General features: G+C 43.5%; 1 protein-coding gene across 2 annotated transcripts; it reads right to left on the bottom strand.

Moving 5' to 3' along the window:
- Window positions 1-28,543: 28,543 nt before the first annotated feature.
- Window positions 28,544-105,585, bottom strand: PRSS56 (serine protease 56). Of its 2 annotated transcripts, XM_073589336.1 has the most exons (17): window positions 105,145-105,585; window positions 104,550-104,711; window positions 91,873-92,073; window positions 90,139-90,192; window positions 82,131-82,320; window positions 81,721-81,829; window positions 77,782-77,941; window positions 76,894-77,036; window positions 76,601-76,760; window positions 62,916-63,104; window positions 55,587-55,748; window positions 47,435-47,534; window positions 46,747-46,915; window positions 40,599-40,716; window positions 39,489-39,566; window positions 30,119-30,225; window positions 28,544-29,373 (listed from the first exon to the last, which is right to left on the bottom strand). In XM_073589336.1, the coding sequence occupies exons 1-17, from the start codon at window positions 105,254-105,256 to the stop codon at window positions 29,200-29,202; spliced, it is 2,388 nt and encodes a 795-aa protein (XP_073445437.1). In that variant the 5' UTR covers window positions 105,257-105,585; the 3' UTR covers window positions 28,544-29,199. The 2 variants fall into 2 exon arrangements, with proteins under 2 accessions (XP_073445437.1, XP_073445438.1); XM_073589337.1 differs by lacking the exon at window positions 55,587-55,748.
- Window positions 105,586-110,272: the final 4,687 nt, after the last annotated feature.

Below are 110,272 nucleotides of genomic sequence, written 5' to 3'. Positions count from 1 at the left end.
AAAAGTAATTTGTACCCAAAAATGGAACCGATGAAAACAACATCTTGCAAAAAAATATGCCCTCATATTGCTCCATTGATGGAAAATTGTTTAAATTAAGATGCTCAGAATACGGCAACACAAAAAAGAAATTAACTTCCTTCAGTGTACTGTATCAATTGTGCAAAAGTAATAGACCCAAAATAAAAATACATATTTTGTACATTGCCATAATCATACTGTAATTGTACTGTTAAATGTCAAAAAAGAGCAATTTTTTTATATTTATTCCTTTAAAGGTATAATAAAAGTTAGTTATTAGTTTGTATGCGTCCCAAAATTGTGCCACTGACAAATACAACAAATCGTGCAAATAACAAGACTTACGGTAATACAGCTACATCAACAAAAAAAAAAAGTTAAAATAAAAAGAAACAGTGTTTTCAGACCTCAAATAATGCAAAGAAAACAAGCTCATAATCATTTAGAAACAACAACACTAATGTTTTAACTCAGGAAGAGTTCTGAAATCAATATTTTGTGGAATAACAATGATTTTTAAAAACAGCTTTCATGCGTCTTGGCATGCTTTCCACCAAACTTTCCCACTGCTTCTGGCACAAAAATTTAAGCAGTTCTTCTTTGTTTGATGGCTTGTGACTATCCATCATCCTTTCGATTACATTCCAGAGTTTTTCAATGGGGTTCAGGTCTGGAGAACGAGTTGCACATGAAAGTGTTTTGATGTGGTGGACTCTTAATTTTTTCCAGAGCTGTATTTACATATACAGTATACGGTTCGTGGAATGTATCTAGGAAAACGCAGAAAAATAATGAGTGGACAACATTAACCACTTCATACACCCCGCCATACATGTACTGTAGGTGGTGGTGAATTATTCTTTACTGCATTACACATTACATCGGGGTCCCCAACCTTTGGTTTGGGGGCTACATGTGGCTCGCAGACCTATGATGTGTGACTCTAGCACCAAGGTTAACAAACAGCTATGAGGAACACATCTCCAGATGGGGACGTTTGTGAGTTATACCCACATTGAAGAGCAGATCTAGATGTACATATACTGGCCTAGGGGTAGAGAGATAAATGGAGATAGGATGATGTGAATAGTTGTGGTATCCCAGCACCCGGTCTACTGCTGCTGAGTGAAACAGTTGTCATGTGGCAGTAGATCTGTTCCAGTGTCAGAACTACTTTGGGCAATGTGAGTTAGGAGATGTAATACATGTGTGTATACTGAGGATCCATAATGTGCATTGTAAATTGTACTTTTCTGCCATCTACTGGTCAATGCATGCATATGAAAGTTATGTGATTAATTTCCTCAGAAGCTGTCATAGAAACGGCTGGGAGGAGCTTCCCAGCTCAGTGCACACACTTCCTGTGAGCTGGTACAAACCAGTTTAGTCTAGTCCTGTCTAGAAAAGCCAGAGGAAGGAAGTTCCCCTGCTCCCTGAAACCATTGCAGTCCACGCTGAGTGGACACCATTCTTTACATAGTCGCAATGAAATGGGCGTTAGGCCTGTTTCACATTTCAGGTTTTTGACGTCAGTCAAAATCCGTCGTTTTGCAAAATTTTGGCATCTGCTGTCTTGAGTGGATGGACAATGAAACTTTTTTTGTGTGCGTCAAAAAAGCGGATAGCAACGGATCCGCGCTGTCCGCCATGCGTTATAATTGACGCCTATGGGCGGCAGATCCGTTGGCAACCTTTAATTGACGTAATCTGCCAACGGATCCACCTTTTTTATACTGAGCATGCCCAAAACAATTTCCTTTCATGAATTTTAACCCCAAATTCCATTCTGGCAGGAAAAAAAATCTCTCTCTCTCTCCCTCTCCTCCCTTTCCAGAGTCATGTCACTTTAAATTTCATGAAAAATCAGCTAAAACCGGATCCGTTTTTGCACACTCTGGCGGATTTTGACTGACATCAAAAAACTGAAATGTGAAACAGGCCTTAGGTGAGTATAACTGTGTTTGTTATTTTTAAATAAAAATGGAAAACTATGTTTTGTTTTTATTTCAAATAAAGGACTTTATTCTGGCTGTGTCTTTATTTATCATACAACTATAGGATTAGAAATGGATAAGTGTCTTATCGACACCTCTCCATTGCTAAGCCATGGGCTTATTGTCACCTAACAATATAAAGGTGACATAAACCCCACAAATATGAACCCCACTTGCAACCACACCAGGGCAAGTGAGAAGAGCTGGGCAAAGCACCAGAATTGGGGCATCTAATAGATGTGCCTTTTCTGGGGTCGCCGAGTTCTGCTATTTTTAGGCTGGAGGAGACAATATCCATGGCCCTATACCAGCCAGCTGTCTTCTCTAGCAAGACTGATTTTCAAAAATGAGGGGGACCCCACATTGTTTTATTTTTATTATTTATTTAATTTTTTTTTTTTTTTTTTTAAGAAAAGCACGGGGACTTCTCTATTCTTGATAACCAGCCTTGCTGAAGCTGACAGCTGAGTGTTGCAGCCCGCAGTTATCAGTTTTGCCTGACTAGTTATCAAAGATGCAGGGGAACCACACCAGTTTATTTATTTACTCTCACCACCCTCTGCCTGCTTTCCCTGTTATTAGCTGAAAACAACTCTCAACATTGTCTCCTGCTACCGCTGATCGCAGGCAGAGCAGGGGAGAATAATGTAAGCGGTCTTCAGCACGCGGCACCGGGGAACATCGCAAATAGTACTGCAGCTTCCCGGTACGTGTGGTACTGATGTGGTACACGGTTGCCACACGTATACCACAAGCATTTTTACACACACAGACCCTGATATCTCCGTACCGGAGATATGAGGATATGTGGAAGAGCCTGTAATAAAAATTGGCTAATAAATAACATGTACCCCAAAATGGTGCCACAGATAAATACAACTACTGATCCCACAAATATTAAGCCCTCATATGGTTACATCGAAAGAGAGGTAAAAATGTTACAGCTCTTTGAAAAAAAAAAAAAAGCTTGTCCTGAAGACCCAAAAAAGGTCAGTCCTGAAGGCCACATCAGGCCTGGTACTTAAACAGGATTGTCATCAGGTGATAGTAATAGTAATCTAGTAACATAGTTATTAAGTTTGAAGGAAGACTTTAAGTCCATCTAGTTCAACCCATATCCTATCCTAACTTGCCCTAACATGTTGATCCAGAGGAAGGCAAAAAAAAACCATTTGGCAAACAGTAAGCTTCACATTGGGGAAAAGAATTCCTTCCCGACTCCACATACGGCAATCAGACTAGCTCCCTGGATCAACGCAATATTAAGGAAACTAGTGTATATACCCTGTAATATTATACTTTTCAAGAAAGGCATCCAGTCCCTTCTTAAATTTTAGTAGGGAATCACTCATTACAACATCATATGGCAGAGAGTTCCATAGTCTCACTGCTCTTACAGTAAAGAATCCGCGTCTGTGAGTATGCTTAAACCTTCTTTCCTCCAGGCGTAGAGGATGCCCCCTTGTCCCCGTCACAGGTCTAAGAGTAAAAAGATCATCAGAAAGGTCTTTGTATTGTCCCCGCATATATTTATACATTGTAATAAGATCGCCCCTAAGCCTTCGATTTTCCAAACTAAATAACCCCAAGTGTAATAACCTGTCTTGGTATTGCAGACCCCCTAGTCCCCTAATAACCTTGGTCGCTCTTCTCTGCACCCGCTCCAGTTCAGCTATGTCTTTCTTATACACCGGAGACCAGAACTGTACACAGTATTCTTAAGTGTGGTCGCACTAGTGACTTGTATAGAGGTAAAATTATGTTCTCCTCATGAGCATCTATGCCTCTTTTAATGCATCCCATTATTTTATTTGCCTTTGCAGCAGCTGCCTGACACTGGCCACTAAATGTGAGTTTGTCGTCCACCCATACACCCAGGTCTTTTTCAGTGACAGTTTTGCCCAGTGCTTTATAATTAAGCACATAATTATACATCTTGTTTGTTCTACCCAAGTGCATGACCTTACATTTATCCCCATTAAAGCTCATTTGCTATTTATCAGCCCAAGCTTCTAGTTTACATAAATCATCCTGTAATATATAAAATTGTCCTCCTCTGTATTGATTACCCTGCAGAGTTTAGTGTCATCTGCAAATATTGAAATTCTACTCTCTATGCCCCTTACAAGGTCATTAATAAATATGTTAAAAAGAAGCAGGCCCAAAACTGACCCCTGTGGTACCCCACTGCTAACCGTGACCCAGTCCGAGTGTGCTCCATTAATAACCACCCTTTGTTTCCTATCCCTGAGCCAGCTCTTAACCCACCTACACATATTTTCCCCTATCCCCATTGTTCTCATTTTATGTATCAACCTTTTGTGTGGCACCGTATCAAAAGCTTTTGAAAAGTCCATGTACACCACATCCACTGCATTCCCTTGTCCAGTCCTGAACTTACCGCTTCTTAAAAACTTATCAGATTAGTCTGACAGGAATGGTCCCTTGTAAACCCATGTTGATATTGGGTCATGAGGTTATTCTTCTCCAGATACTCCAGTATAGTATCTCTTAGAAAACCCTCCAGGATTTTACCCACAGTTGAGGTTAAACTTACTGGCCTATAATTTCCAAGTTCAGTTTTTGTCCTCTTTTTGAATATTGGCACCACATTTGCTATACACCAGTCCTGTGGTACAGACCCTGTTATTATGGAATCTTTAAAGATTAAAAATAATGGTCTATCTTTGACTGTGCTTAATTCCTGCAGTACTCGGGGGTGTATCCCATCCGGGCCCGGGGATTTGTCAATTTTAGTGATTTTTAGATGCCGCCGTACTTCCTGCTGGGTTAAGCAGGTGACATTTAATGGAGAATTTTATCCCTGATTATGTTATCAGTCAAGGGATTTTCTTGTGTAAATACTGTTGAAAAAAAGTAATTTAGCATATTGGCTTTTTCCTCATCCTCATCCACCATTTCACCCAGACTATTTTTAAGGGGGCCAACACTATCATTTTTTAGCTTCTTACTATTTATGTAGTTAAAGAATATTTTGGGATTATTTTTACTTTCTCTGGCAATGAGTCTCTCTGTCTCAATCTTTGCTGTCTTGATTTGCTTTTTACAGAATTTATTTAACTTTCTGTATTTATTTAATGCCTCATCACTTGCTTTAATTCTCTAAATGCTTTATTTTTATCTCTTATTGCACCTCTTACAGCTCTATTTAGCCATAGTGGTATCCTCCTATTTCTAGCATGTTTATTCCCATATGGTATATATTGTGCACAGGTCCTATTCAGGATGCTAATAAATGTCTCCCATTTTCTTTGTGTATTTTTATGTCTCAGGATATCATCCCAGTTAATTGCACCAAGATCATCTCTCATCCGTTGGAAATTTGCCTTCCTGAAGTTTAGTGTCCTTGTAACCCCTCTACTACACATCTTATTAAAGGATACATGAAAACTTATTAATTTGTGATCACTATTACCCAAGTGACCCTCAACCCTTACATTTGATATGCGGGTTGAGGGTCACTTGGGTAATAGTGATCACAAATTAATAAGTCATCAGATTTTATTCTTATTTTATTGCTGTTTTTACCCTGAGTATTCCAAATGTGGGTCTTGTTATTTATGATTTTTGTGGTCTTTACAAAGGTGAGCGGTGCTTACAGGGTAATTATGCAGAGCAGCCTAAAGACAAGGCCCAGCGAGAATCTTGTGAGCAAAGTCTCCTAGGTAAAGATCATAAAAATTAGCACTAAGTAAAAGGATCATATCTCTGGAGCTACAGTATTTGGTGGATTTAAAAAATAAAAAATACTCAATACTCGGAAAAAGTGGGAATAAAAGAAGAACAAAAAATAGGCACTTTTGACCTTGTGACAAGTCCTCTTAAAGGGGCTAATTTGCATTCTTTGATACACCTTTAACATGACAGATAAACAGGTTCTATAAGAACAATTTGCTTTGTCTCTTTACTCATAGTCAATTACACTTTCTCATTTTCTTATTACAGATTTCCTCTCTATATTTTGTCTCATGCTATCTACAATTATGCCAAACATTGGGATGATTATTGTGATTAACAACCACCGCATCCCCAGGAAAGCTGTGCTGGAAATACACAGATACAAAGGAATGGGCAGAACAGTACTTTATAACACCTGCTTCTTTACATAGAATATACACAAGCCCTCTGATTAGAGATAACTGCTCAGAAATATACCACTGCCTGAGATGGGGAATGACACAGTTTGACTGCTACTCGGCTTGTTTTCAGGTTTCTTGCATCAGTAATCTAGCGTTGAATCAGGCTCCTCTGAAAATTTGGTTGTTAGCTGAGCATGCATAAGATAATAGTTGGATGAATGTTAGTTTGTTGATAGTTTTCTCATCCCATCAATCAGGGTCATGCCCCCTCAGGCTTTTTCACGCATACATGTCTAGGGTCGAAATAGTGGCACTGTTTTTGCCAATACTACTGTACATACTACTGTTACTGTATGATTGAAATAAGCTTGATTCTGTGACTTTACTTGCCAAGTAAGCCATTTTTTTTTAGCATATCTACACCGTAAACTCGGTTTGGTTACCTCATCTTTGCATTAAGCTTTGTTCTGGTACCATATTTATTTACTAAACTTTGTTTTGTATCCATATTCACATAGTGAGCTTGTTTCTAGTACCGTATCTATAAAGTAAACTAAGATCTGGTACCATATCTTTGTACTAAGTGTATTTCTGGTACCGTATCTATACAGTAGGCTTGGTTCTGGTACTGTATCTTTGAAGTATGTTTGGTTTTGGTACCATAAATTTGCAGTAAGCTTAGCACTGATACCGTATTCATGTAGTAATCATTTTCCAATAGGTCAATCAGGTATCAGGAATTGCACATGCATGTGTGATCTCATTATGAAGGCAGCATCATATGCAGTTTTGCAGCTTTTATGCAGCAGCCAAAATCAAAAAGGTCAAGGGTGGACCACTATTTGTGTGTCCATGAATGTGTATGATCAGATCTGCTGATCATGCATAGTCAGATGCACAGGAGAGGGGGGTATACTACTACTAAGTATATTTGGCACTGTTTACTTGAATGGAAAAAAAAGGGAAGATCCATGGTCTACGGCACTAATTCTGTAAGAAAACCGCCAGGTTTTTCTAATCCTCTACAAACCCATTAAGGCTCTTTTACACAATATGATAATCGTCTTTTGTAATTATTGTTGATTGCAATAGATTTTACTGCCATGAAAATCATCGTTATCTGTGCCGTTATCATTAAATATAAATGTCATTCCTAGACTGGTGCTCTCTTCTTTGGCTCTAATAACACTGCATGCCGATGAAAAAGAGATTTTTCCTTGTTACAGGATCACTGCATGGGAATGACAGCCGTAACCTAACCTTCACTACAGAAATTCTTACTAAAATCTTCCATAAAACTGGCTAAAACCGACAGAGGCATCACATGAAATCCTAAAAGTGGGTTGTTTGGCCAATTGTCGTAGATTCATCTTACCAAAAACAGGGCAACTCATCCACGTAAAAAAAATTGTGTATTTCAATTTATCTTAAAAGAGACTTTAAAGCATCAGTCCTAGCTACCAGTCTAGAAGACAGCAATAATATTAAAATGCTCCGTCCCCTAAACTTTCTCCTTCCAGTCCACCGCTACCGGAAACCCAAAGTGGGAGGACACCTACTTTTTTTTTCTCCCTACCCTGTCTCCTGCTGACCATCAAACTCTCTGAGTGCTATGGTCGAACAGTGTGGGTGATGCAAAAATAGACAAAAAAGTAATCGGCACTCTGTTCCTATTAGGGCATGTGGAAAAGGCTATGGTTATGGCCCCAACAAAAAAGTCAAAAAATCCCAACATTCTTATGCTGATGATTAGAGTTGAGCGACTTTTGGTTTTTATATGGTCGAGTTTCGTTTCGTGAACCCGAGCAAGATCGGCCGATTATAGGGAAAAGTCGGGGTCGTCCCGAAACATGAAACCCAATGTAAGTCAATGGGGAATAAAAGTCGGCAGTGAGAGGAGGACAGGAAACACACCTACAGTGCTCATTTGAATGCCAAAAGCATCAATTCTTCTTACTTAAGCTGGTCAACCTTAATTAACTTCATAATACAAGTTATGCACTGAAAAATGGGGGTTATTTGGCTAAAGTTGTGGGGGGTAGGGCTGGCTCCAGGTTTTCATGTGCCCTGGGCGAAAGAGCGCCCCTTTAACACATACCACAACTCATCATGCTCCGATACGGCAGAGAAATAGCGGTATAGTACAATGAAAAATACTACACTTTTTACATCTCATGACGAGGCCCATCTATTTCTCCATACAGAATCATTGGTCCAATATAATGTTTGAAACAGTATATGATGCTCTCCACATAATGCTACAGTATATGTTGGTCCCCATGGATGAAGCTCCACTGTCTTATGGGCCCAAATAATGCTCCAAACATAATGGGCCCCATTTCTAATGCTCTAGTGTATAATGGGCCCTGTAAATGCTGCTCCAGTGTCTGATGTCCACCTTTGGAATGTTCCAGTGTATGGTGGGCCCCATCTATCATTCTCCAGAGTATAGTGCTCCCCAAAAAATTGCTGTCCCAACATTGAAAACAATGAAATAAGTCTCCTCGCTAGGGAATCCCTGTACTAGTCTGGACTCCTCGTCGTCCCCATCTTCCATCTCACTGCACAGTATTTCAACCTTGCAAGTGCTGTGATCCTGAGCAAGCAGGGGGGGCCCACTCGTTGGAGACGGCACTGGCACAGGGCCCATGATAGTACGGTGGTGTGTCTGATGGCGGGTGGGCCGAACCTGCACTTTCATCTGCAGCTTCCTCTTTGTCACCGTGTAAGATGGAACTGTATATGGGAAGGGTAACCTGAGTTTCATCAGGGTCAGATTCAGGCCGTGTAGCGTGCGAGGGGAATGTAGTGGTCTGGGTCAATGTACCAGCAGATTCATTGAGCAGTGGCTGGGCATCAGTGCACTTGTGTCGCGCCCAGGAGTACGGTCGCCACAGTGGCATTACCTTCCTCCTAGGGAGTGTGATGTCATGCTTGGGAGCAATGAAGGATCTCTCTAGCAGGTTAACTGATTGGGCAGCGTTATTCCCACGAGTCATGACCCTCCAAACAGCGTTCATGAAGGCAAAGTGTTTGTTTTACGTGGGCAGTATGGTTGCAAAGCTGAACCTTAAAGGAATGTCCAGAAGGGCACCACCAGGAGTGGAGCCTACGGCGTAATTTGACTCAACACGGGCAACCTCAACCATGCCAGCTACAGAACAGATGCACACATTGCAAGCTTAATTCCGTTAACGAACGAGACTCCGTCATGCCCCGCGGTCCGAGTCCGGCTTACTAGAGGGACACATGAGGCTCTGGCACATGAGATTGGCCAATAACTGGTGTGTCATGCCCTTACATGTCCGTGGCTGCATGTGCGCTACACTGAAAAGGCCAGCGTTTGTCGCTTACAGGTGCAGATAACCCGCTGAACAACGTTAGTGATGGGGATCACTGATTACAATTATTACTCGCGAACGATGATTTCCCAGTAAGTGCAGGTCAACCGCAGTTCCGGAATTAGGCCTAACCGACATTCCTGAAAAAATGAAAAACTTACGTGTGCAAACCACAGGTGCTGTAGCTTGCTTAACAGCTTGCCAGCCGTTCTCAGGCCCAGTATGGCTTGCAAGTGATTGCACAAAGGTGAGAAAGGGTACCGTATCCCCGGATAACATGTATGGATAGCGTACACATTCAAAAGATATGTCTATACATCAGGAGGCAGGCTCAGATGGTGTTAGGCCCAGTATGGCTTGCACGTGATTGCACAAAGGTGAGAAAGGGTACCGTATCCCCGGATAACATGTATGGATAGCGTACACATTCAAAAGATATGTCTATACATCAGGAGGCAGGCTCAGACGGTGTTAGGCCCAGTATGGCTTGCACGTGATTGCACAAAGGTGAGAAAGGGTACCGTATCCCCGGATAACATGTATGGATAGCGTACACATTCAAAAGATATGTCTATACATCAGGAGGCAGGCTCAGACGGTGTTAGGCCCAATATGGCTTGCAAGTGATTGCACAAAGGTGAGAAAGGGTACCGTATCCCCGGATAACATGTATGGATAGCGTACACATTCAAAAGATATGTCTATACATCAGGAGGCAGGCTCAGACGGTGTTAGGCCCAGTATGGCTTGCACGTGATTGCACAAAGGTGAGAAAGGGTACCGTATCCTCGGATAACATGTATGGATAGCATACACATTCAAAAGATATGTCTATACATCAGGAGGCAGGCTCAGACGGTGTTAGGCCCAGTATGGCTTGCACGTGATTGCACAAAGGTGAGAAAGGGTACCGTATCCCCGGATAACATGTATGGATAGCGTACACATTCAAAAGATATGTCTATACATCAGGAGGCAGGCTCAGACGGTGTTAGGCCCAGTATGGCTTGCAAGTGATTGCACAAAGGTGAGAGAGGGTACCGTATCCCCGGATAACATGTATGGATAGCGTACACATTCAAAAGATATGTCTATACTTCAGGAGGCAGGCTCAGACGGTGTTAGGCCCAGTATGGCTTGCAAGTGATTGCACAAAGGTGAGAAAGGGTACCTTATCCCCGGATAACATGTATGGATAGCGTACACATTCAAAAGATATGTCTATACATCAGGAGGCAGGCTCAGACGGTGTCAGGCACAGTATGGATTTGACGGCCCAGACTACACAGCGGAGGAGCAGGGAGAGGTAAAGATTGCAAATGCTGGGGCCCTGCCCAAGCAAGGGGGGCCCACTCGTGGGCGTCGGTACTGGCACTGGGCCCCTCATAGTACGGCGGTGTGTCTGACGGCGGGTCTGCACCACCACCGTCAGAGACACTTGATTGCACTATGAGGGACCCTGTGCCAGTGCCCGCGCCCAAGAGTCGGCCTACCCACCTGTCCAGGGCAACGGCACTCGCACGGTGTTGTGCGCTAGGTGGTGACCCCGGCCATGGGGGGGGGAGGCTGCACAGTTAGGGAGTTTTAGAAAGTGGCATATGTTGATGTTGGACATTCAGCTGATGCAAAAGGCGAAATAGGTCAAGTCCCAGGAAGAGGTGGACCAAAGCAAGCCATTTTTCTGTCACCCTATGTGTCATCAGGGGAAGGTGGGACAAAATCCTTGGAAACCCATGCATGGTTCATTTTAATGAAGGTTAGATCGTCCACATTTTGGGTTGACAGACGGGTCTTTTTCTGTCAGGATTGATCCAGCTGCACTGAAGACTCTTTCCGATAGCACACTTGCAGCTGGGCAAGCGAGCTCCTGTAAGGCATATTGGGCCAATTCAGGCCAGGTGTCCAGTTTAGCGGCCCAATAGTCAAAGGGGAATGACCTGTGTGGGAGAACATCGATATGGGAGGAAAAGTAGTTTGTAACCATAGTTGACAACTGCTGTCTCCTGTCACTTTCCATCGATGCTGTATTACCAGTTGTGTGAGCGGTACTTGAAAAATCAGTCCACAACATTGTCATGAAACCCCTGTCTCCAACGCCACTTCTGCTGTGTGCACCATGAACACCTCTGCCAAGCTGCCCCCGGCCCGTACGGCTCGTGTGAGAACCATCACCGCTGCAGAGTGCTGGGAATGCCTCAAGCAACCGATTTACCAGAGTTGCTTGTTTATTAGCCAATATTAGGTCAAGGTTCTCCTGTGGCATGATGTTTTGTAATTTGCCTTTATAGCGTGGATCTAGGATGCTGGCCAACCAGTAGTCGTCATCGTTCATCATTTTGGCAATGCGGGGGTCCCTTTTTAGGATCCGCAAGGCATAATCTGACATGTGGGCCAATGTTCCCTGTGTCAATGTTGCACTGCGAGTACTGGTTGGAGGAGCACTTTCTGGCAAATCCACATCCCTCCAGTCACGCACAAACCCTGTACCAGACCTTGCCATGTCAACATTTTCACTTGCCCCACGAGATGCATCCTCCTCCCCTAAGTAATCATCCCCATCATCATCCTCCTCCTCCTCTTCTTCCTCCAACTCGTCCAGGAGAGGTCCCTGAGCAGACAATGGCTGAATGTCATCAAGGATTCCCTCCACCTCTTCCTCCTCATCAACATTGGCTGCAGACGCCTGCTCCTTAAGGTGCGTCAAAGTTTGCATGAGCAGACGCATAAGTGGGATGCTCATGCTTAGGATGGCGTCGTCTGCGCTTACCAGCCGTGTGCATTCCTCAAAACACTGACGGACTTTACAGAGGTCTTTCAGCTTCGACCACTGCACACCTGTCAACTCCATGTCTGCTCTCAAAGTGCCTGGCCGTGTATCCTCCCACAAATGCATTATGGCCTGCCTCTGCTCGCACAGCCGCTCCACCATGTGCAGGGTGGAGTTCCACCTTGTTGCAATGTCGATAATGAGGCGGTGGTTGGGAAGGTGGAGCAATCGCTGCAGCTTCTGCATACGAACGGAGTGTACAGGCGACCGGCGGATGTGCGCGCACAGTCTTCGCACCTTATGGAGCAGGGCTGTTAACTCTGGATAATTTTTGAGGAAGCACTGCACCACCAGGTTCAAGGTGTGAGCCAAGCAAGGTATGTGGCTGAGTTTTGAAAGTCCTATGGCTGCCACAAAATTACGGCCGTTATCACTAACTACCTTCCCTGCCTCAAGATGTACACTGCCCAGCCATGACTCAGTTTGTCGCTTCAAGTACTCGGCCAGCACCTCGGCGGTGTGTCTGTCGCCCAAACACATCATCTGCAACACAGCCTGCTGACACTTTCCACTAGCTGCTCGATAGGGGGACACCTCGTGTGCAACAGTGGCAGCTGCAGATGGAGTGCTCGTACGACTGCGCTCTGTGGACGAGCTTTCGCTTCTGGAGGAGGAGGAGGAGGGTGGAACGCCTACAGCCAACTGTTTCCTATACCGTGGGCTAGGCAGCACTGTCCCACCACCGCTGTCCCCTGTGGACCCTGCATCCACCACATTAACCCAGTGCGCAGTGATGGACACGTAACGGCCCTGGCCATGCCGACTGGACCATGCATCAGTTGTGAGGTGCACCTTTCCGCTCACTGACTGCTTGAGTGCATGGACAATGCGGTCTTTCACATGATGGTGGAGGGCTGGGATGGCTTTGCGAGAGAAGAAGTGGCGACTGGGTAGGTCATAGCGTGGTACTGCATAGGCCATGAGTTCGCTGAAAGCTGCGCTTTCCACCAACCGATAGGGCATCATCTCAAACGAGATTAGTTTGGCAATGTGGGCGTTCAAACCAAGTGTACGCGGATGAGAGACTGAGTACTTTCTTGACCTACTCATAGTGTCTGGGAGGGTGAGCTGGACTTGAGAGCTACATATGGTGGAAGTAGCAGTGGACAGGGCGGACTGAGAGAGGGTTGATGATGGTGATGGAGTTGGTGTTCTTTCTGATGGCCTAGATTCAGTATTTCGTTGATATAACAGTGGGATTCCCTGACTGCTGTGGCCTTGCAACGACACCTCAACATTTGTTGCTGTGCTAACCGGTGGGCTTACAGTGGGGGAAACAATGTAGCGTTGCTCACTACCTTCTTTGTGATCAGTTGCACATGTGGCACTTGAGGTTTGGTGTTGTGTCCACGCTTGCAAGTGCATGCTGGTTAAATGTCTAAGCATGCAACTGGTATTCAAATTTTTCAGATTTTTCCCTCGGCTAAAGGTCTTTGCGCACTTCTTACAGATAACCTTGGCCTGATCATGAGGATTTTGTTCAAAAAAGTGCCACACTGCACTCTTCCTACTTTGGCAGACATTTTGCGGCCTAGCACGCTGTGATGCTTTGACCCTCTGGACAAGCTGTCCAGCAACTCTTTTTATTTTTGGAACCTGTCTTTGGAGTGCTCCGGGCCTGCCAGATAACAGCTGTTGCGATGTCGATGTCTGCTGTGGATGCTCCTCATCTGAGCTATTGGAAGCAGCACCCTCTTCCCCCAATGGATGCCAATCTGGGTCAACAACTGGGTCATCCATCACCTCCTCTTCAATGTCATGTGCACCTTCCTCTGTGTCACCGTGTATGGTGGTATAGTGTGCGGGAAGGGGCACCTGAGTCTCATCAGGGTCAGAATCTGGCTCTGTACACTGCGAGGACAATGTAGTGCTCTGAGTGAATGTACCAGCAGAATCATCTATCAGCGGCTGTGCATCAGTGCACTCCATGTCAGATTCATCTTGGCCTGGGTAATTCACCATTTCACTTGATAATCCAGGCATGGTATGTGAAAACAGCTCCATGGAGTAATCAGTAGTATTGCCTGCGTCATCCTTCAATCTTGGTTGGGGTGAAGGACACAAGGAAAGGTGTGGTTCATGAACATGAGCCTCCAATGACGACTCAGTGCTTTTACTTTTTACAACTTCAGAAGAGGAGGCGATAGAGCTGGAGGCTGAGTCAGCAATGTAAGACAAACCTTTTTCCTGATGCTCTGGCGTTAAAAGCGGTTTGCCAACTCCTAGAAAACTAAGCCTTCGAAGCCTTATGGAGCCAGACGATGACGCAGGCTCAACACCTCCTGCATTCGGTCCTATTTTGCTTTTGCCACTACCATCAGATCCACCACCAACACCATCATTACCAGCTGCCAACCCCCGCCCAATTCCACGGCCTCTTCCACCAGCCTTCCTCATTTTTGGTAGAAATGTAGACAAAATCCAACAAACTATATAGTAATGTAAAACAAGGTACAAGGTGTCTATAGGACAGGGGAGATTTGGATTTTCTGCAGACACTTGTGGACACTGGACACTTGGATTGTGTGAGGCCCACTGAATATCACAGCGCTATGTCACAGGCTCGATGGCACAGGTGTGAAAAAAGTGACTACAGTATAAGGGAGATTTTGAATTTCTGCAGACACTTGTGGACACTGGACACTTGGATTGTGTGAGGCCCACTGAATATCACAGCGCTATGTCACAGGCTCGATGGCACAGGTGTGAAAAAAGTGACTACAGGATAAGGGAGATTTTGAATTTCTGCAGACACTTGTGGACACTGGACACCTGGATTGTGTGAGGCCTTCTGAATATCACAGCGCTATGTCACAGGCTCGATGGCACAGGTGTGAAAAAAGTGACTACAGGATAAGGGAGATTTTGAATTTCTGCAGACACTTGTGGACACTGGACACTTTTGGATTGTGTGAGGCCCACTGAATATCACAGCGCTATGTCACAGGCTCGATGGCACAGGTGTGAAAAAAGTGACTACAGGATAAGGGAGATTTTGAATTTCTGCAGACACTTGTGGACACTGGACACTTGGATTGTGTGAGGCCCACTGAATATCACAGCGCTATGTCACAGGCTCGATGACACAGGTGTGAAAAAAGTGACTACAGGATAAGGGAGATTTTGAATTTCTGCAGACACTTGTGGACACTGGACACCTGGATTGTGTGAGGCCTTCTGAATATCACAGCGCTATGTCACAGGCTCGATGGCACAGGTGTGAAAAAAGTGACTACAGGATAAGGGAGATTTTGAATTTCTGCAGACACTTGTGGACACTGGACACTTTTGGATTGTGTGAGGCCCACTGAATATCACAGCGCTATGTCACAGGCTCGATGGCACAGGTGTGAAAAAAGTGACTACAGGATAAGGGAGATTTTGAATTTCTGCAGACACTTGTGGACACTGGACACTTTGATTGTGTGAGGCCCACTGAATATCACAACGCTATGTCACAGGCTCGATGGCACAGGTGTGAAAAAAGTGACTACAGGATAAGGGAGATTTTGAATTTTTGCAGACACTTGTGGACACTGGACACTTTTGGATTGTGTGAGGCCCACTGAATATCAGAGCGCTATGTCACAGGCTCGATGGCACAGGTGTGAAAAAAGTGAATTGTAGAATTGGGCAGAATAGGAATCTCCCTAGAGTGTAGGTCTGTAAGAACGGAACAAGTCCTCCACTTATCCTTCCACAGTGACACACAGATAGCTTCACTGTGGCTGTGATAACAGCCGTTACACGGTACTGTGTGAGGAGCGTACACCGCTGTATGGTGTGAATAAATGCACGCTCAGTACCTTAGCAGGACAAAAAAAAAAATTGGGATTGCTTTTAAAAAAGCAGTTTGCAGAGCAGTGGGGAAACAGCAATGCAGCTGTCAGGAAGCCTTAGAAGGCAGCCTAACAACCAACACCGCTGACCCACCACAATATAGCCTCCCCTTGCACTGCACACACAGTGACTGGTGTGTTGTAAAGGGAAAATCGCTAGCAGCAGAAGCAGTTTTTTTGTCTTCTTCCCTGCCTAACGCTCTCCCTACAGAATCAGCAACCTCTCCCTATGCTAAGATCGGCAGAAGTAAGATGGCGGTCGGCGTGCACGCCCTTTTATACCCCCTGTGACGCCCACCAAAGTAAGCCAATCACTTGCATGCCCTTCTGAAAGATGGTGGTGACCCCTGCCTATGTCATCACGTTGCCCACAGTGTCCGTGGATCCTGATTGGCTGAAAAAGAGCGCTAAACAAACTTTTGAAACGCGACTTTGGCGCGTAAGTCGCCGACCTCGTGGCCGACCTCATCCTAGGGTCGGGTTTCATTTCATGAAACCCGACTTTGCCAAAAGTCGGCAACTTTTGAAATTGTTCGACCCGTTTCGCTCAACTCTACTGATGATCAAACAATTGTTATAGTTTATTTGTCCATATCAATGTACATCATGTACAATGTATTATGTTTTCAATAGAATGACACAAGAATTAAAGGCTCAGGATGGGCAACATGATACATACAGTATTTGTAAGCCAAATCCAGGAGAGGAACAATCAGCGAAAAGTATAATAGAAACACGTCACCACTTCTTCATTTTTCACCCACTCCTGATTTTGGCTTACAAATACCGATGTAAAAACTCACCAAACACTCAACGTGTGGATGTGGCCTTATCAGGTTTGTCCGCCTGGTGCCTATAGTCCTACTCTTTTTCAGCCTTGCATACTCCTGACTTCACTCTTGCTTAAAACAAAAACTAAATAGAACTTAAAATTAAGTCACACAGAAGAAAATAATTGTCAGCTATGTAACATACCTGTCAGGAACCCCGCACTGCACTTGCTCACTGCGCCAGTGCTTGTGTCCTGAGTACAAAAACAGTGCTCAATGATACCTGTGGAGCAGGGCAGCAGCGGTGATGATGCGTGCTTCAGAGTATCAGGTCCTGAAGCACGTGACTGCTGGAGGCGTGGCCTAAGCTCCACATAGCTAGGAGCTGCAATAAAACTCCTAGAAAGGTAACTACAGGACAGTGTTACCAAGGGGCATAGACAGAGACAGAAACCAGATGAAGCTGGGGTCAAAGCACAAGATAGCAATACAGTCCCAAAGGGTTAGACAGAATGAATAGTCAGGACGTAGCAATAGATCACAAAACCAGAACGGGCAATAGACTGTACAATAGGGACAAACTGTAACGGAGTAACGATAGCCAAGCCAGGAGGTCAGAACCGGAAAAGACAATAGTACCAAAACGAGAGACGGAGTACAGAGTGAGGGAACAGACCGGGTCATACACGGGAAGCAAACAAGCAATGCAGAATACACGCACACCAGGGGTCAGACACACCAGAACAACAGTATAGCTGACAGAGAACCCTGGTAAAGAGTGAGTATAAATACCCCTCCCAGATCCAGAAAGAGGCCACGAACACTTAACCCTGTGAGTGCAGGGCAAGATACCTGTTCAAACCATGACAGTACCCCCCCTCTTAACGGGGGGGCCACTGGACCCCCAGGCTTGTCTGGGTATCTGGCGTGGAAAGCCCGCACCAGAAAATTGGCATGCACCCAACTGGCTGGAACCCATGACCGATCCTCCAGAGAGTACCCTTCCAATGTATCTGATACTGGAGTCTCCGGCGCACCCACCGGGAGTCAACAATGCACCCTACATCATACTCCAGCTGCCCCTCTACCAGCACTGGCAGAGCATTTGATGAGGGATCCTCTCTCACAGTCCTCACAGGCTTTAACAGGGACCTGTGGAAGACATCAGAAATTTTAAAGGAGGTGGGCAGCTGCAGTCAGTAGGCTGCTGGGTTAACAACCTCCACAACTTTGTATGGGCCAATAAACTTGGGGCCCAGCTTTATAGATGGTATCTTAAGCTTGATATTGCGAGTGGATAGCCACACCTTCTCCCCTACTGCAAATGCTGGACCTGGCCCCCTCCTCCTGTCAGCAAACCGCTTATAGTTTTCCTGGGCCTTGGAAATATTCCTCTGAACCTCCCTCCAAAGAATTCTAAGAAGTTGTGTCGCACCCTCAGCTCCAGGACAACCTGAATCCATGCGGGAAAACTCTCCAAAATGTGGGTTAAACCCATAGTTGATCTGAAAGGGAGACTTCCCAGTAGATTGACTCACACGACCGTTGAATGCAAACTCTGCCATGGACAATATCTCACACCAGTCCTCCTGCCTGGAAGAGGCCAAGCATCTCAGAATCTGCTCCAACGATTGGTTCGTGCACTCCGTCTGTCCATTAGACTCAGGGTGGTAGGCAGAGGAGAAGGACAACGAAATCCCCAGCTTTTTGCAAAAGCCCTCCAGAACCTGGCTACAAACTGTACCCCTCTGTCTGACACCACATTCATAGGCACTCCATGCAACCGAATTATATGCTGCATAAAATAAGCGGGCCAGGGTTTCAGCAGATGGTAACGCGGGGAGAGGTACAAAGTGGGCTTGTTTTGAAAACCTATCCACCACCACCCATATCACCGAGTTGCCCCTGGAAAGAGGAAGATTTGTGATAAAATCCATGGACAAATGTTTCCATGGTCTATCCGGAATTGGCAAAGGCACCAACTCCCCGGCCGGCCGGACCTGAGAACTTTTAGAACGAGCGCACACCCCATGTGCAGTCACAAACTTTTTAATATCTGTTACCATAGAGGGCCACCAGAAAGCCCTCGCAATTGCCCCCCGGGTAGCTGTAATCCCAGGCTGAGCACTCAACATAGAATCGTGAAATTCCTGCATAAGTCCGAGACAGAAACGTTCCGGTACAAACAATTTACCCTGGGGTTTACCACCCGGAGCCTGAGCCTGGGCCTCCAAAATCCCTCTCTGTAACTCAGATGAGATTTCGACCACCACTACTCCTGGCTGAAGAATGGAGGAGGGAGGTTCTGGAGGGGACACCGAATGAAAGCTTCGGGATAAGGCATCAGCCTTATCCCGGGCGGAATGTGATGGTAAACTGAAATCAAGAAAAAAAAAGCACCCACTGAGCCTGTCTGGGGGTCAATCTCTTGGCAGACTCAATATAGGCCAAATTTTTGTGATCAGTGATGACTGTAATGGGATGAACAGCCCCCTCCAGGAATTGCCTCCATTCTTCAAAAGCCAACTTTACCGCCAACAACTCTCTGTTGCCGACATTGTAATTTCTCTCGGCAGAGGAAAATTTTTTAGAGAAGAAGGCACAAGGCCTCAGATTAGTAAGGGTAGGAGGGCCCTGAGACAAAACTGCCCCCACCCCTACTTCCAAGGCGTCAACCTCCACGACAAAAGGTCTTGACGGGTCGAGTTGTACCAATACAGGGGCTGAAGACAAGCACTTTTTTAATGTCATGAAATAATTTTTTGCAGCTACAGACCAATTTTTTACATCAGCTCCCTTGAGACTGAGGTCCGTTAGAGGCTTTACCACCTGTGAGAATCCCTTAATAAATTTCCTATAAAAGTTGGCAAAGCCTAAAAATCGCTGCAACCCTTTCAAGTCATGAGGCTGCACCCAATCCGTAACAGCCTGGACCTTCTTAGGTTCCATGCGGAACCCCTCCCCTGACACAATCAACCCCAGAAAGGATACTTCTTGCATGAAAAATGAGCATTTTTCCAACTTGGCATACAAATGATTCTCCCTCAGTCTCATGAGAACCATCCGCAAATGGTGCAATTGAGATTGACTGTCCACCGAGTACACCAGAATGTTATCCAAATAGATAACCACAAAACGACCAATTAAATCAGAGAAAATTGCATTAATAAAATTCTGAAAAACAGCAGGAGCGTTGGTTAGACCAAAGTGCATAACCAAGTTTTCGAACAGCCCTTCAGTCGTCAGGAATGCTGTTTTCCATTCGTCCCCTTCCCGGACTCTTATAAGGTTATATGCCCCACGTAAATCCAGTTTAGAGAACCACTTAGCCCCGGTGAGTTGGTTACATAGATCAGGAATTAGGGGGAGAGGTTATGTATTTTTCACAGTAATTTTGTTTAATTCCCGAAAGTCGAGGCACGGCCGCAAACCACCAACTTTTTTCTTAACAAAAAAGAATCCCGCCGCTACAGGTGAAACAGAAGGCCTAATATGCCCTTTGCGGAGACTCTCAGTAATGTACTCCTTCATAGCTAGACGTTCGGGCCCGGACAAATTGAACAGGCGAGCCTTGGGTAACTTGGCTCCAGGGACTAGATTAATGGCACAATCAAAGGGTCTATGTGGTGGTAGCGCCTCAGCCTCACTTTCAGAAAATACGTCTTCAAAATCTTTCAGGTACTCCGAAATACCTTCCAGATTGACAGACGACACTGACACAGATTTTACTGGGCTGACAAGAGTTGTCAAGTTACAACATAGACCGTTAGCCATACAACCCCACTGAATGATCTCCCCCGTGACGCAGTCAATAGTAGGATTGTGACGTTGAAGCCAAGGCATACCCAGTACCAGACCAGCCGGCAGATTATTTAGAACAAAACATCTTAATTTTTCCACGTGAGTGGAACCCACTTTCAGAAAAAAGGTATCAGTCATGAAACAAATTCCCTCCTGGATGATAGGAGAAGAATCAATTGCCACGATTTTAACAAGATCTTTTAACCTGACTGTCCCTATCTTATGAAAAGTCACAACTTTGGCATCGATCAGATTAATAGAAGAACCACAGTCAACAAAGGCGGTAGTCCCAACCGGACCGCCTGTAAGTTCTAGTTCCACCGGAAGCAGAATTTTAGTAAGTGAGGAAAAGGGTACCTGGGAGTCTGGGCAACCTCCTCGATTGTTACCCAAACTCAGTCGTTTTCCTGACGGCTTCACTGAAGACGGGCAAGTAGGACAGTTCCTTCTCCAATGTCCAGCGGATCCAGAGTAAAAGCACAATTGGTTGTTTCTACGGTGTCTCCTCTCTTTTTTCTTCAATGACATGGCACCAACCTCCATGGGCTCAGGACTAGATGCAGAGTCTCTCAGATTGGAGAATAAAGGGGTCTCCTGCAGCATGACCCCTCTTGCCCGCAGCCTACAGTCCACATGGACAGCCTGGATCATAGCGTCCTCCAAAGAATCCGGTGGAGGATGAAGGGGTAGGGCATCTTTCAAACGTTCAGACAGGCCTCTACAGAACAAACCCCGGAGGGCAGCATCATCCCAGGTGACCTTTGCTGCCCAGCGTCTGAACTCAGAGCAGAACCATTCAGCAGAGTTCCTCCCCTGTGTCACACTCATCACCATATCCTCTGCCAGACGCACTCTATCAGGCTCATCATAAATATGCCCCAGAGCCTCAAAGAACAAATTCACAGACATACGTTCAGGAGCAGAGGAAGAGAGAGAGAAAGCCCATGCCTGTGGAGCCCCCCGAAGTAGGGAAATGACGACCCCCACCCTCTGGAACTCGTCCCCGGAGTAGCGGGGCCTCAGAGAAAAAAAAAGCTTGCATCCTTCTCTGAACGACCTGAACTCCCTTTAATCCCCTGAGAAAATGTCTGGCAATTTGACCAGAGATTCGGGGAATGCCAATGACACATCTCTATCTCCAGCACTAGGAGCCCCTGCAGCGACAGCCCCCTGCACAGTATCCACCAACTGTTGCTGGGTATGGGCCATAGTGTGCTGTTCCACATTAAGTTTGTGGAACATTTGGGTCAGGTGCTTGACCTTATCAACCAAAGCTTGTATGGGATCCATGAGGATAACAAACTTTTTTTTTTTTCCTTCAGAGGAAAAAAAAAACTGAAATGGTTGTCAGGGTCCTGACAGCGCCGACGTACAGCCTCCACTAAGCAGGGACTCACCCGCACCGTAGGGACCCCTGGGGACAAGAACAGCCGGAAAATAAAGATGCACAGGACCTGAATGTAGAAGTTTAGCAAGCCGGCACAGGACCTATGGTCATGTGAATGGTCATGTGACTGCAAGGGGGCGGGGCTTAGCGTCCTGCTTTCAAAGAAGGTAGAAAACTCAAAGTCGGGCAAAGCGGGGGTCATGCACAGTACAGGCAAGCGAGGTACAGGAGGGATAAACAGACGGGAGGTCAGACAAAGCCAAAGGTCATACACAAGATATCAGTAAAGTACCAGGGATGAGACAGAACGGATAGTCAGGGCCAAGCAGAGATCAAAACCAAACAGACGTAGAAGGTACCAGGCAGAATCCAAAGCAAAATCCAGAGAACAGACCGAGTCGTACACAGAGAATCAAGCAACCAGAACACAGCACTAACACACTCAGGGGTCACCACACAATGCCAAGGGCGAAAGTATAACTGACGGGGGATGGGAGCTTCCTGAGGCTATAAGAAGCCTCCCCAGAACCAATGAGAGGCCACCATAATAGGTCCCAGGTGTGCAGGTGAGAGTCTGCACTGAGGTCAGAACATTAACCCCAGCAGTGCCGGTCACCCAGCAATGGTATCATGACAATGGTCAGCTATAATGTCAAGAACCCCGCACTGCACTTGCTCACTGCGCCAGTGCTTGTGTCCTGAGTACAAAAACAGTGCTCAAAGATACCTGTGGAGCAGGGCAGCAGCGGTGACGATGCATGCTTCAGTGTATCAGGACCTGAAGCACGTGATTGCTGGGGGCGTGACCTAAGCTCCACAGAGCTAGGAGCTGCAGGGAAACTCCTAGAACAGTGAATACAGGACAGTGTTACCAAGGGGCATAGACAGAGACAGAAACCAGATGAAGCTGGGGTCAAAGCACAAGATAGCAATTCAGTCCCAAAGGGTTAGACAGAATGGATAGTCAGGACGTAGCAATAGATCAGAAAACCAGAACAAGCAATAGACGGTACAATAGGGACAAACTGTAACGGAGTAATGATAGCCAAGCCAGGAGGTCAGAACCGGAGAAAACAATAGTACCAAAACGAGAGACGGAGTACAGAATGAGGGAACAGACCGGGTCATACACGGGAAGCAAACAAGCAACGCAGAATACACGCACACCAGGGGTCAGACACACCAGAACAACAGTATAGCTGACAGAAAACCCTGGTAAAGAATGAGTATAAATACCCCTCCCAGATCCAGAAAGAGGCCACGAACACTTAACCCTGTGAGTGCAGGGCAAGAACCCTGTTCAAACCATGACAATACCATGTTCCTACATTGTCCACTACTCTCAGCTCTTGAAGTGAAACAGGGCCGGTAGGGTGCACACAACGCACCACAGATCAGTCATTGACTTGGCCTTTTAATCAATCAGGATGTTTATATGACCAGGGGATCAGACTGCCTAGTCCAGAGAGCTGAGCGCTTTGTATGATTCTTTCATGTTATGACTATAGTGCCAGTTATTAGTGATAAAGTCCCAAACTTGAACTACTTTTATAGTGAATAATTATTACACTCGCTCCACCTATCTTCTGCCTCTAGTTGATGAGTATTTGGGGACAAAATGCCAGATGCCCTGTTGCAACCTCCAGACTCCTGTACAGGGGGTATGTATTTTTTTTAGAATTTCCACCCCAATCTAGCCTGCGCCAAAGCGACTGTAACACGCAAGACATCATTCCAGATTATCAAATTGTTACGATCCTGACTCAGGTGGGTATTGTTCTTGACTTAGAACATTCCCTTCGTGCCTTTGTCTATATAAGAAATTAAATGCAAAAAGAAAGATGACCACTGAGAAAACTTATAGAATAAAAAATTTACTAAGAATATTATAATAACCTTCAGGACAATTTGGAAAGAGGGCAACAACTGATTGAACCCCAAAATATTATAGTACTACAATTAATTTACTATCGAACTAGAGGAATTTACATCCATGTACTCATTAGAGCAAATCAGTGGGTACATAATGCTCTTCACATCTTACAGAATATCAATACCATAAAAGATCTTAATTTCGTCATTCTGATCTTCTCACACATTACTTGCTGTCTGATTTGAAGATAATCTCCATAGTTAACACAAAGAGCAACACTTTACTTTCCACGGAAATAAGCGATAGTAAAATTAGAAAAATGGGGCAGAGGAAGAGATTTTGTTTTAAACCAGAGCTTTACTTCCCTATTTTCTTAACAAGGAGCGCATAAACACGCACCAATAATCTGGAATCTTTGCATTGAATAGTGCCATGCTCTGTTTGGTATCTGAGTATGAGGCCTTCAGAGACTCATCTTTAGGCTAAATTCATACATACATTGCACACATCCGTGTGATTTTTTTTCTTCTACAGCACACTAACCATAGAGTTTTATTGAGCAATGCACACATCTGTTTTGAAAAGTAATGTGTTTTTCTGGTTTACGAGACTAATGGTACCATTACACTTAGCGACGCACCAGTGATCCCGACAACGATACGATCTGGTAAGGATCGCTGGTGCGTCGCTATGTGGTCGCTAGTAAGCTGTCAGTCAGATTTACCCAACGACGCAGCAATGATCCAGCGGTCCTCGGTGGTCGTTAGGACCTTGTCACACAGCAGCGATTCTGATGACTCCCGCCTGCGTCCATGATTTCTGAGTCGCTAACGAGGACTCTCGTCGGTGTCAAACACAGCGATGCATGCTGGCCAGCGGGACACCAGCGATCAAAAAATGGCCCATGACATTCGAGTACGATCAGCGACATCACAGCGGGGGCCTGGTCGCTGCTAAGTGTCACTCGTAACGAGATCACTGGCAAGGTCGCTGTTGCGTCACAAAATCGGTGACGCTCAGCAATCTTGCTATGTGAGACAGGGCTTTATGAGCATGTCATATTGTCATGCATTTGTGGATCACAGTCTGCCATTATGGTCCCCTCCACACGTCCGGGACACAACGCTCTGCTCTGAAATAAATTAAATAAACCATTTTCTTCTCTGGTCTCACTGAGACCCAAACTCATAATCCTATGTTTGCAGGCAGCAGCGCTATCTATGAGCTACAGCCCACAATGATGAAGATAGGAGAATTTGCTAATCTTGAGCTGTATTGCAATCAGTCAACTCAGAAGCAGATTATACAGTAAGGCTGTGTGCACACAATGCGGATTCTTCTGCGGAATTGTCTAAATCCGCAGGTAAACCTCAGGTCCAAAGACCTGAGGTTTATCTGCGGATTAGCCTGTGGTTTTCCCCTGTAGTTTGACACCTGTCATGAAACAGGTCCCAAACCACTGCGGAATCCGCACAAAGAAGTGACATGCTGCGGATTTAAATCCGCAGCAAATCTGGGCGGAAAATTCCACACTGTGGGCACTATGGTTTTCAATTTACGTAGACTAAAAGGGTACTGTACACCCGCAACGTGTGCACACACCCTTAGGCCGGGATCACACATGCGAGAAACTCGGACGAGTCTCGCATCTTAATACCTGGCACTGCCGCTGGCACCCCAGAGCGGAGCGTGCGGCTGCATAGAAATACATGCAGCCACACACTCTGCTCCCGAGTGCCGGCGGCAGTGTCGGGTATTAAGATGCGAGACTTGTCCGAGTTTCTCACATGTGTGATCCCGGCCTTACACAGATATACATTGTATATAGCAGTGTATTTCTTAGTCCTGTATGGACGTGAAGAAAAGTCAGATTTTTTTGCTCCTCTAAAACTGCTAAAATTAATGAAAAATGATTACAAAAATGTAATTTTCTTTTTTTTGTCCCTCCAAGACTTGAACCTCTATAATTGCATACAACAACTAAAGCAATAAGCCATAGACTCCATTGAGTTTACTGGGAGAAATTTGTATGCTTGATCTGTATTGCAGACACCAAATCAACAGGCAGATGATACTGATACATAGAGATGCATTGTATATAACAGTGTATTTCTATGTCCTGTATTCTAGAGGGAGAATAAAAGATTTTTTTCTTCCGATAAAATTACTAAAAAATAATAAAAAATGCTTACAATAATTTCATTTTTAATCTGATTTAAAAAAAAATAATAAACATCACAAATCAGTAAATAACATACATATTTGTGTCCCTGTTATGTAACGACTTGCACAACACAGCGATGAGATTATTTACAGGGGTTGGTAAATGGCGTAAAAAAATGGCGTCATTGATATTTTTTCTCTATCAAACCCATAAAAAGTAATACAAATGTAGCACTTTTTATGCTGTTTTTTATACTGCTTTTTTATTCTGCATTTTTTCTGCAGGTGTCCACAGCACACGACACAATAATATCTTATATGATTTCAGTTTGCTGTGTTTCTTTTATGTGTTTCGCCCCATGATTGATGCGTTTTTGGTGCAGATGTGAAGTCTCATTTTTAATACTACAGAAAAGCTTTTATTCTGTGCTTAAAAATGCAACATCACACAGTTCAGCAGCATCTTTAGATATACTGAGGGCGGAGATTTCATGAAATCACAGCGACTTTGATTGGACATTTAGACCATGTTCATGTAAGGAGGTGACAGAGGAGACCCTCATGTACCTTCTCTCTCCTGAATGCTGTTCACCTGTGTAACATGCGGCACCCTGATGTTTTATTAATGTTTAACTAATGTGTGTACTGTAATGCAAATGTATTTGTTTTGTATTGCGCATAGGCTTAGGGATAGATTAGGAATAGATTAGGGTTAAGTAGATGGAAGGGGCACAGAGCAGAAAAGCAAAGAGCAGGGAGATATAGGACAGATACTTCCTGGTTCTGTCAGACACCCGGGCAGTCTGCCCAAGGGCAGAACGCATACAATGAGACAGTTACATGCCATGGGGGATAAGTCTGCGGATGGCAGTAAGGGACCCAACGGCTGAAGAACTGTGTTAACGGGCACCAGATCAACAGGAACATCCCCAGGAAGGATTCGGGGTCCAAGACTGGGGCGGGAGCAACTGAGATGGCGTTCCCGGAACCTTTCCCTTTTGGAACCGGACAAGGGGCTGACATGGAGCCAGTGATGCTGAAGGTACAGATGGGACATGGACTGTCCAAAGGGACTGCCCAGATGGCAGAGGAAGGGAAAGTAAAGGAAACTTTGCCCTGTGTGAACTGTGCTGCTGATGTTATGGATGCCTTGCTGTTTAGTAAAGTTCAACTGTTGGAAAAGAACTGTGACTTTGTGGTGTTTCAAGGAACCTGAGGGCCAGAAGCTGGAGTAACAGATGTAACCAACTGTATAGCAGTACCAGGACTTTATCTTTTCATGTACAAGGTGCCAGAGTGCTCACTGACTGTTGCTTAATGGACTCGTCCACGACTACCACCCCGTGCCACCTTGTTACATTCAAATGCAGTGTAAGTAGTGTAAATGCTGTGTATTTTCTGCTGCTTTATTGCACAGATATTCAAATGTATTTAATTGTCTAAGCAAAAAGAATGTAATGTCATGAAAACTGTGCCCATTGTGCATCTAATAACACAGCTGAACTGTGTGGTTTTTGGTGCTTTTTTTCTCAGAGGCTTCTATGTGGAGCCTAAAAACAACTGCAGTTACTTTTTAAAGTGCAGAAGCAAAACTTTCCTGTACTATAAAAAACACTTAAAAAAGCAACTTCACATGTGCAGCAAAAATGCAACAAATAAGTGGAAAAGGCCTAAAAAATGCAGCAAAAATACAATTAGAGAAGATTATTATTGTATAGTTTGGTGCAGACACCTGCAGAAAACAAAAAACACAGTATTAACGCTATGTGTGAGCACGGCCGTATAGACACAAAAAAGACAGAAATTGTATAGTGAAGCTTACAAAAAGATGAGAAAGTTCTGGCTGCTACAACTGTGAATAAAGGAACAGAAAATAAATCCATAGGTCCCGACTAGAGATAAGCAGGACGCACAGATGATGTCACGCCATCTCTGGGTCATCAAAAGGTACACCGGGGACACCAGAAGGTGAGAGATTCACAAAGTGCCATTCTGCCACCAGGTACCTCTGACTTTAGACTGGAGTCCCGTTAATCAGTCCTCTAGTCCCAACCATTCCGGATACAGCGAACAGTCCCGGATTTGGGTCTACGTCCGGCAGTCTTGGGTGTCTTCTGAATGTTCCTCACTGCCACCACAACTCTAACATCTCTTCCTGACAGGGGAGAAAAAAATGGCAAATGGACGTGGATTTGGGTGTGGCTAGGGGTGTGACCAAAATTTGCGCAATATGCGCTCCACGTAATTTGTCTCTCTTTGAGGTATCCTATCTGTGAACTCGTATGTGCAAAACTTACGCTTGAATGAGCCCTTACTTATGATTGAAGGAAAAAGTGAGAAACGGAACGCACATCATTGGAGTTGTCTTTCCATTATGAATAATTTCTAGTGTTACAGACAAACATGATTTATGCAGATATTGTGGGCTTTGAAAAAAGCATTATTCTTTTACTTTAGAAAAAACACAGAGATACAAAAACAAATTGACATCTTGACAATTTTAAGCAGTCTGTCTGTCATTTCGGTTTATATAAAAAGCACCTTCTTTTCGGAGCTTGTGCAGACAATTCATGGTAAGTGCTGGAAATAGCAACCAAGGAGTGTACTATCCACTTACATTTCACACATGGAAATGTAAAAATCACTTCCACACTGCTACAAGATGAAAACCTAAACTGGTCAATGAAAAGCATTTCATACATTACACAATATAAATTTGGTGTGGTCTTCTCTGTTATCATGCAGCAATGTATATAATGGATCCTGTCGGAATCTTTATAATCTTCATTTGAGCATATAGCTGAAAGTGTTGTAATAACCTGATAATGTTTCGTACATTAAATAAGAAACCCCCAAGTTCTTTTAAGTGCAATTCCTAGTCATTCTGTTAATCGTTGGCATTTGGGTACTTCATGCATTTAGTAGCCTCTTATGCTGATACCATTTAAGCATGGGACGATGGGAGGACACACAAGTCTTCCCTTTAAGATCCTTGAGAATAAGACCAAAGTTTTTTCGGCACAACATGTATTGATCATGTGCGATCACTTCCATTCCTGCAATTTTATGATATTGCCAGCTTCTTAAATTTTTAATCTGTCCATTGAAAGTGCAATGAGTCCCGGCATGCTTCGATAGAGAGAACTATTGTCCAGACCAACAAGACTGATGAATGATGACGACTTCCCAGCTACACACACGTGAACACGAGCTCTGTACAAACCTTTCCCATTCTTCGAACCCAGGTCAACCAGAATCTGTGAGAAAGGAGACATTAATTATTATTATTTATTTATATAATACCATTGATTCCCTGGTGCTGTACATTAATAATTGGCATTGCAATATATAAACCTCTCTAATTTTGCTGAAACTTCTTGATTTGGGGTGTATGCATATGGCTGCATTCACACGGACCAGCCACGGGTCTACCGATGTGAATCCAACAGCCTCATATGTATATGTGAGACTGTCAAGTACAGGTCTTGTCCTCAATTAAGGCCCCTTCAAACGGTAGATCACCTAATTCTCCAGGTTCTGGGGGTTTTACCTGAAGTTTTCACTCTGGAATGTACTTGATTATTTTACTTTTGTTCATTTTTCCTGTATTAAATATTACTTATCAATTTGAAGAATGTATTTGTTTATGTCACATATGTGCCATTGTTGTTTATATGTACACAACTTCTCTTCTTGGTAGTTACAATACTAATTTATCAGAGGATTGTAATCGTTTTTGTTATTTCCTTGTGCCTCCAAATCCCTCTCTTCCCTTCATTTTCCCTGATTCCCCATGTTTCCCCTTCCCTTCCTCTTCCCATCCTGTGAAAAATGTTGTAAGTTCAATAAAAACTATTGGAAAAAAACCATCCAGCAGGCATTGACTAGGTACTCAAAAAGAGATAAAACCTGATGTCCTCAAGTCTCCAGCTAATACTTCCTGTGAGGAATATAATCTCTAGCAACTTGTTGGATTGCTTTATGATTTACTACAGTTCTCACCTCTTGAAATTTCATTGACAAGTCTCTCTCGGGAATCTGTAGGATCCATTTGTACTTCTCTTTAATAGACTGAACTTCATTAATGGCTTCTGACAAATGTTGACAACCTGTGCATAGTACAGCATTTAGGGATGAAGTAAAGAAAACAGATAATACCAGCCCTTCTATCCTTCTATACACTGCTCAGAGGGAACTGAAGACTAAAAATAGTCCTGCCAGAAAAATCCTGTCAACTCACATTCACAACTGTCTATTCCATCATCTGTCTGTAGACCAAATATGGAGCAAGACGCTATTGCCTTTATTCATGTAGCAAGACAATAGTGTCTTTATTCATAACTATTTGGGGAAATTAAAGAGAGGAATAAAACCCATGGGTGAAAAACTATTTCATAAATCTATTTTTCTGGCTAAGACGGTACCACAATATACTTTTTAATTGTATCTCATAAACATCTCAAACATTTCTAGCTACCCTCTTCAATGTTGGACTTCTAATCTGCCAGTCCCCACTGTTCAGACCAGAACAACAGTGGATCCCCGTCTATTTTAGGCTCTCGTTATGTCCCTTCTGTGCTTTCCGTTTATTATGGAGATCATGATGCAGTACTGGATCCATTGTACGACATATAATACTGTACCCAACAGGCCCTATGACTTATAATGGAGTTGGTCAGGTTTCATTGTGGTAGCTGTTTTATCTGCACGTAGCACTATCCTTGCTGTCAAATTTGATGAATTATGAGCTTTCTATATAGTTATCACGGTTATCAAGATTTTTTTAAAATCATAATTGTAATTAATTATTAAATGCTGCCCACAAATGGGGTAACATTATCCAACAAACACATTCCTTTCCACTTTTTTATTTGTCTGATAGTTGTGGATATTGATCGACGAGAATGTAACCCAATGATGACTCTTGGTACCAATGTGATTGAAAATTGTCTTTCCGAGGTTATTGTCTTGTTGCAACAGGTGGCTGAGACTGCTGGTTCCAGTGAACAACAAGTCCTGCAAAAGGAGATCAGAGCCCTGATGCAAAGTCAGCAGGTAGAACTCTCCGGCAGAGAAACTGGCAGTGTCAGTGAGTGATTTTTTCCCAATTGCAATACCCCCCAGATGTGAAATGTTGATTTGGTGTCGGGCAGCCATAGGCCTCAGAGGAAAAGATTACTAGGCAATGGTAGAACCAGTGTACTCTGATAGCAGGCCCACTGTCCTGACAACCAGAGGGGTAGTTGATGTCCGTAAAGGGAGGGTACCTGTACGCCTCTTGAATTGTGGGGAGGAGGAGGCCACAATACCTCGGTATGCCACAGTTGCTAAGCTGTTTACTGTCAGTAACAATGCAATGCAGGCAGCAGAGCCCTTGGTCTCATCCGACCAGGTGGAGGACAATGGCTCTATAAAGCAGCTGGAGGAATGGTTCCAGCAACTGCAGGTGGGAACTGACTCCACCCCTTCATACCAAAAGAATGGGGTTTACCGAGTGACTCAGGAGTATGAGCGGGTATTCAGTAAACACCCTCTAGATTTTGGGAAGGAAAAAGGGGTTCAACACCATATCCCCACTGGAGACCATCCACTCATAAAAGAAAGGTACCGGCCTATACCCCCAACACAATACCAGTGTGCCAAAGGTACAGTATGCTGCGGGAAATGAAGGAGGCTGGGGTGATCAGAGACAGTTGTAGCCCGTGGGCAGCCCCAATAGTCTTTGTGAAAAAGAAGGATGGTACCATGAGAATGTGTGTTGATTACAGAAAAATTAACAGCATTACACATAAAGATGCCTACCCATTACCCAGAATGAAGGAATCATTAGCTGCACTTAAAACTGCTAACTATTTTTCCACCTTGGATCTCACTAGTGGGTATTGGCAGGTTCCCGTGGCAGAGGCAGACAAGGAGAAAACAGCGTTTACCACCCCAATGGGTCTCTGTGAGTTAAACTACATGCCATTCGGGCTCTGAACTGATCCAGGGACATTCCAACGGCTAATGGAATGCTGTCTTGGGCACAAGAACTTCGAGACAGTCCTGCTGTACCTTGATGATGTCATTGTTTTTTCCAAGACTTATGAAGACCATATGAAGCACCTGGCTGAGGTGTTTGAAGCCTTGTCCAACTTTGGCCTGAAGGTGAAGCCTTCCAAATGCCACCTCCTGAAGCCCAAGGTTCAGCACCTCGGTCATGTAGTGAGTGCAGAAGGAGTAGCACCGGATCCTGACAAAGTCACAGTCATCCGGGACTGGCAGAAGCCCAGCAAGCTCCATGAAGTACGTCAATTCCTCGGGCTGGTAGGCTACTACCAAAGATTCATCAAAGGCTTCACTGAGATAGCCACTCCTATGCAAAATCTTCTGTTGGGTCAGCCCAAGAAAACCAGAAAGCAGAGTCCTACATTCGAATGGAATGAGGAACTGGAGAGGTCCTTCTCTCAACTGAAGATGGCTCTCACAGGAGATGAAGTTCTGGCCTGCCCAGATTATGACCAACCCTTTTTGTTGTATACTGATGCCAGCAACGTGGGACTTGGAGCAGTACGGTCACAGGTACAGAATGGCAAGGAAAGAGTGATCTCCTACGCCAGCAGGAAGCTTCGTCCCACTGAAAGGAACCCTGACAACTACAGTTCCTTCAAGCTGGAGTTTCTCGCCATAGTCTGGGCTGTGACTGAATGATTCAAGCATTACCTAACTTCAGCCAAGTTTACCATCTTCACGGACAACAACCTGTTGACTCACTTGGAAACTGCCAAGCTAGGTGCACTGGAGCAGCGATGGATAGCTCGACTGTCTAACTATGAATTCACCATCAAGTACAGAGCAGGGCACAAGAATGCCAATGCTGATGAGCTGTCCAGAATGTCCAATCTGCCAGATGCAGAAGAAGACCCTGAGGCACTTGAAGAAATAGACTTACCTGCCTTCCACCGGCCAATTGCGGCCCAACTTGCCCAAGGAGTGAGAAACAGACGGTCTGTCATGAAAGAAGCCACCCTAATTCCATTGCCTCATCATGACTGGGCAGAAACCCAGGATAGCGACCCCGCAGTCTGCCTGGTGAAGGAGCTACTGTGACAAGCTGACTCACGCCCAGAGTCGGATGCTCCTGAAGAAACCCAGCAGTCGTGGAAGGAAAGAGGCCGGCTGTTCATCTATGAAGGAAAGTTGTGTCGGAGGAGTATCAATGCCCGCACTCATGAGTTGGTTTGGCAAGTGGTAGTCCCAAAGAGGGAAGCATCAATTGTCTTGGAAGCATACCACAATGGAGCTGGACACTTCGGATGGAAGAAGTTGGAGGTCTTGCTTCGAGAGAGATTCTACTGTGCTGGTATGAGGAAAGCCATTGAAAATTGGTGCCGGGAGTGTGGACAATGTAACCTGCGCAGAAAGGACCGAAACAGCCAGCAAGCTCCTTTGCAGCCAATAGTAACTAAACAGCCACTCGAGTTGGTCGCCCTGGACCATGTGAAGCTGGTCCCAAGCCGTTCAGGCTACATTTATGCTCTTACCATCGTTGACCACTACTCAAGATTCTTGGTAGTTGTGCCTGTCAAGGATCAAACAGCCAGGACAGCAGCCAGAGCCTTCCAACAGCACTTTTGTCGACCACACGGATATCCCGAGCGAGTGCTTACAGATCAAGGTCCAGCCTTTGAGGCGGAAGTGTTCCAGGAATTCTGTAACTTGTATGGTTGCAAGAAGATCAGGACAACACCGTACCATCCACAGACCAATGGCATGTGTAAAAAGAGAAATTAGGTGGTGATCGACCTACTGAAGACCTTGCCTTTGGAAGAGAGGAATCTGTGGCCAGAGAAGTTGCCAGATCTGGTAGGCCTCTACAATCACATTCCTGTGAATTCCACCAACTGCACTCCAGCCTACCTAATGAGAGCGAGGCCTGGTAAGCTGCCTATTGATTTGGATATGGGAGTCCTTACACCTGAGGTAACATCACCAGATGCTGACTGGGATACAGAACTGCAGCAACAGTATCGAAGAGTACAAGAGTGTGTAGAAAAGAGTCTAGCTCAGGCAAGACAAAAGCAAGAAAGGCACTACAATCACCATGCACCTGCAGTTCCCTTGTCACCAGGAGAACAAGACCTAAAAAGGAAGAGGAGGATGCATAAATTGGATGACCAATGGGAAGCTGAACCCTACACCTTCTTACCATCAAACTTCGACAACACCAAGGTGTGCCTTATCAGTAGGGATGGGGGAGAAACCTCAGCAGCAGTATCAAGGGATCATTTGAAATTGTGCCCTGACCAGTTAAAAAAAAGAATGGAAGAGCAAAACAACACCCAACCCATAGAGGAAGAAGAAAAGGTCAGCACTGTACTTGGAGAATTCCCTGCAAATTGGACTAGAGCGAATAATGCCATAGTGGTGCCAGTTTTGACCTTCTCCCAACTGGTAGTACAAGAAGAAGTGACTCAAGAGAACTCTGAAAATCAGGAAGTTCAGGTAGCAGATGCCACACCAGCAGTGGAGCCAGAGAATCCTCGCCTTGCCAGTGGTGAATCGGTCATGCCCATGGTGAGTCTAAGAGTTCGTAGACGGCTACTACCCAGTTTACCCAGTTTACCCACACCAGAGCTACATAGGTCTGTCCGTAGTAGCCAAGGTATTCCACCCCTCAGATATCGTGTATAAATCCGTTGATGTAAATGTTAAATTGTATGTATATATGTAACGTTTAAGTTTTGTGCTTACAGAGACTCTGTAAGAAATCCCCTTTTTGAATTTTCCAGTTTATTTTGATGGACAATTGGGCCACAGGACTAGTTGTGGTCAAAAAACTTCTTTTGTAATTAGTTCACCATTTGCCCAGGAATGGACCATGGACATTGACGCATGGACTAATCGTCACAGGACTATTTTTGGAGCTTTTGGTTTTTGTATTTTTCATTTTTTTCTCTAAATCTTGTACATGTATAATTGTTTATTTGTTTATGTGTTCATATTTTTTTTTATCAGCCCAGGAGTACTGAATTGCACTAGGGGGGAATGTGGTGCCCCCAGGAGCATGGTCGCCACAGTGGCATTGCCTTCCTCCAGGGAGGGTGATGTCAGGCTTGGAAGCAATGAAGGGTCTCTCTAGCAGTTAACCATAACATGCAACACAGGTCCCACTCCGGGCCAACAGAGGGAGCTCTGAACCAGAATTGGGGGAGGAGTGCTCTCTGAGGGCCAGGAAGGGAAATTAGTCAGGTTAGTGTGAGGAGGCCGAAGTGTGTAGACGTGGAGAGAGAAGCTGGGGGACTGAGCGGAGTTGAGAGCTCGTTCCCAGCTGGAGTGCATGATCTGGAGCCTGGTCTCCACGGTTGTATGGATACTAATGGTCCTGCAACAGAAACCAGAGGAATAGGAAGCTGTAAATGCTCTATTCCCACCTAAGACTCGGAGGCACAACAGCAATGGGTGAGCCAAGAGAAGAGATAGAAAGCTACAGCTGTCTGCCATACGAGGTAGATCTGAGAGGGAACAAGAAGGAGGAACTTCAGTGTAACACAGTACTGGATGTACCTCAAGTAAGCGCTAGGAAGGAGACTACACAACCTATCTGCATAGAGAGATCCCTGAGTTGCTTCCAGGCTAATCAGCTCCTGTGCCATCTGTAATCTGGACCCTGGACTGCACTTACAAAGTAAAGGTAAAGAAACTACATTCCGCTGTGTCCTTGCCTTCTTTCTGCAACTTCTCCAGCACTGCTACATCTCTGTGCCAGACACTGAACCCTCTTCCCCAACACCGATCTACACTGCCCTGGGACTACAGCCCTGCCTGTGGAGGGCTACACCATCATTGCTGCACCACACCATCTGTCCCAGAGGATCTGTCTGCAGCGTCGGCTTAGCATCTTCATTGCCGAATACCACAGGTGGCGTCACGAATCACTCGTAAACTTTATTCCACCACTCTACCCCTTTTACATGGGCGCCCAGGGCCACGGACCGGGTCACCGCTGCTGTGACATTCCCCTCTGAGAGACCGGCCCGGTGCCGAGTACCCCACAGCCCTGGGAGGGCGACCCAATTACACCTCAATGTAACAGGCTGAAATTGGCTGGTGTATGACAAGGTACAAGGTGTACAGTTGTGGCCAAAAGTATTGACACCCCTGCAATTTTTTCAGATAATACTCAGTTTCTTCCTGAAAATGATTGCAAACACAAATTATTTGGTATTATTATCTTCATTTAATTGGTCTTAAATGAAAAAACACAAAAAGAATTGTCCTAAAGCCAAATTGGATATAATTTCACACCAAACATAAAAAAGAGGGTGTACAAAAGTATTGGCACTGTTCGAAAAATCATGTGATGCTTCTCTAATTTGTGTAATTAACAGCACCTGTAACTTACCTGTGGCACCTAACAGGTGTTGGCAATAACTAAATCACACTTGCAGCCAGTTGACATGGATTAAAGTTGACTCAACCTCTGTTCTGTGTCCTTGTGTGTACCACATTGAGCATGGACAAAAGAAGACCAAAGAACTGTCTGAGGACTTGAGAAACCAAATTGTGAGGAAGCATGAGCAATCTCAAGGCTACAAGTCCATCTCCAAAGACCTGAATGTTCCTGTGTCTACCATGCGCAGTGTCGTCAAGAAGTTTAAAGCCCATGGCACTGTGGCTAACCTCCCTAAGTGTGGACGGAAAAGAAAAATTGACAAGAGATTTCAACGCAAGATTGTGCGGATGTTGGATAAGGAACCTCGACTAACATCCAAACAAGTTCAAGCTGCCCTGCAGTCCGAGGGTACAACAGTGTCAACCCATACTATCCGTCGGCGTCTGAATGAAAAGGGACTGTATGGTAGGAGACCCAGGAAGACCCCACTTCTTACCCTGAGACATAAAAAAGCCAGGCTGGAGTTTGCCAAAACTTATCTGAAAAAGCCTAAAACGTTTTGGAAGAATGTTCTCTGGTCAGATGAGACAAAAGTAGAGCTTTTTGGGCAAAGGCATCGACATAGAGTTTACAGGAGAAAAAAAGAGGCATTCAAAGAAAAAAAAACGTCCCTACAGTCACACATGTTGGAGGTTCCCTAATGTTTTGGGGTTGCTTTGCTGCCTCTGGCACTGGACTGCTTGACCGTGTGCATGGCATTATGAAGTCTGAAGACTACCAACAAATTTTGCAGCATAATGTAGGGCCCAGTGTGCGAAAGCTGGGTCCCTCAGAGGTCATGGGTCTTCCAGCAGGACAATGACCCAAAACACACGTCAAAAAGCACTAGAAAATGGTTTGAGAGAAAGCACTGGCGACTTCAAAGGTGGCCAGCAATGAGTCCAGACCTGAATCCCATAGAACACCTGCGGAGAGATCTAAAAATGGCAGTTAGGAAAAGGCACCCTACTAATATCAGGGACCTGGCGCAGTTTGCCAAAGAAGAATGGTCTAAAATTCCAGCAGAGCATTGTAAGAAACTCATTGATGGTTACCGGAAGCGGTTGGTCGCAGTTATTTTGGCTAAAGGTTGTGCAACCAAGTATTAGGCTGAGGGTGCCAATACTATTGTCTGCAGAAAGTTGTGGGAAGCAGGGTGTGTTGCAGTCCGCGCTGCCGAGATTCACAAATCACCTGGGATGCAAGATGTTGTAGCAGTGTACTCCTTTATTTCCTCCTACGCGTTTCGGCGCCCTTCCTGGCACCTTCCTCAGGGATAATCCCTGAGGAAGGTGCCAGGAAGGGCGCCGAAACGCGTAGGAGGAAATAAAGGAGTACACTGCTACAACATCTTGCATCCCAGGTGATTTGTGAATCTCGGCAGCGCGGACTGCAACACACCCTGCTTCCCACAACTTTCTGAAGGTTTTTCCACGTGCGAGTGGTTGGTGGAGGTCCTGCAGCAGCTGATTCTGTGATATGCTCTCAAGCCAGTTGTGGGTTACACAACTGGAATAGGTGAGTGGAACTGTATTATACCGCTCATACTTCTAGTGTCACTAGTGATAGGGCACTATTGCGCCTCTTGTTCCCCCCACCATTTTTGTATTAATACTTTTGTCTGGACCATTTTTGGAGTTTTGTGTGAAATGATCAATGTTTTGCTTTTTGCTTCATTCTCTTTTGTGTTTTTTCATTTAAGACAAATTAAATGAAGATAATAATTCCAAAGAATTTGTGTTTGCAATCATTTTCAGGAAGAAACTGAGTATTATCTGACAAAATTGCAGGGGTGTCAATACTTTTGGCCACAACTGTATATAGTATTGGGGAGAATTTGAATCTCCCTAGAGATTTTAGGAGGCTGAACAATTATCTCAGGCCCACTATAGATTACACCTCAATGTAACAGGCTGAAATTGGATGGTGTATGACAAGGTACAAGGTGTATATAGTATTGGGGAGAATTTGAATCTCCCTAGAGATATTAGGAGGCTGAACAATTATCTCAGGCCCACTATAGATTACACCTCAATTGAACAGGCTGAAATTGGCTGGTGTATGACAAAGTACAAGGTGTATATAGTATTGGGGAGAATTTGAATCTCCATAGAGATTTTAGGAGGCTGACAATGATGCTCTCAGTCCAAGTATGGCAGCAGGCAGCCTAATAAGCAGGACTGCTGCACACAAAAGTGTGGAAAAATGAACGCTTGGTAACTGTGCAGAAAAGAGGAAGAAAAGTATTTTTGCTTTTAAAAAAGCAGTTTGCACAGAAGCGTGCAAACAGCAATGCAGCTATCAGGGAGCCTTATAAGGCAGCCTAATAACCAACAGAGCTTATGCACTAAAATATATCCTCCTCTGTCACTGCACACAATCTGTTGTGTTGTACAGTGAAAATCGCTAACAGCAGAAGCAGTTTTTGTGTTCTTCTTCCCTGCCTAACGCTCTCCCTTATTCAGAATCAGCAGCAGAAACCTCTCCCTGCTAAGATCGGCAGAAGTAAGATGGCGGTCGGCGTGCACGCCCTTTTATAGCCCCTGTGACACCACACAAAGCCCGCCAATCACTTGCATGCCCTTCTCAAAAATGGTGGTGACCGCTGCCCATGTCATCGCATTGCCCACAGTGTGCGTCCTCCATCATTGGCTGAAAAAGGGTGCTGGAAGCATAATTTGAAACGCGACTTTGGCGTTTCGCTCAACTCTACTGAGAACACATGGCTAAATGTGTCTTGTGTATGGTGCGGCAAAAGAGATACAGCAGCAGTCGGCCAATTGAGCTTGCAGTTGACCGCTATATGCCCTATAGGGCCAGCCTAAGGGAGAGATTTTATTGTGATCGGTTCTCTCCACTGTACTACTACTTTCCACAATATTAGTGTTAGTATATGGAGCGTATATTAAAAGGCAGTATAGAAAATGCCACATAACATTCATTCAATGCAGCCGGTACCTTGGGCATTTGCTTTGGTGCCTCCATTTACACTTGTGACGTCTCTCTTCTGTAGTTGAGAATGAACAGGTATCAATTCTGTTAAACGGATATAAGTTCACATATCTTAATGTAGTAATGGAATGAGACCACAAAGGCCAGGAATCACATCACTTCTATGTCCTCTTCCATGACGTCATCTCAGGCTTCCGACTGAATCTTATTTTTTCGGCTCCATGCTTACGACAGGGCCAATGTAAAATTTTCAGCTCCCAGTTAACCTCCTTTTTCGTGATATCCATTTTTTTGCCAGCCAAAATATTGTACAGTGTGTGCACAATTACTAGGCAAGTGACTATCATAATTTGTACTCATATTTTCCAACTCCACGCTGTATAAACTTGAAGACTTGTGAATCCTCACATTGTGCATACTGCACGATGTGAGGATTATCCGGTGTCGGCGGTCATGTGACCACAAGCATGCGATATGCATACTCAGGACCACAGTGTCTGGGAGGCTGTAGTTGGTGCGGCTAAAAAGTTGATCGTCAACAGATTAACGAACTGGCAGACTTCATGGATGGAAGGCTTATTACCGTTACTGAAGAGAAGGGGGGATATATTGGTTACTGATATTTAAGTTTTAAATGTCAGAAAAGTATTTTTGTACGTTGAGTTTTTGGTTATTATTCTGAAAATAAATAACTGAGGTGGGAAATTTTACATTTTTCATTAAGTTGCGTAATAATTTTGCACACTAATAATAGTCTAAAATCACAACACCTCGATTTTAATTTTTTTAAATATTCAGGTTTCAGGTTTATTAACCTTTGGGATTAACCAACAATACTATAGTTGTCCAATAATAAAAATTAATGATCAAAAAGCCATATTGTCAAATAATTGTGCAGTTAGTAGCTTACTATGAAAAGGGATAGGAGGTCAATTTTGAGTCCATTCACTACTGTGCCCAGCTAAAGGGTAAAATGGGATTTAGGTGGAAGCCATAGGTGGAGTCATGAAGAGAGTATGATGAGAACTCTGCCTAATAAGAGATTACTTTTGCATTGTGGAAGTAATTATGCTGTAATGCAATAAACATAACTGTAAAGCGCATTTCTGCCCATACCTTGGTCTGGAAGTAAAGGTTCATCAGTGAGGATCCTGTTACTTCTGAGCTGTGACTTTAGGTTGTAAATGACCCGTCGTCCTTTTTCTTTGAGTTCTTCCACTGCATCATCATTCTCCTAGAATGTCAAGAACATATCAGCGTAGATTAGAGTTTATGTGCTATTTTATGAAAGACTAGTACTGGGAAGTGATTTGTGCTCTGTGAAGCACTCTGGGGAGGAATAAAGTGGTACAAAGTGCTGAGAACTGTACATTGAAGTTGAGAAGCTTTGACCCCAGAATTAACTTTTAAAGCTACTTTTTTCATGGTCAGTGGAAGTGAAGGAGCTGCCTCCATTCATTAAGTATATGCTTTATATCTCACTAATGATCAACGCACTGAAGCTAATGTAGGAGTGGGTTCTAATTGCAACTGAATATACTTTCTTTTCTCAACTTACATGAACAAAGTATTAACAGAGCTTATAGCAATGAGGACAGTCTAATTAGGTAAATAACATAATACTAAGGGATTGAAATCTCAACGATTATTATTAGTAGTAATTTCACCTAACTCTACGTCTCAAGAATAAAGATTGGATTGAAGACTGATATTGCCAAACTCTCATTCAAAGGAAGGAGGAACATTTGGGAGGCCGCTGACTGGTTAGTCCTCATAGGTAGTGCAGGGCTGGAGAAGGAGAGTAGGAAGAGCACATTATGGGTTTCCTTGTATATTTATTTATTTTACTCTCTTATATAGCACTATTAATTCCACAGCACTTTATAGACATTATCATTACTGTCCTAATTGGGTCTTATAATTTAGATTCCCTATCAGTATGGTGGCGTTCACACGTTCAGGTTTTTTCGCATTTCGCTGAGGTTTTTACCGCGCAATTTTGCCACGAAAATGCAAAAAACAGCATCCCATGCATTCCTATGGTATTCCGCAATGCTGCGGATTTTCCCGCGGCGGAATCGCATTGCGGAAAAATCCGCAGCATGCTCATTAATTTGCGAAATCGCGGCGATTCCGCCCATAAAGGAATGCATTGTTCTACTTACTTTCCGCATGTGGCTGTGCACACCATGTGAAAAGAAAGCACAACATTTGCGGATGGCACCCACTGTCCGCCAGGCTGTGGGTACCATATCCCTGTAAAAAATAGAATTAAAATAAAAATATCGGGTTATATTCACCTTCCGGCGTCCTGCGCAGCGTCTCCAGGCTTCAGCGATACACGCGGCAGCTCCTGTTCCCAGTAATGCATTGCGATGACCTTTGCTGACGTCGCTGTCTCGCGATACTGTAGTGATCTTGCAAGACCACGATGTTATCAAAGCTCATTGCCGCAATGCATCACTGGGAATGGGACCTGTCGGAGCATCGCAGAGGCCTGGGGACGCTGCGCGGGACATCGGAAGGTGAATATAACCCGATTTTTTATTTTTTAAATTATTTTTAACATTAGATCTTTTTACTATTGATGCTGCATAGGCGACTTCAATAGTAAAAAGTTGGTCACACTTGTCAAACACTATGTTTGATGAGTGTGACCAACCTGTCAATCAGTTCTCCAAGCGATGCTACAAATCGCTTGGAAAACGCTAGCATTTTGCAAGCTAATTACGCTTGCAAATTGCTAGTTTTTCCGCGGGAAAATCGCATTTTAAATTCCAGAATTCTCGCAGTAACTTCCGCGGGAATTCCGCTACATGTGAACTTAGCCTATGTCTTTTGAGTGTGAGAGGAAACCGGAAAACAAGAAGGAAACCCACACAAACATGGGGAGAACATACAAACTCCTTGCAGACGTTGTTCTTGGTGGAATATGAACCCAGGACCCAGTGCTACAAAACAACATTGCTAATTACTTTTCCATCATGCTTTTGAGATTAGACTGTGTAGGCGGGACATTTTCTGGCACACATTATAAACAGGGGCACTCTGATAGGACCTGTATATGGAGACACTGTTGCAGAGAATGGATCATATTTTTCAAAACTATCTAATTATTAGACTGTGCAAAGTTATACTACATAAACCCAAAGGGAATCTGTCATCAGGTTTTTGCCACCTAATAAGATAGCAGCATGATATAAAAAAAATTGGCCCTGATTCCAGAGATGTGTCACTTATTGGGCTGATTGCCGTAGTTTTGATAAAATCACTGTTTTATCACCAGATCATTAGAGGTCTAGTAAATCAGCTGCCATTTAGTTCTCCATATTCATAAGCGCTGTATAACCTCTCCCAATCATGATTGCTTAGGTTTCTGCCTATACTCAGAGTACACAAAAAGCTGCCAATCAGTGGTGTGGGTGGGATATACAGAGCTCATCATTTAGAAAACTGGCAGATAAAGCAATGATTTTATCAAAACTACACCACCCATCCAAGTAAGTGATACTTTGCTGGAATTAGGGTCTCTGCCCCAACATAATGCTGCTCTCAGATGTCAAAAACCTAGCAGAACATTGTGGTTAAGACACCAAATTTGTCAAAGGGTTCATACTGTTTGGTAAATCTAATTTTAAAGGGAATCTGTCATCCCATTTTAGCCCTATCAGTTGCCAGCACCGCCATCAGGGGCTTATCTACAGCATTCTGTAATGTTGTAGATAAGCCCCCGATGTAACCTGAAAGATAAGAAAAACACGTTAGATTATACTCACCAAAACACCAGTCTTAAAGAATTGGAGCCTAAGTTTATACTACCTATTAGTTGGCTTACATTGCGTTAGAAATGTTATAGTTGTTGTGAATGGGGAACAGTCCTTAGCAGGCACATTTATCAAATGATCTGGTTTAAGAAGGCAATGTGGCTGTATTTGTTACATGGTCAATGAGTTGTAGGTCACTACAGTTCCAATCTAAATGATTTTGTTCAGTCACTAGATTTCTGTATTATTCAATCACCTTAGGTATTATTCAGTTACTGTATAACAGTAACATTTTTTCCCATGATATAGCAGTATTATTTATTTTAGTTGCATATAAGCCTGACTACTCCCTGGTGGCATAGATATAGTGAATATCTGAGTTAAAGAGAACCTATTATTAGGTTTTCTACCCTAAACTAATGCCATGTGTGTATGGGCTCTGCAATGCTGACTCTTTAATTGTTAAGAGTTGTTTCATCTTTTAGAATATGCTTTACATGTTCACTAGGGGACCTCTTAGGACCCAGGATGTAGGTTATATCTATTCAGGGTTGGACGTATCCTAGGGCCCATTCTACCAGGGTTTCACCTGCCATATCCACCATACATAAACGGTGATCTCTGTATTTACAGAATATCTTCCACAAGAGGCTGGCTGTGTAATACAGTCAGCATCCAATTCAACTAGCTATCTCTGATCGCAGCCGTTTAACCTCTAAGGTACCACGGCCAATCATGACAGCAGAATTTAAAAGGTTGGAACTGGAGAAAAGTGTTCCTTCCAACAACCATCTACCCTCCCTGCAACATGAATGAGGAATACTGATGGCACAAAGCTGCCAGAGGAGATAACCTATTTACAATATACTTCAGTATTACAGTATTGCCGTGTATTGCTCAAGCCATCAAGTGATTGTAGGTTCAAGTTCCCTATGAAGACCAATAAAAAGTTTAAAAAATATATATATTTTTTAAAACTAAAAAAAAATATAAAAATTTACATAAACCCCATTGGACCGTAAATATAATCTAAAAAATAACCAAAGAAATAACACATTTGGTATAACTGAGCGCCTAACTGTCCAAGCTAATCAAACATAACATTTATACCATACGGTTGAACGTTGAAAGAAAAAAAAAGACATAAAATTGTCAGAATTGATGTTTGCATTATTTGCTGATTCATGGTGTCAGAGCACGGGCAGAAAGAAGGAGACCCTGGCTGCTCACCTTCCCATGGCTGACAGGTCTCTCTCGATATGTCTATATGAGGGTAGACCTGTCAGTTAAGGAGAAGACAGGAGTGTTTCAAAGTAAACACAACGGCAATAATGCAGCTTGTGTCTGCTTCATGCTACTCGTGGTTCGGGCAGAATTAATTAGTTGATAGGTTCCCTTCACATATCTATAAACTGCCATACTCATAATACTGAAATAGATTTATCCTCAATATTTACGATAAAATATATGATAAATATGAAATAATATTCTTCATTTTCTAAAATACATGAAATGGTGTTTTAATTAACCCCTTAACGACCGCCGAAATGCTGTTTAACGGCAGCAGTTAGGGGGCCTTATTCCTCAGCGCCGCTTTTTAATAGAACAGAGAAATAAGGGTATAGCGCACCCCAGCATCGGAAAATCTCCGGGGTCTTGGCTACCGGGGAAGCTGAGAACCTGAAGAACATGATCATGGACGGTTTTTACTGTCCCCTGTCACGTGATCGCCATTATTCATCGAATAACTGCGATTACAAAACAAGTCTGATTTACAATTAATATGATCTAACATATCAGAGAAGAGATAAATGGGGTCCCCAGACACCCCATGGTACCTCCACAATCCCTAAGCCCTCCTGCTCCGTCCCTGGCCCTCCGCGTCATCTTTTCATCACTGTGATAGACCTTATTAGAGTGAACAAAATAAAAAAAATAGTAAATCAAATCCCCTTTGTCACCATGTTAGTTAGATAAAAATAATAATATATATTTATATTTTTTCCATTCTTTGCAGTTAGAGTTAGGGTTAGGGTTGGGGTTAGGGCTGGGAATATGGCTGTGGTCAGGGTTGTGTTAGGGTTGGGGTTAGGATTGTGTTGGGGTTAGGGTTGTGTTAGAATTGGCGTTAGAGATGTTTTGGAGTTAGGGTTGTGTTAGGAGTTGTGTTAGGGTTGAAGTTAGAATTGGGGTTTTTTCAAAAGTAAAAAAATGATGACGATATGAAGGCTAGTACTGAGTGCAAGTGCTCGCTACTCGAGTTTGCATCGGGTGCTCGGATATGCACTGAGTATTGCAGATATCTGCATTTTTTTGGGGGTGTCTAGCAGCCACGAAATATGAGAGGCAGGGACTCGAGCATGTCACTCGAGTATGCGTGATACTTGGTGCATAACCGCGCACCCAATGCAAACTGGAGTAGTTAGCACTTGCGCTCAACACTAATAATGACATATTCAATATGGTGACCTAATGTTATCAAATTCTGTGAAGCACAATGCTCATTATACCCCTGGATAAAAACCATGGGGGTGTGGTTTCCAAAATGGGGTCACTTGTGGGGGGGTTTCCACTGTTTAGTTACATCAGGCGGTCTCCAAATGCAACATGGTGCCTGCCATCGATTCCAGCCAACTTTACGTTCAAAAAGTCAAATGGTGCTCCCTCCCTACTGAGCCCTGCCATGCGCCCAAGCAGTGGATTTCACCTCACATATGGGGTATCGGTGCACTCAGGAGAAAGGTCAAAGCAAATTCTGTGGTCCATTTTCTCATGTTACCCTTGTGAAAATAAATAAGTTTGGTTCTAAAGTTCATTTTTTGTGAAAAAAAGTTAAATGACAATTTTTTCCTTCCACATTGCTTCAGTTCTCGTGAAGCACCTGAAGGGTTAATAAACTTCTTGAATGTGGTTTTGAGCACCTTGAGGGGGGCAGTTTTTAGAATGATGTCCCTTTCTGTACTTTCTGTCATATAGACCCCTCAAAGTCACTTCAAATGTAATGTGGTCGCTATAAAAGACGGTTTTGGAAAAAAAAAATATTTCCAAAATTGTGCTAATGTAAAGTAGACATGTGGGAAATGTTATTTATTAACTATTTTGTGTGACATAACTTTCTGATTTAAGGGCACAAAAATTAAAAGAAAAAAAATTGCTAAATTTTCAAAATTTTTGCCAAATTTCGATTTTCTTCATAAATAAACCCAAGTCACATCGAAGAAATTTTACCACTATCATGAAGTACCATATGTCACTAGAAAACAATGTCAGAATCACCGGGATCCATGTAAGCGTTCCAGAGTTATTACCTCATAAAGGGACAGTGGTCAGAATTGTAAAAATTGGCCCAGGCATTAAGATCAAAATTGGCTCAATCTCTAAGGGTTAAAGTCATACATTTTTCACTATTTAATTTGCACTTATCTATACTGTTGTAAACATCTTTCATGCATAGCTGGGTCAGCAACAAGAAGAGAAGGTGAAAATTACAATTATGATACCTCTAGGAAAAGCTGCATCTCCACAGCCTCAACCTCCATTCCAGCCTGTTTTTCCTGTAGTAAATTTGTAGAGTCTGGACTGATCATATGATGAAGAAGTGAAGTCCAGTCATCTAGTCTGGGTCCAAGGTCTGGAAACAATGCTTCAAAGGATGCGTTTAGCAGTTCTCTAGGATGATATTAATTGATTGCATAATAAGTACATTCAATGAACATTTGTGAATCTATCTATCTATCTATCTATCTATCTATCTATCTATCTATCCCGTATCTATCTATCCCGTATCTATCTATCTATCTATCTATCTTTCCGTTTATCTATCCCGTATCTATCTATCTATCTATCTATCTATCTATCTATCTATCTATCTATCTATCTACTTTATCTATCTATCTATCTATCTATCTATCTATCTATCTATCTATCTATCTATCTATCCCATATCTATATATCATCTATCTATTATCTATCTATTATATATCTATCTATCTCACATCTATCTCTCTATTTAGCTATCTTCTATCTATCTCTCTATCTATTTCATATCTATATATCTCTCTATATAGAATAGCACAGATAAAGCTTTAAAATAAAAAAAAAACATTTTGAGAAAAGCAAAATTAAATTATTTAATTATATTTTAAATAACTTTCTGTGTCTTCAAATATAGTACATTTGAATTTATACCTGTGAATATAATTTCCGTTCTTTGTGTCTGTTCTATTAGTGTCCTCTGAAATAATTTCCATGTGTTCTTTTTCTGTTGCTTCAATAACCCGATTCTGCTCTTTTTAAAAAAAAAATACAAGACATTAAAGGGTCAGTTACTAATTTATGTTGTTCACATCAGAAATAGCGTTTTTAATGCACTTTCAGACAAAGTTATTAAAGGGGTTGTCCGGTCTTTTGATAAAAGTCTGCAGTCTCTCTATGTGACTGCGTACTTCTGCATCCTGAGGATTCTCTGATGTTGAGGTTGAAAGCGGGTTGTCACGAGACGTAAGTATGCGATGTGAATACTTCTGGACACATTACTAATAGACAAGCTTCACCTCTCTCAATTCATTTGGTACTGAGCGAGGCTGAGCACTTCTTGTCGGCACGTGACCTCATGTATGCAGATCCCAATCTTGCAATCAGGTGACCTCCGGCTCTCAACGGCAACACCAGAGATTCCTGACTGCGCATGTGGAGCGCGTGCTTTAAGGATTCCGAAGTCTGCAGTCACAGAGTGGCTACAGACTTTAATCAAAAGACATGTGTGGCGCCCCCAGGAGTATGGTCGCCACACTGGCATTACCTTCCTTCTAGGGAGTGTGATGCCATGCCTGGATGCAATGAAGGATCTCTCTATCAGGTAAATCCAGCACACACCACAGTTCCCACTCCAGGCCAGCAGAGGGAGCTCTGAACCCAAACTGCTGAGGAGCTGCTCTCTGTGGTCAGGAAAGGGAAATTATGGGAGTTCGTGTGGAGAAGGCGAAGTGTGTGGACGTGAGGGAGATGAGCTGGAGGATTGAGCTGAAGTCAGGCTCACTTCTAGCTGTAGCGCATTGTCCGGAGTCCGGTATCTGAGGCAGTATGGATACTGATGTTCCTGCAACAGAAACTGGAGGAACAGGAGGCTGTAAATGCTTTTTTTCCACATAAGACTTGGAGGCCCAGCAGCAACGTGTGTGAGTCAGAAAGAGGAGACTACGGCTGCCTGCCATACGAGGGGAGTTCTAAAAGAGAGCAAGCAAGAGGAACTTCAGTGTAACTCAGAACTGCAAGTGCCTCAGATAAGCACTAGAAAGGAGACCACACAACCCATCTGCATAGAGAGATTCATAAGTTGCTTCCAGGCTGATTAACTCCTGTTCCATCTGTAATCTGGATCCTGGACTGCACTTACAAAGCAAAGTAAAGGTAAAGGAAACTGCACCCTGTTGTGTCATTGCCTTCTTCCTGCAACCCCTTCAGCACTGCTACCTCTCTGTGCCTAACACTACACCCTCTTCCTCAACACCTATTACTACTGCCCTGGGACTACAGCTCTACCTGTGGGGAGCTATTACATCTTGCTGCCTTATACCATCTGTCCCAGAGGATCTGCACTGCAGCGTCAGCTTAACCCCTTCATTGCCGAGCACCACAGGTGGCGTCACGTATCATCTACCTATAAACTTTATTCGGCTACGTTTCACCCCTCTTGCATGGACGCCCAGGGCCACGGACCGGGTCACCGCCACCGTGACACATCCCTCTGAGACACCGGCCTGGTACCGAGTAACCCCACAGCCCTGGGGGCGATCCACATGTCAACCCTTTTTAAATGAGTACTCCCACAATAAAAAGTTATCTCTTAGGCTAGATTCAGATGGCCGTAGGTTCTCTTACCCGAGAGAATTGGTCCTATTATGCAATTGACGCTCTGATGAAACTCTGGTCAGAGTTTTTACATAGTGTGATCTGATTCTCTTGGATGAGGGAATCAGAGTACAATGCAAGAAGAGATGGAGAGCAAAGTTTCTCCATCTTCTCCATTGTTTCAGTGCATGATGTCATCAGTGATGTCAGCCGAGTGCAGTCCAATGATTTCCACACACTCATTAACTTACATGACCGAGTGCGATTCAATAATCAGATCAAACTCGAACCTGCTGTGATTCTTTCCTAGGACCACCTCAGTCCGCTGAAGAAAATCTGACATGTGCATGGCCCCATAAACTAACATTGGTCTGAGTGCGATCCAATGTTTTGTTGGATAACACTTGGATAGAAAATATGCTGATGTCCACCTGGCCTTACCCATAGGATAGGGGATAACTTACTGTTCACTATGGAGACCCTGCTACTCAGAAAACAGGGATCTGCAGAGCTTGGTCTTGACCTCCTAAGGGACTGCCCCTGGTCTCTACTCCAGTGATCAGTAAGTTAACTTTCAATTGTGGGAATACCGCTTTAAAGAACAATATTAACTAAAAACGATCAAAATGTTACAAAAATGATAGTATCAGAATTGTTATCGCTCTCTAATTTACTGTGTTTCGTGTTTGCGTTAGAAAAGAATCAAATGCTGCATTATAAAACTTAAATTATTTCACTGGAGATTAAAGGACATTTGTTAAATATCAGAAGTCCTGAGCTGGAAGCCCGATTCTCTTTTAAGCCTTTATGCAGGATGACAGATGGCCGAGCAGGGGCAGAGTGACTAGAGCTGCATTTACACTGGCAGGTAATCCTTCAGGTTTTAATGGTAGCGAATCGCGATCCATCGCTCTGGATAATTTTGTAATATCAAGGGGTTGAGCGACTGAATGATGTGTTCAATAGAGCTCAGTCGTTATCAAGAAATTGTTTATGGAGGTGAAAAATCTCATCTTCGTCTTTTGGAAATGGTGTCATTGAACGAGTGAACTAAAGGGAGGAGTGGAAATTCAAGTTGTAAACAGCTGTGGCTTGTGGTGATTGGCTAATTGTGTTCCGAAACAATTATTCAGTAGCAGATGGAACATTGGAACAAATACTGTAAGTCATGTCATATTAGTCAACGTTATTATTACAAATGTGAGACTGTTCATGTAAAACTTGTGAAATTAAATATCAAACATTTTAGCGCTAACTTGATTAAATGTTCTTTGTACAGAATCAACGGAGATGTTTGTACAATACTTTATGAATTCATTTGTTCTAAATACATAGTATCACATGGCATTTGTACAATGAAGACAAATACGCCTCAAATTATCAGTCTGCGTGAACGGTGTTCAATGTTACGTACGATGTGATGATAGCTATTCCATTCACGATTCTCTTACTGTATAAACACTTGTCTGAGATTTTTGCTATTCGTGAGTTACGATCGCATTGTTCTTTATTTAAACCATTTTTCCTCATGATAATTAATACATAGGCTATATACCCATGCTGAGTATGTGGTGAGCTTTTGATGTTGGTGATTTTCTGCACCATTTCTGCTCCTATTGGGTCAAGTAGTTTACTTGCGTTTTTTTTTATTCTATTTTTTTAGAGTGTTTTTTACATGCATTTTTATCATGTTTTTGACTCATCTTTTTGGGGTATGTCATGCTTTAAGACAGGGGTGCACAACTCCAGTCCACTAGGGTCATCCACAGTGCATGTTTCAGGATTTCCTTAGTATTGCGCGGGTGATAATGTAATCACCTGCATAGGTGATGATTCCAACATCTCGTGCAATGCTAAGGAAATCCTGAAAACATGCACTGTGGGTGACCCTAGAGTACTGGAGTTGTGCACCCCTGCTTTACGTTAAACTGCTTTGATTGTGATATTTCCTGGTATTTGATTTTCAAAAAACATTATTGATTTTGGTTTACATGTGATTTACTGCTTTGGTGCAGCATAAACACATTAAAAATGCTTATGCTTTTTAACTGTGCATTTTCCGCATCTATTGCAATTCAATGGAACAATCTGCTCATATAACTCTACATACTAGGAAAAGAGATTGACATGTTGCAGATTTCAAACATGAACCCTAGGCAGGCTAACGCAGAGTAAAATAAAGCACATACACTTTGTATGCTGCTTTTACACTGCGTTCAGGTACCCATTCAGTGGCACCATCAGTGCTTACCTCTGAACCTCCCAATGCAGGATTCATGTGTACGCAGGCTGCGCAGAATTAAATCATGTCTGCGCAGACTCCCCGCCTGACCTGCCATGATCTGACAGCGTGGGAAAAAGTTCAGAAACTTTCCCACGCTAATCAGTTCATCTCTGGTCAGCCGGGGCGCCTGCGCAGACATGATTTCATTCATCCTGCAGTGGATTACAGCTGGGCCGTTAGCATTAGCACCGGTCCCGGTTGTAAACTAGTTAACCCCTTGTGATGGATTGCAGCGGGGGACCTGACTGTACGGCGGAGAGGTAAGGATATTGTTGCTTTTTTATTTTATTATTTTTTTTACAGGAGAACAAGAGATTCTGTTGGATTGGCAGCATAATAAATTTTGTCAAAAACTTTGTGTAATTATTTCATTAAAAGAATTTGTAATTAATGTGTGTGTCTTTTTTAACCCTTTACTACTATAGGATTAATAATGGATAGGTGTCTTATTGACACCTCTCCATTATTAACCCAGCTTAATGTCACCTTTCAATAGTAAGGTGACATTAACCCATTATTAACCCATGAGCTAAAGGCAATGGGAATAGAGAGGCTAAGTGCCAGAAAAGGCACATCTTATAGATGTGCCCATTCTGGGGTGGCTGGGGCAGATTTTTTTTTAGCCAGGGGGGCCCAAAAACTGGTCCCTCTCTAGGCTATTAATATCTGCCCTCACTCACTGGCTTTCCCTCTCTGGCGGAGAAAATACCGCGGGAGCCCACGCAATTTTTTTCAACAAATTTATCCATTAATTTAAATCTACATGTCCCAAATTTTACACACATACACTAATCTAATTATTAGTCAAAGACATTAAAAAAATAAATGAAACAAAATGGTTTACTGTATGTAAACCATGTGTCATTTCATGTTGGGTTCTGTAATGATTTTCCAGAAGATGGCAATTGATTTAGCGGCTATTATGCTACGTAGAACTCTATGAACTATAAATATATACTGTATATGTGTGTGTCTCAATGACATGTGTGTGCATATATATATATATATGTATTCTGTGTGTATATATCTATTCTTTCTATTCCTTATTAAACACGTCAGTGTGATTTTACTGTATCGCAAACTGAATTGTCGGCTTTTGTTAAAGGACACCGATGTGTATTTCTCACAAGTCACACATCTGGTCCGTGTGTAATCCGTATTTTTGTCGTCCCCATAGACTTGCATTGGCGTTTTACGGGTATAATACGGTGACAGTCGCAGCATGCTGCGATTTTCTCAGCACTTATAATACGGCCGAGAAAAAATCGGCTGATGGGAGCTGCCACATAGATTAACATTGGGACAAGTGCAATGCGTTTTTTTGTGCATAGCACTCGTCCGTATTTCTCACTAGTGTGACTCTGGCCTAAGATTAAAAAAAAAAACTTACAGGGAACCTATCACCTGAACAAAAACCTGTTAACACCTTAACGCCGGGGCCATTTTCTATTTTTGCATTTTAATTTTTTGCTCCCCTTCTTCCCAGAGCTATAATTTTTTTAATTTTTTGGTCAAAATGGCCATGAGAGGGTTTGTTTTTTTGCTGGATGATTTGTACTTTTGAACGACACCATTGGTTTTAACATATCTTGTTAAAAAACACGAAAACAGGAAAAAATTCCAAGTGCAGTGAAATAGCAAAAAAAGTCCAATCTCACAGTTGTTTTTTAGTTGTTTTTTTTACCATGTTCACTAGATGCTAAAACTGACCTGCCACTATGGTTATCCAGGTCATTACGAGATTGTAGACACCAAACATGTCTAGGTTCTTTTCTATATAAATGGGGGAAAAAATTTCAAAGTTTGTTAAAAAAAAAAGCGCCATTTTCTGATACCCGTAGTGTCTCAATTTTTCGGGGTTGGGTAAGGGATTATTTTTTGTGTGCCGAGCTGACGTTTATAAATGTACCATTTTAGTGCAGATACGATCTTTTGATCGCCCGTTATTGCATTTTAATGCAATGTTGGGGCAACCAAAAAAACGTAATTCTGATATTTTTACTTTTTACCTTATGCCATTTAAAGATCGGGTTAATTTTTTTTATATCGATAGATTGGACAATTCTGAATGCGCCAATACCAAATATGTGTATGTTTGATTTTTTTTTTATTGTTTTGTTGGTAGGCCCAATTTGGTCATAGGTTATATGATGATGAACAGGTATGTGTGCTGCTGATGTGGCTATGTCATGGAACATCTCTGTGGGCTGGTCATCGTCAAAGGTTTCTCAGGTAATTGCGGCATTGGCTTTCAGCTTCAAGTTGCGTGATCAGAGGGATTTGACAGTTTCTTAATTAAACAGCCATTGAAGGATACTAGGCGTTCAGTTTCATTTGGGGTCCTGGAAAAGTTAGGGGAGTTATATTGGGATCTATTTGTAGTTCGGAGTTTGAGGTCTGTCTTTTTCGTTTGACTTAAGTGTTCATTTAGTGTCATTTAATGCTTGATTGTGATTCGTTTGTGTTTGATTACAGGTTTTGATCCTTGTTTGATATGGTTCCTGGGTCATTCATACGTCCACTTGGGAGTGCTGCAGCTGCTGTGAGGGTAGACAGCTTGGTTTTTCCAGGATTACGGTGATGATTAGGTGGCTTGGCTTTAGAGTTATGGGAGTTGCAAGAAATGCAGTGTACCGTTCACATAGATAGGGCATTGGATATTTTGATGTTACATGTGGGGGGTAATGACCTCAGAGTTCACCCTTTTAGAGATTTTATTAAGGATATTAAGTATGACTTGTTGCGCCTTTGATTTTCCTTTTCATTGATGATTGCAGTTTGGTTTGAAATCGTTCAGCGAAAGTGCTGGCGGAATGCTCACTCAGTTGAGAAGGTTAATAAGGCGCAGATAAAAGTGAATAGGGCAGTATCAAATTTTCTTACTAGGAATGGGGGCATTGCTGTCTGACATTTCGATTTGGAAAATGAGGGGGATGATTTTTGATTGGCAGACGATGTCAATGAACAAAGCATATACAGAATGGGAGGAATAGGGCTATGCAACAGCACATGTGAAAAAGACTTGGGTATACTAATAGATCACAGACTGAATATGAGTCAACAGTGTGATGCAGCAGCAAAAAAGACAAATCTAATTTTAGGATGTATTAACAGAAGCATACAGTCTAGATCACGTGAAGTCATTATTGCCCTCTACTCCTCTTTGGTCAGACCTCATCTGGAATAATGTGTCCAGTTTTGGGCGCCACATTTTAAAAAAGACATCAACAAACTGGAGCAAGTTCAGAAAAGAGCGACCAGAATGGTGACCGGTCTGCAAACCCTGTCTTATGAGGAAAGGTTGCATGATTTGGGAATGTTTAGTTTGCAAAAGAGAAGACTGAGAGGAGACTTAATAGCTGTTTACAAATATCTCAAGGGCTGTCACATTGTAGAAAGATCATCTTTATTCTCATTTGCACAAGGAAGGACTAGAAGCAATGGGATGAAACTGAATGGGAGGAGACACAGATTAGATATTAGAAAAAACTTTTTGACGGTTAGAGTGATCAATGAGTGGAACAGTCTGCCACGAGAAGTGGTGAGTTCTCCTTCTAACAGAGGCTGGACAGACATATGTCTGGGATGATTTAGCAAATCCTGCTTTGGGCAGGGGGTTGAGCCAGATGGCCCAGGAGGTCCCTTCCAACTCTATGATTCTATGCACTTGAATGTGGTAGGCATTGAACTTTGGGCAATGCCTATCATAGAGCCATAGCATTATTATATAGGGTTCTCTCTGGCATTTAAGGTATTCAAAATGTCCTCGTTGTGATGGTTGGGGGGTTGGTTCAAAATTGGTCTTGAAATTGGAAAAAGATAGGTTTTGATCTGGTGATTTTGGGGGATACTTATGGCAATGGAATGTCGGGTCCCTGGAAGCTTAAATGTACAATCGAACCCTTTAGGTTATGGTGCTCCCAATCAAGTGGAGTAACGACTGGGAGTAATTATGGTTTATGGTTTCTGTTTTTGGTAATCACCAGATTTTGGAGCTTCAAGGACCTTAGCATTATTATATCAAACTTGATTTTTATTATCTGTTTGTTTAAATAGAGGCTGATGTGGCCAAAATCATCCAAATTATAGCGTCCTAGTTTTTAATGATAAATCATAGTTGGGAGGGGATATTTGGGTAGGGGACAATAAGCGCTGATAATGTGGTTATTTCACCAGAGAATCAACAATATCAGTGTCATGAGATACCTGTAAGATCTCTTCGGGGTCTGAGGGAAAATATATCACTGTAAATGCCTTCCATGAACTGCGGAATAGTCTGAGTGAAGAAGGAAACATCCATGTTGTTACGTAAGAAGTCCTCTGCCTTGCGCAGTAAATTTAGGAGGATCTGGAGATAGGAGCGGAGCTCTGCAATAATTCCAAACATTCATTATGGGTAACATTATGTGATACAAGTGAATTGCCTAGCATCAAACAATAGCCTACACATTTATGCTCTTCCAACATTTCTCAGATATGATTTGTTTTATTTCAGCCCAGGGAAACTGTCAGCTATAACAGCTGTCCGAAGTGGGAACTCAGCCCTTTTTATATGGTCATGAAATTAATATTTATAGCCTATATTAGTGCTATATTTTTAGTTGGTGTCTTGTAACTTGGCTATCTTAAATTATTCATAACGGCAACTATTCTCATACATGGTAACTCTGCTGTCTACAGGATGTTACACACATATATTACAGGTGTAAATGTTCTGTAAAGTGACAATTAACCTCAGGTAATATAGGCCAGGCACATAAGAATGACTGCATCATGGCTATAGGACACAAGGAAGCATTGTAGAAAGTATATGACAACATATATAATCAGTAGAAATAATGGATACATTATTTTAGTTTTGATCATTGTTCTTGTAGACATATTTTTTCTTTGTAAGATTGAAGGGAGCTTGCTGCTCCTCTAATGTTTGTACACTGTGAACCATTAGCCTTTTAGTTATTAAAAGCCTTATCCAACCCTCTTTTTACCTATAGGGCTAAGCACGCATCGACTGGTAATTGCGAACCACATGCCTCTTGTGCCATGCACAGTCAGCAAGACGTCACTGCTGATGTCATGGTGATTGACAGCCATCTCCCCACTGCGTTAGTCTGAGCAAGCTATCAATCAACATGACATCGGCATGAGGGCCCTTTGGCAGAGCTGAGCAGAAGAGAAGGAGATACTCTGTCAATGTAAAATGTCCGACAAGAGCTGTTCATGACCACTCTTAGGCGGGAGAGATTGTCACACGGCACGACAGGCATTAGTTAGCAACTGTCCATTTGGATAAGCTGTAGGCAGGCCAAAATCTTTACTGCTTTGTGACTGTAACCATATTAAAAGGATTGTCGAGTGAAGAAATACTATATGTGGTAATTCAGAGTTTATAGAGGTGTCTCCTGCTCAGAACCCTGATCTGTTAGTTAGAATGGCTAAAAAGAGCCTCTATCTCTCAAAGGATCCAGTTTTAGAAAATGCATGTATAACATTGACAGCCCTTTGATTCTAATGGGATCTGTGTAATGCTTCATTTCTCTCTGTGGAGCTGTTGCATGTGAAAATGGTTTAATGATGTTGTATTTTCTGGAGCTTTCCAATTCTCTACCACATGACTTCCAGGTTACTTGGGAGTGGAGTGCTCAACAACATTAACATTTCAGAGCAGTGGCATGGTCGAGCCACTATTCGCAACTAAATGCTCTCCCATGCTGCTAGCAACATGAAAGAAGCACGGGGGACTGAGGCTGGCGGGGTCCAGTGATACACCGAGTTTCACAGTGGCACAAATTAACTCTAGAGCAGCATTCCCCACCTTCCCTATCTTCAGAGTCACATTCAGATCTGGGACAAAGTAATGAAGCACATCCTGATCCCCCCAAGTCCTATATTCACATTACTTTATTAATTTATCCCTCCATCCCAATATAAGCATATGCACATCCAAATCTGCTATTGCGGGACTACTCACAGAAGTTACCATTCGAAGATCTACTATTCATAACGGTTTGTGGTCATGTGGCTCCTGAGCTATAGGTTGGGAACCCCTGCTCTAGAGCATAGAGTCTGCTAGCAGTGAATTTAAGAAAGGAATGGATGCTTTTCTTGTGAGTAACAGTATAGAAGGTTACGAATAACAGAATATTATAGGTAGATGGTTGACCCAGCTTAGGGGAAGGAATTTTTTTCCCTATGGAGAAAATTGGCTTCTACTCTGTGGGTTTTTTGCCTTCCCCAGGATCAATAATGCAGAACAGCTGCACTAAAAATAGGGTGAACTAGATGGACATAAGGTCTTCCTTCAGCCTTCAAAACTTTGCTCCTCACCTAACTAGCCACTGTAAATCCGCAGGGTGGTCAATAACCTAAACAACAAGTTGTACCCTACTTTATGTGATTAAACATCTATGTGTTCATGAGAACAGAGGATTTTTAACAAGAGTTAAATTTCAATGTTACTTGTTTTTTTAAGCCACTTAAGAGCTTGAGATACAGTTAGGTCCATATATATTTGGACAGAGACAACATTTTTCTAATTTTGGTTCTAGACATTACCACAATGAATTTTAAACAAAACAATTCAGATGCAGTTGAAGTTCAGACTTTCAGCTTTCATTTGAGGGTATCCACATTAAAATTGGATGAAGGGTTTAGGAGTTTCTGCTCCTTAACATGTGCCACCCTGTTTTTAAAGGGACCAAAAGTAATTGGACAATTGACTCCAAGGCTATTTCATGGACAGGTGTGGGCAATCCCTTTGTTATGTCATTCTCAATTAAGCAGATAAATGGCCTGGAGCTGATTTGAGGTGTGGTGGTGCTTGCATTTGGAAGGTTTTGCTATGAAGGAAACATGCAGTCAAAGGAGCTCTCCATGCAGGTGAAACAAGGCATCCTTAAGCTGCAAAAACAGAAAAAACCCATCCGAGAAATTGCTACAACATTAGGAGTGGCAAAATCTACAGTTTGGTACATCCTGAGAAAGAAAGAAAGCACGGGTGAACTCATCAATGCAAAAAGACCTGGGCGCCCACGGAAGACAACAGTGGTGGATGATCGCAGAATAATCTCCATGGTGAAGAGAAACCCCTTCCCAACAGCCAACCAAGTGAACAACACTCTCTAGGAGGTAGGAGTATCAATATCCAAATCTACCATAAAGAGAAGACTGCATGAAAGTAAATACAGAGGGTTCACTTCACGGTGCAAGCCACTCATAAGCATCAAGAATCAAAAGGCTAGACTGGACTTTGCTAAAAAACATCTAAAAAAGCCAGCACAGTTCTGGAAGAACATTCTTTGGACAGATGAAACCAAGATCAACCTCTACCAGAATGATGTAAAGAGAAAAGTATGGCGAAGGTGTGGTACAGATCATGATCCAAAGCATACCACATCATCTGTAAAACACGGCGGAGGCAGTGTGATGGCTTGGGCATGCATGGCTGCCAGTGGCACTGGGTCACTTATGTTTATTGATGCTGTGACACAGGACAGAAGCAGCCGAATGAATTGTGTGGTATTCAGAGCCATACTGTGTGCTCAGATCCAGCCAAATGCAGCCAAACTGATTGGTCGTCGTTTCATACTACAGATGGACAATGACCCAAAACATAAAGCTAAAGCAACCCAGGAGTTTATTAATGCAAAGAAGTGGAATATTCTTGAATGGCCAAGTCAGTCACCTGATCTCAACCCAATTGAGCATGCATTTCACTTGTTAAAGACTAAACTTTAGACAGAAAGGCCCACAAACAAACAGCAACTGAAAACCACCACAGTTAAGGCCTGGCAGAGCATCAAAAAGGAGGAAACAGCGTCTGGTGATGTCCATGAGTTCAAGACTTCAGGCAGTCATTGCCAACAAAGGGTTTTCAACCAAGTACTAGAAATGAACATTTTATTTACAATTATTTAATCTGTCCAATTACTTTTGGTCTCTCTAAAAACAGGGTGGCACATGTTAAGGAGCTGAAACTCCTAAACCCTTCATCCAATTTTAATGTGGATACCCTCAAATGAAAGCTGAAAGTCTGAACTTCAACTGCATCTGAATTGTTTTGTTTAAAATTCATTGTGGTAATGTCTAGAACCAAAATTAGAAAAATGTTGTCTCTGTCCAAATATATATGGACCTAACTGTAACTCTTTAACCCCTTAGTGACTAGGCTAATTTTGATTTGAGATTTTTTTTTCATAACACCTTATACTTTATAATAATGATGAATTTAGGTTGATATGTTTTGCTTTAATTTATAAAATTTTCAGAAATGTGAAAAAAATGTAAAAAAATTAGCAAGTTTCAAACTTTGATTGATTATGCCTTTAAACGAGATAGTCATACCACACAAAACCATTGATAAATAACATTTCCGTTATGTCTGCTTTACATCAGCAACTTGTGCAAAATGTTTTTTTATTTTGTTAGCATTTTAGAAGGTTTAAAAATGTAGCCGTAATTTTTCATTTTTTCAAGTAAATTTTCAAAACTTATTTTTATAGAGTCCTGTTGAGTGTTGAAGTGACTTTGGGGGTCTTACAAACCCCCAAATGTGATACCATTTGAAAAAACGCACCCCTCAATGTATTCAAAATTTCTTTAAAGGTAGTTCATTAACCCTTCAGGTGCTTTTCAGGAATTAATGTAAGAGGCATGATAGGAATGAAAAATTTTTTTTTACTACCTAAATTTTTATAACTTCTGAACAGGTCGCCCAGTAATTTAGCTGCCAGAGAACACATAAACATGAAAGGCTTCAAGCGAGTCTCTCTTGTGTCGTGTGCCTTTTGGATTGGGTGGACCTGATCGAGAACAACATTATAACTGTCTGTGGCAGAGATGCAATACCAGACCAACGCTGGTAATGCTGAAGATATTGAGTATTACCTGCTTTGAGTTACTGCTCTTTGAGAAAGAGCTGTTAAAGCGAACCTGTCAACAGGTTTGACCGATATAAGGTACAGCCACTGCCTTTCAGGGCTTATTTGCAGCATTCTATAATGCTGTAGATAAGCCCCAGATCCGACCTGAAAGATAAGAAAAATAAGTTTTATTATACTCACCTGCGGGGCGGTCCGGTCCGATTGGTGTGGCAGGTCTGGGTCCGGCACCTCCCATCTTCTTGTGATGCCGCCTCCTGTTGCTTCATCGCTCCCCGGCATCGCACTCCTGCGCAGCCGTACTTATCTGCCCTGTTGAGGGCATACTAAAGTACTGCAGTGCGCAGGTGCTAGGAAAGGTCAGAGTGGTCCAGCGCCTGCGCACTGCAGTACTTTACTCTGCCCTCAACAGGTCAGATAAGTACGCCTGCACAGGAGCGCGATGCCAGGGAGCAATGAAGCAAGCAGGAGGGCGGCATGGCAAGACGATGGGAGGCCCCAGACCCAGATCTGCTACACTCATCAGACTAGACCGCACCCTGGGTGAGTATAATAAAACGTATTTTTCTTATGTTTCAGGTCGGATCGGGGACTTATCTATAACATTATAGAATGCTGTAGATAAGCCCTGAAAGGCAGTGGCCGTATCTTATATCAGCCAAAACTGCTGAAAGGTTCCCTTTGAATTAGCCAAATAGTTGCTGTAATGTTATGGCATGTGTGCCATCTTGTGGAAAGTTTGATGAACTGAAGTCTAGCGACTATTCTGGGGAGTGACACCAATATGTCACCCATCCAAACAATCCCATTAATAAATGGATATATCAAGTTACTTTCTTCTTTGAATCATTTGGAAATGTATCAGACTAATTTCAATAATCATTATAGTGATGAGTTGTGGATGATAATTTACTGTGGCTTTCAATAGAAGTAAAAAATAACTGTTGAAATTTTTTGCCTGTAAAGTGCTGCAGAATCTATAATATAACGCTGTAAGTGTCACTCTGTCCGAAGCGTACACACTGCATACCACCATGTCCGGCACCATACTTACATACTTACCTGACCGGGAGGAGCGTTGCCGCAGCGTTTCTCGTCGCCTGGAGATCGGGGCAGGAGTGTGACCGGATTCGCACATGTGCATAGCGCGATCTGGCGCCATTTTACTGAAGACACACTTGCAGTGTGTCTTCAGCAATATGGCGCCTGACAGCGCTATGGGCATGCGCGTACTCTGGCGCCAGACTCCTCCCCCAGCCTCCAGCAGAACGTGGTGACAGCGCTGGAGCACAGGAAAGAAGGGTGAGTATAAATTTTTTTCTTTTTTTGGTATGTGTGTAGTTTTAATAGGAGTGAGGGGACCATGCATACCAGGATTGGGGGATGAGGGGACCATACGTACCAGGATAGGGGGGTGAGGGGACCATGCATACCTGGTATGGGGGATGGGGGGACCATACATACCAGGATTGGGGTATGAGGGGACCATGCATACCAGGATTGGGGGCGAGGGGACCATGCATACCAGGATAGGGAGTGAGGGGACCATTCATACCAGAATTGGGGGATGAGGGGTACCATGCATAACAGGATTGGGGGATGAGGGGTACCATGCATACCAGGATTGGGGGATGAGGGGACCATGTATACCAGGATAGGGGGTGAGGGGACCATGCATACCAGGATAGGAATGAGGGAGTACCATGCATACCAGGATTGGGGGATGGGTACCATGCATACCAGGATTGGGGAATGAGGGGTACCATACATACCAGGATAGGGATGAGGGAGTACCATGCATATCAGGATTGAAGGATGGGTACCATGCATACCAGGATTGGGGGATGGGTACCATGCATACCAGGATAGGGGGGTGAGGGGACGATAGGGATGAGGGAGTACCATGCATACCAAGATTGGGGGATGGGTACCATGCATACCAGGATTGGGGGATGAGGGGTACCATGCATACCAGGATAGAGGGTGAGAGGACCATGCATACCAGGATAGGGGGTGAGGGGGCCATGCATACCAGGATTGGGGGGTGAGAGGACCATGCATACCAGGATTGGGGGATGAAGGGTACCATGCATACCAGAATGGGGGGATGAGAGGACCGTGCATACCAGGATAGGGGGTGAGGGGGCCATGCATACCAGGATTGGGGGTGAGGGGGCCATGCATACCAGGATTGAGGGTGAGGGGACCATGCATACCAGGATAGGGGGTGAGGGGACCATACATACCAGGATAGTGGATGAGGGGGCCATGCATACCAGGATTGGGGGTGAGGGGACCATGCATACCAGGATAGGGGGTGAGGGGACCATGCATTCCAGGATAGGGATGAGGGAGTACCATCCATACCAGGATTGGGGGGTGAGGGGACCATGCATACCAGGATGAAGAATGGGGTGCCATGCATACCAGGATTGGGGGGGTGAGGTTACCATGCATACCAGGATAGGAATGAGGGGTGCCATGCATACCAGGATAGGAGGGTGGCAGCACATACCAGGATGGGAGACCATATACCAATAAAAATGCTCGCCACCCGGGCGTAGAACGGGTTCATAGCTAGTATGATATAAGCAAAGCAAAGCATAATAATAATTACCATAGAATTCATCAATTACATGGAAGCATAGAGACTCACCACATCTTCTCTGTTTCTGCTTACACTTCTCCTCTGCTAAGCGAGTACAGGCGGCAGGACTGAGTGGAGCTGGACAGGACTGTTTGTAAAAGGAACACAGGGGGCTGATTTCTGACTTTGGATTGTTATGCTGAGTATTTGTTACTTCTTCCAGCTCGAAGCATGAAGGTTCTCGGTCTGAGGGCGAGTCTGAAAAAATAAAAGGATTTACTAATAAAGAATGTCAAAATCTGTTTACGGTGCAATATATGTATAGTGTTGAAATATATCCAACATGTATGTTTTAGTCCTCTTCACATTTCCCGCTTAACTACAATTTGTAAAAGTATGCAGCACATCAAACACTTAATATTACACACTTGGCAAAAACAATCACAGGTAACAAAATGGATGAAATCTGCATCTAACACAGAGATGAAAAATGGCTAGTTTTTTTGGGGAGGACGGCTTAAGGCCATGTTCACACGTTGAGTAAAGTATGTGTATGAGTGGTTGAAGGACCTGTGATGAAGTCGTAGCCATGTGATCTGGTGGGCGTGGCTACGGACCATATAAGGTGGCCAGGGTAGGTCACATGAGTGAATGCATGGACCCGGTTGGTCTGTATGGAAGGTCTCGTGCAGGAAGATGTGGCTGCCTTCCTGAGTGCACGTGGAGACGCTGTGTATCATGGCTGCACATGTCTGAGAGTTCCCAGGAGGGGGAATGAACGTCTGCACTGAGAAGCAGCCATGAGATAACCCGAACAGGGAATGTAACTGTGAGGCTAGAGAGCCTGTGTACCGGAGATAACAAAGCCTGTGTGACCACGGGGTTAACAGAGGGGAGCTTTGTCATGGAGGCTATTCTGATTTGATATGAACTTTTTGTTGCTGTTTGATGGTTTATGCTGCATAATAAACCGAATGGACTGAGTTATGTTGAGAAACCTGTGCCGGACCTGATTTATCGGGTGCCTAGCGAGTATCCCCTATCTGAATAACAAGCGCTACCTTACAATTGGTGGAGAATGCAAAGGGCAGTGTTGTAGCCTTATTGCTAGGGGCAACGGACGAGGACTGCAAAACTCCGTTGCTAAGGGCAACTGTTCCAACAGCATATGTTGCAGTGCTGGCAACGCTGAGCCAGGAGGGTGGACGGTCTTGAAAACCGTGTGATATGCTGACTGGTGTCAGTGGAAGAATATTATAGGACACCTCTGTGGTAGAGGGGTCTGAGAGCCTGCGTGGCCGGCATGTGACGGTCGTGAAAACCGTGTGATGTGCTGACCGGGGTCAGTGAAAGAGACTGTTGATTGCTACAGGGTGCCTCTGGGGATAAGAGGTACCCGAGAACCTGTGTGGCCAACACAGGTAACGGACAGGTGTCCGTGTTGTACTGACCGGGGTCAGTGAGAAAGACTGTGTACCTGGAGGGTTCAGTGTGCAAGGTCCTGGAGGGTCAGTGTTGGGAGGTTCTGGGAGAAGAATTGGATCCCTGGAGCACGTGCTGTGACCTTGGACCTGGTGAGGCGTGAATGTTGGACAGTCTTAGGTGGAGATGGATGTCCTGAAGAGCACCCGCTGAGCCCCTGGACCTGGTGAGGCCGGTGTGTTGGGAAACCCTGGGAGGAGGGTCAGCTCCCTTAATAGCACCCAGTGCGCCCTGTGTGTTGGACGGTCTCAGGAGGAGCCGGCCGTCCTGAATAGCACAGAGACAGGACATGTGAGTTTTGTGTTGTGTGTGATTTTTTTCTTTTCCCTCTCAAGTCAGCTTGTGGTGGCTCAGTGGGGTCCAGAAGGTGACGAGCGGCTTGCTGTAACTCAGTGGGGTTACGAAGGTGACAAGTGGCTTGCTGTAACTCGGCGGGGTTAGGAATGTGACACCAGCAGCTGTGTGTGAGCGGCAGCTGGAGGTGTCGGAGATCGGTCACAGCAGGAGCTGTGGCAGTGCCAGGAGGAGATGGTGTGGTACCATAAAGGACATAAACTTTTTGGTGTGAACTTTGGTCTAAGGAGACCTGTAGAAAGGACATGGGGAAATCCCGAAAGGGGGCGGTGACCCAAATCGGGGTGGTAACCCAAAAGGGGTGGAGTCCCAGAGCGGGGTGGTAACCCGAAAAGGGGTGGAGTCCCAGAGGGGGGCGGTGACCCAGATCGGGGTGGTCCAGAAAAGGGCGGCGGAGTTCTCAAAACGGGCAGCACTGGGTACCTCAGTGGACATATCTGGGAACCGCAGTGTGAGTGTATGACTTTTTCAGAATGTGGGACATTCTTTCCGGATAACGATGGGCCGCAGGTGTGTACCATGATGTTGCACCAGGAAGGAGTCTCTGGACGGTTGGACTCAAAGAGTCAGGTGACTGACAGGAACTCCTCTCATTTTCTGTCTGACCAAGAAAAAGGTCCAGGTTCGCTGTAAGCATGGGGTCACTGTGAACTATGCGGTAGACAGAGTAAAGTTTGAGGGGTCCAATAGCGTTGAGTGCCAATGTGGAGGTATACCTCCAGACTTAGTGTATGCCTTTGAGAGGGGCCGGGACTTTGTTTTGTTTGATGATGTCTGGCAGGATGATGGAGACGTTTCTAATGTTGGGCTAGCAGACATTGAGACGGTGACGCCTTCTAAAGTGGACAGGTCTGATGTAGAAGTGACCGGAAGAAGGGATACATCTGCCCAACTTACAGACCTGACATCTCGTGACATGACGGATGGTGGGCTGGGAGAAGAGACGACTGGAGCGGACACACGGTCAGAGGGTAACTGGAGGGTTCACTCGGGTGATCGGTGTGACTCGGACTCTGGGGATGACGGTTGCTCTAAGGGAGAAAGGGAGCACAGACTAGAAGAGCTAGAGAAGGAAGTCTCCGAGCTCAAAGATCAACTGGCATCGTGGCAAGGTCTGAATAAGTCCCTCAGAGAAGAGGTAGGAGTACTCACAGAAACTGTAAGAGGTCTTCTGCAGGAGAAGAACTGGGACGAAGACTTACAGCGGCCGAGCCTGAGTGGTGAGCAGAGTGAAGACAAGAAGAAATTGAAAAGTATGGAAGCAGAGATGATCCATATGCAGGAGGAGCTTGCTGCTGCCAAGCATGCTAAAAAGCAAGCACAGCAGGAAAGAGATGAACTGGCTGATTTAATTGAAAACAACTGTGGTAAAGGTGCTCTGGCTTTGGAAGAAAAGAGGCGTTTAGAGTCTTGCATTGCACATCTTTGTGAAGAATTGGAGGAAGAACAAGGTAACGTTGAATTAGCCAATGACAGGCTGAGAAAGGCCACACTTCAGGTTGACCAGATGAATACTGGTCTGAATGCAGAACATAGTAATGCTCTGAAGTATGAGAATGCACATCAGCAATTAGATCGCCAGAATAAGGAGTTAAAAGCAAAGGTTGCACAACTGGAGGAACAGCTTGATGCTGAAACTAAAGAGCGACAATCTGCAAGCAAACAAGTATGTCATATGGAGAAAAAACTGAAAGATGTACTCATGCAAATGAACGATGAAAGGCGTAATTCTGAGCAGTGCAAAGGCCAGGCGGAGAAAAATAATGTTCGGCTGAAACAGCTGAAGCACCAGGTGGAAGAAGCGGAGAAAGAGGCTCAACGTGCCAATGCGTTGCACCGTAGATTACAGCGTGAACTGAAGGATGCTACAGAAACAGCAGATGCAATGAACCGTGAGGTTAATGCACTGAAAAGCAAACTTAGACGTGGTGATGTACCACTTGTTACAAGACGCATAGGCAGAAAAGAAGTTGAAGGGGGGAATGTAGAAGTGTGGTGACTAAACAGTGTCTGATGACGCAGACAGACTGTGACTGGAGGGTCAAAGCCCAAGACTGATATTCTGACAGCTGGGGGAGGCCTAACGTAGAGATGAGGTCATATGACAGACAAAACAGACGGAGATGGCTCTCTCGACCTGTTGGGCAAGGTGACATAGGTGCCCGGTCTCGAGATCCCTGGGTGATGTCGTGTGTTCAACCCCACAAGTTTGAACAGAGGGGGAGGTATGTGGTGTAGTGACCATTGTGTCCGCTAGGGGGCGGTGTGTGGGTGTCCCAGGACGGACGGATAGCCATGTCAAGAGTGGTAACAGGAGCAGGGTCCTAAATGACTGTTATGTATCCCAAGGTGGGTGGCCTTGGGATGAAGGCTTGATTATGTGCTGATCAGCAGAGCTGATCTTTTGTTCCAATGTGTTAGGGAGAAGCCTTCAGGTGATTGATGAGACGGGTGGGATCAATCACCTACAAACCCACCTAGGGGCGGGTGTCTAAAACGCCATAGTAAAGTATGTGTATGAGTGGTTGAAGGACCTGTGATGAGGTCATAGCCATGTGATCTGGTGGGCGTGGCTACAGACCATATAAGGTGGCCAGGGTAGGTCACATGAGTGAATACTTGGACCCGGTTGGTCCGTATGGAAGGTCTCATGCAGGAAGATGTGTCTGCCTTCCTGAGTGCACGTGGAGATGCTGTGTATCATGGCTGCACGTGTCTGAGAGTTCCCAGGAGGGGGAATTAACGTCTGCACTGAGAAGCAGCCATGAGGTAACCCGAACAGGGGATGTAACTGAGGCTAGAGAGCCTGTGTACCGGAGATAACAAAGCCTATGTGACCACTGGGTTAACAGAGGGGAGCTCTGTCATGGACGCTATGCTGATTTGATATGAACTTTTTGTTGCTGTTTGATGGTTTATGCTGCATAATAAACCGAATGGACTGAGTTATGTTGAGAAACCTGTGCCGGACCTGATTTATCTGCTGCCTAGCGAGTATCCCCTATCTGAATAATAAGTGCTACCTTACATTATACACAAAAATTGTAAGGCTCATTTTGAGTTTGCCAAAAGACATGTGGGAGACTCCCCAAATGTATGGAAGGTCAGATAAGACCAAAATGTAACTTTTTAGCCACAAAGGTAAGCACTGTGTCTGGCACTACACCAACACAGCTCATCACCCCTAGAATAACATCCCCACAGAGAAACATGGGGGTGGCAGCATCATGGTGTGGCAATGTTTTTCAGCAGCAGTGATAGGGAAAATGGTCCTAGTCAAGGGGAAGATGGATGTTGCGAAATACAGGGATATTCTACAGAAAATCCTGTTTCAGCCTGTCAGTTATTTGAGACTGGGATGACTGTATACCTTCCAACCAAACAATGACCCCAAGCATACTGCTAAAGCAACATTTGAGTGGTTTAAGGAAAAACATCTAAATGTTTTGGAGTGGCCTAGTCAAAACCCAGAAAAATTAGGCTAACGAGTCATGCATCATTATGAGCCATACAAGCCATGGGAAAATCACGGATGACATAAGATTGGTCTGTGTGCTGTCTGTGACTAACACTGTAAGGCCTACTTCATACGTTCTGGTGATTCGTTTACAGGAAAAAACAGTACTGGTACTGCTCCTCACGCAATTTTCATAACTAGCAGAAGGAAAGCCCACGGCTGGGGGCTGATGTTAATAATCTGGGAAAAGGGGCAATATTCCATAAGGTGCCCAGGCTATTAATAACAGCTCAAAGCTGTTTGCTTAGCCGTTCCTGGTGAATTTACTCCAGAAAAAAATAACGTAGGGTCAAACCAGTAAAGGCTAAAAAGACAGCTATAGGTTGATATTAATAGCCTGGGAAGGGACCAGAGATATTTCCCCCCCTTCACCCAGGCTACCAAACCTTTCTAGGATAATAACATCAGCCCTCAGCTTTCTGCATAGCCATTGCTAGCTATTAATTATAAGGGGACCCCACGCCATTTTTTTCCGTAAAATAATCTTTTATTCATTAAATACACGTCCATAATTTTGTACACAAACTATACTAATTGTATTTGTCACTGACATGTATATATCTACCTATTCTATATGGATTTACTGTATGTAATCCATCTCTCCTATCCTGTCGGCTCCTGCTGTGATTTTACAGAAGCCGACAAATGAATTACCGGCTATTGTATCTATCTCTCTATGAAATATAAAGACATATATACAAGGTGGGCCACTTATATGGATTCACCTAAATAAAATGGGAATGGTTAGTGACCCAGATCGGCATGTTGAATTTGCAGAATGCGCAAAACCAAAATTGGAACAGGACCCTCAGTTTACACAGAACATTATGTTCAGTCATGAGGCAAACTTTTTTGGGTGGGTCATTTATATGGATACACCTAAATAAAATGGGAATGGTGACAGTTTTCTTGCGTAGGGTGTCTTGCAATGAAATCTGCTGCAACGACCCAGGTACTGCATTCACCAGACATCAACACAATTTCTATCCGCTCCTCATGTGTTAACCCCTGCCACATGTCAATGGCTATAAGCAAATAGAAACTTGTAAATAACTCATGAATGAATAGAGTTATGTTAAAACCAAGCACACCATTGATTTTCTTGTGAAATTCTCAATAAGTCTGATGTGTCACATGACCCTCTTCCCATTGAAAAAAATAAAGTTGGAGCCAAAATGGCCAACTTCAAAATTGCCGCCATGGTCACCACCCATCTTGAAAAGTTTCCCCCCTCCCATATACTAATGTGCCAAAAACAGAAAGTTGATATCACCAACCATTCCCATTTATTAAGGTGTATCCATATAAATGGCCCACCCTGTATATATATATATATATATATATATATATATATATATATATATATATATATATGTGTGTGTGTGTCACCTATTCTATCTATTCTATTCTAAACTGTCACTCTGTGATTATTCTGTATGCAGCAGATCATTTGCCGGCTTTTAATCTATCTATCTATATACCTATCTAATAATTTATATATATATATATATATATACATAAATCAAGAAAAATAGGCAGCACGCCAAATTAAATGTGAAAAAACTGGATACTTTACTGATCCTCAGTTGGCGACGTTTCAACGGTGACCCGTCTTTATCAAGCAACGTGCTCATAGTCAGTACAAACTTAAATAGTGGTAAAACATGTGCATACAATTCCAATAATTAATCTGATTTACATATTCAAAATGGCCATTGCCTTAGTAACGTTTTTAAGTGCTCCATAAACATATGTGCATATGACCGGAGATCTGGATTACAAAGTGCAACAGTGCATATACAACGTTTTAAAAAGACTCAGCTTTGCCAATAAAACCGATCATGACTAGTGTTGAGCGATACCATCCGATACCGTGAAGTATCGGATTGGATTGGATCAGACCGATACCCAAAAAGTATCGGGTATCTCCGATTCTGATACCGGAAGTCCCATTCAAGTCAATGGGACAGAAATATCGGAAATAAAAAAACCCTTTTTTTACTTGCACATCCTGTTCAGGAGGGGGGAAGAGTGTGGGCGGTGCGTGGGCGGACACTGTGCGTGTCTGTGTGTACGGGCGGGGTCTGTGCGGGCCTGCCGGAGGTCTGTACGGGCCTGCCGGGGGTCTGTGCGGGCCTGCCGGGGGTCTGTGCGGACTGTCGGGGGTCTGTGTGGACTGCCGGGGGTCTGTGCGGACTGCCGGGGGTCTGTGCCGGCTGCCGGGGGTCTGTGCGGCCTGCCGGGGGTCAGTACGGGCCTGCCAGGGGTCTGTGCCAGCTGCCGGGGGTCTGTGCGGACTGCCGGGGGTCTGTGCGGGCCTGCCGGGGGTTGTGTGTGTGTGCAGGCATCGTCCGATGGGACTACAAGTCCCATCGGGCTATGCCTGCTACAATGACAGTGATTGACACATTAGCCAATGATGGGACAGTAGTAGTCCCATCATCCGACTAATGTGTTGAATGTAAAAAATTTTTTTTAGAAAATATACATACTACATACATACTACATATATACAACATTCATACAACATACATGCATACTACATATACTGTATACTACATTCATACAGCATACATAATACATATATACAACATTCATACAACATAAATGCATACTACATACATACTACATATATACAACATTCATACAACATACATACATACTACATATATACTACATTAATACAACATACATACATACATAGTACATACTACATATATACTACATTCATACAACATACATACATACTACATACTACATACATACTTCATATATACTACATATATACTACATTCATACAACATACATACATACTACATACATACTTCATATATACTACATTCATACAATATACATACATGCATACTACATACTACACACAGTTGTGGCCAAAATTATTGCAAACACAAATTCTTTGTTATTATTATTTTCATTTAATTTGTCTTAAATGAAAAAACACAAAAAGAATTGTCCTAAAGCCAAATTGGATATAATTCCACACCAAACATAAAAAAGAGGGTGGGCAAAAGTATTGGCACTGTTTGAAAAATTATGTGATGCTTCTCTAATTTGTGTAATTAACAGCACCTGTAACTTACCTGTGGCACCTAACAGGTGTTGGCAATAACTAAATCACACTTGCAGCCAGTTGACATGGATTAAAGTTGACTCAACCTCTGTCCTGTGTCCTTGTGTGTAACACATTGAGCATGGAGAAAAGAAAGAAGACCAAAGAACTGTCTGAGGACTTGAGAAACCAAATTGTGAGGAAGCATGAGCAATCTCAAGGCTACAAGTCCATCTCCAAAGACCTGAATGTTCCTGTGTCTACCGTGCGCAGTGTCATCAAGAAGTTTAAAGCCCATGGCACTGTGGCTAACCTCCCTAGATGTGGACAGAAAAGAAAAATTGACAAGAGATTTCAACGCAAGATTGTGTGGATGTTGGGTAAAAAACCTCGACTAACATCCAAACAAATTCAAGCTGCCCTGCAGTCCGAGGGTACAATAGTGTCAACCCGTACTATCCGTCGACGTCTGAATGAAAAGGGACTGTATCACTGTCATTGTAGCAGGCATAGCCCGATGGGACTTGTAGTCCGCACAGCCCCCCGGCAGCCGGCACAGCCCCCCGGCAGGCCCGTACAGACCCCCGGCAGTCTGCACAGACCCCCGGCAGCCGGCACAGACCCCCGGCAGGCCCGTACAGACCCCCGGCAGTCCGCACAGACCCCCGGCAGCCGGCACAGACCCCCGGCGGGCCCGCACAGACCCGCGGCAGGCCCGCACAGACCCGCTGCAGACCCGCACAGACCGCGCATCACGATGCGCACAGACCGCGCATCATGATGACAACATTTCAGCAGCCAATCACAGCCACAACAGTGGCTCATTGCATTATGGGAACTTCCGATTCCGGTATCCGATATTGTAAAAATATCGGTACTCGGTATCGGAATTCCGATACAGCGAATATCGGCCGATACCCGATATTTGCAGTATCGGAATGCTCAACACTAATCATGACACAATCTATGAGGGTGCTAAGGCTTATAAAGTTAAAAAAGTTGGTATACTTTACTCATATCCATGCAGCTCTCTGTCACTTCTGGCTTCTTGCTGTGGTCGGCGTTGTTTGTCGCCACCCAGTTTCATCATTTTTTTATTTTTGTATATATATATATATATATATATATATATATATATATGTATATGCAGCTCTGGCAAAAATTAAGAAACAACTGCTACATTTTCAGTTTGTCTGATTTTTCTCTTTATAGGTATATTTTTTAGTAAAATGTAAATTGCTCTTTTATTCTATAAACTACTGACAACATGTCTTCGAATTTCCAAGCACTAAATTTTGTATTTATTTTCAGAAAATGAGAAATGGTCAAAATAACAAAAAAATGCAGTGCTTGCAGACCTCAAATATTGCTAAGAAAACAAGTTCATAATCATTTAGACAACAATACTAATATTTTAGCTCAGGAAGAGTTCAGAAATCAATATTTTGTGGAATAACCATGATTTTTAATCACAGCTTTCATGCGTCTTGGCATGCTTTCCACCAGACTTTTTTCCACTGCTTTTGGGTAACCTTCTGCCACTCCTGGTACAAAAATGTAAGCAGTTCTTCTTTGTTTGATGGCTTGTGACTATCCATTTTCCTCTTGATTACATTCCAGAGCTTTTCAATGGGGTTCAGGTCTGGAAATTGTGTTGGCAATGACAGGGATTTGATGTGGTGGTCCTTCATCCACACAATGATTGACCTAGCTGTGTGGCATGGTGCATTGTCCTGCTGGAAAAAACAATCCTCAGAGTTGGGGAACATTGTCTGAGCAGAAGGAATCAACTGTTTTTCCAGGATAATCTTGTATGCGGCTTGATTCATACTTCCTTTACAAAGATTAACCTGCTCAATTCCAGCCTTGCTGAAGCATCCCCGGATCATCACCGATCCGCCACCAAATTTCACAGTGGGTGCAAACACTGTGGATTGTACACCTCTCCAGGTCTCCGTCAAACTATTAGACGACCAGGTGTTGGACAAAGCTGAAAATTAGACTCAGAGAAGATTACCTTACTCCAGTCCTCTATGGACCAATCCTTATGGTCTTTGGCAAGCTTCAGCCTGGCTCTCCTTTGCTTCTCATTGATGAAAGGCTTTTCTCTACCTTTACATGACTTGAGACCTGCCTCTAGGAGCCTATTACAAACTGTTCTTGCCGTGCACGTGACCCCAGCTGCCATTTGCCATTCTTTTTGTAGGTCACTTGTTGTCATCCTGCAGTTGCTGAGTGACATTCGAATAAGATGACGGTCATCCCGGTCAGTGGAGAGTCGTTTTCGCCCTCTGCCGGTCTGTAGCTTTGTTGTCCCCAATGTCTGCTACTTGATCTTGTTGTAATAGACTGTCGTCTTAGAAATTTTAAGGATGGAGACAACATGACGCTCACTGTATCCCTCTGTTAGTAAAGCCAGAATTGAGCCCTTTCTTTTTCTCACTCAAGACTTTTCTTTTCAACGCCTTTGGTATGGTTAAAAGTTATTTTTTCATTTCTGTCACGGCACCGCCAGACTCAGGGCCTGCTGTCCCGGCCTCGGCCAGTAGGAGGCGCCGGACTATCACATCACCGTCAGACTCAGGGCCTGCTGTCCCAGCCTCGGCCAGTAGGAGGCGCCGGACTATCACATCACCGTCAGACTCAGGGCCTGCTGTCCCAGCCTCGACCACTAGGAGGTCCCGGACTGTCCTATCACCGTCTGACCCGTGGCCTGCAGTCTCGGCCTTGGTCTCTGGGAGGCGTTGTGCTTCAACCCCGAGTGATGGCGGCGATAGCCATGAGGCTCCTGCGCAGGCGTCCGCTGGACGCAGGCTTCGCTCCTCGGTCAGTCATGAAGGGGCTGGTGCATTACCATCCAGCCTGGTCCTGGGGGCGGTCCGGATGACATCATCAGGCCACGGGCCTGTAAGGGATGACCTGATCCCTCAAATACCTTGGGACTGCTCTTGCAGGCCGCCGGATATATTCTTGGTTCCCCTGCGTGTTACTGTGTGAATTGCTGTTTGACTGACTCTGACTTTTGCCTGGACTTCTGACTCTGCTTCTGCCTAACGACTTTGTACCTTTGCTGCCCTCCTGGTTTATGACTCTTACTTTGGCCTGGATTCTGACTCTGCTTCTGCCTAACGACTTTGTACCTCTGCTGCCCTCCTGGTTTATGACTCTTACTTTGGCCTGGATTCTGACTCTGCTTTTGCCTAACGATTCTGTACCTCTGCTGCCCTCCTGGTTTATGACTCTGGCTTCGGCCTGGAATCTGACTCTGCTACTGTCTACTGTTTTTATACCATTTCTGCCTGACTGGTTTAGTCTCGGATATCATTGCCTCTGTGTCCTGTATTGGAACACCTTTCTGGCGACCGTCCTGCTCTGGTCATTGCTCCTATTCAGACAGCGCCTCCTGGGCTCTGCTATAAATCCAGATCCCTGTATAGGGGTAAAGGGTATCAGTGTTTCTCGGGGTGCTGTCTGGCTGCAGTCCAGACCGCAGGCAGACGTCACAATTTCTATTACTTTTGGGATATTACTAGCACTTGTTTTGCCATCCAGCTTGTCCTATTGTAAGAGGATTGTGAACACCACAGCAGGATTTTTTATACTTTCCTTCAGTAAATAAGATTTGGTTCAGGTGATCATCTAATCAGAAGCACATTAAGTAGAATGAGGTGTATTCTGGTTGGAATTCAATTGACACTGGAATGGAATGGCTGTCAGACATGTAGAGAAGCTGATTTTTATAAAACTGTGCAGTGGTCTCTTAATTTTTGCCAGAGGTGTATGTTTTGAAGAATATTTCGTTTTAAAATGATGTGTCAATGACAGAGAACTGCTCTATGTGAAAGCTCATGTTAAAATCGCATTGCATACGGATGTCATACGGATACTAGATGCGAGGAGATTGCATCATTGCATTGCGAACGCATTACATATGGATCACCATACGGAGAACACTCCTGTGATTCTTGGGTGAGAAAATCGGAACGATTTTTCATACGGCAAGTGTGACTCCGGCCTTAGGTTAGTAAGCGGGATGTGATGGTGGGGGCCACATGAGCTCCATAGAATTAAATATTGTTGTAAATGGTATAAAATATTGCCTTGTGTTTCATTACGTCAGATAAAGTGATTTGCCCACGGCCCGTGTGCAGTCTCTTTTGTCTCCAAGCGCTTGTAAATTAAGGGTGTAAACTCCTAATTTGGCCTCACTGGTGATCTAGCATAGCTGACTCTGGGTCAGAACGAAAACAGCTATGACACATACGGATTGCATACGGATGTCATACAGATACTAGATGCGAGGAAATCGCATCATTGCATTGCAAACTCATTACATACGGATCACCATATGGAGAACACTCCTGTGATTCTTGGCTGAGAAAATCGGACCGATTTTTCATACGGCATGTGTGTCTCCGGCCTTAGGTTAGTAATCGGGGTGTCTTATAGACGCCTCTCCATTACTAACCCCTGGTCTTAATGTCAGCTGACAATACAAGACTGACATCAACCCCACAAATATTACCCCACTTGCCACCGCACCAAAGCAAGTGGGAAGAGCAAAACTAAGCTCCAGATTTGGCGCATCTTATAGATGCACCATTTCTGGTGGGCTGAGGGCTAATGTTGATAGCCTGGGGGTAGACAATATCCATAACCCCTTCCCACCAGGCTAATAATATCAACCCACAGCTTTCTGTTTAGCCTTTGTTGGTTTTCATTTTTTCTGAGGTCCCCCGTAAATTCACCAGAAAAGCCTAAGCAAACAGCTGTGAGCTGTTATTAATAGCCTGGGAACCTTAGGGGACATTGTCCCTTGTACCAGGTTATTAACATCAGTCCCCAGCCGTGGGCTTTCCCTCTGCTGGTTAAGAAAAGTACACGGGAGCCCACATTGTTTTTTTTTATTTAATTCTTTAATTTTCACATGAGCTACACAGCTGCTGCTGAATACAACTCCCATAAGTGTCTCCTGGTCGCACTAATCTCATGCCAGCAGGAGACAATGATGAGAGCTGTTTTCAGCTGCTTGGGAATAGCGCAAACTGTATCACTTCTTCCCAGACCCCAGTACAAGTCACGCTGATGACACGCAGATGTCATCCATGTGTCATTAATGTCCACATGTGCAGCAAACATTTTGACCTTGCTGTGCAGAAAAAAAATGACATGTATGCGGGTTTTTCACGACAACCGTACAAGGACAGAAAAAATGGACGTCTGAAGAATGCCTAATAGATAGGAGTTTTGCTATTTTTTTCTTAAGAATTGTGAGATTACTGAATATTTTAGTTGATGGTCACAAAACACTTTCATGTATTAATGATATCTTACTTTTCATCTGGTTCCTGATCCAGTCAATGAAGGCTGTTACTCTGGTGTAGACCCCTGGTTTTCCTCTCTCTCCACAGCCGTCACCCCATGAAGTAATGCCATATATCATGTATTGCTTAGATGAAGGATCTTGGCAGGTCAGAGGTCCTCCAGAGTCTCCCTGTGATTAAGAATGACAAGCTATACATTTATAAGTCATTCCGTTATTTTGTGCAAATTTCAGCATTTTTCCTTTCCATGCATAATGTTAGAACATTTTCTAGTTCATTTCAAATTTCTAAGAAGAAATTTACCTGGCAAGAGTCTATGCCCCCAGTCAGGTAGCCAGCACAGAACATGGTGCTGGTCAACATGTCCTTCCCCAAGGAGCTTCTACATAATTCTTGGCTCAGAACTGGCACCCGAGCTTCCATAATAACATCTGATGGCGGGCCATCTGTTTGTCATAATATAACAGAAGTGCTGTAAATTTATACACCTTATATTGACATATTTGATAGTGCTGCCTATATATTTGGGTGAACTGATAAAACATAAAAATAATTTTGTTTGAAGCAATTACCCCAAAAAAGTAATAAAAGGCGATCAAAACGTGTTATGTATCCTAAAAGAGTACACAAAAAAAACAAACCCTCATACAGGTCAAGTCATGGGAAAAAAAAAAGTAATGGGCCTTAGAAAATGTTGAAACAATCCAATTATTTTTAAAAGCACTAAAATATATTAAAATTAACTTATTAGTTTAGTATCGTTAGAATCATAGTGACTTTAAAAATCATATTGCCGGCAAATTTTTACTGCGACTGCATTTTTTTTTTTCATTATTTCATTGTTTTTGGAATTTTTTTTTCCTGTCTCAAGTAAACTATGTGGTACAATAAATTGTGAATTTGAAAAGTACAACTCATCATGAAAAATACAAGCCCTTATAAAGCTGTCAGTCGATGAGAAAATAAAAATGTTATGGTTCCACGGAGAAAAAAACTAAAACATGACAGGTCCTTGAGGGAATAATGTATTGAATTAGTTAAAAAATACATATTTTTCTTGGTTAAGGTACACTGCAGGTGAATAGTCTAGAGTTGCATCCTGATCAGGAACATCACTGATTTCCAAAAGATCATTTCGACTAGATAACACCTTTAAAATTATATTTATGAAGGACATATTATTAGACTGACCTTCGTAAAGAGAGCCCCAGCCAGCAATGTAGCAGCTTGTTCCAGGAGAGGGGTCTACAGGAACCATTGGGAGACACACTGGAATTGCTCTTGGAGAAGCTACAACTGGACTTGTTAATTCTACCAGTGCAAGGTCATTGTTAAATGTTTTCTGATTAAACTACAGGAAAAACATAGGGGGAACACATCAGTATTTTTTTCATTCAACACATTTGTTCTTAACTGACTGGATTATTTTTTCAGAGAATGCATTACCTAATATGATAGGGCCACTGTTAATTTTTGCCTTCCTGTAACTAATTATTTCTCTGCCAAATTGTGTCGATGCAAACATTTACAGTGGCTTACAAAAGTATTCACCCACTGGGCTTTTTATTATTTTGTTATATTACAACCTGTGCTTAAATATTTTTGTAATTCGATTTTGTGTGTGTGACTCATCAGAACTAAATAACTTAAGTTAGTGAACTGATAAAAATATAGACATAAATTTAATTTATGAGATCAAATAACTAAAAATTGCCATGTGCATATGTATTCACCCTTTTGAGATGATGCCCTAAAAATTTCTGGTGCAAGCAATTACCTTCATAAGTCACATGTGTAGTGAAAGGAGGTCCACCTGTGTGCAATCTGTGTCACATGGTGTGTCAGTATATACACACCTTTTCTGAAAGGCCACAGAGGCTGGAACACCATTAGGCAAGAGGCACCACTAACCAAACAACATGAAGACTAAGGAGATCTCCAAACAAGTCGGGGACAAAGTTGTTGAGAAGCACACGTCAAGGTTGAGTTATACAAATATATCCCAATCTCTGATGATCACCATCAAATTCATATACAAAATTACTTGGCACTCAAAATCGGAGAAGCAATTTTTTCTTTATTGTCCATCCAGACAAAAATAGACTCATATCATATTAACGTTTTCAGTCCAACAACGGACCTTCATCAGAAATGTCTTTTTGTTTCTTTAGAGTAGACTGTAAGAGATACAGTATGGTAAAAGATATCCTAAGGCAGGAATGAAATCCTGTTTATTTTGTAATGACTGGAGCTCGAGTCTATCAAAGGGGCTGGATACAATGTGACTGGATGAAGCAGGCCTTAGGGAGAGAGAGGCCGCGCTGTCTGGAACAGTATCTGCAAGGGGCTGCAGCGCTAAGAGGCCGCTGAAACAATCCAGGGTGCCGGCAGGATTTCATTCCTGCCTTAGGATATCTTTTACCCTACTGTATCTCTTACAGTCTACTCTAAAGAAACAAAAAGACCTTTCTGATGAAGGTCCGTTGTTTGACCGTTGTTTGACCGAAAACGTTCATATGATATGAGTCTATTTTTGTCTGGATGCACAATAAAGAAAAAATTGCTTCTCCGATTTTGAGTGCCAAGTAATTTTGTATATGTCTATGGGTTGGAAACCTTACTTGTGCACCAATTCTCCTCTGTTTTTCTATGGAGTGCCATGTTTTTTTGTATACTACACGATAAAATTCATGTTCATCAAATGTAAAGAACATGGCAAGCCTGCCAAAAGAGCACCACCAAAATCTTCAATCTGGTCAAGGAGTGCATTAATCAGAGAGGCAGCACAAAGACCAAAGATAACCCTGAAGGAGCTGCAGAGTTCCCAAGCAGAGACTGGAATATGTGTCCATATGATCACAATAAGCAGTACACTCCTTAGAGTTGGCCTTTATGGAAGAGTAGCCAGGAAAAATTTTTTACTTACAAAAATTGTAAGGTGCGTTTTGAGTTTGCCAAAAGACCATTAGGAGACTCCTCAAATATATTCAGGAAGGTGCGGTGGTCAGATGAGACCAAAATTAAACTTTTTGGCCACCAAGGTAAACGCTATGTCTGGTGCCAAACCAACACAGCTGATCACCACGATAATACCATCTCCACAGTGAAACGTGGTGGTGGCAGCTTAATGCTGCATGGATGTTTTTCAGTAGCAGCGACAGGGAAAATGATTCAAGTTGGGGGGAAGATGATACAGGGATATCCTTCATCAAAACCTGTTTCAGTCTTTCAGTGATTTGAGACTGAGACGGAAGTTCACCTGCCAAAAAGACAATGATCCAAAGTATACTGTTAAAGCAACACTCGAGTGGTTTAAGGGGAAACTTGTAAATATTTTGGAATAACCTAGTAAAAGCCCAGACCTTAATCCAATTGAGAATATGAGGGCAGATTTGAAAATTGCTGTTCACCGGAGGAAAAAATCTAACTTGAAAGAGCTGGAGCAGTTTTGACTTGAATAATAGGTAAAAATCCCAGTGGAAAGATGTGGAACGAGCATATAGATTTATCAAAAATGACTTGCAGCTGTAATTGCTGCAAAAGAAGGCTCTTCAGTATACTGACTTTAGGGAGGTGAATAGTTATGCACACTGAAGTTTTCAGTTATTTTGTCCTATTTGTTGTTAGTTTCACAATAAAAATAAAACCAAATGTTCACAGTTGTAGGCATGTTCTTTAAATCAACTGATGCAAACCCTCAAAAGAAAAAAAACTGAAAGTCCACGTTGCAAGGTGCAAAAATTGCAAACTGCCAAGGGGGTTGAGTACTTTTACAAGCCACTGTAGATACTTAGGAAAAACTAATTTGCTTAGGATTTGCTTCTGACACTAAGGCCACGTCCACTATTTGGTCAGTATTTTACATCAATATTTGTAAGCCAAAACCAGGAATGGGTGAAAAATGCAGAAGTGGTAACGTGTTTCTGTTATATTTTTCCTCAGATTTTTAGGCTGAGTTCACATGTAGCTTTTTTTTTGCGTTTTCACGGCATTTTTAAACCCGCGATTTTGCCGCAAAAATGCAAAAAAGCATCCCATGCAATCCTATGGCATTCCGCACATGATGCGCTAATGCTATGTATTTTTCTGCGGCGGAATTGCATCGCGGAAAAATACGCAGCATGTTCGTTCTTTGTGCGGAATCGCGGGAAAATCCGCACACATAGGAATGCATTGTTCCGCTTACTTTGCATGTGGCTATGCCCACCATGCGAAAAGTAAGCTGAACATTTGCGGATGGTACCCAGGGTCTGGAGGAGAGGAGATTCTCCTCCAGGCCCTGGGTACCATCCGCAAATGTTCCGCTTACTTTTCGCATGGTGGGCATAGCCACATGCAAAGTAAGCGGAACATTTGCGGATGGTACCCAGGGTCTGGAGGAGAGGAGATTCTCCTCCAGGCCCTGGGTACCATATCCCTGAAAGAAAAAAAGAATTAAAATAAAAAATCATGCTCTTCTCACCTTCCGGCGTCCCACGCAGCATCCACAGGCCTCAGCGATGCTCACGACAACTCCCGCTCCCAGTGATGCCTTGCGACAATGACCTTTGATGAAGCCGAGGTCGCGCGAGACCGCTACGTCATGAAAGGTCATTGTTTCAAGGCATCGCTGGGAACGGAAGTTGCCGGGAGCATCGCGATGATTGGGAATGCTGCGCGGGATGCCGGAAGGTGAGAAAAACACGATTTTTTAATTTTTTTATTATTTCAAACTTTATAACTATTTACTACTGATGCTGCATAGGCAGCCTCAACAGTAAAAAGTTGGTTACACTATGTTTGACGAGTGTGACCAACCTGTCAATCAGTTTTCCAAGCGATGCTACAGATCGCTTGGAAAACGCTGGAATTCTGCAAGCTAATTACTCTTGCAAATCGCTAGTTTTTCCGCGGGAAATAGGCGGGAATTTAAATTGCGGATTTTTCGCTTATTTCCCGTGGAATGGAATTCCGGAATTCCCGCAGAAATACCCGCCGGAATTCCACACGTGTGCACAAAGCCTAAGTCCTGGTTTTGGCGTACAAATACTGAACGTGTGAACATAGCCTAGGATTCTGGGTAACTACTCTAAATAAAAAAGGTATAAGGTATACAAGAATATATCTCCTTATGTCATTTGGTTTCAATACCTTGGGGTGGGTTATAATCCTATTCACTTGGTAGACTCTTCTTTCTTTTTCCTCTTTGTTCAGGTTATACTGCCCAATCACAACTGTCCAATGCAGCTCATTAACATTTCTGCCAAAAAAAGTACAGATCTAATAATCTGGGCACCAGAAAACAGCAGACATTTAACCCACTAATGGCTTGTACTGTAGCCATATGTAGAGCTCTTCTATACGTTCATGCGTTGGCCAAATATATCCTATTAAGTCTCACTTGATTGACATAATATTTGCATAATACATGGTTCATCAACAATGAGGATTTAGCATCAGCATTATTTACTACAATAGACACAAACTACAAAAACATAAAGCAGTAATATCATCCAAACCTTATGATCTATCGGCTTGAGTGGTGACAATTAATCTCGTACCCATTAAAGCAGTGTGCCGCCGTTAGCACCCAGCCGTCTCCCAGCAGGACTCCTCCACACATAAGCTCTCCATTAAGTCGAATATTAACCAGCCATGGCCAAGACCCGAGTGAAGTAATGCTTCCTCCAACTATGCGACCTTTAGGTATAGTGTTGTTGGTGGCAGAGGATATGGCTTGTCCGCAGATCACTAAACAAGAGATAGATATAAATGTGTATTTTTTGGTATTCTGCATACGGCAATGCTAAAATATTATTACAGACTAGATTACTGGATATAAATGTATGTATTATATCAGTATATATGCCGAGATCATAATTCTGTTACCAGACTAATGTGACGTTGACCACCTACCACAGACCTGGCTGTCACCATAAAGCACTGCATAATACACACTGTAAAAAGGTACGTTTACTATCATCTTTACTTACGGATAAATTGGAATCTGCTTTTCCTCCTTGAATGGCCAGTGTCTGATTCTGACATCTTACATATGATTACATTCATGTGTAAGGCCTCAGACGTCTGTTTCACGTACCTATTTTATTTGTTCTTTTCATGATTTGAGCATGTACCCATTATAGTATCTGGGTTTGTGCACGTCGTGATTTTTGTGGACCAAGCTCCAGCAGAAAAAAAAAGGTGTCCATTTTTTACCTGAATCTTGGTTCAAACTCACCTATTCAAGTCTATGGGTCCATGAAAAACTCAGACAGGTCACTGATGCCATCCTAGTTACATCCTATTGCTGTCTGTTTTTCATGTTTTCCTTAGGCCATGTTCACACGTTCAGTATTTGACCTCAGTATTTGTAAGCTAAAACCAGGAGTGGGTGATAAATACTGTACAAAAGTGGTGACGTGCCTCTATTATACTTTTCCTCTGATTTCCTCCAAAGACCTGCGGATTATCTGCGGTTTTGCCTGCGGTTTGGTCCTGTGGATTCACTATCTCCACAATGGTGGAGATAGGAACCCGCAGGACCAAACAGGAGATAGGAATTGACATGCAATTCTTTCTGCGGATTCAAAACCGCAGCAAATCCGCGTGGATTTTTCCGCAGCGTCGGCACAGCGGTTTTTTTTTCCCATTCATTTGAATGGTACTGTACACCGCAGCTAAAACTGCTGCGGGTCCGCAGCGGCCAAAACCGCTGCGGAAACGCAGCGGAATCCGCAGTGTGTGCACGCAGCCTTAAACAACAGAATATAACTCCAAGTACATCAAACTTCTGTGAAATCAAACTGTCCACTTAGGAAGGAACACTGATTGACAATCATTTTCACATGCTGTTGTGCAAATGGAATAGACAACAGATGGAAATTATTGGCAATTATCAAGACACACTCAATAAAGGAGTGGTTCTGCAGGTGGGGACCACAGATCACATCTCAGTACCAATGCTTTCTGGCTGATGTTTTGGTCACTTTTTAATGTTGGTTGTGCTTTCACACTTGTGGTAGCAACCCACACAAGTGGCTCAGGTAGTGCAGCTCATCCAGCATGGCACATCAATGTGAGCTGTGGCAAGAAGGTTTGCTGTGTTTGTTAGCATAGTGTCCAGAGGCTGGAGGCGCTACCAGGAGACAGGCCAGTACACCAGGAGACGTGGAGTGGGCCATAGGACGGCAACAACCCAGCAGCAGGACCGCTACCTCAGCCTCAGAAGGAGCACTGCCAGAGCCCTGCAAAATGACCTCCAGCAGGCCACAAATGTGCATGTGTCTGCACAAACGGTTAGAAACCATGAGGAAGGTCTGAGTGCCCTATATCCACAGATGGGGGTTGTGCTCACAGCCCAACACTGTGCAGGACACTTGGCATTTGCCACAGATCACCAGGATTGACAAATTCACCACTAGTGCCCTGTGCTCTTCACAGATGAAAGCAGGTTTATACTGAGCACATGTGACAGAGTCTGGAGACGCCTTGGAGAGCGATCTGCTGCCTGCAATATCCTTCAGCATTACTGGTTTGGCAGTGGGTCAGTAATGGTGTGGGGTGGCATTTCTTTGGAGGGCCACAGAGCCCTCCATGCGCTCGCCAGAGGTAGCCTGACTACCATTAGGTACCGAGATGAGATCCTCAGACCCCTTGTAAAACCATATGCTGGTGCTGTTGGCCCTGGGTTCCTCCTAATGCTGGACAATGACAGAACACATGTGGCTGGAGTGTGTCAGAAGTTCCTGCAAGATGAAGGCATTGAAGCTATGGACTGGCCCGTCCGTTCCCCAGACCTGAATCTAATTGAGCACATCTGGGACATCATGTCTCGCTTCATTCACCAATGTCACGTTGCTCCAAAGATTGTCCAGAAGTTGGCGTATGCTTTAGTCCAGGTCTGGGAGGAGATCTCTCATGACAACATCCGCCGACTCATCAGGAGCAAGCCCAGGTGTCGTAGGGAGGTCAAACAGTCACATGGAGGCCACACACACTACTGAGCACCATTTCCTTGTCTTGAGGCATTTCCACTGAAGTTGGATCAGCCTGTAATTTGATTTTCCACTTTGATTTTGAGTATCCTTCCAAATCCAGGCCTCCATGGGATATTAATTTTGATTTACATTGATCTTTTTTATGTAATCTTGTTCTCTACGCATGCCACTATGTAATGAATAAAAATTTGCAGCTGCGATATTTCATTCAGTGATATCTACGATGTGGCATCTTAGTGTTCCCTTTATTTTTTTGAGCAGTGAGACACATATATATATTTATATTTCATACAGAGGTAGATAGCAGAATAGCCGATAACTCAATTGTCGGCTTCTGTAAAATCATAACAGAACCCAACAGAATATGAGACATGGTTTATATACAGTAAACCTTTGCATATCCGTTAGATTTATATATGTCCCTCACTAATAATGTTAGTAGTGTGTGTGTGTAAAATTTTGGAGCTGTAGGTGTTAAATTAAAGGATTAATTCACAGAAAAAACTTGCTTGGGCTCCCGCACAATTTTCTCCACCAGAGAGGGCAAGCCAGTGACTGAGGGCAGAAATTAATAGCCTAGAGAGGGAGTATTGTTTTTGGGCCCTCCTGACTGAAAAATCTGCCCCCAGCCACCCCAGAAAAGGTGCATCTCTCTCTTCACATTGCCCTGTAGCGGGTGGCATATGGGGTAATAAGGGGTTAATGTCACCTTGCTATTGTAAGGTGACATTAAGCCTGGTTAATAATGGAGAGATGTCAATAAGACACCTATCCATTATTAATCCACTAGTCTGAAAAGGTTAAAAAACACACACATTATGAGTAAAGAGTTGTAATGAAATAAATAAACACACATTTTTCCATCTTTATTTAACTTCCAATCCAATTGAAGCCATCGTTCTCCTGTAAAAAAATAAAAAAGCAACAATATCCCATACCAACTGTACAGTCAATTCCCACGCTGCAATCCTTCTGAAGGGGTTAATTGTTTATTAGCAGGAGTGGTGCTAAGGCGACCAGCCCAGCTGTAAACCACGTAGGAATGAAGGAAAAGCTGGCTGCCCAGCCTCCTCACCTGAATGGAGAGGGACTGATTAGCGTGGGAAAGTTTCTGAACATTTTCCCAAGCTGTCAGTTCACAGCGGGTCAGGCGGGGAGTCAGCGCAGCCTTAGTGACGTCAGCGGCTGGAAAATCTCCCGACGTCTTTGCAAATCGTAGACAAAGTCTCTGGCTCTATTACGGAGGAACACAATGTTTCCAGATGGTGCTGATGTATCCGGTTTGGCTTGGCTTGAGTGTGCTGGAACGTGGAAACAGTCCTTTGTGTAGATTCCTCAAGAATGGCACTGGAAAAGAACCGTGGGCAAGTTCACAGACCACGGCAGCTGGTGGTCTTCTGTAGTAGTCTCTAGGAACAGAGCGGGTAAGTTTATCGGTAACTGTAGGCAGGACAGAGCTATCTAGAAAAACAGGGTCAAGCGGTAACTCAGTAGTGTCACAGTCAATCTTAGAGTCAATACGCTGAGGGATGAATGGCACGGAGTTGTCAGCCGGAGCAGCAGAGAGGGAGTCAACCTTCTCCTGTTGCTTTCCCGCCAAGTCTCACCCGTTACTGCGCTCAGTCCTCTTTATATTCCCCGTGCCCTCTGCTGCCTGGCGGGAAGGTCCTTCCCCTTCAGGAAAAGTCTCCCCCTGCAACAGTGGTTACAGTCCCGATAGTTCCGGCACTAAAGGGCACCAGAAACCGCTGACTCTGTCTCGGCTCATTTTCTTACACAAGGTTCTGAGTGAGGCCTCATTCAGAAGTCTGATTTTTAAACAGACAAGAAAATCGGACAGATTATTCAGATGCGAGTTTGATCAGAGTGTGCTACGAATGTTATCCGATTTTCTCGTACGTGAAAAAATTAAACAAACATAATTTCTCCACCTTCTCCATTCTGACAGTCCGTCATGTCAGTGTGTTATGAGGGGTTGGGAATCGGGGGACTCCAAAACACGCAGGCTTGATGGCCTGATGTCAGTTCCCGGGCAGCACGCATTGCGCATGCCCGAGAACTGTTGTCACAGCGCAGGCGCCGGCATACAACACAGCAGGATGCGGCAGTGCACAGAGACATGATGGACGGATGGGAGGCGGCACCCAGACACAAGACAGGGGCATGATGGACGGCTGGGAGGCAGCTGATACAGGGACATACACCTTACCTATGGGACGCATTACAGGTATGAGGACCTAGTTATACAAGTCGATATTTCAGCGTTACTAGGGGTCAGAAAAAGAAGAGCCACCTTCACAGAGTGCAGCCTTAGTACTGCTGAAGGTGGCTCTTTTACTTAAAAATGCCCTGGGGGGATGACAGGTTCCCTTTAAACACACCATCATATATTCATCCTGTCAACAAATCTTCTAGTCCATACCGTACATTTGTAATTCACCAGTAAAAAACCTACCATTGCTTAAGATTAGATTGTAAGCCCACTCCTCTTATCTATGGTATCTATGAATTATGTGTTACTCTGTTGTGTCTTTATACAAGCACCCTCTGAAATCTAAAGTGCTGTGGAGAAGTATTAGTGCTACAGAAATAAAACTTTTTACAGAGATAAAAATTCCAGAAAAATTGGGACACTTTTTTGCCCTGTCCGCAAATATTTTTTTACCCGTGATTTTTTTTTGAAGCTGAAGAAACTTATACGAATATGACTATAATTATCATCATTTTACAGTTTACAATGAATGCAGCCGATGTCGATATCAGAATTATTGGCTGTAGACATTAATCCCTTATCATAATACATTATTATTAAGGTTTTCCAATGTGTCCATAAAAATGTTGCCTGTCCATGATTTTTGGATAACTCTGTGTTACCAAGGTTGTATCCCTCGGACAATTTTGATTGTTCCTGATAGATTTTTTCATGCTGATTTCAGAAATGACTTCAGATTTTTCCTGTAGCGTAAGGTTTTTGAGAAATGATACGAAACATTAAAATATTCTGTTATAATTCTAAAAACTCATATTAATTTTTTCTGAAACAGTATATTCTGAATTTTCCACTGAAATAACATAAATCACTGATCTACACAAATGCAAGCACTTATTATGCGAATTCCGCTCAGGCACAGTGAATCATTCGGCTGACCATGTACGGAGCATACCACATCTCCTGGGCTGGGGAGGAATCAAAAGACAATACTGACATTACAGCAGGGGATCACAGAGGATTTATTTTGTGAGGTAAAATATTTCACTGACTGTTTTTAAACAATATGTTACCTCACAAAATGTATCCTCTGCAATCTCTAGAGAGCACAGATGGGAGAAGTCAGCACATGGGGAAAAAGAGAGTGAATAGGTGGGTGAGCACATGGGGGGAGAGATTCTCAATGCTGCAAAACCTGCCCCCATCGTGACATTACCGCCCTCCTGATGCGATAGCATCGGGCCTCCATCTTGTTACTATCATATATGTGATTCGCCTGAATACTTTTCATTGTAAAAACTGAAGATTTATTTTGAAATGTCGTGTCGGTGTCTCAACAGCAGTGATAATTTCTGCTACATATGTGGAGAATATACAATGAAAGCACAAAAGAAGGAAATGACTCCACTTGTTAAGAAAGCATATGAACTATACTTTGAATGTTCAATTGGAGATCAGGACAAACACTGAGCACCTCATATAAGCTGTGCATCTTGTTCAATGCCGTTCTCTGCCCCAATGATATGGAGAGAGCAGAGAGATCATGTAACAGATTGCTACTTCTGCCTTACAAATGTAACAGGATAGTCAACAAAGAACAAGAAATCAATAGAATATCCTAATCTTCCTTCAGCCATAAGACCAGTGCCACATGATGAAAGTCTTTGTGCTCCAAAGCCTCCCAAAGTATGGACAATGGAGGATGACGAAGATGAACTAACAATGTCAGAGGAAAATGAAACTGCTGCAGACCCAGACTTTGAGCCTTCTACATCTAATCCACATCTGTTCAGTCAAGCTGATCTGAGTGACTTGGTCAGAGATTTGAAATTCTCAGTCAGAATTATTGGGATCAAGGCTACAAGAACGGAATCGCTTATTACCAGGAACAAGAGTTTCTGTTTTTTGTAGTCGTTAAGAAGACCTTCATCAATTTTTCAACCATGTCGACAGTTTAACCTTTTGCATCGACGTCTTGGGGTTGTTTGGTGTTCTTGGATGCGAACATGACTCGAAGGAATGGCGACTGTTAATTGACTCGTCAGTTTTAAGTCTGAAGGCTGTTTTACTACACAACGGAAATATCTATTCTTCTATACCTATTGGACATGCCGTACACATGAAAGAAACGTATGAGAATATGGAGTTACTGTTGACCCACATTAATTATAGAAATTATAACTGGAACATATGTGGTGAATTGATCTAAAAGTTGTTGCACTTCTTCTTGGACTGCAGCGTGGATATATCAAGTATTGTTGTCTTATTTGTGAATGGGACAGTCATGCACACGAAATGCACTATTTCAGAAAGGACTGGCCACTCCGTGAAAACCTGGTTGCTGGACAAAAAAATGTTAAACATAATACTCTCAATAATCCAGCAAAGATATTTCTCCCTCCTTTGCATATTAAACTTGGGCTCATGAATAATTTTGTCAAAGCAATGAACAAAGAATCGGAAGCCTTTTCTTACTTGCGACAGAAATTTCCAACAATAAGTGATGCATAGATTAAAGAAGGTATTTTTATTGGCCCACAGAACAGAGATATATTGAATGACAGTAGCTTTGATGGTCTTTTGCTAGGTGCTGAACAGGTGGCATGGAGAGCCTTGAAAGATGTGACCTTCAACTTCCTTGGCAACAGCAGGGCACTGAACTTTGAACAACTCGCGGACAACATGTTCACAGCATATCATTTGATGAATTGCAATATATCACTAAAAATGCATTTTCTACGTTCTCACTTGGACTTTTTTCCAGCCAATCTTGGTGCCGTTATCGATGAACATGGTGAAAGATTTCACCAAGACATTGTGCTGATAGAGAAAAAGTACCAGGGAAAGTGGAGTACGTCAAGGCTGGCTGACTATTGCTGGAATTTTATTCGAGAATTATCTGACATGGATTATAAATGAAAGTCGTCTGCAAAACACTTTTGAACAATTGCTTTTGCTACTGACATGTATGTAGTGTCTCGGACGTTATAATGTAGACTATAAACTGTTGTTTCTTAAAAACCTTACGTGATACAGACTTTTGGAGCACATATTCATGTTCAGCATATCAAAATCTATCAGATACAATAAAATTTTCTCAGGGGTCAAGAACTTCCCTAAAATTTATTGCACAGTGTAACCTGTCCAGAATAAAATAAAAAGTCAAGTTGGCAAACCTGTATGGAACATAATATTCTGGTACTATTATTTTATACTGTAAGTAAACCTGATCTCACGAGGGTGCATGTTTGTTAAGGGTGTGAAGTATTTTGAGTAAAACATTTATCTTAACCACAGGAATCCAGACTGACAAGAGGACGTTGCCCATAATAAAGAATGATAATTACATAATCTACTCACATGGACTGTCCAAATCAGGTGACGTGTTTAGATAATCCATGTCACTTTCTAATTCTGAAAAAAAGCAGATAAGTAATGATTGAATAAAAGAAGGATGTGAACATACAGCATATGTGCATAAGTCAAAATCATGGATAGTTAGTAAGTACCGTAACCTGTAACACTTTTCTACACACAAACCTTTTCAACTTCTAACAACCGGGGTGTAACTTTAGCAGGATTTGCAGTCATCCTTGGGCCCAGGAACCCAGGAGAAGTGGTCTGGGTTGGGGGGCAACTTTGATCGTTATGAAAAGACCAATGCTGCAAACCAAGAGTAGGGGCACCACCATCAATAAATAGCAAATTGGGATCCAACCAAGCCCATTCAAGGAAACTGTATGAAACAAAACAAAAAAGCAGGGATGGGCTATACATGGGGGATCACCACAGACAATTGGTTGGCATTTAGATAGACAATTTTTATTGAACATGTATAAACCACACATAAATTAAAAACATTAAAAAGTCACACATGTGACTTGACAAACACATAACTGGCTCACAATAGAACCTACACCCTGTAAGTACCCTCCACAGGAGACCTGCCTATATAAACAGCATACCAACTGGTGGCTAAGTGTAAGAAATGAAATAATATACATGAGCATACAATAATACCCATCAATCTGAATACCTGAAAAGATAGAAATCAATGATATTCAATAGTATTATGCCCCCTAAATAGGTTCTATATGGAAAACACACTTAGTCACCATTGCCCACAGTGCCCATCAAGGGAACAATACATGCACGTGGCCGTCATCAAATGAGTGCATCCTCGACCCCAGAAATAGGGACAACAAAGGCACATGAACGCTGATGAGCGGGATCAATGTCCCATAAGTAATGGTATGAGAAATGGCATTAGAGTGCAGAGCCCATGTGGAGTGACCTCAGGGAGAAGAGATACCCGACGCGTGTCGCCACCCGCAGTGGCTTCGTCAGGGGTTTTGTTTTGTTTCGAAAAGACCAATGCTGGTAATAGTTTGGCGCCTGTTGAAGAATTTGAATTTGGTCCGACAAGCTTGAAGTTTTGACGCCGTCGAAAAAATGTTCATAATAAAAATGAATTCTAAAAACTCATAGTCTTGTTATGGCTTCCATAGAAATGTATGGGCCCATGCTGGACCTCCTTATAACTTTCATATTGTACGATGCCGTACAGAGTTTTTTTTATGGACTAATACAGAATTGTTAAGAGATCAATGTTTTGAGGTTAAATTGTTCTTTTTTTTTCTTACAAAACTTATTTCTTGGTAAGGCCATTTTCACACAATGCATTCGTTGTGATTCTTCAAAATGTGGTGACTTTACATTTTTGCAAAATCATATCAAAAAATGCATTGGGAACACATCACGTGAACACGACCTACTGTAAAAGAATCAAGTACTTCGGTTCAGCAGCTCAGCTCAGTGTAATACCAGACACATCCTAAGGCCTCACTCGCATGAAAACCTGGCACTGCCGCCGGCACTCGGACCGGAGCGTGTGGCTACATGTATTTCTATGCTCCGGTCCGAGTGCCGGCGGCAGTGCCAGGTTTTCATGTGAGAGAGTCGCACAAGAAGCAAGCGAGTCTCTCGCAAGTGAGTATGAGCCCTAAGGATATAAGTGGCCCTGTTTCTGGTAAAAATGCAACCCATTTCATTTACATTACATATGTACAGTGTGTTATTTAGTAACAGCCTTACTGCATTCTTGCATCTTGAGATGGCATTGACCAGTCATGATTTTTCTGCATTTTTCTGATGTATGATTTCCTTCTGTGCACAACTGCTGGTAATATCCGCATGCTGCACTCAGGGCCCAGCTTCTTTCCACAGGATCTTCCTCCTTGTCTGCTATGAGAATATCCTCACAATTCGGCTCAGATTCTATATTTGCCCCTTTTTCTATAAAACAACAGAAAAAGTATCTTTTTAGTGCTGTTCATGTGGAGAATGATCAGTCTGCGATAAAAGCAACTTTTAAAAGCATTACAAGCTATTACCATAGAGATGCTTTGAAACTCTTGTTACCATAGAGAGGCTCTGAAAGTCTTGTTATTATGTTATGTGGAATGATAAATGGAAGTACCAATAGTTCACATACCTAAAAGTTTAGGAGTCTAACAGGACAGAAGGAAATTACAATGAGTTTATACGCTTTAATTTCATTTATCATGCCAATGCAGTACTTATAGTGAAAATATCTAACTATTATCCTGAAAAATATGTATTTGCCACTGAACTATGCATATACTGTACATTTGGACCTATCTGCAAAAAATAAATGAAAAAATTACTTCCATCTGGTGTCAAATGTAAATTTCCTAAAAAAATGTTTCCTCGCTATCTGTTTTTACAATTTTTAAAGTGAATCTGGCAACAGGATTTTACCTCCCAAATTATGTGTATGCGCATGTAGGTCACTCAGACACGTCCAGCTATGCCTTTACATGGCCAGTCTTTTTTTCTGTTACGGAAAAATCAGCATTTGAATTGATATGCAAAATGGGCCCACGAGTTATGTAGATGTGAAGCCTCTTTCACTCCAGCTCTATATCTCACCCAGCACCTTCTCTTGTTTGTTTTATTTTCACTAGGTTATATAGCCACAGTGCTTTGCATTCATCATTATCACGTTCCCCATTGGGGCTCACAATCTGAATTCCCTATCAGTATGTGATGTCTTTGGAGTGTGGGAGAAAAACTGAGTATCCGGAGGAAACCCACGCAAACACGGGGAGAACATACAATCTCTTTGCAGAAGATTCCTTGTGCATGACTTTTCAGCACTTATGTATAGATGCCAATCTGGCTAATGTTATGTATTTTTACATAGAAAGGTAATAACATTTCCACATCATGAATGTCACGACCAACACTGGTAACTCCAATGAACGACACAACAAGCACCAACAATGGGATGGAAAAAGGGAGAAGAAGGCCTTAACAGTTCGAAACGAGGGATGGGGCACCTCCTAACCACAGCCTGAGTATATCCCTAAGTTCCTCTAACACCCTATGCGGGTCCTTACCCCGCTGCCGTCATGTGCCTTGTCCCTAGCTGTCACCTCACTATACCCTGGCTGGCAAGGACGCTAGCGTCACCACTGCAGAAGGTATACACACAGGGGGTAGTGACAAGCATGAGACAGACAAGGAAAGGGAACAAGAAACTTAGCTCCAGCTACCGATGCCAAGCCCCACACAGCAGAGGACATGGAATCAGGAAACCGTACACTACAGAAGTAGCAGATAAACCGCTGGCACCAGAAAGCTCCAAACTCCTAGGCTGGTCTTCATAGAATAAGTCTATTACCAACAGTCAGCTGATGCGTTATGTGACTGTTTAAAGGATGGTGGGAGTGATCACCACCCACATCAGCTGACCAGCAACAAAGCATCAGTCAGCAAGGAAACTGACATTAACCTTTGCTAGCCCAAAAAAGGATTCACCCCGCAGTCAGCCCGATATTGACGGAAAAAATGTAGGCTTTGGAGGCACAACAAATCTCCAGAGCGACCACTTGTGGAATATGTTGTGTACCTGCATTACTGGGGGTAACTCCAACTGGAAAGTCCTAGGGCTTAGAATGGCTGACACCCGATATGGCCCGATCACCCTAGAACTCCAGGTCCCAGATCCGTACTTCCACTTGATGTCTTTAGTGTACACCCACACATACTCATTCACGCCCAGGTCTAGACCTGAATGTTTATTTCCTCGTGTACGTTTGCCAACAGACAGTACTCTCATTGAGGAACAGACAACAGATGTGCCCCCCTGTGTCATCAAACTCATACCCTCACTACATTCAGGGGGAACTACCACCCTCCCCTGGCTCCTCCTCCTGAGAGAACCCCGAGACTCAGGGTTTACCTGTGGTGAGGGTTGAATCTTGCCCCTATTCCCTGATAGCACCTTAGCTGCCTCCACCGGAGAAGGGGTAGATTCAAGAAGAACGACAGAGACCATAGCTCTCAGGCAACAGTCTTTACAAGACTGGTCACACCTAATTACTTCCCTGGACCGCAAATCTATGACCGGATTGTCTCTTCAGCCAGGGACGATGGGAGTTGGCATACCCTCCAAGATGTAGCATGACAGTGACTCTTCATGAAGAGTCCCTATACACAGGTTGATATTGTCTACGACTTGGGTCAAACTCCTCTGCCTAAAAGGGACAGAGTCAATCGCATGAATGGTAATGTGTCGCACCAACGTCCTACCAATCAGACCATGAACAAAGAGAGAATCCACTAAATTGACCCCAGCTCCACTATCCACAAGAACTAGTATAGTCTCAATTTCACCACAAACCACCACTTCAGCCGAAATGGAAAACTGAGACGTGAAGGTGGAGGAAATGTACACACCCTGGTCACCTCCCTCCACACATCCAGCTGACCAGCAACAAAGCATCTGACAGCAATGAAACTGACTTGCTGGCCGAAAAAGGAAAAAAGTAACATTTAAATCATAGCAGAACTAAATCTGCCATGAATCAAAAAATGAATTGTGACAATGACTTTCAATATTTCTGCTTGCAGTCATGGAATATTTCCTACCTTTTTTGTTTATTTCCAGGTGTTACCACTTTTGTGGATGTAATGGATGCACAGATGCACAGCTCTTTACAGCTTAAAGAAGCACTGCCATCAAAGCTTTTATCATCTTAATATACTGTATTGCAGTCATCATATTATATAGCACCATGTACTTAGAATTGCTCAGTTTGCCCTTATATCCATTTAATTCTTCGCCTCTCTCCTCTGTAGAAACAGGAAGTTTCTTGTCCCTGCATTTATCATTGCCCTCTTCAACTCCGACCCAGCTGCTCCCTTCTCCTCCTGCCATATACTTTTGCAGTGACTCATTACTTGTGCAGAGAAAATTGCCCTCCTGTTTCTACACTGAGCTCAGAAGTATGCAGCTAGTGAGTTATTAATCACATGATGTCATAGACCGTCAGTGGCGTAGCGTGGGGGGGGCGGTCCGCCCCAGGCGGCACGTGTGTGGGGGCGGAGCGACAGCAGAAGCAATTCCTCTCCTCTGTAGAAACAGGAAGTTTCTTGTCCCTGCATTTATCATTCCCCTCTTCAACTCCCGACCCAGCTGCTCCCTTCTCCTCCTGCCATATACTTTTGCAGTGACTCATTACCTGTGCAGAGAAAATTGCCCTCCTGTTTCTACACTGAGCTCAGAAGTATGCAGCTAGTGAGTTATTAATCACATGATGTCATAGACCTGATGGAAAACAGAAGAACTAACTGGGTAGAAAAGCAAAATGAGAAATTGTAAGTACACAGTGCTGTATGATATGATGACTGCAATACATTAAGAAGATAAAAACTTTGATGGTAGGAGTGCTTCTTTAATTTATATTTGGCATATATAACCCTGATTAAAGAGTTTAAATATTAGTGCTCTGTGCGATGGTAAAATGGATTTATTTTCTTATTAATAACGTGGACACATCTATTATACACACTTGTCAGGGTGGCCATCTGTGCAAACAACTCTGCAGCCCTCAATTAATTTCTGCTATTCAGAATGCAAATGAGACACTGGAAATGAGGGAGCAGGATAAACTGCTAAATGTGTAAGAGAATGCAATGACTTGAAACTAAAAAGTATTAATAAGAGGATGCAATTGAGATCAGCCACATACAGTATGTCCAGAGATCAACATGCACATATTAACTTTCTGCTCAGTGATTAATCTATAAAGCCGTGCCCCTTCAATGGGCTAGAAAATTGTGTATCTGACTCACCGGGTCTACAAAATCTTGTTCAGCATGTGAACAAATTCACAAGTGATTTAGTCATTTATCTTAACATAGATGTGTGCAAACCAGTATTTTTGCTGAAATTAATGCTTCCAAATCAATGTCAGCTGGCTGTAATACTTCAGAAATGATGGCCTCTGCCTAGAAGCTTAAGGGGGTTTTACACTAAGCGATATCGCTAGCAATATCGCTAAAACGTCACTGGTTTTGTGACGTTATAGCGATATTGCTAGCGATATCGCTATGTGTGATACTTACCAGCGACCGGCTCCCCCGCTGTCCATCGCTGATCGCGCGAGAATGTCCGGCTCCATTTCTCGTCGGGCGCTTCCTGCTGAGACTTCCTGCTGTGACGACGAGCGACGCTGGACGCGGGCGGGAGGACGCCAGGATCGCTGTGTGTGAATGGTAAGTATCGTGCGCTGCGTCGCTGCTGCATCGCTGTGAGATCTTTCTGTATGAAAGCTCACTAGCGATCATTTAGCGATGCACCAGCGATCCTGACCGGGTGGGATCGCTGGTCGGATCGCTGGTGCATCGCTAAATGTAAAAGGGCCTTTAGATAGAAATGATCTTTTCTGATTAAATTATTTTTACAAGTAGTTATATGGACTATGTAAATTAATGTAATGGTGCTCTATAAAGATACAGTATGTCATCACATAGATCAACTAGCAGCAAAGCATAAAATACTTAAGAGGGGTTATCCACTATTAAGATAACCCCTTCTTGATTGAAATGTTTGGCCCTGATAACATAATAAAGACTATACTCACCTCCTGTGCTGGTGCCATTCCCGTGGGGTCAGTACTTGGTCCTCCTGGGGCTCTTGTGCGATGTTGTGATGTTGGCAACCAATCAGCACTGGCGTCACTGTCTCCGCCTTCGGATGCTTTGAACATAAAGAGGAAGTCCAGGCTGCAGCTTATCTCTGACTTCCTCTTCCTGCTCAAAATGTCCAAATGCGGAGACAGTGTAGCCAGAGCTGATTGGGCACAAGACACCACATGTCACAACATCACACGAGAGCCCCAGGAAGATCTAGTGTCGACAACTCGGGAACGGCACCAGCACTGGCACATGAGGTGAGTATAAGCTTTATTATGTTATCAGGGCCAAGCGATGGGTATGCGAAGAACTTGTCTAAGTAGTAGTCAACGTCTTTAAAGAGAACCTATCAGCAGGATTTTTCAAACTAAAGTACACACAGCCATATTGGTGTTATGATGCTGATTAAAATTATGCCTGCATTGAAGAAACCCATTTTGTGGTTTTTGTGTAATTTTTGTTTGAAGTTGGTGGTTGGTTGGATTGTCTGGCTCCATAAGTATAGCTCTTTAAGTGTGCAGCAGAAATACCCCAGAAACACAACCCCCTGTTATAGATGCTTCAATGTCATTATTACTGTCACTCTGGCAATCAGTCTGCTTCATCCTCAGGTTTGTTGTTTCCTGGCTGCAAAATCATCATTCATATTTCCTAACCCTCTTTCAGACTGTACCTGTCTGTCCTTGCTGGTATGTTGTTTCCTGCATGTTTATCACCTTAATTTCTTGATGCTAATACACACTTGCCCTTATCTGTCCATTTGATTTTATCTATTACCTGAATGCATTTTAGCTTATCTCCTAATTCTCCCCTCCTTTGCTTATGTGATCCATCCTCCTTGTGCTACTCCCTCCTGCTCATATGTACCAATCTCATGTGCACTTAAATCGTTATAAATTTAGAAGCCCAGGTCTGACTGACTGTGGTCTGGCTCCATAAGAGTAGCTGTTTAAGTGTTCAGCAGAAATATGCCAGAAATAGACCAGAAGTGAACAGAAGGTACAAGTAACCACTGTTATTAAATGTAACTAGTCTTTCTTTTTCCTCACATTTACTCTCACCATGCTTACATATACCCTAACAGTATTTGCTCCATTACTGCTCACTCTCGTTCACAATCCCCAAACCCCAGCACCCTCTAACAAAATAATAATCTCTCCTTCCCTTTTACCTCCCCAGGTGTCCTCCTATGCTGACCTGCTCCTCAACATCAGAGCTCTCCTACTAAAACATAAAACAAGCCGACCACTCTCCTTCTCCCACCTGCTCTCTCTCTCTGCTTCTCCTCACTGTTGGGGACATATTCCCTAATCCTGGACCCCCACAGCTAATACATATTCCCTAATCCTGGACCCCCACAGCTAATACCTACCATTATTTCCCCTCCTATCGCTCACAACCTAATATAAATACCTGAAATCTTTCATACGTAAAACCCATACCCTTGACACCCACCTGCTTGCTCCCTCTCTCTGGATCACTCTGGAATGCTGACTCCATCTGCAATAAACTCCATGTGATTCACAACCTCTTTACTTCTCATAATTTTTCCTTCCTGGGCCTCACCAAAACATAGCTGACACCCTCTGACACAGCCTCCTCTGCTGCACTATGTTACGGCAGCCTCTATTTCACCCACACTCCTCGCCCTGGTAACAGACATGGTGGAGGAGTGGGCCTTCTCCTTTCTACCAACTGTAACTTTAACCCAATCTCACCTCTTCCCTCCTTCATCCTCCCTTCTTTTGAAGTCCACTCTGTCCACATCTACTCTCCCTGCAACCTCCAAGTGGCTGTCATATACTGTTGGCAGCAGATTACTCACGATACTCTCCGAGCGTGTGACAACAGAGCTTCTTTATTCAGGAACAAACAGGAACAATATATAATAAGCTTAATAGATCAGGAATAAATCATTTGTGTGTCTCTATCTGTGCAGTATCTACAACAGGCTGCTTCTCTCATACACAGACACAGGAAAAGCAGGAAATACATTCACTTGCTCTCCCTGTGTGAGCCTCTGCGAGTTCTTTTTGTTCTAACTATACTTGCTGTGTTTTTGCGGGCCATTTTTGCGGCCCCAATAGATTTCTATGGGGCCGCAAAGATGGCCCGCAAAAATACATCGGAGCGCCGTGTGCCGTATGGCCGTGAGGGCCGTGTTTGCGGCCATGAAAAAATACCGAGCTCGCTCGATATTTTTCACGGCTTATGGATACGGCCGCAATGCATTTCAATGGTACCGCAAAAACAACGTTAGCTTGTTTTTGCAGTACACCATATTTGCGAATTGCCGTTTTTTTCCCTGCTATTTGCTGTAGCAGGGAAAAACGTCGATCCGAGAAGGTTTTTTGCAGCCCGTTTTTGCGGGAGACCCCAAAGCTCACGGCAATACGGCCAGGGCCGCCATCAGGGCATGACAGCCCTTACTGCTGTATGGGGCCCGATGAACAGCAGTACAGAAGGGGGCCCCGCAGATCAGGGGCCCCGCTCCTGTGCTTCCAGTCATCGGGCCCCAAGTGCTGCATGTCATGGGGCGCCAGGCTGGCCCCAAGTGTGCGCTGCAGCCGGGCCTGCAGCGCACACATCAGCAGTGCCCCCACAGCGGCTGACATCAGAGCTGCAGAAGTGCTGAAGGACCTGTGGTGACGTCATCATTACCACAGGCCTTCACCATTGATCAGCCCGACCCCTGATCACGTGATGATGATGTCACCACAGGTCCTTTCAGCTCAGACAGCTGCAGCTCCATCTTTAACACAGGAGGGAGGCCAGGTAAGAAAAAAGTTTTTATTTTATTTTATTATTGAAAGGGGCAATGTGTTTCCCTGGTGGAAAGGAGACTCGGGGGCAGGATTGGAGACACACAGGAGCAAATATGGAGACATGGGGGCAGAATGCAAGTCATGGGGGCAGAATGCAGACATGATGGGGCAGAATGCTAGACATGGGGGCAGAATGCAGACATGATGGGGGCAGAATGCAGACATGATGAGGCAGAATTCAGACATGACGGGGGTAGAATGCAGACATGATGGGGCAAAATGCAAGACATGGGGGCAGAATGCAAGACATGATGGGGGCAGAATGCAGACATGATGGGGCAAAATGCAAGACATGGGGGCAGAATGCAGACATGATGGGGGCAGAATGCAGACATGATGGGGGCAGAATGCAGACATGATGGGGGCATAATGCAAGACATGATGGGGGCAGAATGCAGACATGATGGGGGCAGAATGCAGACAAGATGGGGCAGAATGCAGACATGATGGGGCAAAATGCAAGACATGGGGGCAGAATGCAGACATGATGGGGCAGAATGCTAGACATGGGGGCAGAATGCAGACATGATGGGGGCAGAATGCAGACATGATGAGGCAGAATTCAGACATGACGGGGGTAGAATGCAGACATGATGGGGCAAAATGCAAGACATGGGGGCAGAATGCAAGACATGATGGGGGCAGAATGCAGACATGATGGGGCAAAATGCAAGACATGGGGGCAGAATGCAGACATGATGGGGGCAGAATGCAGACATGATGGGGGCAGAATGCAGACATGATGGGGGCATAATGCAAGACATGATGGGGGCAGAATGCAGACATGATGGGGGCAGAATGCAGACAAGATGGGGCAGAATGCAGACATGATGGGGCAAAATGCAAGACATGGGGGCAGAATGCAAGACTTGATGGGGGCAGAATGCAGACATGATGGGGCAAAATGCAAGACATGGGGCAGAATGCAGACATGATGGGGGCAGAATGCAGACATGATGGGGCAAAATGCAAGACATGGGGGCAGAATGCAAGACATGGGGGCAGAATGCAAGACATGGGGGAAGAATACAGACATGATGGGGCAGAATGCAGATATGATGGGGGCAGAATGCAGACATGATGGGGCAGAATGCAGACATGATGGGGCAGAATGCAAGACATGATGGGGTAGAATGCAGACATGATGGGGCAGAATGTAGACATGATGGGGGCAGAATGCAGGACATGGAGGCAGAATGCAACACATGGGTGCAGAATGCAGACATGATGGGGCAGGATGCAAGACATGGGGCAGAATGCAGACATGATGGGGGCAGAATGCAGACATGATGGGGCAGAATGCAAGACATGGGGGCAGAATGCAGAAATGATGGGGGCAGATTGCAAGACATGGGGGCAGAATGCAGACATGATGGGGCAGAATGCAGACATGATGGGGCAGAATGCAGACATGATGGGGGCAGAATGCAAGACATGAAGGGGGCAGAATGCGAGACATGGGGGCAGAATGCAAGACATGGGGCAGAATGTGCCAGTAAGACAGTATGGGGCAGTATGTGACAGTGAGACACAGAAGGGGGCAGAAAGTGAGACATGGGGGCAGAATGTGACAGTAAGACACAGCAGGGGGCAGAATGTGACAGTGAGACACAGGAGGGGGCAGAATGCGAGACATGGGGGCAGAATATGACAGTGAGACACAGGAGGAGGCAGAATGTAACAGTGAGACACAGGAGGGGGCAGAATGTGACAGACACAGGAGGGGGCAGAATGTGACAGTGAGACACAGGAGGGGGCAGAATGTGACAGTAATGACACAGGAGGGGGCAGAATGTGAGACACGGGGGCAGAATGGACATGGGGCAGAATGTGACAGTAAGACACAGGAGGGGGCAGAATGTGACAGTGAGACACAGGAGGGGGCAGAATGTGACAGTGAGACACAGGAGGGGGCAGAATGCGAGACATGGGGGCAGAATATGACAGTGAGACACAGGAGGGGGCAGAATGAGAAAGTGAGACACAGGACGGGGCAGGATGGGAGACACATGGTGCAGGATCATGGGGCAGGATGGATACGATGTAGACGGGGCAGGATCGGGAGATCATATGGGGGCAGAATGAATACTCATGAGCACAGGATGAGAGAAAATATGGCTGAAGCCAGGAATGACACACACGGGGGCCAGGATGGGGGATATTATTATCATAGGGGCTAATTAAGGAATATTATTACTGCAGTGATGTATTTATTTTTTTGAGGATACTGTTTTAAATGGGGGGGCGGTCCTGTTACTGTGCGGAGCGAAACTATGTCGCCTTTTTTTCTTCATGTGGTATAGTGTAGAAGTTGGGAAAAAATAAGTAATGTGTTCTGCAAGCGGAGATCTAGATTAATCTGTTATTTCCTGCAGAGACGAGCCCTGGCTGGAAGACGTGATGGCGGTGTGTGCTGGATGAACGATGAAAAACAAAGATGAAGGACTTCACCTAGAGACGTCAATTGTGAGTCAGTGTGTTACCTGTAGACTGACACTATAGACTATATACAGAGTGCTTTTGTACAATGTCACCAGTGATCACTGTTATATCTGTACACTGACACTATATACAGAGCTCCTGTGTATAATGTCACCAGTGATCACTTTATTACCTGTACACTGACACTATATACAGAGCTCCTGTGTATAATGTCACCAGTGGTCACTGTATTACTTGTACACTATACACTATATACAGTGCCTTTGTACAATGTCACCAGTGATCACTGTATTACCTGTACACTGGCACTATATACAGAGGTTCTGTGCATAATGTCACCGGTGATCACTGTATTACCTGTACACAGACACTACATGCTAAGTACAGCTCTCCTGTGTATAATAGCACTTATGGTGATAGTATTATGTTTTTTTATTAGTAATGATCAGTATTGTAGTATTCAGTCACCATGTGGTGGTAATATGTGGTCTGGGCATGGTGCCGTGTTATTGTTCCTTGTATGTGCAATTATTCTGTCACTGGTGGTAATATGTGGTCGTGTCATGTTGTGGCTGTATTTGTTACTTGTATGTCGTATTATTGGTCACCATGTGGTGGTAATATGTGTTTGGGACATGGTGTGGTGGTATTTGTCCCTTGTATGTGCTATTATTCTGTCTCTGTGGTGGTAATATGTGGTCTGGTCATGGTGTGGCTGTATTTGTTCCATGTATGTGGTATTATAGGTCACTATGTGGAGATAATATGTGGTCTGGTCATGGTGCAGTGGTATATGTTCCTTGTATGTGATATTATTCAGTCACTATGGTAGTAATATGTGGTCTGGTCATGATGTGGCTGTATTTGTTACTTGTATGTCGTATTATTGGTCACCATGTGGTGGTAATATGTGTTTGGGACATGGTGTGGTGGTATTTGTTCCTTGTATGTGATATTATTCAGTCACTATGGTAGTAATATGTGGTCTGGTCATGATGTGGCTGTATTTGTTCCTTGTATGTGGTATTATAGCTCACTATGTGGTGGTAATATGTGGTCTGGACATGGTGCGGTGGTATTTGTCCCTTTGGATGTGATATTATTGGTCATTTTAAAAATTGAAAAATAAATAAAAACTATCCCTAAATTGTATAGGATATTTTAGCAAATGTTTAATAGGTTAGAGTAGAGTAGGGCCCGGCCAAAAGAGTCTAGCTTGTCGTCGTGGCAGATTTAGAAAATCTTTTGGCCAAAACAAGAGCTGTTGGCTAGATGTGTGATCTGGTAATGGGAACTGTTAATGTGTGATTGATGAGAAGTGCAGTTTTTTCAAGAGAGAGGTGGGACTGTGGACAGTTTGAGGGGTGGAGGCGAGGCTGCAGTGAAGCCTGGGCGGAGTCTCAAGGGGGCCCCGAAAATGTTGCCAGTATGGGGCCCCGAAATTCCTAGTGGCAGTCCTGAATACGGTCCACAAAAACGGCAACACTCATAGACAGGAATGGAGTTGTTGCACCAAACATATTCCAACATATACCGACCTCCAGGCCTGCCCACCGCCTTTATTTACCAGTTCTCCACTTGGCTTCTTCACTTTCTCTCTGATGACATTCCCACCATCATCATTAGTGACTTCAGTATCCCCATTGACACCCACCTGTCAGCAGCCTCCAAATTCCTGTCGCTCACTACATTGGTGCACATGTGATAAATTCCCAGCAATTTTTATGTAAAACAATTGTCACTCCTAATACATATGCCCCACTCTCAGCCTCGCGTACAGGACAATGCTGCCCAGTTGACCACAATTTAGTTTACAGATCATAAAGATTCTCATCTGTTATGACAATTTTATTAACAGCGCGGGTAGGGAAGTGGTACTGCATTCTCTACAACCACGACAATCCAATCATAAGGTAAAATGTAGGTTTATTGTCAACACATTTCAGAGTCACCCCAACTCCTTCTTCAGGACAACCGCACATAAAAACAATTTCATTGTTTCACACTAATAGAAATCTATTCTTGAAAATTATTTTCAGTCTCTATTCTTTATTTCTACCAGCATACTAAGTAACTCATATTAGTCAAGCCAGAGCATCCTCCCAAAGGAAGAGACGCCCTTCATCAGCACAGAGCAGAGTAAAGATGAGGGAGATAATGTGTACTACCCGGCAGCGGCACTAGACAATGCTGCTGTACCCCACTTCATTCATTGCCCAGAAGTGGTAACTACTGATCGGTGAGGGTGTCGGGTGTTGGAGCCCCAACATACTGATACTGATGACCTATCCTTTGGTTTATTATCGATATGTAAGTCTCTGACAACTCATACAGTAGCTTTAGGGTATACTGGCTCTAATTAAGGAGACCCAACTGTTCCTCAAGTCTGGAAATATCTGGATGTCTACTGGTACTACATGTACGATTATATGTTTTGGATGGAAGTCTATTCTTTTGTGACTTCCTTCACACAACATACATACAGTAAATGCTACTTACCTCTACATTGTGTAGTTAGGCTTCTACATTCTGGGAAGAGGCAGACAGTGCATCTTGCACACTCATGTTGACGAAGGCTCTGTTCTTTTACGGCACTTTCCAAAGCCTGTAGTGCTGTTTTAAGAGCAGCTTCTAGGATTAATGTCCCCCTGTTAGACAGAGCTGTGAAGAATACATCAACATATGAACATCATAAATGGTGTAAAAAGCAAGTCACCCTACCAGAAAGTAGAACATTTAGATAATTATGCTGAAGTCAGTGTAGTATAAAACATTTACACAGTGACACAAATCTATGACAGCAATCTGATGGGCTGAAGAATGTACCAAACCAGTGTGTGATCAGAATAATAAGATAGGGGTCATTTATACTAGGAAACAGCACTGAGTCGATGTCACATCACTGAGAATTAACCATACAAAGCAACCCTTTCTGGCCAGTGACATCGCACTCAAAGTGGTACATCCTCCTTGGCCTTGTGCAATGGTCATGGGCACTTAGTGATTGGTAGATTCTATTTCTAGGAAATGATGACCTCAGCACAGATGCATGACATCTGCAGAGATTGCACCCCTTTATGTGTCCCGGACTCACCTTGTAGGACACGGGCTGGTAGTCTGTATTGCTCCCTACTCACTGGTGCACAGTATATCAGCTGGGGTGCCAGGAACGATACAGAAAGCAGTGTCCAGTATAGGAGTTGCATTTTATACAACCCAGTTATATTGCACGATAAAGAATGAAATATTTCTCTCCGCCTTGTTATTCTTGGTCAATGAATGGAGTCAGATGAAAGCCTTGGGTCCGCTGTACATCCCACAGTCTTCTCTTCTGTCCCTCCCTTATATACTGCTCTCTCGCTACCTCTCGGTTACTCTGCAGGCAATGTCCTGTTTGTGTGTTGTCACTCTCCTCTCCTCTTTTGTCTTATTACAGCCTCTTCTGAAGATGACAGTTAGACAATACACAGCATGGTTTGTGGAGCTGTATATGTCCAGGACCACAGGAGGGGGTCGTGGGGCAGAAAGAACAGTTCCCAAGCGTTTTGGATAAACTGCTCAATTCATTAATGCTTTGACACAGATGCCAGGATGGGAGGTGGTGGCGGGGGGGGGGGGCATGCCGGGTGGATGGGGTGAGAAGAGAAGGGTTTGTGTTCATTAGCACCAGGGTTGTTCTTAAGCCTCACTACATCATCCTCTATTATGAACATTTGGTTGGACTCTACTGTAATTGCATTCAGCCATGTAACATCTAACCTAACGTAAACTTGATCGACCTCACTGCGCTATACCTTGAGGGAAACACTGGAAACCACAAAGTAATCTTTCATAAAAATTGTGTCGATACATAGTGTAACATTCAGCTCATGTGGAGAGATGCCTAATAAAAGTGGAATAATATTAATTCATTTTGTGAGATTTCACTACTGTTGCTCAAACAATAGGTCTGCTAATATTGGATCCCCTACAGTAATAGTGATATTAGATACTTCCTTAATTCTTAGAGCAGCCTTAATTCTGATATTCAGAATACTTGGAAATGTTACTGGAAGTTATACAATATCATTAAAAAAATCTCACTTAGTAATATTAATGATTCCTACATTTCTAGACACTCCTTTGCTCTTTGAAGCAAATATCAATTATTAGAAAAAAAAGATTAATTATGTGACATCAGAAAGGGTAGATAGGATGCTCCTAGAGAGAACCTGGCTGGATCTAGCTGAGCTTGTGAAATGAAAGAGGAAGAGACAGAAGGAAATTCGGGAAGGGGGTCATGAGTGCCAGCGTTGCCTGAATGGGAGCATTGTAGTCGGAAGCAGAGCGGGCGGCTCTATCAAAGCTGTGCCCTGCTGATCAGAAGAGAGCCGCTTCTCTTGATCATTTTCACGCTTTCATCCTTTCCAGTGAAATGATGTCGGTTCAGTTCTATTTGGTCCTTAAACTGCAGATTTTGAAAGAAAAAATAAAAACAGATGGAGCTAAAGATGGAGGAATGATAACAAGGACAGTAACATGGGCAGGCTGGATAAAAGGGGAAATTTTCTCTGGCAATGTAAAGAAGAGGATATGTAACTCCTGAGATATATATAAGACAAATATATCTGATGGCTGCTCATATCAATCAAATACTATGTTAATAAGCAGCTTATAAAACCATGAACTTACACAGTGTTCTACAGGAGGTTGGGGTTCACTGATATTTCTTCCATCTATTTGGGTACACTGAGTAGACATTGGGTATCTTGAGTCATGAGATTTAAAATTAATACTTGCCTCTGTAAATAATTTTAATTTTTACACTTACATTTTTCCTCCCCTTCTTCCATGAGCCATCATTTTTTTTATTTTTTCCATCAACATAGCCACAAGAGGGCATAATTTTTGAGAGACCAAGTGTATTATGGAATGACATTATCCATTTTACCATACAAAGTACTGAAAAACGGGAAGCAAAATTCTAAGTGGGATGAAATGGTGAAAATAATGCAACTGACTTTTGGGTTTTGGTTTAACCCCTTAACGAGCAATGACGGCCATAACATGTGATGAACAGGTGACAGTTTCTATGTCCGTCATGATTTAAAACTGTCACTGCATGTAATGCAACAAAGGAAGAAAATAACTGGCACCACTCAATCTTGCCTTACTCAGAGCAGCCTCAAGGAGCTGACTGCAGCTTGCTGAATTCAGGATCAACAGGTGCTCTATCCAAGGAAAGCCAAGACTTTATGAAATCGTGAAAATGGGTAGCACTCTTATGTCCCATAAAATTCTTCTTTATTGAAACAAGTTAAGACATGGATGCAGGGGAGCAGGTCTTATATAGAGTGCTACCCGTTCATTTGTTTTCACGATGTCACCTTTAAACACGCAGTGACAGCTCCGTGCTGACAGCTGTCACTGACAGCTAAGTGGCACGAGAAGAGGTGTGGTTACTCATTCCATCGGTCCCAGCACTCAGAGCTCTGTAACCAGTCAGTCAATCTGACTGACCAATCACAGCATGATCAAGCAGGAGTTGCTGAAATATCAGAACCTTTAGCGCGATCAATGCATGAGCTCGGCGCAGCTAACGGCTGAGCTCCTGCAGTGAGAGCCAGGCAAGGTACCAGCAATGCTCCTGGCTTGTCAACCCTCCAGATTCCGTGATCAAAAGCAATCACGACATTGGAAGGTTGTGAAAGGGAGGGGGCACCCTCTCTCACCCCCATCAGCTGTAACACGTACAGCTCTGGCAAAAATTAAGAGACCACTGCACAGTTTTATAAAAATCAGCTTCTCTATATGTCTGAGAGCCATTCCATTCCAGTGTCAGTTGAATTCCAAACAGAGTACACCTCATTCTACTTAATGTGCTTCTGATTAGGTGATCACCTGAACCAAATCTTATCAATCAATCAATCAATCAATCAAATTTATTATCGCCAAGTACATATTACATATATACAAGGAATTCTTTGTGGCAAAGAGGCAATATAATATATAACAACAGATACAACAAGTAACATCTAACAAGACAGATACAGTATATAGTCTACACATTTAATTGTTGAACAGAGAGTGGATAGAAGCTGTTCATATGGCGGTTGGTGCTGCATTTGGGGACTCTGAAGCGACGTCCTGAAGGGAGTAGTTGGAATGAGGAGTGTCCTGGGTGAGAGGGATCGGATGAAATTTTCAATGCGTGGGATCGAATACTCTTATCATAAAGATCCTGGATTTTAGGCAGGGGGGAACCTATAATTCTCTCTGCTGTTCTGAAAGTCCTTTGTAAGCGGAGTTTGTCATGCGCAGTGGCTCCCCCATACCAGACTATCAGAGAGGAACAAATCACAGATCTGATGACAGCATTAAAGAATAAGATCAGCAGATTCTTAGACAAACCATATCTTTTCTGCTGACGCAGGAAGAACATCCTCTGTTGTGCTTTTCTTATAACAGCATCCACATTTTTCCCCCATTTAAGATCATGAGAGATAACACCAAGGAATTTGGTCTCAGTGACCCTAAGAACCACTTCGTCATGGATGTAGATTGGAAGTATCTCATGTTGATCTTTCCTAAAATCCACAACCATCTCAGCAGTTTTTTTAGTGTTGAGTACAAGATTATTGGCTTTACACCAGTCACATATTCTTTTCACCTCACTCCGATACAAGTCTTCAGCATTTCCCCTGATGAGACCAATCAGTGTCATATCATCGGCAAATTTCAAGATTTTTACTGAGTCTGCTGAAGAGATGCAATCATTCGTATAGAGAGAAAACAGTAACGGGGACAAAACACACCCCTGAGGTGCCCCAATGTTTGTGACCAAGGTGTCCGAAGTGAATGGTCCAACTTTTACACTCTGTATCCTGGCTGTCAGGAAGTTATAAATCCACAAGCATAAGTTGAGAGGGACTCCAAGAGCTACCATTTTCTTATGAAGTAAATTCGGATCAATGGTATTGAACGCTGAGCTAAAGTCCATGAAAAGAATCCGGACATATGAGTGCAGTTCATCTGTATGATCCAAAATGTACTTCAGTGCCAGATTGACAGTGTCGTTTGCCGAACGATTCTCCTTATAGGCAAACTGAAGCAGGTCCAATAGCTTCTGCGTGAATTTTATCAGGTGGGACATCTTAATTCTTTCGAAGACTTTCATAGCTACAGATGTGTGTGCTACTGGTCTATAGTCGTTCAACTCAGAGGATCCCACTTTCTTGGGGACAGGGTTAATTGTGGAACTTTTCCAACACTGAGGTACAACGCACTCTTTCAGTGACACATTGTATATATTTGTCAGTATAGGGGCAAGCTGGGTAGCACATACTTTCAGACACATTGCAGATACACAATCAGGGCCAGGTGCCTTTTTGACCTTAAGTCCCTTCAGGATGCGTATCACCTCTGCCTCGCAGATCACTACTTGGGTGTTGCACAATGAATGATCTTTATATGAACAGACTGAGGAGCTTAGAGATGAATAGCCACTGTGTGTAGAGCTTGCCTCAAATCTGCAGTAGAATTCATTTAACTCTGCTGCCAGACTTCTGCTGGGGTTCACTATAGTGGGGTGGCTTTTATAATTGGTGACCTCTCTTAATCCTCTCCATGCAGATCTAGTATCTTTTGATGAGAACCTTTCCTCCAGAATCTTTGCATACTCGTGTTTGGCTAACTTGATCTCTTTAGATAGCGAGTTCCTAAGTTTCTTGAATTCAGTAATATCGCCTGCTTTATAAGCCTCCTCTTTTCTCTTACGGATCAACCTGACTTTATTTGTAAACCACGGCTTGTTGTTTCCCCGAAAGTGGACAGATTTGGATGGAATAAACGTGTCTTCACAAAAACGGATATATGAGGACACTGCATCAACCCATTCATCCAGACCCGAGCATGTTTCCTGGAATACCTCCCAGTCCGTGCATTCAAAGCATGCTTGTAGTTGCAATTTTGCCTCCTCAGACCATGTCTTCTTTGTATAAACTGTAGGTTTGGATGTTTTCAACCTTTGCCTGTAGGCTGGAATTAAATGAATTAGACAATGATCTAAAAAGCCCACTGCTGCTCTCCTCACTGCCCTGTAGGCCCCTTTTATGACTGTATAGCAGTGATCAAGCGTATTGTTCTCTCTCGTGAAGCAGTTTATATGTTGAGTAAATTTGGGGAGATCCAGGTTGAGTTTTCCTTTGTTAAAGTCCCCCATTACGATCACAAATGCTTCTGGA

This window comes from Dendrobates tinctorius, unplaced genomic scaffold, assembly GCF_039654945.1.
Source record: "Dendrobates tinctorius isolate UK_male_01 unplaced genomic scaffold, ASM3965494v1 ptg000107l, whole genome shotgun sequence".
NCBI classification, from domain to species: domain Eukaryota; kingdom Metazoa; phylum Chordata; class Amphibia; order Anura; family Dendrobatidae; genus Dendrobates; species Dendrobates tinctorius.
The sequence above is the reverse complement of the archived record's forward strand: the minus strand, read 5'-3'. Positions and strand labels throughout refer to the sequence as shown.

Coding starts and splice junctions, on each gene's coding strand:
- PRSS56 (XM_073589336.1), bottom strand. CDS start 105,256: ATGCAACTCCTATACTGGACACTGCTTTCTGTATCGTTCCTGGCACCC. Junction 104,712..105,144: donor ACCAGCCCGTGTCCTACAAG/GTGAGTCCGGGA, acceptor TATTCTTCACAG/CTCTGTCTAACAGGGGGACA. Junction 29,374..30,118: donor TGTCAATGAAATTTCAAGAG/GTGAGAACTGTA, acceptor CCTTTCTCACAG/ATTCTGGTTGACCTGGGTTC.